Source organism: Centropristis striata, chromosome 24 (assembly GCF_030273125.1).
Source record: "Centropristis striata isolate RG_2023a ecotype Rhode Island chromosome 24, C.striata_1.0, whole genome shotgun sequence".
Lineage (NCBI taxonomy): Eukaryota > Metazoa > Chordata > Actinopteri > Perciformes > Serranidae > Centropristis > Centropristis striata.
The window spans coordinates 21,635,762-21,779,940 of record NC_081540.1 but is presented as its reverse complement, the minus strand read 5'-3'; the positions used below and the strand labels follow the sequence as shown (position 1 = coordinate 21,779,940).

Genomic DNA, 144,179 nt, shown 5'->3' with positions numbered 1-144,179 from the left:
GGTCTGGTAACATCAATGTATGAATTGAAAATTGAGGAAAATGATTCAATTCAATAAAGGTAAAGTCTGACAATGCAGTAAAAACATCCAAAAATCCAAAGAATCCGTACTGGTTTTTAAGAAAGCCATTGTGAAAAGAAAATTTAAGTTGCTTCCAAACTTTTGGCCTGTAGTGTACATGCCAGAAAAGTGTTTGTTTTTACTGATTTTCAGCTGAGCATGTATTTCACCTATGCAGGACTTCACTTGACACCTGAAGGAAAGAAGGGAAATAAGCACAGACAGTAGAGAAGGTCAAACCGTGGGCCAGTAAGTGGATAGTTTACCATTATGCAAGGGCCAAGCTGTAACGTGCAGACTCAAGGAAAGGCGTTTGTAGGACAGAGAATAAAAGCGAGTGTGTGCTACTGGTGGTGGTGGACTGGAGAGGCATTCTCTGCACTCTGCAAGAGGTAAATTTGACATCCGGTTGTAGAATATGATTACAAAAGGCCTAAGAGAGAACGGGAGAAAGGAAATTCCAAACGAAGCAATAACAAGGTGCTGGCGCCTTTTGCCATCAGATAGATCTGGTGTTGTTGGACTTCTGTTCCCCTTATGACGCTCCACCGTGCTCTCTCTGGCTTTTCTTTGAAGGCTGAGTTTCTTTCCAAAAAAGGGGCAAAAGTCAACTGAAATCAGGTGTGTTCTGCATGTGTGTGTGTACACAAGTGGTGCAGATAAACACACGACACACTCCATGAAGATATTGGCGGTTGGGGTGCCTGCTCCAAGGAACCATACACAAAGTCCTTCCTTCCTTCTGCAATAAGACTCTATAATTCATCTAGCTCTGCTAGAATCAACATTACAGAAATGCACTAAACCTACGCACGACACATTGTTATATTATTAATATTATTACTACTATTATTATTATTATATATACTGTTGCTGCCATTACTATTATTACTATATACTGTAATATACTACTATTATTATTATACTGGCCTTATTTATTATTATTATTATTACTATTATTTTATATTATATATTATATATTATTTTATTTTATTTATAATTATTTTATTTATTTTAATTTTATATTATTACTATTTATTATTAAATATTATATTATAATTAATATAATATGTACTGTACTATTATTATTATTATTATTATTATTATATATACTGTTGCTGCCATTACTATTATTACTATATACTGTAATATATTACTATTCAATTATTCTGGCCTTATTTATTATTTATTATTATTATTATTATATTATTATTATTATTACTATTATTATATATTATATATCATATTATTTTATTTATTTTTATTTTATATTGTTATTATTTATTATTAGATATTATATTTTATATTATATACTGTACTATTATTATTATTATTATTATTATTATTATATACCGTCTAGTCACTATAGCATTGTTACCATCATATCACCAGTATAATTACCATCATCTTGCCAATATCTATCCATCCATCTATCCATCCATCCATCTTTTCTTTTGCTGTCTTACATAATCCCCACAGTCTCCAAGTGCAATACCATCACTCCCCTCTCTTCTAAGGAAACCTGAGATGTTCACTCACAGTCTGGCGCACATAGACACACACATGAACGCACAATTTATAGGGAAAACAGCGATCTCCCTCTTGAATGTACACACACACACAAACACGGAGGGTCAGGACCCCACTTTCAGGGGGCGCTAGGCCTCTGCAGTCCAAGCCGTTCCACAGCGGTGGGCTTGGGATCAGCAGTATCAACAGAGCAGCAGGCCTACTGTCCAGTCTACTGCTTGAGTTAATCCTCACACAATGGGCCGAGAGGCTTTCTTTCTATATCTGATCCATGTCGAATTCCCAGATGGCACGTAGGAGAGAAGTGTCATGTCTGATTGTCCAGATTCTGGTCAACTGAGCAAATGGCAGACTTGGCCAGCGGCTGGTGGAGAATGGAAAGGTTGAAAAAGGAAAGATCCGAGCACATCACCGTTCCCGCTGGATTCTATTTCCATAGATACAAAATAGACCGTTGTTTTATTGTCAAACAAACTCCTGGATGTGATGTCTTTTTTATGTCTCGCCATGCAGTTTGGAGGGATGTTGACTGGTCGGCTTAGCTCAGCAAAGTTAGTGGTTGTCAATGGGATCATTGTCTCTCAGAAGTAGAACAATCTACTTCAACCCTGATCCTTCAATTCAATGGGTTGTGTTGTAACTAGGGCCGGGACTCAATTAAAAAAAATAATCTAATTAATTAGAGGCTTTGTAATAAATTAATTAATCGAAATTAATCGCATTTTAATCGCATATAAATATTTGACCTGAGAACAGTGAGAAGTAATTTTTCTCACATGGATTTTTAGTATACCATTGAATAATGACTGAATACATAAGCTGAAGCAACAAACATATTGTTTACTTTTGTTCAAGTCCAACAGACCAGTGCAATGTTTGCCATTAAGTGTAGCAATAGCATATTTATAAATATAGTACATTTCATAAATCCAGGTAGCCTATAGGTAGGTAGACCTTCTGTAAACTAGAATACTTTGGTTTTTGAAGTAAAACACAATCCACGCTAGCTAGCACACTAGCCGCTAGCTGCTATATGTTTAGCATTGAGGTGATACTTGAGGCTGGATGTGCTGCTATGGTGATATGTGAATTCCTTGTTGCCTAGCAACACAACCATGCTCTTATGGACGCTTCCATCCGTTGGTTTTTAGTAACTAAATGTCCCATCATCCACGGGGCCAACCAAAGGTCTCATCAGCTTCTTCCTTCATGTTCACTGTGGTTTGTTGTTGTCTCAACTCATCAACGCTAGTTGGTGCTCCAGTATAATCGCTCCTCCTGAAACTCATCCAGTGAGAAACGTTCCGCGGTGCAAAAATAAGTGCAATTAAAATGCGTCAATTTTTTTTTACGCGTTTCAGAAATGAATAACTGAATAGGAATACATTATAGGTGGTTCTGCTGGGTTGGGATTGATTTGTTGCCCCAATTGAAGGGGTTTAAGTATATTGAGATCTCGTTCACATGTGAAGCATCCATTCATCTACATCCTGACCCTCCGCTGTGGTCATGACCTTTTAGTAGTAGCTGAAAGAACGACACAGCAGATACAAGTGGTCAAATTAATTTCCTCTGTAGGGTGGCTGGGATCAGCCTCAGAGATCCGGTGAGAAGCCCAGACGTCCGGAGGGAGCTAAGACTAAAACCAATGCTCCTTTGCATCAAAAAAGGGCCAATTGTGGTGATTCAGACATCTGATCAGGGTGCCTCCTTGGCACCTACCATGATTTCAGGGCATGTCCAACTGGTAAGAAGCTTTGGGGAAAACCAAGAGATTTTATATATCGTCTGGCTGGAAAACCGTCCAAAATGTGTATGTATTTCCTTTACATCTTTTCTTTTCTTTTCTTTTCTTTCAAGAGCTTCTATCAGGGCTGTTACTGTTATGTTTGAACGTTGTTAATATTCAAACTACAATAACCTGTTCAAATTCAAAATTTAGGCTATGTTAAATGATGACGGTCTGAACAGAAGACGCAAAAGTGGCGTCGCGTCTTCACTTTTTATTCCTGGTTTAGACGAGCGTTTTCAGGAGGAAATCTGCTGATACGGTGACGCAAAAGTGTGTGAAATGTGATTGTATGCAGCCAGGCGGCATCACTTAAAGCCATAAGAGCATCTTTGGGCATGCAGAAGTTTTCACGCCACACATTTTTCATCAGCTACTCCTTCCACAAAGTTCTCCACCATCACTAGATCTCCCAGGTCTCGTTCACAGCCGTCTGGCTCCTCCCACCAATCGCTGCATCCAGAATGTGATGGAGGTAATTCCAGATCCTTCTCTGTTCACTAATACTATCTGTACATATCCTGGACATTTGGTGGAAAGACTCCTGTAAGTTTATTAGAGCTGCCAGAGCAGCTTGAAGGTCCCACCATGGAAATAAAGTTTTCCACTCTGGAGGGTGGTTTCAGATTTTTGCATTTTTAAGCCCCAAAAACGCCGTCACCATCTAAAGGAAAGGCACTTCCAATAAAAAATGTTGTCGTTTTTACCCGCAAGCATCCTCGTGTAAACAGGGCCTTACAATCTGAAAAGGAGAGCGAGCAAGAGGCTGCCAACAAGAGCAAATCTCGAGCTGTTTTTTTGAGAGTTTCACAATATGTAATATTAGCTGGCTTGCAATGTCTTGTAGCTGAGCCAGCAAAGCTGTCAACTAGTTTCTGATCATTAGTATTTAGATGTATTCATAACAAATGCACACGATCAGCTGTTGCAACAGCGGCATATAGATGAATTAGGTAGGGAAGAGATTTGAATGTATTTAAATGAGGCAATTCATTTGAAAATTGTTTGTATGCCTGTTTTAATTTTAGCTGCAACACTGCAAATTATTTGATTCTTGCCAAGATAAAATAACTTAGATTTAGAAGTGTTAGATAATTCATCTTGTTTTAAGAGTTGATTTCTTTCTTTAAGTGTTCAACATGCTTATTTCTAGATTTAACAATCTTAATTTAAGAAATCTTGTCAAGTGAAATTATCTGTCAATGCAGCAAGATCATTTCCCTCAGATTTAGTGTTTTTATCTTGTCTTTAGACTAAACACCTTTTTTCAGTGTACTTTTCCTATAGACATCTAGTAATCCAGTAAGAATCTTAGTGATTATTCCTGTGCACAAAGGTATTAAAAAGTGCACACAAACACATTAGGAATGCACCAATCTTTGGGTCAGGAATCTTACTCACTGAAACCTGAACTATCCATTAAGAAAGTGGCAATCCATAAAAGGTCTTCTTTCAGCACAGAGGTGTGAAATAAGTCATGTGCCACCTTAGAAGTTGTTGAAAGGCCCTGCGAAGAGGTAACTGCAGTCCATCATCCTTTGCAAGGTCTAGTGGGACTGTTTTCCTAGAAACACAAACTCAGCAAAGTGCAGATATGTTTACCTTCCAGGCTTTTTGGCCCGCAACAGTCATCTAAAAGCAGGCTTTGGACAAGCTCTGGCACGTCTGTACACACCACGGCATCCAAGGCCAGGCGTCTTGCTCTCTACCAGCACCCCTGGGTGAACTCTGGAGTGACTGTACGGGTCCTAAACTAGGATTTGAACTGAGGCAAGCTGGAACACAACAAAATTGTAGGGCATCACATGCAGCTACTACTGACAATCATTCTTGACCTCTGTGGGAGAGAAATGAGGGATGTGAGAAGTCAGAGAGGACAAAACCTCTTGGGGTCATCCAGTAGATGGCATCAGGGTATTGACGAATACATTTTTATTATAAAGCCTATTGATTTTTGAGTCAAAATAAACTCATAAATCCACTTTTTCTATGTGGATTGTGCACAGATTTTGCACAAATATGACAATGCAAGGTCACTCTGAGGGCTGCTTTATCAAATTGTCAACCAATTCTCAAAATGTAAACTGAGAAAATAAAGAATAAATAAATCCCACATTTCCTCTAGAACCACCAATGAACTATCTCAACAACTATGGAATGGGTTAGGGCTGGGCGATATAGACCAAAAGTCATATCCCGATATATTTAGGCTGAATATCGATATTTATCCTGATATTTTTATCACAAAGTGAGAGCAAATATTCAGTCAAAGTTAAAGCCAAATCTGACATGTCACAAGTTTAGTAGTAGTTTTATTGAAACCGTTTATTTAAGTGAACATAAATACTGTACAACAACATGAGTACCTTTTTTTTTTTTTTTTTAAATCAAAGCACCATAGAGTGCACATTTGAATAAAGAAATATCTTAAATAAAAATATGAAATGGCTGTGGCAGGTGGCAGGTATATGCCTATGAAATAAAATAGGCCAAACCTTTTCTAAAATAAATATATTTAAATAAGAAAAGAATAACAAAGATTACAAAATAACTAAATATGACAAACCCTAGCAAGGGCAGCATTTATATATAAAAAAGAAGAAAAAAAATTGAACTGTATCGATATATGTGATATGGTCTAATTCCATATCACATTTAGAAATATATCGATATATTTTTTATATCGATATATCGCCCAGCCGTAGAATGGGTTGCTGTGACATTTGGTAAAGCCATTTGTGTTCCCCAGTGGATAAATCCTAATAACTTCCCATTTTTTTTCCTGTAGAGCTGCCAATAAAATATCTCTTACTCTTGAATGGGTTGCTGTGATATTGGGTAAAGCCATTTGTGTTGCGAGTTCTCGTCTAGCTAGCGCCGCCATGCTAACAAAGGTGGAACTGAGAGCCAGAGGGGAGACACTAACCGCCATTGTTACCGGGAAGAATAACCTGATCTGCAAGCCACAACGACGTACCAACGAACAAAGTTGACAGTGTTTGTATTGTCTTAAATCACCCTTGACCAAAAAGGAGGGTGGGAAGTTATTCTGGATCTCAATAGGCACGAGGAGATTCTTGGCAAGGGTACACGTGAAGTTGACGCCTGGGGGGGAGATGGCACAAATGCCCCTGTTTTTGGAGAAGCCTAGGGTGGGGTGGGGTGGGGATTATCTCAGAGCTATTTCAGTCCTGCGGGCTCCGTCTGGATGCCCCCGCAGGTACACAGGAATGCCCCTTGTTAGCTAACAATGTGATTTCAGCGACCAGATGGCACAGGAGTTTTCCACTTCATTTTTCCTCTTCATAACAGCTTTTATAACAGTATTGTTACAAAAGATATCAAACTGTCAGCATGTAAAACTGTCGCTGGATAGGTTTGGGGCAAAATGAACACTAAAATAAAAGCTTATTTTGAGGCTTAATAACCAATTCATCATAAAAAGAATTGGCACCATTACATTTGTAGTACTTTTCCTATTCATGTGACATTCAAGGAACCAGCTATTACCTCTGCTCGTGTTTTGTTCTTCAACTTATTCCCTATCAAGGTCATATATGGTGTGATCCGAGTCAAAACAACGAAACGCCCATCCAGTCTGATTAAAAGAACCTTTATTTGGGTCCAGGTTTCTGTGGGAACAGACTATCAAGTGGTACTGTGCATAAACAGAGAGAGGAGTGGGAAAGTTGTGGGTGTTAGTTTGGAACAGGGAGACAGTTCAGCTCAAAATTAATGAAACATAGAGTCTTTTTTGTTATTAGGAAAAGTCTGGAATAAAAATGTACTTAGTTGTATTATAAAGATCTTAGAATAACCCATTTTAATCTTGGGTTCATGGGGGAATATTTGTTGAATCCTTCTATTTTTACAGTGATTTGAATCCATCCCAGGATACTCAACCAAACCATGGAAACTAAAAGGAGATCTTTTCAACCTGGAACATATTTCCCACGTTTTTGTGTCTAAAGGTATATTCATAAATGCAGTCTATGCCTTAAATATTCAAAAGCATTTCTTGCATGGTGGTAAATAGGAGCAGGGGTTATTATTCAGGGAAATCTGTACTGCCACTTTCCCACCTCAAGACCTTGTAACATTTCAGGGATGTTTTTTTGTTTTGATGTTTGTTTGTTTTTTGTACTTTGTGAATGAAAACATTAAAATGCGAGGACAAGCATGTAAAGGTACGGCTGGGCGATATGGACCAAAAGTCATATCCCAATATATTTAGGCGGAATATCGATATTTTTATCGCAAAGTGAGAGCAAATGTTCAGTCAAAGTCAAAACCAATTATGACATGTCACAAATAGTTTTAATGAAACCGTTTATTTAAGTAAACATAAATACTGTATAACAACAGGAAGACTTTAAAAAAAAAATCTAAGTTCCATAAAGTGCACATTTAAATATAAAAAAATCTTAAATAAAAATAGCCTTTGAAATAAAATAGGCCAATCTTTTTCTGAAATGAATATATTTATATTATTAAAGAATAAAGAACATTACAAAAGAACTAAATATGACAAACCCTAGTAAGGGAGCATGTATATACAAAGAAAGAAAAAAAATCGATATATGCGATATGGTCTTATTCCATATCACATTTAAAAATATATTGATCAATTCAATATTGATATATTGGTCAATTACTGTTTTTTTTAAAGAATATCAAATTTAAGAGTTAAAACCATTTCTAAATCACACCAAGCTACATTTTTTGCATTAAATATTGTGTAAAAAAAGTTTTCATAACGGCACATATATGACAGCATATACATGGATACCAATTAGCCTTTAATCGGCCAATACTGGCCAATAATATCTGTCAACTAATATATATGTCAGGCTCTAATATTTTTTTACCAAATAACTTAATACCCATATTGCAATTATATTGTACGGTAATTATTAGGGGTTTTATAAATACTTTCACAATAAGAGTTTTGGGTGTGAATGTGAATATAATGACCAAGTGGTTAAAGGCAAATAATAAAACAATCTGGTAAATTAAATCACTTGACTGTAATGCAGCCTTTAAAACCAAGAAAAGACAATTTATTACAACGTTAAAATATAGCAAATCTAAGAAAATATTTAGTATCATATCACAATATAAACAGAATACTGCTACACTACCAAGCCTCACTAATTCCCTTTAAGAATGTTTAAGAAATATTGGTCTATTATAAGATGCACATTATATAAGAACTTTCTGGAAGTTACAACGTTGCTTCAGATATATATTTTTTCCTGTTCCTATTAGGGCTGGGCGATATATATCGATATAAAAAACATATCGATATATTTTTAAATGTGGTATGGAATTAGACCATATCGCATATATCGATATAGTTCAACTGTGATCCTTGCTCCAGGCAAGCTGCGGCTTTTATTAAAGATATTTTTTTATTTTAATGTGCACTTTACGGAGCTTTGATTTAAAAAAATAGGTTTCTCCTGTTGTTTACAGTATGTATGTTCACTTAAATAAACGGTTTCAATAAAACTACTTAAAAATATCGGGAAATATATTAATAATAATTAATAATTAGACCAAATCACATATATCGATATAGCTAAAAAAATGTTTATTTTTTTCTTTATAAATGCTCCCTTGCTAGGGTTTGTCATATTAACTTATTTTGTAATCTTTGTTATTCTTTTCTCATTTAAATATATTTATTTTAGAAAAAGATTGGCCTATTTTATTTCATAGGCATATACCTGCCACCTGCCACAGCCATTTCATATTTTTATTAAGATATTTCTTTATTCAAATGTGCACTCTATGGTGCTTTGATTTAAAAAAAAAAAAAAAAAAGGTACTCACGTTGTTATACAGTATTTATGTTCACTTAAATAAACGGTTTCAATAAAACTACTTGTGACATGTCATATTTGGCTTTGACTTTGACTGAACATTTGCTCTCACTTTGCAATAAAAATATCAGGATAAATATCGATATTCAGCCTAAATATATCGGGATATGACTATTGGTCCATATCGCCCAGCCGTAGTTCCTATGAATGAAGCATTTGCATGTTCTGCTGCAGCGTACAGTAGTTGCCTGCAGTGTAACACATGCATGCAATCACTCATGCAGCACACACAAACACACAGATCAGAGGTTCTGAAGTGCCAAAGGGGGTTCAATCTGGGCACACAGGATTTGGTTTTAACCAAGTGCAATTTCATATTTTCATGTGTTTAATTCAGACGTCCACATGTCTGCATGGTCCAATTAAAGTCACAGGACCACAGAAACATCACAGGCTTTTTGCTGAATTAGGAGTGTTGCATCACCATGTGCATCTTGCAGCCCTACTTCTAATGCACTTAAACTTATAAAAGTCAATTTCCTATTTTTGCTCCAGCAATTTTGAATGTGAGTTTATCATAAGAGGGTTTTTAGTGTGACTGAAACCCAATAAACTTCCTGCTGCGCTGAACAAGACATTACCGCATTTTGAAATTGTTCTATGCACCCTGGGGTGTTTATTTCTCCAGGATTTATGAAGCAATATCTGTTTCTTACTGAATAACTAATATGCTGTAATCAGTTGCTTCGATAATTTAAAACAGGGAACAGAAAGGGCCTGTGGCTTAGACCGGAGAAGAAAATAAGCCTGCAGTGCAGTGCCAGTACATTTCGTGCAATCAGTTTCATTAAAAACAAACAAAAACTAAATTAGTTCATTGCTCCACTTTTTTTTAGCTCCACTGACAGTTTTTTTTATATATATGTGGTATTATGTTTTGTTTGTGAGTCAGTGTAAGTCAGAGAGCATATGTAATGTAAAGTCACCAGTATAATCAAATGTTCTGGGGTGAATACAAATAAAAAACTGAATATTTCCACACATTTATTATCTCCCATAATTTCCCTCCTCTGACTTGATTTCAACATCTCTTACTTTTCCCAAAGTATTTTCTCTTGCATGATCGTTTGAGGAGAAAGAATATTGGCTCTGACCTTTGACCTCTTTGGTTGTTTGTAATGCTGATCCAGGACTTTACAGGGATTGTACTGCTGCTTTAATTGCAAGTTGTGATGAATAAAACCAACAAATCAATTCTTAAAATGCATCAAGTGATCTATTCCTCGCTTTTCGACCAACGCGAACCTAGTTCTAGTGCTGGGTTGGTGCTGGTTCCCAGTTAGTTCAACTTGTGAACCTTCCCAGAACATGTTGGCTTTACCAATCGGCTCCAGAGCCACGTCACTACGTCACTGGATACGTCTTCGCTCTCTGACAATTGTCAATGGCAAACTACATTGCCTCTTTACATGTACAGCACATTTATGCTGCTTGTCTTGAATGCTCTGGACTAGAGGTCGACTGATACGTGGTTTTTATGGCTGATGCAGATTATTTTGACATCAGTCTTAACCGATCCCTGATATTTGCTGCCGATTTTTTTGGGCCGATTCTTGAAGCCGATACTGCCTTTTTTCCCTTCATTTACATGATAAAAATGAGACAATGATAACAAATGTTACACAAGTCTCAATTTAAACAAAAAAAGAAACATTTATTAACAAAACAAACAAAACATATTAACAGTTGGATAGCAAACAATGTAGAACATTTAAATATTAGCAATGCCACCAACCGTTGAAAACCAACATCAGAAACAACCATAGATGGTTGATTGTCTGTGGCAATCACCTCAGTTAGCATTACTGCTAGCATCAATCTTTTTTTACCTCAACGCATGGCTGCTCAATGCGCTAATTGATCGGCAAACGCACACACATACTGATGCCGATACAAGTAAAAGACGCAAACATCGGCCCGATATATCTGTGATGTTTTGGTCGACCTCTACTATGGACGGCCATTACTTTCTTTTTAACACTGAACGTAAGATGTTAATGTTAGCTTTTGTTTGTTTGCCCGCTAAGCTAGCCCAGTAACGCTAGCCTGTATCAATCACATTGCAGTTAAATAAATAAAACAAAATGAATGATACACGTTAAAATTGGTCCTGTTGGTTACGATACTCCGGCCTCCAGCCCTGACGTGAGCGGTTCGTGGTTGGAGACCAGTAAAGAGTTGGTGCCGCTCTAGAACCAGTTTTCTTGCCCGAATGCCAGTTCTTTGAGGAACTGGTTCAAAATTCAGCACCGCCTCTGAACCGGCCCTGGAACTGCCTTGGTGGAAAAGGGGTAAATGAAGGCCGCCTCTCAAAAGAAAAAACATGAACTCAAGTTTTTTTTTTTTTATTCTTCATGGAACTACTTAATTCTTTGGTTTCATGCCGGCAATTTCCCCACAGTGCCCCTGCGGAAACCCCCTACATAGACTGTCGCAATGAGGCTGTCAAAGGCTCTGTTTTAAAGTTACAGTGAATATTTTGGTGTCCTGTGAAACAAATGGACTCTATGGGTACCCACGAGTCCTTCTTTTACAGACATGCCCACTTTATGCAAATCCTATTGGGTCAGTAACAATGCAGGTTGGGTTTTTTAAGCTGTGCAAATTTTATTTTTCGTCTATTATATTTGAATATTTCTGCATACCGGGTTCCCTACACAGTCTTTGGATTGAATAAATCAGGTATGACTGGAAAGCGGAGACTTTTATGGATTTAATGCCCGATTTTATTCATATGTGATGATATCCGTGCTGAAAGTAGGGATGTAATTGTGACTCGGTGACATTTCATAACATTCTGAAGCAGAGGCAGCAATAATTTTGCAATTTTCAGCAAAATGTTTATAGCTGAAACACCATTATATTTAGTTTATTCAGACCAATATGTGTTTGTATGGATTATTATGGGCCTTTATGTCGGCCACCTGTTCTGTAAAATTGATTTATCATCTGTTTTTATTCATATTACATTCAGCGCCCCCCTTATCTCAACACACCCTTTTATGGTTATAATTTCACTTGACTGTTAAGTTTATTTTCCTCTCCGGTTATTAATAAAATTAGAAAACCCTTTTCATTTGCCAAGCATTTAATTATCGGCAAATGAGATTTTGGCCATAACGCCCAGCCGTAACTCAAACCAATTCCAATTGTAACATAATCCTATTAGAGTATCCAAAGTCAAAGTTTAGGATGTGTTATTTGTCTCCCTGCTGTTTTACTGGAATAAAATCAACAAGGAAAACAGGATGCCAGGATGTTGAGGCTTATAAACATCCAAATAAAGCAGCTGCAATATTTCATCCTTTGGTCCTTTGCCCAGGGTGTCGAATCCCCTGAAGAGTCCTCCTGCTCCACTAAATACAATCACTTAATCATTGAGTTATAATCGCCCTTTCCTTTGTTCTGCTTTCTACGGATTCACTTTAACTGGAACAGAGGAGGATGCAGTGGATTGTAGCCAGGATGTTTAAGTTTGCTCTCAGTCTCCCAACAGCCCCCGTGAGCCGAACTCTATTTCATTACTTCCTTTTTGCTGTGTATCTAAAAAGAAGAATTTATAACAGGAAATCAAGTCTGTGTCGTCTCAGTAAGCCCGAGACTGACAGTAAAGCATATGTAACACCAACAGTATTATGAAATAAAACAGCTAAAATATAGTAGAAGTATATACTTTGCTGGTATGGCTGCAATTTTGCTTGGAAATAAGAATTAAATGTTATTTTAATGCAAGAAAAAGAATATCGGGTGCTTCTTCTTGATAAAAAATATGTTTCTTTTTACCTTGATCAAGCTGTACACATCACTGCATCAAATATAGATTGTTTTATGCTGTACAAAAGGGTTATTTTCAAATATTTCTGCATACTTGTCCCCCTAAACAGTTTTTGAATTGCATAAATCGGGCATGACTAAAAAAGCTGCAATTTTTGTGGCTTCGCTGAGCCCCATTTTCTCATTTTCTCTTTGTCAGAAATGCATCTGCATCTGTGTTATTTTCAAATATTTCTGCATACTTGAGTCCCTAAACAGTCTTTGAATTGCATAAATCGGGCATGACTAAAAAGCTGCAATTTTTGTGGCTTCGCTGAGCCCCATTTTCTCATTTTCTCTTTGTCAGAAATGCATCTGCTGCAGGGCTTTTATCCACTCCACATTCAGCCTTGAGAGGCAATTTCTAAGCTTTTACTGATTTTTGGACACGTCTAACTAAATCTCAGACCTCTCGACCTGCGACGCAACCCGAACCTGAAGAAGAAAAACCAGTGACACCTAACAAATTGCCTCCTTTCCAGCAAGCCTTTACATGATGTGTCCTTGCCTTTTCTTCCCTTGTTTTGCACTTATGTAACTCTGCAACCTCTGCAGCTCTCTCCTGTCTGTTTTTTGCATAAAGAGGGGCTGCAGGAATAAACACTGCTGCGTCAGGTTATGGAGTTATGTCATTATGACGGCTGATTATTAAATCACACGTGTCAGGAAGCATTTTTGACCTTTTGTCAAGTGCTGACAGAGAACAGGGGTTACTACGAACGCCGTCTCCGCTAGTTTCTCTACGTTCCAGGAGTTCAGTGCCAAAACAAACACGTGTCAGTCTGGAGGTAAACTCTGACAAAGCACGGATTTGCAAACGAGGAGGAATCACGCTGTGGAAGCTCACTGACTGTTCAGAATCAGCCAATTAATGAGGCCGTCTTCCTTATTTACCATTGACTTCACTGTGATCCTCCTGCAACATACATTTCCAGGTCGAAAAACCCAGTTAATGTACTGTCAACAGCGGTTTATAGCTATTTCTGGTCAAAGCCTAAAGTCCACTTTTCCAATCAATGCTGCATTCCTCCTGCTGTCTCTCTGTTTCTTTCTCTCCACTCCCCTGTGGAAATGTCAACATCAATACTATGATGTTTTCGGCGTCCATCCCAGCCGAGTACAACTTCTGGGAATTTTAGCAGGACACTACCTTGATCTCTGTTCTACTGTAAAGGCGGATTTTTAAGAGGGATATTGGGAAAGAGTGAAAGGCCAGCTGTTTGGAGCATAGCAGTGACTGTTCTTATTGTTTCTCTCTTCCCTCATGCACACCAGGATGAATCACAACACCATAAACAGGTCTGTGCAACACAGACTTTAGCATGAGTTTCATTATATATCATGCAACAAGCATAAAATACTCCAATAGTGCAGCTGAAGTGAAGAAATAGCACATGATCGATAAATGAATGCAGCAAAATAGAGCCAATAAAGTGCAAGTAGTGCAAACTTTCACATTATTTCAAGTCAGTAAGTGCAGAAAAGCAAAACTATATGACATATTATATCAAAAATACAGTTGGGAATATCATCCACTTGTGCAAAATGGTCACACAGGTTTGCCTTCATGACTATGCAAAATTGATACACTATTCCTCAGACTTTATGAGTGTCAGAATATCTCATGCAACAAGCATAAAATACTCTATTAATGCAGCTGAAGTGAAGAAATAGCACATGATCGATAAATGAATGCAGCAAAATAGAGCCAATAAAGTGCAAGTAGTGCAAACTTCCACATTATTTCAAGTCTGTAGGTGCAGAAAAGCAAAACTATATGACATATTATATAAAAAATACAGTTGGGAATATCATCCACTCGTGCAAAATGGTCACACATGACTATGCAAAATGTAGACACTATTCCTCAGGCTGCAGTCTAGACAGTGTCATTAAAAATTGATAGAAGAAAAACCAGCTTTCCAGTAAAGTGAGTGACTGACTGACCGCTGGTTTGCTCCCGGTGCTCCTGGCTGTAAGTGGTCGTCTCGGTGTCCACTTTGCGCCGGCACTGGCCCTGGCCCTGCACCAGTTGCTCCAGAGGAAGCTCCGAGTCTGGCGTCGGGTAGCATCGCAGCCCGGTGGAGCACCTCGGGGTGTACACGCCGCACATCTCGCCCTCTTGCCGGGCGCACACGGGGCAGCACCCGCAGCCCGGCTCGCGCACAATCTCCGCGCAAGTCTCGGTGAGCCTCGGGCACAGTGCCTGGCGCTCCGCGGTGCAGCCCGGGCAGCGGAACACCATCTCGGCCAGGGAGGCACCGGCGAGGGACGCGGAGAGGATCAGCAGGCTGCAGCCCGCGTACGACAGCATTGTTAGAGGCATGAGGTTTTTGGTCATTATCATGGGGGCGATGCAAGGCAATCCCAAGTGGGAAAAAAAGGGGAAGAAATGTGCATGCGAACAGGTGAAGCCGGGGCTGGGAGGTCTGCTGGGTCCTACAAATTCCCAGGTTTGCTCTTGGGGCCACATGTGGGTGTTAATATGGGGAAATGGGAAGACAGGATTTAGTTCAAATGTCTTTTTTTTTTAGCTCTGCTGAAGCAAATTACACTACTGATCCAAATTTCCCTTCTTTTTTTTCTTCTTTTTTTTTTTTTACCCCCAAAACTGTCTGATATATGGAAGATGATTAGGGCCACACATGAAAAACATATTCAGACTTTATTCTCAGAATTCTGTTTTTATTTTACATACACTTGAACAAAAAATGCAACAATGCATGAAGAAGAAAATTTTTTTATGACATGCTATGTATTGGAGCATATCTTCTGAGAATAAACTCAGAATTCTGAGAATAAAGTCAGAACTCAATTTTTTTTTTCATTTGTGGCCCTAATCCTCTTCCGTACTGACATAACCCAGCATGAGAATAAAGATCCTGTAAGTGAAGTGAATGGTTAAATCAGGGATGGGCAACTTAAATGCTGCAGGGGGCCACAATATTTAATCTACACTACCACAGGGCCACATATAGGAGCATGCACTTAACCAGATATGATGAAACTGCAATTTTAAATGTTTACAGTGCAGTAACTTAACATATTTCATGCTCAAATGCATGTAGAACAGTATAAATAGGAATACAAAAGGTTTGAAGAAAATAAAAAGTAACCACTTACTGTGACTTTTTTTTTCAGTGCAAGAACAGCAGACCAACATTAATTGCAAAAAGTATTTTTGTGCATTTTTACACTGCACTTTTAAGATACGAAAAAAAAGATTCAAAATCACATTTTGTGTTGGACTAAAGGACCAAAAAAGACACAAAATTACCAAAAAAAGACACAAAATGACAAAAAAAGACACAAAATGACAAAAAAGACACAAAATGACCAAAAAAGACACAAAATGACAAAAAAGACACAAAATGACATAAAAAAGACACAAAAACATATTTCATGCTCAAATGCATGTTTAACAGTATAAATAGTAATACAAAAGGTATTTATTTATTATTTATTTATTTATTTGAAGCAAATAAAAAATAACCACTTACTGTGATTTGGGGTTTTTTTCAGTGCAAGAACAGCAGATCAATATTAATTGCAAGAAGTATTTTTGTGCATTTTTACACTGCACTTTTAAGATTTGACATGCTCAAATGCTTGTAGTTGTACTGAGGGCCACTTCAAGTGAGCGTGCGGGCCGTATGCGGCCCCCGGGCCTCCAGTTGCCCACCCCTGGGTTCAATTGAGTGTATTTGAAGTTCTGAGAATACAGCAGCCTGCTTGGATACATTAAAGGGCCAAAATATGTTTTTGGTAACACTTAAGATTAGGAAACACATATTCAACTTTAATTAGCTCCTTATTATCATGCAAATAAGTAACATATTGGCTCTTAATTAGTCATTATGAAGTGGTTATTAATGCCTTATTCTGCATGGCCTTATTATACAATCAGTAAAACATTAACTAAGAGTTTTCCCTCAATAATCTCAGAATTATTGCTTATTAGTAGTAAGTAAGGAAGTTGTTGTATATGAGTTATGATCTTAATAAGCTTTACTTTGTATGGAGTTTAAAAGTCTCTACATAGCGGTGAACGTAACCATGGAAACGGCAAATAGCCACCTTCTCCAGACCTTTGACGTGACTGACATGTTTTTTTTTTCATAATAAACTGATATTTATGACACTTAAAAGTCTTCCTTTAGAGCAGGGGTCTCAAACTCAAATTACCTGGGGGCCGCAAAGACACCAAATGACGAAAAAATACATAGAATTACCAAAAAAAGACACAAAATAATTTAAAAAAGACACAAAATGAGCGAAAAAAGACACTAAATGACCAAAAACCCCCACAAAATTAGAAAAAAAGACACAAAATGATTTAAAAAAGACACAAAATGACCCAAAAAAGACACAAAATGACCAAAAAACCCCACAAAATTAGAAAAAAAGACACAAAATGATTTAAAAAAGACAAAATGATTTAAAAAAGACACAAAATGACCAAAGAAAGACACAGAATTACCAAAAAAAAGACACAAAATTATTAAAAAAGACACAAATACCAAAAAAAAGAGACACAAAATTACCAAAATAAGTAATTAAAGGGACCTTCCACATTAAACTTTCATATCAAGGTGGGGGCCACAAAATATCGTCTTGAGGGCCGCAACTGGCCCGCGGGCCGCGAGTTTGAGACCCCTGCTTTAGAGCAATTAGCTAACATGAAGCAGATGTGGGTGTATATTGGCACGGTTCTGGGGATACGATACGTATCATGATGTCATGATTCAATACATCACGATACATTAAGCAAAGCTAGATATTGGGATTTATTTTTTGGAGAGAATGAGAATCACGTCTCAAGTTTTTCCTCAATAATCTGCTAGTTGCTGGTATTAATAGGAAGTTGTAGTATAATATTTAGGATCTTTGCTAAAATCTCCCCTATTAACACTGATTGTGGTCTATTCATACATTGTATTAAAAAAAGACTAAAAAAAAGACACAAATTTACCAATAAAGACACAAATTATAAAAAAAAAGAAACACAATGACCAAAAAAGTCACAAATTTATTTAGAAAAGACACAAAATTACCCAAAAAAAGACACAAAATGAAAAAAAAAAGACACAAAATTACTAAAAAAAGACTCAAATTTATTTTATAAACACACAAAATGAACAAAAAAGACAAAAAAAATCTTCTTTTTTTACAGAAATTAAATGTTTTATTATTATAAGTGAAAATACAATTTTTAAAAAAATAACAAAAAATGTAAAAAATAAAATAAAATACACATTATATAGCTGAATATAAAATTATGGCCACATTCTGTTTGCTAAACTTTAAGTTGAATGTAAAAAAAATGTTTTAATGAAATTGTAAAAAAAAAAAAATAAAAATTTAAAGTGTGCCAGCAAAAGTTGGCAAACAATAACCATCATAATAAAGTAAAAAAATAAAAATAAAACCTTGAGTTATTCAGATATATCTAGTTTAAAATACTATTATCTGTATTTTTAAAGAAATCTCTCAAATAACTTTATTTGACGGTAACTTTTTATACTTTTTTTTTCTTTTACAGTGTAAAAATCTTTACACAACACACAAACCTGACCAGTTGAGACTATATAACAAGTTTCAGGCAGTGCTTATCTAAAACCCTGTGAAGTTATAAAGGAGATAGTTCTCGTTGTGCATTCCAAATTGCATACTTTTTCTTTTTACGTTTATTACTGCTGCTGCTCTTACTGTTGCATGCAGTATGCATACAAATGGACATACGACCTCATATAACATGTCATGTTATGGCAAAAAAACAACATTGAACTTTGACCCTCTGGCTTTTACATAAACTTAGTTTTACATAACTTGTTTTTTTGACATACTATGTATTGGAGCACTTCAGTTTTTTGTTTGATGTTCCCAGGTCACATAAAACCAAAGATATGATCGTTTTAATTTGATAGTAGAAAAATATTTATTCAAGTGTAAAAGTAGGATGGGACGAGGCAGGCAAAAAGGGCTCTAATCATCTAACACTGTTCCTATAAATAAACATGTTTTTATGGGATTTTTTTGTGGATAGTTTTATTATATTTGAATTTTACCTTTTTTTGTTCATATTTGCAACCTATGTTTTACATTTCCAGGTATGAAACAGTTCATTGAGCATGTTTGTAGTTTTTATTGTCATAAATAGTATAATTTTATTTCAGATTTCCTGTTTTTTGTGTATTTTTGGGCTCAATATGTTAATAAAGTGGGTTTAAGTGAAAAAAAAATAATAGTCAGATCATGTTGAAATTATATAGGGCAAATAGGCTCAGACCCCAGAGGGTTGAAAAAAAAAATCACTAAGTAATAAAGAGAGATGAAACAAGATAAAAACAAGAAAAGAAGAAGAAGAAAATACCTTTACACTATATAAACACCTTTAACTTGACCCTGACCTCTGACCTCTTTATTGATTGATTGCGACAACAATAATATTTATATGTATGTATGTATAACAAAAAAGTATAAGTATGTATGTATAAAGTATGTATAAAGTCAAAATAACAAGAAAATAGTCAAAATAATGAGAACAAGTTGAAGTCACAAGAAAATGTCAAAATGACAAAAAAAAGTTGAAATCATGAAAAAAAGTCAAAATAACAAGAAAATACTCAAAATAATGAGAAAAAAAGTTTAAGTCACATGAAAAAAGTCATAAAAAAAAAAGTTGAAATCATGAAAAAAAGTCAAAATGACAAAAAAAAGTCAAAATCACGAAAAAAAGTCAAAATGAGAAAAAAAGTCAAAATCATTAAAAAAAAGGTCAAAATGAGAAAAAAAAGTCAAAATCACAAGAAAAAAAAGTCAAAATAACAAGAAAATAGTCAAAATAATGAGAACAAGTTGAAGTCACAAGAAAATGTCAAAATGAAAAGAAAAAAGTTGAAGTCATGATAAAAAGTCAAAATAATGGAGAAAAAAAAAGTCACTAAGTGATAAAGAGAAATGAAACGAGACAAAAATAGAAGAAAAAATACCTTTACACTATATAAACACCTTTAACTTGACCCTGACCTCTGACCTCTTTATGGCCTTAACAAGGAAAAATAACCTCCTTGAGACAATCATTAATAAACCTGCTCCAGTGAACAGAACTCCTCGGACTAGACATGAAACTTGAGCTTGTGCTCCAGTTTCTACAGTGAATCCAGCTCCGGGCCTGCAGCCTCTGCATCGCTACACATAACAACATGTACTGAGACATGTTTGTTTCAATCAGCACCCAGACTCCCAGAATGCATAAATAAATCAACTAAATAAAATGTGGAAGGTCCCTTTAATTACTTTTTTTGGTAATTTTGTGTCTCTTTCAAAATAATTTTGTGTCTTTTTTTAATAATTGTGCAGCCTGGGTATACCCAGACTGCCTTGCGCGCTCGAATTTAATTTCGAACCTCCATCCAGTCTGGAAACCAGGAAGCATTCTTAGCCCTGTTTTAGGATCCAATCACAGAGCGGGGAGGGACGGTGAGACGATGACGCGTACTACTCGACATTTGGAAGCTTGTAGTTTTACGGATCCAACATGGCTGCTGCAGACGCAAAACTCTCTTTAGCTGCAGATGGTGTTTTAAATAGTTTAGAGCCAAAGTTGAAAGGTGAAAGGTCTCTGGGGGCTCCGCTGAGATCACCGGCGTTATGGTAGCGGGGCTATTAACGTCGCTAGCGGCTATTAGCGCCGCTAGCGGCTAATAGCCCCGCTACCGCGGACAGCGGAGCCGGCGAGAGGCCCGCAGCAGCTTGATTATTGCCCATAAAATCAGTGGATGTGTGTGGCTGAATGACATAAGGGGGAATAAAGCGTGAAAATAAATAATCTTGCAGAAAGCGAGAACTGGAGAAGCAAAGCAGCAGCAACACTCTCTCACAGACACACACACAACAAACATCCATCTCTGTTGCTCTACTACGTCATCTGGTATAACTGATCTGATTGGCTAAGAGCTACCTACAGACGCTTTGATAGACATTCTAAGCGTCCAATAAACGGCTCCGGAGGATCGTAAACCACGCCTCCTCTACGGAGAAATACATTGCTGGTTGCCAGACTAGACCTCATTTGAGAATAGTCTGGTGTTAGCCAGGCTAATAATTGTGTATCTTTTTTAATACTTTTATGTCATTTTTAATAATTGTGTATCTTTTTAATAATTTTGTGTCTTTCTTGGTAATTCTGTGTCTTTTTTTTGGTAATTTTGTGTCTTCTTTTGGTAATTTGTGTTTTTTTTAAATAATTTTGAGTCTTTTTTTAGTAATTTTGTGTCTTTTTTTTAGGTCATTTGTGTCCTTTTTGAGTTATTTTGTGTCTTTTTTAATATTGTTTTGTCTTTTTTGCTAATCCTGTGTCTTTTTTGAGAAATTTAGTGTTTTTTCAGTAATTTTGTGTCGTTTTTTGAGTAATTTTGTGTCATTTTTTCAGTAATTTTTGTGTCGTTTTTCAGTAATTTTGTGTCTTTTTTTGGTCATTTTGTGTCATTTTGTGTCTTTTTTTAACAATTTGAGTCTTTTTTTGGTCATTTTGTTTCTTTTTTTGTGTTTTGGAAATCTGCTCCACTGAACAGAACTCCTACGACTAGACATGAAACTTGAGCTTGTGCTCCAGTTTCCAAAGTGAATCCAGCAGCCTCTGCATCGCTAGTACATACTGTACTGTGGCATGTTTGTTTCAATCAGCACCCAGACTCCCAGAATGCATAAATACATGAACTAAATAAAATGTGGGAAGTCCTTTAATTACTTTTTTTGGGTCATTTTGTGTCTCTTTCAAAATAATTTTGTGTCTTTTTTTAATAATTGTGTATCTTTTTTAATACTTGTATGTCCATTTTTAAAATTTTTGTGTCTTTCTTGGTAATTCTGTGTCTTTTTTTGGTAATTTGTGTCTTTTAAAAATAATTTTGAGTCTTTTTTTGGTAATTTGTGTCTTTTAAAAATAATTTTGAGTCTTTTTTCCAATTAATTTGTGTCGTTTTTTCAGTAATTTTGTGTCTTTTTTAGGTCATTTTGTGTCCTATTTGAGTTATTTTGTGTCTTTTTAAATATTTTTTTTGTCTTTTTTGGTAATCCTGTGTCTTTTTTGAGTAATTTAGTGTTTTTTTCAGTAATTTTGTGTCATTTTTTCAGTAATTTTGTGTCTTTTTTTGTCATTTTGTGTCCTTTTTAGGTATTTTGTGTCTTTTTAAAATATTTTTTTGTCTTTTTTGGTCATCCTGTGTCTTTTTTGAGTAATTTAGTGTTTTTTTCAGTAATTTTGTGTCTTTTTTTGTCATTTTGTGTCCTTTTTAGGTTATTTTGTGTCTTTTTTAAATATTTTTTTGTCTTTTTTGGTCATCCTGTGTCTTTTTTTTGTCATTTTGTGTCCTTTTTAGGTTATTTTGTGTCTTTTTAAATATTTTTTTGTCTTTTTTGGTCATCCTGTGTCTTTTTTGAGTAATTTAGTGTTTTTTCAGTAATTTTGTGTCATTTTTTCAGTAATTTTGTGTCTTTTTGTTTCTTTTTTTGTTTTTTTTGGAAACACTGCTCCACTGAACAGAACTCCTCGGACTAGACATGAAACTTGAGCTTGTGCTCCAGTTTCCAAAGTGAATCCAGCTCCGGGCCTGCAGCCTCTGCATCGCTATACATACTGTACTGTGGCATGTTTGTTTCAATCAGCACCCAGACTCCAGAATGCATAAATAAATAAACAAACAAACAAAAGGACTATGTGCGGAGCATTCCTAACATGGAAAGACCTCCCACTGTGGCAGACATGTCCATTGACACTCAATTAAAAGCTGCCAGCTGTACGCGGCGTACAGTAATGCTACTGTGCACGTATCCAGCAGTGTTTCCTATCGACTCGTGAGGCCAAGCCTTGAGGTGTCGCTGCTCGCCGCCCAACAGGCTCCTATTAACCCTGTCCCAGTGCGGTGGGCTAATCGCTGTTTATCCAAGCGCCCAGAAATAGGAAGTGGCGTGTGAGACCCCTTGATTTAACGCTATTTGGCCCCATTCACCATCACCTTGAGGGGCGTGAGGAGGAGGAAAGGGCACTTTAGAGCGGTCTAGTATCTCCGGCTGGAGTCAGGGAGGATGGCCAGAGGGCTGTTTGCACATACAACCTCATATGTCGTTTTATGGAAAAACCATGGTGGAAAAGCAGCAGGATGGCCACCAGCTAACAGGCCTCAACAGGCCGCAGTAATCCCCACCAAGGTCTCTTCCTTCAGGTCCTCCGTGGAGCTGCTGAGCAAACCAAAATCTGGAGAAACTCCACGCTGATAGAGGAATCCAATCTATGCAAATCAATCGATTTTTTGTGTTGTATTTTCTATCTATCAATCATGTACTTTTAATTCTAATTCATCTATTGTCTTTATATATGCTTATGTGTCATTTTGTGTATTTTTCGTGTCATTTTGTGTCTTTTTTTAAATAATTTTGTGTCTTTTTTTGTAATTCTGTGTATTTCTTGGTCATTTTTTTATGTCTTTTTTGTCATTTTGTTTCTTTTTAAAGTAATTTAGTGTCTTTTTGTGTTGTTTTTTAAAAATAATTTTGTGTCCTTTTTGGTAATTCTTTGTATTTCTTGGTCATTTTGTGTCTTCTTTTGTCATTTTGTGTCTTTTTAAAGTAATTTAGTACCCTTTTTTGTCAGTCATTTTGTGTCTTTTTTTTGTCATTTTGTGTCTTTTTTTGTCATTTTGTGTCTTTTTGGGTCATTTTGTGTCTTTTTAAAAATAATTTTGTGTCCTTTTTGGTAATCCTGCGTATTTCTTGGTCATTTTGTGTCTTTTTAAAGTAATTTAGTCATTTTTTTCAGTCATGTTGTGTCTTTTTTTGTCATTTTGTGTCTTTTTAACCCAACAGGCCGCAGTAATCCCCACCAAGGTCACTTCCTTCAGGTCCTCCGTGGAGCTGCTGAGCAAACAAACTCTGGAGAAACTCCACGCTGATACAGGAAGCTTTGGGATCAGTGATGGGCTGCAGAGATCCAGAGATCTGGATCCGATATGTGCAAATCGATCGATTTTTTGTGTTGTATTTTTCTTATTAAAATGTTTTTTGGGTGTTTTTTTTTCCATATAAGTCTTTACAGATTTTTCTGCACCCACATGTACTTTTATGTGCTATTATCAATGTGTTTTATATTGTTTATATGTGAAATAAAACTAAGCTAAAACTTAACTTTTGATCCTATATATCAGTCATGTACTTTTAATTCTAATCCATCTATTGTCTTTATATATGCTTATGTGTCTTTTTTGTCATTTTTTGTCTTTTTTTTAAATAATTTTGTGTCTTTTTTGGTAATTCTGTGTATTTCTTGGTCATTTTGTGTCTTTTTTGTCATTTTGTGGCTTTTTAAAGTAATTTAGTGTTTTTTTCAGTCTTTTTGTGTCTTCTGTGGAGTTTTTTTTTCTCATCATTTTGTCTTCTAATATATGTCTTTTTTGGGTAATTTTTGCGTCTTTTTTTAAATAATTTTGTGTCTTTTTTGGTAAAACCATGGGTGGAAAAGCAGCAGGATGGCCACCAGCTAATAGGCCCAACAGGCAGACAGTTCATATTCAAATAATATGGCAACTTTTTTATCTGTGGTCAAAGTTAACACCCCCAAAAATAAAAAATAAATATATTTTTAATATTATTTTAGAAAATTCAGATTATTATATTTGTACATCATATATCATATTTTATCCGAATACATTTTCAAAATTAAATTTAAAATATTTTTGAGAGATATGTAATATGTAATGCTTGATAGAGATGTGAAAGTGTTTTTTTTTTTCTTATAAAAGAAAATCAAATTTCACCAAGATTTGAATTTGTCTTTAAATTCTAAAATGATGTCATTTCCACTTTGTGATGTCACTTAAAGAAACAGTACGGTATTTTGGTGCAGAAATAGAGAAATACACTGGTGTGATGGGGTGGGACATGAAACTTATGGACTCACATAAATCATGCTTTTTTTAAAAACCAAATATTTTTAATTTGGTAAACATTTATGAATATATTTACAATGCAGATTAAACATTTCCCTCCTAAAACAAAAAAGGCTGAGACTGATGCAATATTCTTTGCATATAACCCATGAGAAAATGACTATAGTTTCACAGAAAACAGTTAAAAATATAAAACCCAATTTTATTATTTATTTTTAACCTAACAAGTACACTTATTAGTGTCTGGGACAACAAGACAGACTTTTCCTTTTAAATATTGGGAACCCAAACTCAACAGTTTTCATGGAATGACATGAAAACGTCTTTAAATCTATTTACAGCTGAAGTGGGTTATAAATAATTTATTAGTTGCACATATGCCGCTCATAAACACTAAATTAGGGTTTTTAAGACAAACTCTGAGCCACATACAGCATAAATGTGTTTATTTGTTAGTTAGTTGCATTCATTGTGTGCTTAAAAAGTAACAATTCTGATTTTGCAAGTGCAACAAGAGACTAGAGACAGATAGGCCTCTATAAAGATGAATATTAATTCATCAAATCACCATTTCTGGGGCAAAACCCAACTATCTAACTGGGAACATCAATAATTTTAATGCAACTTTTTGAAATTCTGCACCAGTCTACTATAACCTTGCAAGAAAAGACCAATAATTTGACCACTAACAAGAAAATTAATGTTTGTAATGTTCATCCAGCTTCATTTTGAGCTGCAGGCTTTCTGGAAAAAACCTGCAACGGCAGCAGCTTAAGTCAATCATTTCATAACTGTGTCCAAAAGTGTAATTTTAGCTGTTCTTATCAAAGGAAACAGGTCCCCGAAGACTAGAAAACAAAGCAGCGTGGAGCCCTACTGTACATTTACCTCTAAAGTTCTGGCTGTAAACTCCATGAGGCCAGTTTCAGTTTGATGATGATATACCAAGTAAAACTGGAGACAAGCTCAAATAGATTTAGTATCAAATGATAGAACTGGATGGAACCCTCTTATATGGTAGATTTGACACCTTTGGTCACATTTGAAACATTTCAAATTCTTTGTTGAGCATGATAGTGTTTTGAAAGTAAAAAAAAAAGATTCAAAATCACATTTTATGTTGGACTAAAAGACTAAAAAAGACACAAAATGACCAAAAAAAGACACAAAATGACCAAAAAAAGACACAAAATAACTAAAACAAGACACGAAATGACAAAAAAAGACACAAAATGAGAAGACAAAATGACCAAAAATAAAAAAGACAGAAGAAAATACACGAAATGACCAAAAAAAGACAAACCAAAAGACACAAAATGACCAAAAAAACAAACAAAATGACCAAAAAAAGACACTAAATGACGAAAAATAATAATTTTAATGCAACTTTTTGAAATTCTGCACCAGTCTACTATAACCTTGCAAGAAAAGACCAATAATTTGACCACTAACAAGAAAATTTATGTTTGTAATGTTCATCCAGCTTCATTTTGAGCTGCAGGCTTTCTGGAAAAAACCTGCAACGGCAGCAGCTTAAGTCAATCATTTCATAACTGTGTCCAAAAGTGTAATTTTAGCTGTTCTTATCAAAGGAAACAGGTCCCCGAAGACTAGAAAACAAAGCAGCGTGGAGCCCTACTGTACATTTACCTCTAAAGTTCTGGCTGTAAACTCCATGAGGCCAGTTTCAGTTTGATGATGATATACCAAGTAAAACTGGAGACAAGCTCAAATAGATTTAGTATCAAATGATAGAACTGGATGGAACCCTCTTATATGGTAGATTTGACAACCTTTGTTCACATTTGCAACATTTAAAATTCTTTGTTGAGCATGATAATGTTTTGAAAGTAAAAAAAAAGATTCAAAATCACATTTTATGTTGGACTAAAGGACTAAAAAAGACACAAAATGACCAAAAAAAGACACAAAATGACCAAAAAAAGAAACAAAATGACCAAAAAAAGACACAAAATAACTAAAACAAGACACGAAATGACAAAAAAAGACACAAAATGAGAAGACAAAATGACCAAAAATAAAAAAGACAGAAGAAAATACACGAAATGACCAAAAAAAGACAAACCAAAAGACACAAAATGACCAAAAAAACAAACAAAATGACCAAAAAAAGACACAAAATGACCAAAAAAACAAACAAAATGACCAAAAAAAGACACTAAATGACGAAAAATAATAATTTTAATGCAACTTTTTGAAATTCTGCACCAGTCTACTATAACCTTGCAAGAAAAGACCAATAATTTGACCACTAACAAGAAAATTTATGTTTGTAATGTTCATCCAGCTTCATTTTGAGCTGCAGGCTTTCTGGAAAAAACCTGCAACGGCAGCAGCTTAAGTCAATCATTTCATAACTGTATCCAAAAGTGTAATTTTAGCTGTTCTTATCAAAGGAAACAGGTCCCCGAAGACATCCTCGTGCTCATTTTTTGGCCTTTGATAATGACTGAGTGCACTGTTTAGGGTTTGGTTCTGATTATAGTTAATTAAGGCTCCCTTTGCTTGGACTACTGATTAGATAAGTGGAGGCAAAGAGTCGGGGGGTTGGAAAAGTAATACATCATCCGATTAGTGGCTCTGCATAAAATGATGTCAGCAACTAAACAGCTGCATTATGTGTTTATATCCCAAACTAAAATGTTCATATGGGTGAAAAAAACCTGTGAAAACTGATGCAACATCTCACTGAATGGAAATGTTTACCAAACAGGACATAAATCCTTACATGGAAATGTTGGAATCACAAGTCCCGAAAGGAAAAAATGCTTGTTTTTTTTCTTCTTGTATGCGACTTTGTGTTTGTTTGCTGCCTAGCAACAAGTGATGCATGTGCAAATTAGGAAAGTTTTCGCTTTATTTGCTCATGCAAATCTGTGTGAAGTGTGTATGTGTTCCGGAGCCACGGCGTTACGTATTCCCCAATGAAACAAAAATAAAGACTGGCTGAAAAGTGCTTTCCTAATGTGTGGAGTTAATGCGTGGGTTTACAGTCCACAAGCTCAAGCTCTCCGCCTGATTATATGCTGATGTCAGCGTTACACTATTCACTGACATTACAGTTTTTCCTGTGATACCTTCAGGTCACATAATTCTCTGTGAGCTTACATGAAACAAGATGTTTTACAGACTTGTTTTAACCTCCTGAGTCCCTGCGTCCCCATATGTGGACATTTCATTTTAGGTTTTCTGGACCTTATACTTCATTCTGCTTAACTAAAATTAAATAATTGTGTTGTTTTTGGTCATTTTTGGGTCTTTTTTGATCATTTTGTGTCTTTTTTTGGTCATTTTGGGTCTTTTTTTTGTCATTTTGTGTCTTTTTATGTTCATTTTGTGTTCATTTTGTGTCTTTTTTTGGTCATTTTGTGTCTTTTTATGTTCATTTTGTGTTCATTTTGTGTCTTTTTTTGGTCATTTTGTGTCTTTTAAAAAAATATAGTGTTGTTTTTGGTTCTTTTACAGACTTGTTTTAACCTCCTGAGTCCCTGCAGCGTCCTCATATGTGGACATTTCATTTTAGGTTTTCTGGACCTTATACTTCATTCTGCTTAACTATTTAGTCATTAGTTAGTCATTAACTATAAGTCATTTTGTGTCTTTTTTGGTAATTTTGTGTTTTTTTAAAGTAATTTAGTGTTTTTGTCAGTCATTTTGTGTCTTTTTTTGGTCATTTTGTGTTTTTTTTTTTAAATAATTGTCTTGTTTTTGGTCATTTTTGGGTCTTTTTGGGGCATTTTGGGTCTTTTTTTGGTCATTTTGTGTCTTTTTTTGTCATTTTGTGTCTTTTTATGTTCATTTTGTGTTCATTTTGTGTCTTTTTTGTCATTTTGTGTCTTTTTAAAGTAATTTAGTGTTTTTGTCAGTCATTTTGTGTCTTTTTTTGGTCATTTTGTGTTTTTTTTTTAAATAATTGTGTTGTTTTTGGTCATTTTTGGGTCTTTTTTGGTCATTTTGTGTCTTTTTTTTGTCATTTTGTGTCTTTTTATGTTCATTTTGTGTTCATTTTGTTTCTTTTTTTGTCATTTTGTGTCTTTTTAAAGTAATTTAGTGTTTTTGTCAGTCATTTTGTGTCTTTTTTTGGTCATTTTGTGTCTTTTTTGTCATTTTGTGTCTTTTTATGTTCATTTTGTGTTCATTTTGTTTCTTTTTTTGTCATTTTGTGTCTTTTTAAAGTAATTTAGTGTTTTTGTCAGTCATTTTGTGTCTTTTTTTGGTCATTTTGTGTCTTTTTTTTGTCATTTTGTGTCTTTTTATGTAAATTTTGTGTTCATTTTGTGTCTTTTTTGGTCATTTTGTGTCTTTTTAAAGTAATTTAGTGTTTTTGTCAGTCATTTTGTGTCTTTTTTTGGTCATTTTGTGTCTTTTTTTGTCATTTTGTGTCTTTTTATGTTCATTTTGTGTTCATTTTGTTTCTTTTTTTGTCATTTTGTGTCTTTTTAAAGTAATTTAGTGTTTTTGTCAGTCATTTTGTGTCTTTTTTTGGTCATTTTGTGTCTTTTTTTTGTCATTTTGTGTCTTTTTATGTAAATTTTGTGTTCATTTTGTGTCTTTTTTGGTCATTTTGTGTCTTTTTAAAGTAATTTAGTGTTTTTGTCAGTCATTTTGTGTCTTCTTTTGGTCATTTTGTGTCTTTTAAAAAAATATAGTGTTGTTTTTGGTTGTTTTACAGACTTGTTTTAACCTCCTGAGTCCCTGCGTCCTCATATGTGGACATTTCATTTTAGGTTTTCTGGACCTTATATTTCATTCTGCTTAACTATAACTATGCACTCTAGAATAATCTTATTTTGTTATCTTTTTTTTTATAATTTTGTGTCTTTTTTGGTAATTCTGTGTATTTCTTGGTAATTTTATGTCTTTTTTTTTGTCATTTTGTGTCTTTTTGTGGTCATTTTGTGTTTTTTTTTTTTAATAATTGTGTTGTTTTTGGTCATTTGTGGGTCTTTTTTGGTCATTTTGTGTCTTTTGAAAGTAATTTAGTGTTTTTGTCAGTCATTTTGTGTCTTTTTTTGGTCATTTTGTGTCTTTTTTTTTTGTCATTTTGTGTCTTTTTATGTTCATTTTGTGTCTTTTTTTGTCATTTTGTGTCTTTTTATGTTCATTTTGTGTCTTTTAAAAAAATGTTTTGTCTTTTTTGTCATTATGTGTCTTTTTAAAGTAATTTAGTGTTTTTGTCAGTCATTTTGTGTCTTTTTTTGGTCATTTTGTGTCTTTTTGTGGTCATTTTGTGGTAATTATGTGTCTTTTTAAAGTAGTTTAGTGTTTTTGTCAGTCATTTTGTGTCTTTTTTTGGTCATTTTGTGTTTTTTTTGTAAATAATTGTGTTGTTTTTGGTCATTTTTGGGTCTTTTTTGGTCATTTTGGGTCTGTTTTTGGTCATTTTGTGTCTTTTTTTTTGTCATTTTGTGTCTTTTTATGTTCATTTTGTGTCCTTTTTGTCATTTTGTGTCTTTTTAAAGTAATTTAGTGTTTTTGTCAGTCATTTTGTGTCTTTTTTGGTCATTTTGTGTCTTTTTTTGGTCATTTTGTGTCTTTTGGGGGGGTCATTTTGTGTCTTTTAAAAAAATGTTTTGTCTTTTTTGTCATTTTGTGTCTTTTTAAAGTAATTTAGTGTTGTTTTTGGTTGTTTTACAGACTTGTTTTAACCTCCTGAGTCCCTGCGTCCTCATATGTGGACATTTCATTTTAGGTTTTCTGGACCTTATACTTCATTCTGCTTAACTATTTAGTCATTAGTTAGTCATTAACTATAAGTCATTTTGTGTCTTTTTTTGGTAATTTGGTGTCTTTTTAAAGTAATTTAGTGTTTTTGTCAGTCATTTTGTGTCTTTTTTTGGTCATTTTGTGTCTTTTAAAAAAATATAGTGTTGTTTTTGGTTGTTTTACAGACTTGTTTTAACCTCCTGAGTCCCTGCGTCCTCATATGTGGACATTTCATTTTAGGTTTTCTGGACCTTATACTTCATTCTGCTTAACTATTTAGTCATTAGTTAGTCATTAACTATAAGTCATTTTGTGTCTTTTTTTGGTAATTTGGTGTCTTTTTAAAGTAATTTAGTGTTTTTGTCAGTCATTTTGTGTCTTTTTTTGGTCATTTTGTGTTTTTTTTAAAATAATTGTGTTGTTTTTCATCATTTTTGGGTCTTTTTTGGTCATTTTGTGTCTTTTTTTGTCATTTTGTGTCTTTTTATGTGCCTTTTTTGTCATTTTGTGTCTTTTTAAAGTAATTTAGTGTTTTTGTCAGTCATTTTGTGTGTTTTTTTGGTCATTTTGTGTGGTTTTTTTTTAAAATAATTGTGTTGTTTTTGGTCATTTTGGGGTCTTTTTTGGTCATTTTGGATCTTTTTTTGGTCATTTTGGGTCTTTTTTTTTTTGTCATTTTGTGTCTTTTTATGTTCATTTTGGGTCTTTTTTGGTCATTTTGTGTCTTTTTTTGGTCATTTTGTGTCTTTTGGGGGGGGTAATTTTGTGTCTTTTAAAAAAATGTTTTGTCTTTTTTGTCATTTTGTGTCTTTTAAAAAAATATAGTGTTGTTTTTGGTTGTTTTACAGACTTGTTTTAACCTCCTGAGACCCTGCGTCCTCATATGTGGACATTTCATTTTAGGTTTTCTGGACCTTATACTTCATTCTGCTTAACTCTAACTATGCACTCTAGAATAAGAACAATAAATCAATCAGTGTAAAAATCAGATGGCAGCATCTTGGTAAAGTCAATTAACAGCTTTTACTCAGACAAAAGTGGACCAGGTACCAAAGCTGATCAGATTTTATGGCTAAAACGTGTTTATTTGTGCTCAATAATGTTTGTAGTTTGATGTTCTGTGCAAGTTTGACTATTTTTAGCATTAGCAACAAGCTACGACTCTGCTAATCAGGAAGTATTAAAATGTTTTTTGGGTGTCTATTGTTTATATGTGAAATAAAACTAAACTAAAACTAAACTTTTGATCCAATCTATCAATCATGTACTTTTAATTCTAATCCATCTATTGTCTTTATATATGCTTATGTGTCTTTTTGTTGTCTTTTTTTTAATAATTTTGTGTCTTTTTTGGTAATTCTGTGTATTTCTTGGTAATTCTATGTCTTTTTTTGTCATTTTGTGTCTTTTTGTGGTCATTATGTGTCTTTTTGGTAATTTTGTGTCTTTTTAAAGTAATTTAGTGTTTTTGTCAGTCATTTTGTGTCTTTTTTTGGTCATTTTGTGTTTTTTTTTAAATAATTGTGTTGTTTTTGGTCATTTTTGGGTCTTTTTTGGTCATTTTGTGTCTTTTTTTGGTCATTTTGTGTCTTTTTGTGGTCATTTTGTGGTCATTTTGTGGTCATTATGTGTCTTTTTAAAGTAATTTAGTGTTTTTGTCAGTCATTTTGTGTCTGGTAAAGTCAATTAACAGCTTTTACCCAGACAAAAGTGGACCAGGTACCAAAGCTGATCAGATTTTATGGCTAAAACGTGTTTATTTGTGCTCAATAATGTTTGTAGTTTGATGTTCTGTGCAAGTTTGACTATTTTTAGCATTAGCAACAAGTTCCGACTCTGCTAATCAGGAAGTACTCATTTGAAAACGAATAGACTTTTACTATCATTCTTCAAATGAGAGGGCGTAAATGTAAGGAAATAAAAAGTTTTATTCACTGGTGAATTAATTGTGTTATACAGTAAAATGAACCCAAAAACTTTTCAAAAACTAATTCCTGTTCAAAGACAATGCTTAGTTTTTGTATTTATCAGGTCCTACAAATCAAAAATATCTAGGAGAAACTAACAAAACATACCAAACAAAAGCTTGGCTCTCAGGAGGTTAATCTGCTTTTTCAGATTTAGTCCACTTTCTGCAGCAAAGTAAGCATTAATAACTCTGTTTTTTATGGGAGCCATGACTCGGATATGGTTTGGCCATCAGCTGCCAGCAGGCAGATGTGGTATGAGACTCAGGTTGGTAAATTTGACAGCTGGCATTTATTAAAACCACAGCCACCACCACCACCACGAAGCCTGCAGAGCTTTACTGCACGGGTCTTAAAAGCCGGGAGGCACAGAAGATGCCTTTTAGGTTGAAACATGCTCTATATTTTCATCAAGATGCAAAAAAAGAATAAATACTGTTGTGTTAACTGTTCATGCAGCTGAGTGGTTGGATGGATTCGGTGGCGTTTCTGGTAGTGAAGATGCAATTTGATTTGCTCTCGTGTTGTCATGTCTCGATGAGCTGAGGAGTCTGGGCTCCTTGCTAGAGTGCTCCACCTAGTGGTGGCCTGCAGAATTAAGTCATAAGCAGCATCTATAATTAACCCCGTGGAGTCTCCAGAAGCTCCAAATCCAGACTTCTTCACCACATCCAGACTAGAAAACAAAGCAGCGAGGAGCCCTACTTGACTAAAAAAGACACAAAATGACCAAAAAGACACACAAAAAGACACAAAAGGACCTAAAAAGACACAAAATGACTTCAAAAATGACACAAAATGACCAAAAAGACACACAAAAAGACACAAAATCGCTAAAAAAAAGACACAAAATGACCAAAAAAAGACACATAATCACAAAAAAGAGACACAAAATGACTAAAAAAGACTTCGAAAAAGACACAAATTGACTAAAAAAGACACAAAATGAATTAAAAAAGACACAAAATGACCAAAAAATACACAAAATGACTAAAAAAAGACACAAAATGACAAAAAAGACACACAATGACTAAAAAAAAAAGACACAAAATGGCCAAAAAGGACACAAAATCACTCAAAAAAGACACAAAATGAGCAAAAATGACTTGAAATGACTCCGAGTGTCCAAAGACTCCAAATAATCCAGACTTGTTGCCTCCATCAGACTAGAAAACAAAGCAGCGTGGAGCCCTACTGTACATTTACCTCTAAAGTTCTGGCTGTAAACTCCATGAGGCCAGTTTCAGTTTGATGATGATATACCAAGTAAAACTGGAGACAAGCTCAAATAGATTTAGTATCAAATGATAGAACTGGATGGAACCCTCTTATATGGTAGATTTGACACCTTTGGGCACATTTGAAACATTTAAAATTCTATGTTGAGCATGATAGTGTTTTGAAAGTAAAAAAAAGATTCAAAATCACATTTTATGTTGGATTAAAGTACTAAAAAAGACACAAAATGACCAAAAAAAGACACAAAATGACAAAAAAAGACACAAAAAGACACAAAATAACTAAAACAAGACATGAAATGACAAAAAAAAGACACAAAATGAGAAGACAAAATGACCAAAAATAAAAAAGACAGAAGAAAATACACAAAATGACCAAAAAAGACAAACCAAAAGACACAAAATGACCAAAAAAAGAAACAAAATGACCAATAAAAGACACAAAATGACCAAAAAAGACAAACCAAAAGACACAAAATGACCAAAAAAAGAAACAAAATGACCAATAAAAGACACAAAATGACCAAAAAAAGACACAAAAAGACACAAAATAACTAAAACAAGACACGAAATGACAAGAAAAGACACAAAATGAGAAGACAAAATGACCAAAAGTAAAAAAGACAAAAGAAAATACACAAAATGACCAAAAAAGACAAACCAAAAGACACAAAATGACCAAAAAAGACACAAAATGACCAAAATTGTTACACTAAACACAGGAGACACTGATAAAATAGAGTTCCACTAGAATAAAAACCAGAGTTGGATGACATTCTTTTTAGTTCAAAATGTTGATCCAGTAAGTCAGAATAAAAAATGAATTATCAGATCATATAGGTGAGGTTCTGCAGAAAAAAATATACCAACATGGCATTTAAACATGTTTTAAGTGGTTTATACAGGCAGGATGAAAATTATTCAAAAATGGACAAAATAGGCCAAGACTCCATAGAGTTAAAAAAAAAAAAAAAAAGCATAATCTCTCTTAAACAGGAGCAAGAAACATATTTTGTAGTTGTTTTGCCTCTTTTTGTTGTTGTTTTGTGTCTCTTTGTAGTTGTTGTGCATCTCTTTGTTGCTTTGTGTGTCTTTGTGGTGATTATTTGTCTCTTCGAAGTTGTTTTTGTCTCCTTTTTGTATTTGTTTTGCACGTCTTTGTAGTTGTTTTCTTTCTTTATGGTCACTTCGTTTCATTTTTTGTTTTGTTTGCAGCTGTTTTGCATCTCTTTTTAGTTGTATCAACAGCATTCAAATATACTTCTTGTCAAATATATTGCTTGATTTCTTTGTAGAAAACATGAAAGTGGGGTTTTACTTTGGTAAATATACATTAATTGTAAAATAATGTCGAAAATATATTGAGATTATTAGAAAATGCTGAACCGAACCCTTGAAAACCATTAAATGCAATTTCCAGTAAAAGTTTCTGATTATATATATTTCCAGATAACTCTTCAAATCTTATTATTCAAGAAAAGTATGTGTGTTTTCGCGTTATTATGAATGAGTTTGCTTTTTGGCACACCGGGGCCACCGTAGCAGCTTTTGGCTAGTTATCACGTGACAAAAAGATGTCAACACCACTGTGCACAGCACTGTGAAACCAACAATTTCTCACTAAAACGTTGTTTTTCTCCACGTTTAAACATGAACACCTTGTAGTCTTGCCGTCTCGGAAGTAAAACTTTATGTTAGCTGTCCGTTTGTTCACTGTCACTGCACAGGTATGTTGTTTTTTTCTGAATAGCTACCAGGAAATTGCAGCTAGCTTGCTTTAGCTAAACAAGCTAACGTTAGCTTTCAATGCTAATATTAGCCAAGGCTGCTACTAATGCACTGCACGAATGACCCACTTAAAGTGCTATTTAACGGTTATATATCAGCAGGTTTAGAAGGAAAATTAACTTTATTAACCTGTAAAGCCTGAACCATGAAATAATTGCCAGAAAATTATATTTTTTAAAAACCTGAGTATTTATTGAACCTGCTGACAAAAAATAAAAAAATCAAATTTGCATATATGAATTCTAATTTGTATCATATTTGATACATCAGGTCTTTTTGTGCAATTTGTTGCTCACAGTTTGTTTTTCTTGAACTAACAAAAACACAAAACCGAACATTTTTATCCTATTAAGACTTTCCTTTTAACATTTAATTCAAATATGCAAGAAAAAAAATATTTATCAGCTGATATGAAGTTTTCACCCAGCAATGAACCTGTGTCATTTTTGCTACATCTGGTATTTTTGCGCAATTTGTTGCTCAGTTGTTTTTTTAATCTCCAACACATGTATACATCAGGTTTTTCAGGAAAAAAAATATATCAGACTGATGATGTAGAGGTCTCAACAACTTGTGTATCAAATATGACACACTTGGCTTTATAGGGTTAATATGTATTAATATATTGTGCTTGTTGTTGTCAGGATGGCTGTAGCTAACAGTGGCCAGTCCTCTCTGGTGCACAGTTTGGCTGCTCTGCTCCGAAATGATGGTATGTTACAGTTTCACACACACACACACACACACACACACACACACACACACACTCACACTCTATTCAGGAAGTGTAGCTATGTACCACATGCATCTGGGTGACAAATGAGTCGTGTCAGGTGTGTTTGGGCTGCCAATCAAATGGCATAATTCATCCAAAACAGCAGCAGGGAGCTCTGTGTGTGTGTGTGTGTGTTCACTCACACACACTCTTTTTTTTGTGATCAATTTTTTATTGGTTTTTCCATTTAGTTTAAAACAAACAAACAAGCAGGTGTGGCAAGCATCAATTGAACAATAATAGCAACAGCAACAAAGAAGATAAAGTGGTAGTGTAGCATAACAAACAAACAAACAATAAATAACAATGGCAATACTACCAACCAAGCATATCAACAATATTGAGTGTTGAAAAATAAGAAAAAGGATGATAATAACAATAATAATAATAATAATAATGAAGAAGACCCCAAATTTCAAGGGGTCCACAGGCTTTGTCTCCATGAAGTACAATGATGAACATACATGCATATGAACACACTATACACATAGCAGTTCAGAGCTTTTAAACAAGCTCACACACACACACACACACACACACACACACACACACACACACACACACTTATTAACACAGTGTGAGCTGCACATTATGCCAGATTTTCTTTGTGGGGAAGCCTGATATTGAATCTTTCTTTGTGTTTTCAAAGTCTCATGTTGCTGCTTGGATCTGGCTCAGTGATATCTCATCATATGATTATATGATATGTATAATCGCTAGGCAAATTACATTAATTCAGAGTGGGTTTGGTGTGAGCACACTTATTTGCCAACCTTGCAGTAGTGGATTCTAACTGTCAATAATAAAAAAAAAAATCAATTGGAGACTTGCTTATTTAGGGAGGCATTCAGCCAATGTAGTTTTTTTTTTTTTTTTATGCTTTTATTTTCTGTCGTTAAATTTGACTCTTACTTTTACTCTCCGTATAAATTAAACAAATAAAAACACAAGGAAAACAATATATATATATATATATATATATATATATATATATATATATATATATATGTATATGTATATATATTGATTTCCTTGTGTATTTATTTATTTGGTTATTTTATTTCTTTGTTTTTGTTTTTGATATTTTTTACACTTTTATTTCTCTGCCGTTCAATTTTTACTCTTACTTCTTTTACCCTGTATAAAGTAAACAAATAAAAACACAACGTAAACTATATATATATATATATATATATATATATATTGTTTTTCTTGTGTTTTTATTTCTCTGTTTTGTTTTGATATTTTTTGATATTTTTTATGCTTTTATTTTTCTGCCGTTCAATTTTACTCTTACTTTTACTCTGTATATATATTGTTTTCCTTGTGTTTTTTATTTCTTTGTTCATTTTATTTCTTTTTTAAAATGTTATTTTAAATTGTATTGTGTTTTGTTCTTAATGCCACACTCTGAAGCACTTTGTGTTGCATTTAATGAAGGAAAGGTTCCATACTAATAAAGTTGTAACAGTGACCTGTCTGTCCAACCCTCCAGGGGACCTGGTGCTGGACGGCAGCAGCACTCTGACCCTGCTGGCGTCCAGCCTGCAGCAGCTCATCAGGCTGTTTGAACAGTACCTGCTGTCCAGGAGCCAGCTGCACGGCTTCCTGGCGCTGCCCTCCCACCCTGCTGACACCGCCTCCCTGCTGCAGCTGCAGTTCCTGTTTGACGTCCTGCAGAAGACCATCTCCCTCAAGGTGAGCTGGGCCTCTCAAATTCTGTCTCCGTGTTCAGGGTGTACCATTGTTATTGTTATTATTGTTTATTGTTAAAAAGATCCCCATTAGCTGTCACCAAAAGTGGGAGGAGCTAGTCTTCCTGGGCTCCACAAGACAAAACAAAAATCACTTAACAATTAAACATTGTAGACATTATTATATACGTCATCAGAAATCATTCAGAATAAGTTATTACATTCATATCTATTACATTAATTCTCACTTTCATACAGTAAATATGTTAATTCACTACTCACAAATTTAAATAGTGCATTCTCAAGTAATAATTAAAAGATACTTTACTATTCAGTTCACGTATATTCAGTGGGCAATTATTCCAATAACTGATAGCACGATAAATAACTGTTCTCTTTAAGGCATTTGATTTTGGACATGGTAACATCATCTGACCACCATTAGCTGACCTTGTCTCATAAGAATGAACCTGATCACATCTGACAATTTGGTTATATAAGAAAACAGGTTGAAAAGAATAGACAGTGTTTCTAAAAAATGTTGTTGTATTGCACGCCAACCTGTACTCTACCATTAACCAGGAAAGTTGACATATTGTATCGTTCACGATAATATATCTTTTTTTTTTTCATGGTTAAAAAAAAATGCATATGATATTGGTAACGTTCCTGCTTCTTGATGTAGTGGTTAAAGTTGTTTTAATCACAAAAAGCTACTTACTCCCTGTCGCTAAACACATGCAGCTTTCAAAATAAGAGCACAGTGTGATAGATAGATAGATAGATAGATAGATAGATATACTTTATTTATCCCAAGCTGGGAAATTACAGTGTAGCAGCAGCATTACACACAGAGACAATAACAACACAATTAAATAAAAAGAACAACCTAGGCATACTTCAAGCAATAAAATATAAAAATACAATAAAATACAATAGAAATGTAATGTAAAAATAAAAATAAAGTGTCTAAAGAAGGAGTATGTATTAAGGAGTAAATTCCAGTGCAGAATAAATATGAATATGCAGTAGAAAAATAAAAATATTGGTGCCATTAAACAAATAAGGTGCAACTTAGGTTAAGAGAATCCACCACAGAGTTTACAAGAAGACTGTCAAAATAAAATGCCTTAAATAAAACATACAAGAACCTTTATTCTCCTTTACAAAATGTCATTAAAATATGCCCCCGGAACCCCTAAATGGTTATTTTTATTATTTGCTCATACTCAAGAGTCAAGAGTACATTTTTTCTATTTGGCAACTGTTGAGATTTGCACTTCACACTACATTTTAGATTTTTAATTATTTATACAGACTAAAAAAATCATATTTTCTATCTTTTTAAGTGTTTCCTAATATCGTCAAGAATATCGTTATCGCAAAAATAGCCTGCAATGTCGTTTTAGGGCCATATTGCCCAGCCCTACTCCATGTAACCTATTTTTTTAAATCAATGACAGAGTTGGTGCTTGTCTCTACTACTTTAGTCTGATCAAAATAAATCTTGAATTCACTGACATTTATGTAAAAATATGCTGATGGGTTCATGCTGTCTTTCCCCTGCTGTGTTTTAAAGATGTGTAAAAATTTCAAAATTCGCATGTGGGGGTATTTAAAATAAAATGTGAATATCTCTTCAGCTTGTGTTAACCACAGAACATTTTTTCAGGCATCTTACCACCAACCCATTCAAAATCCTTATTGAGTTTGAGAGGATGGACCCCAAGGCGCTAACATGCTAACTTGCTAACTGCCTGGTTTAAGAACTCATTCCTTTCCTTTCAAAATAAAATGACAAAAATCGCCCCAAAACAGCTTGGTCCGTGTTGGCTGGCTCTCTTTTATCATCAGGATGAAACTCAAACAGGGACAGAGTCATTTTAGATTCTGAAGTCCTGTAAGTCGCCAGGTTTCTCAGCTAATCTGCCTAGCGACTGACCCCTAGTGGTAGCTGCTGTGTATTACACATAAACATCATTGATGGTGTTTTGATTATGTATGTTTGTTTTCTGTTTTTAGCTGTTTTTTCTTTTTTTTTAATCCTTTTTATAATGACACTGTTATGCTTTTAACCTGTAGCACTTTGAGATGTAAAGTGCATTACAAATAAAATGTATTATTATTATTATTATTATTATTATTATTATTATTATTATCATGAGTTTACAGTCATGGAAAATGATACCTGGTACAACTAAAGATACATTTGTTTGGACAAATATAATGATAACAGCAAAAATAGCTCATAAGAGTTTAATTTAAGAGCTGATATCTAGACATTTTTCATGGTTTTATTGATAATGATTTTGGTTATTATCAAGAATGTTTGTAGACACAAATTGACGAAAAAAAGATGTAAAAATTACCGTTAAAAAAAGACACAAAATGACCAAAAATTGATGTACAAAAGACAAAAAATGACAAAAAATACAAAATGACCATTTTTCATGGTTTTATTGATAATGATTTTGGTTATTATCAATAAAAACATGGAAAATGTCTAGATATCAGTTCTTAAATTAAACTATTATGAGCTATTTTTTTGTTATCGTTATATTTGTCCAAATAAATATACCTTTAGTTGTACTGGGCATTAAAATGATAAAGAAACTGAAGAAAACAATTGTCTAATATTTTTTTCTGCAGCGTCTATTTTTGACTGATTGAAAATCATACTGTCAGGATTCTTAATACCTTGATATTACCGTCGTTTATGTTGTTTGTCTTGTTTTTTAAATGCAGCTCATCAACCCACAAGGGGTTAAACTTCAGTCTGTGGTGAAAATCTTCCCATTCAAGTCTTTAAAGTGTTTGGAGGTAAAGTATAAACCTGCGTTTGTTAATTCCTTCATTTTTTCCTCTTGTTTTTCCATCCATGCTTCTTTCACTGCAAAAACTGAAATCTAAGTAAGATGAAATATCTTAGATCTAGAGGATATCTGCTTATTTTTGTCTGATAAGAGAGTTCTTCTTAGTCAGCATCTTTTATGTTAGACTTTTTTGGTCCTTAATTATCTCAATAAGATATTACAGCCTGAGATTTTATCACCTATACTGAGTAAATACATGCTTGAAACTAGAATATCAAACGCTACAAAGCTGTTTCATCAACACTTACAAATACAAAGTCATTTTGTCTTTTTTTTAAAATAATTTTGTGTCTTTTTTAGTAATTTTGGTTTTTTTTTTGTCATTTTGTTTTTTTTTTAGTCATTTTGGGGTTTTTTTTTGTCATTTTGTGTCTTTTTTGTCATTTTGTGTCTTTTTTTGTAATTTTTTGTCTTTTTTTGTAATTTTTTGTCTTTTTTAGTCATTTTGTGTCTTTTTTTAGTCATTTTGTGTCTTTTTTAGTCATTTTGTGTCTTTTTTTTAGTCATTTTGTGTCTTTTTTAGTCATTTTGTGTCTTTTTTTAGTCATTTTGTGTCTTTTTTAGTCATTTTGTGTCTTTTTTAGGTCATTTTTTGTCTTTTTTAGTCATTTTGTGTCTTTTTTTTGTCATTTTGTGTCTTTTTTTTGTCATTTTGTGTCTTTTTTAGTCATTTTGTGTCTTGTTTTAGTCATTTTGTGTCTTTTTTAGGTCATTTTGTGTCTTTTTTTAGTCACTTTGTGTCTTTTTTGTCATTTTGTGTCTTTTTTATTCGTACATATAAAACTGCTATTTCAAAGCAATAATTAGTTATTTCAAGAAAGAAAGAAATCATAACTTTGACATAATTCTACCTCTTCACATACTCAAAACAAGCAGCCAGATGGAAATATTTGTAGCTGTATCAAGAAAAGTTCACTAGTTTTTAATATATATTAATATATTTGCTGGTTTCAAGAAATATAATGCCTAAATGCACTTGTTATTAGTTAGAATAAACTAATTCTAAGGTATTTGTGGGTTCATTGAGATTAGATATTATAACTTGTTTTGGAAAGTCTTGACAAGCCAAAATTTCTTGTTCCATTGGCAGATAATTTAGCTATTTTTAAGCAAAATACACCTGATTTTTGTACTTTTTTTCCTTCTTTTTGAGAGTTTTTTGCAGTGTTCTCACTTTCCATCACTCGACCTTTTTGTTTCTCTTCCTTCCCAGCTGAAGCGAATCCCTCCACACTGTCTGGAGGGCCTCCGAGGAGTTTACTCCCAGTTGGAGGTCTTCACGTGTTCAAAGAGCCTCAGCTCCCTGGAGGTATTCTCATTTTGCAACCAATCTGCCAGCAAGTGTCACTGACTATATTTACAGCGTGTCTGGCTATAAAAGAGTCAAAAAGCAAGTGATATATGTGTTTTTTCAGGAGCTGCTCTCCCTGTGTGGAGGCGACCTGAGCTCTGCGCTGCCTTGGCTGGAGCTGCACACGCTCAACTTCAGCTACAACTCCATCGTTTGCCTTGACCAGTCACTAGTGAGGAAAAAAAAACACTTTTTTAGTAATTCTGTGTCAAGTACAAAGTCATTTTGTGTTATTTTTAGTCATTTTGTGTCTTTCTGTGTCATTTTTTTAGTCATTTTGTATCTTTTTTTTTTTTTTTTGTCATTTTTGTCTTTTTTTTAGTCATGTTGTGTCATTTTGGGTTTTTTTTTAAGTCATTTTGTGTCCTTTTTTAGTCATTTTGTGTCTTTTTTTAGTCATTTTGTGTTTTCTTTAAGTCATTTTTTGTCTTTTTTAGTCATTTTGTGTCTTTTTTTTAGTCATTTTGGCGTTTTTTTTTGTCATTTGGGTTTTTTTTTAGTCATTTTGTGTCATTTTGGGTTTTTTTTTAGTCATTTTGTGTCTTTTTTGTCATTTTGTGTCTTTTTTTTGTATTTTTTTGTATTTTTTTTGTCATGTTGTGTCATTTTGGGTTTTTTTTAAGTCATTTTGTGTCCTTTTTTAGTCATTTTGTGTCTTTTTTTAGTCATTTTGTGTTTTCTTTAAGTCATTTTTTGTCTTTTTTAGTCATTTTGTGTCTTTTTTTTAGTCATTTTGGCGTTTCTTTTGTCATTTGGGTTTTTTTTAGTCATTTTGTGTCATTTTGGGGTTTTTTTTAGTCATTTTGTGTCTTTTTTGTCATTTTGTGTCTTTTTTTTGTATTTTTTTGTATTTTTTTTGTCATGTTGTGTCATTTTGGGTTTTTTAAGTCATTTTGTGTCATTTTGTGTCTTTTTTTGGTCATTTTGTTTCTTTTTTAAGTCATTTTGTGTCTTTTTTTCATCATTTTGTGTCTTTTTTTCGTCATTTTGTGTCTTTTTTTAGTCATAAATATATATATATATATATATATAAAACTGCTATTTCAAAGCAATAATTACTTATTTCAAGCATAACTAAGAAATAATAACTTTGACATAATTTTACCTCTTCACATACTTAAAACAAGCAGCCAGATGGAAATATTTGTAGCTGTATCAAGACAGATGCGTCATTATTTACTCATCACTTGATTTTATCTCCAATTTTGTTTTCTCTTTCTGCCCTAGAGTTTACTGAACGTCCTGAAGTCCTTAGATCTAAGCCATAACAAGATTCAGGAGTGTGCAGAGTTTTTAAAGGTTTGTGTCACTTTCATTTTACATTTCCCTGCTTGTGACGACACTTTGTTCTGTTTCAGAAAAAAGAAAAGCCAAGGATTCTTGCCTAGCTGGGACTAAACGGCAAGGAGAATAAATAGGTTTTTTTTTTTGTAGTTGGAAGAAGCTGGTTTTAACAGTGGAGCTTATCTGTTTGGTAAACTTGAAGTCAGAGTCCAGAATAACCCCAAGGTTCCTTGCAGAGGGTTGACACAGAGATTCAAGGCTACCAATGGCGCTGTCATAGCCATCTAAAATCTTGTGTCCTCGTTGTTTCTCCGCAGCCCCTGAGTGAGCTGGAACACTTGAACCTGGGCTACAACTGCCTGCAGAGGGCGCCAACGCTGGGCCAGAGAGCCAGGGCCAAGCTGCTCACGCTCGTCCTCAGGAACAACGAGCTGGAGACCATTAACGGTAAAACTTCCTCATCTTGCTCCAATAAAGTCACAGAAAGCACTCAGAAAGGAGCGAGCCAATGGAGCGTAAAAAAGCTGAAAAACAGGAAGCGGATCACTGTGCAGCGAGCCGCATCTCCAGCTGTTTTGGGAGCTCTCGTGTTTGTCTTGGATGTTGTTTCTCATCACAGAGTTGAAGCATGAGATAACCTTACACCTGCCGCTTTATCGTGTCTGTTTGGGGGGAAAAGCATGAGAATCAAATCAACAGGCTTCTGTTATTCCTGTATAAGATGTTTATACAGTTTGTTCTTTATTATGGGCTGGGTGAAAGTGGTGGAAAAAGTAAAAGTACTAATACCACACTGTAAAATACTCCACTACGTGTAAAAGTCCCGCATTCAAAACTTACTGTAGTAAAAGTACTTTTTATGCACAATGGTCCCACTCATATAGGAGCGTGCACTTAATCAGATATGATGAAACTGCAATTTTAAATATGTTTTCAGTGCAGTAACTTAACATATTTCATGCTCAAATGCATGTAGAACAGTATAAATAGGAATACAAAAGGTTTGAAGCAAATTAAAAAGAACCACTTACTGTTTTTTTTTCTCAGTGCAAGAACAGCAAACCAATATTAATTGCAAGAAGTAATTTTGTGCATTTTTACACTGCACTTTTAAGATAAGAAAAAAAAGATTCAAAATCACATTTTATGTTGGACTAAAGGACCAAAAAAAGACACGAAATGACTAAAAAAAGACACAAAATGACTAAAAAAAGACTCAAAATGACCCCAAAAAAGACACAAAATGACAAAAAAAGACACAAAATGACAAAAAAGACACAAAATGAACGAAAAAGACACAAAATAACTAAAAAAGACACAAAAAGACACAAAAACATGTTTCATGCTCAAATGCATGTATAACAGTATAAATAGGAATACAAAAGGTTTGAAGCAAATAAAAAATAACCACTTACTGTTTTTTTTTCTCAGTACAAGAACAGCAGACCAACATTAATTGCAAGAAGTAATTTTGTGTATTTTTATACTGCACTTTTAAGATAAGAAAAAAAGATTCAAAATCACATTTTATGTTGGACTAAAGGACCAAAAAAGACACAAAATGACAAAAAAAAGACACAAAATGACAAAAAAAAAGATACAAAATGACCCCAAAAAAGACACAAAATGACAAAAAAAGACACAAAATTAACGAAAAAGACACAAAATAACTAAAAAAGACACAAAAACATGTTTCATGCTCAAATGCATGTATAACGGTATAAATAGGAATACAAAAGGTTTGAAGCAAATTAAAAATAACCACTTACTGATTTTTTTTTCTCAGTGCAAGAACAGCAGACCAACATTAATTGCAAGAAGTAATTTTGTGCATTTTTACACTGCACTTTCAAGATAAGAAAAAAAAGATTCAAAATCACATTTTATGTTGGACTAAAGGACCAAAAAAGACACAAAATGACCAAAAAAAGACACAAAATGACAAAAAAAGACACAAAATGAACGACAAAGACACAAAATGACCCAAAAAAGACACAAAATAGCTAAAAAAAGACACAAAAAGACACAAAAACATGTTTCATGCTCAAATGCATGTATAACAGTATAAATAGGAATACAAAAGGTTTGAAGCAAATAAAAAATAACCACTTACTGTGATTTCTTTTTTTTCCAGTGCAAGAACAGCAGACCAACATTAATTGCAAGAAGTAATTTTGTGCAATTGTACACTTCACTTTTGAGATTTCATGCTGAAATGCATGTAGTTGTACTGAGGGCCACTTCAAGTGAGGGTGCGGGCCGTATGCGGCCCCCAGGCCTCCAGTTGCCCATCCCTGGTCTATATATTCTAATTAGATTATTTGTATTGATGCATTGATGTAAGATGCATTATTTTTGTAAAGATTGGGCTCATTTTAACTACTTAATATACTGTTATGAGGTTTAACTTAATAAAAATGTCAAATCATTTTAAATTGATCATGTTTTTCATGTGAGTAGTAAAAAGTACAATATTTGCCTCAGAATGAATGAGTGAAATAGAAGTATAATGTTCATAAAATGGACTTAGTTTAAGAGAAAATTTGCCACCATTTGTGGATGTTCAATCAGAGAAGGAGAAAGTCTGATATACTTAAGTGAACATCTTAAAGGGTTAGTTCCACATTTTGGACATTAAGTTGTATTAAATACTTGCCAGTAGTGCAGTGGATACAAAGCTATTAGCTTACTTGCCACGGTCGGAGTTCTGATGTAGTGAAGGTGGTTTCTAATATCAACTAGAGGTCAACCGATACAGGTTTTTTAAGGCCGATAACGATTATTTTGACATCAATCTTAACCGATCCCTGATATGTGCTGCCGATGTTTTTGGCCGATTCTTGAAGCCGATATTGCCGTTTCTCCCTCCATTTACATGATAAAAATGACACATTGATAACAAATGTTCCACAAGTCTCAATTTAAACAAAAAAAGAAACATTGATTAACAAATAAAACATATTAACAGTTGGATAGCAAATAATGTGTATGTTGTTCTGGGCCTGGAGGTGGTGGCGCCTCAGATGATCCACATATTTGATGTGTTTTTCTTTTTTCCAGTATCAGCAGCAGCTCACCAGAGAATGGCAGATGTTGCACCAAGCTTTGCCTGCTGTTGGCTCAGTGGAATGGGATCATTGATCGGCAAACACATGCACGTATCGGCCCGATATATGGTCGACCTCATTGGACTAATGGACCAAAAAAGACACAAAATGACCAAAAAAAGACACAAAATGACTAAAAAAGACACAAAATGACAAAAAAAGACACAAAATGAACGAAAAGGATACAAAATGACCCAAAAAAGACACAAAAACATGTTTCATGCTTTAATGCATGTATAACAGTATAAATAGGAATACAAAAGGTTTGAAGCAAATAAAAATAACCACTGTTTTTCTTTTTTGTGGTATCAGCAGCAGCTCACCAGAGAATGGAGATGTTGCACCGAGCCTTGCCTGCTGTTGGCTCAGTGAAATGGGATCATTGAACGGCGAAGACATGCACGTATCGGCCCGATATATGGTCGACCTCATTGGACTAAAGGACCAAAAAAGACAAAATGACCAAAAAAAGACACAAAATGACCAAAAAAAGACACAAAATGACAAAAAAAAGATACAAAATGACCAAAAAAAGACACAAAATTAACGAAAAAGATACAAAATGACCCAAAAACATGTTTCATGCTTTAATGCATGTATAACAGTATAAATAGGAATACAAAAGGTTTGAAGCAAATAAAAATAACCACTGTTTTTCCTTTTTTCTGGTATCAGCAGCAGCTCACCAGAGACTGGAGGTGTTGCACACAGCCTTGCCTGCTGTTGGCTCAGTGAAATGGGCTAATTGATCGGCGAACACACGCACGTATCGGCCCGATATATGGTCGACCTCATCTCTTCCTCTCTTTGTGTGATTAAACAGGTGTGGAGCAGTTGTCCTTGCTCCAGCACTTAGACCTGGCCTACAACCTCCTGCTGGAGCACTCTCAGCTGGCTCCTCTCTCAATGCTGCACTGCCTCAACACAGTAAGGAAACACATGCAGAAGCGTAGCATTCCTGGACACGTTCACTTCCCTCAACATATTTGACTTAACATACCATATGTGAGACGAATGCGCCGTAAAGTGTGACGTCTTCTTTTAGCTCAGCCTGCAGGGCAACCCGCTGTACTTCAAGAAGACCCACCGCACCTGCACCGTCCGACATCTCTCCCCAAAGGCTGCAAACCTCAGAGTGAGTAGCTGATCATTTCATTGCTCAAGCATTAAAAAAGAATCCAATCAATCCAGTCCAATCCACTTTATTAGCACATTTAAACAACAAAAACGCCTCCAAACTGCTGTACAAAAAATCATAAGAACAATAAAACAAACATTTCCATATAACAAAAAGCAATAAATAATCAAACAAGTGCATAAATCTAAAATGATGCTATAAATAAAACAATAAAATCAAACAGATAAGCATAGCAAGATAAATAAAAGACAGAGGACACAGTTGACTTGAAAAAAAAGCGTGCACGATCTGTTCAAAGAGGGTAAAAGATAAAAACGGTTTCACTTTTGATAAAAGACAAAGATGATAAAAACACAATTTTAAAACGCTGTTAATCTGTTTATCAAATTTAAAATTGCTGTCTATGGTGATGCCAAGGCTGGTGACTTTAGGACGCTCATACTCTGTGAGGGGTCCCAGGTCGATGAGGGCACAGCCAAACAACATAACCTCTGTTTTTTTCCCAGTTGAGTTTAAAAGAATTCTGGGCTAGCCAAGCCTTGACATCACATAGACAGTCAAATAGAGATTGGCATGTAAATCTGGCAGTCGTCAGAGATGATAGGACATGCCATGCCTTTGAAAAATCTCTCCATGTGGGAGGAGATACATTGCAAAAAGGATAGGTCCCAGGATAGATCCCTGGGGGACCCCACAATGAAGTGGGGTAGAGGATGAAGTGGAGTCCAGAGAAAGACCTGTCTGACCGGTAGGTATAAAAGAGTCCTACATTGACATTTGTCTTGTGAAAGCTGACAGTAAGTAGTAGGAAACAGCAGCCGAAGACAAAGGGAGTTTACATAATGTCCTCGTCTTTAAAACACAAGTTCGTTGGAAGCTGTTCAGTTTCTAAAATAAGCTTAAAACACACTGCCAAAACAACATAACCTCCGTTTTTTCCCAGTTGAGTTTTAAAAAACTCTGGGCTAACCAAGCCTTGACATCACAGTCAAATAGGGGGGCAGTGGCTGTTCTTAGAGATTGGCATGTAAATCTGGCAGTCGTCGGCGTAAAGATGATAGGACATGCCATGTCTCTGAAAAATCTCTCTAATTAGGAGGAGATACATTGCAAAAAGGAGAGGTCCCAGGATAGATCCCTGGGGGACCCCACAATGAAGTGGGGTAGAGGATGAAGTGGAGTGCCCCAGGGATCTATCCTGGGACCTCTCCTTTTTGCAATGTATCTCCTCCCACTTGGAGAGACCTGTCTGACCGGTAGGTATAAAAGAGTCCTACATTGACATTTGTCTTGTGAAAGCTTACAGTAAGTAGTAGGAAACAGCAGCCGAAGACAAAGGGAGTTTACATAATGTCCTCGTCTTTAAAACACAAGTTTGTTGGAAGCTGTTCAGTTTCTAAAATAAGCTTAAAACATACTGCCAAAACAACATAACCTCCGTTTTTTCCCAGTTGAGTTTTTTTTTTTGAGTTTCTGGGCTAACCAAGCCTTGACATCACATAGACAGTCAAATAGGGGGGCAGTGGCTGTTCTTAGAGATTGGCATGTAAATCTGGCAGTCGTCGGCGTAAAGATGATAGGACATGCCATGTCTCTGAAAAATCTCTCCAAGTGGGAGGAGATACATTGCAAAAAGGATAGGTCCCAGGATAGATCCCTGGGGGACCCCACAATGAAGTGGGGTAGAGGATGAAGTGGAGTCCCCCAGGGATCTATCCTGGGACCTCTCCTTTTTGCAATGTATCTACTCCCACTTGGAGAGACCTGTCTGACCGGTGGGTATAAAAGAGTCCTACATTGACATTTGTCTTGTGAAAGCTTACAGTAAGTAGTAGGAAACAGCAGCCCAAGACAAAGGGAGTTTATATAATGTCCTCGTCTTTAAAACACAAGTTCGTTGGAAGCTGTTCAGTTTCTAAAATAAGCTTAAAACATACTGTTCCATTTATAGCAGCTGTTGGCTCATCTTTGTATCAACAAAGGCATTATACTGTATGTGTTGATTTATCTGAGAGCACAGCCTCTCTAAACACAATCATTCCCAAACAGCTTCCTCTCTACCTCTGGGAACTCACATTGTTTCTACATGCCACACTCTCACTGCTTAGTGCTCTCCTGTCATACTGGGTTGAAAATATGGCTGCAGAAGTGATTGAGAAATTTATTTTAAGACATAACCACTTTTTTTTCCAGCTTAAACTTGATGGAACCCCGCTGTCTTCGTCTGAGTTATCAGTAAGTTCCTCTTTTTTTTGTTTTATAGGTACATCACAGTTCCTATTTTTTAACAGATACTCATACAGATGAACAACCGAGGAAAGAAATAACATAATGTTAAGATGGAAATCAGACTTCCAAATAAATCCCCTCACCCTCCAGTTGGTTCATTTTTACAGAACAAAGTGTTTAGTAGAATATAGTGTACACCAAAAAAATATGTTATGCTTTAATTCACCAATATGATGCTACAGAAGTACAGTTGGATACAAAATGATGAACATTCAATTCAATAGAACAGCATTTGAATGCTTGGTTCGGGCTCAAAGCCTGATTTTCGGGACTCGTGACATGACTCGCACTCTGGTGACTCAAAGTCAGACTTGTGCATTCTGGCGCACAATGACTCGGACTTGCATTTAGATGGCTTGGACTTGTGACTCGGACATCAGGTAATGATGACTCAACTCAGACTGTTCTTGGTGACTTGAATTTGAACACTGGGGACTTGGGACTTTGTTTCAGACTCAAACTCAGGTAGTGATGACTCGACTTAGACTCTGCTTGGTGACTCAAATTTGGACTCAGACTTGAACACTGGGGACTAGGGACTCGGACTCAAACTCAGCTAATGGTGACTCTTCTTGGTGACTTAGACTTGGACTAAGACTTGAACAGTGGAGACTTGGGACTCGGACTCAATCTCTGGTAGTGATGACTCGACTTAGACTCTGCTTGGTGACTCAGATTTGGACTCGGACTTGAACACTGGAGACTTGGGATTTGGACTGAAACTCAGGTAATGATGACTCGATTTGCACTCAAACTCAGGTAATGATGACTGGACTCGGACTCTGCTTGGTAACATGGACTCAGACTTGAACACTGGGGACTTGGGACTCGGACTCAAAGTCAAGTAATGGTGACTCTTCTTGGTGACTTAGACTTGGACTAAGACTTGAACACTAGAGACTTGGGACTCAGACTCAAACTCTGGTAATGATGACTCGACTCGGACTCTGCTTGATGACTCGGACTTGGACTCGGACTTGAACAATGGAGACTTGGGATTTGGACTCAAACTCAGGTAATGATGACTCGACTCAGACTCTGCTTGGTGACATGGACTCGGACTTGAACAATGGAGACTTAGGACTTGGACTCAAAGTCAAGTAATGGTGACTCTTCTTGGTGACTTAGACTTGGACTAAGACTTGAACAGTGGAGACTTGGGACTCGGACTCAAACTCAGGTAATGATGACTCGACTCGGATTGTTCTTGGTGACTCAGATTTGGACTCGGACTTGAACACTGGAGACTTGGGATTTGGACAGAAACTCAGGTAATGATGACTGGACTCGGACTCTGCTTGGTTACATGGACTCAGACTTGAACACTGGGGACTTAGGACTTGGACTCAAACTCAAGTAATGGTGACTCTTCTTGGTGACTTAGACTTGGACTAAGACTTGAACAGTGGAGACTTGGGACTCGGACTCAAACTTCGGGTAATGATGACTCGACTTGGATTGTTCTTGGTGACTCAGGTTTGGACTCGGACTTGAACACAGGGGACTTGGGACTCGGACTCAAAGTCAAGTAATGGTGACTCTTCTTGGTGACTTAGACTTGGACTCTGACTTGAACACTGGGGACTTGGGACTCGGACTCAAAGTCAAGTAATGGTGACTCTTCTTGGTGACTTAGACTTGGACTAAGACTTGAACACTGGGGACTTGGGACTCGGACTCAAACTTAGGTAATGATGACTTAACTCAGACTCTGCTTAATGACTTAGACTTGGACTCGGACTTGAACAATGGAGACTTAGGACTCGGACTCAAACTCAAGTAATGGTGACTCTGCTTGATGACTCAGACTTGGACTCGGACTTGAACAATGGAGACTTAGGACTCGGACTCAAACTCAAGTAATGGTGACTCTGCTTGATGACTCGGACTTGGACTCGGACTTGAACACTGGGGACTTGGGAATCAAACTCAGCTATTGGTGACTCTACTCAGCTTCTTCTTTAGCGACTCGGAGTTTGACTCTGACACTTTTTTTACTGCCTTTGATGATAATGTTCTGTTGCATTTCAGTAATCTATAATATCCAATGAGTCATATTTTTAGTTTTCTTCTGAGTCAATAATCGTCTAATATTGGAGCACTCTGTTCTGCAGGTTCTGCCAAGACCAGGCCAGCTGAGGGTCCCGGTCCAGTCCGCCCCTCCAGCTGCTGTGTCAGCAGAACGCAGTCAGCAGGACGTGTCGAGTGGCGCCGGCGAGCTGAGCGACAGCATGTCGGTCGGAGACGTGGCAGTCTCACACATCCGGAGGAAGAAATCCAAAGTAAGAGAGCTGCTGCTAACAGTTTAAGTGTTTAAAATGGAACAGAAGTTAATCTTCATTTTTGATTCCAAAGATGATGAAAACAAGATAACTGAGATGACCGTTATTGGTAATGATGTTACTGTCGGAAATATGTTGATTATAGTTTATCAAAATTATGAATATATTCAGTATTTTTCACTATTGTGGCAGTGCACTACAACATATTTTATCTAATTTATTTTGGTCTAATTTATTTTATATATTGAATATATGTCTAGTATCTTTCACAAGGCTGTAACAGTGCACTACGGCATAATTTATCTAATTTATTTTATTTATTAAATGTATGTTTAGTATTTTTTACTATTGTGGCAGTGCACTACAACATATTTTATCTAATTTATTTTTATTAATTAAATTTATGTTTAGTATTTTTTGCTATTGTGGCAGTGCACTACAACATATTTTATGTAATTTATTTTGGTCTAATTTATTTTTATTTATTGAATATATGTCTAGTATCTTTCACAAGGTTGAAGCTGTGCACTACAGCATAATTTATCTAATTTATTTTTATTTATTAAATATAAGTTTAGTATTTTTTACTATTGTGGCAGTGCACTACAGCATATTTTATCCAATTTATTTTTATTTATTAAATATAAGTTTATTATTGTTTACTATTGTGGCAGTGCACTACAGCATAATTTATCTAATTTATTTTTATTTATTAAATATAAGTTTAGTATTGTTTAATATTGTGGCAGTGCACTACAGCATATTTTGTCTAATTTATTTTTATTTATTAAATATATGTTTAGTATTTTTTGCTATTGTGGCAGTGCACTACAGCATATTTTATCCAATTTATTTTTATTTATTAAATTTATGTTTAGTATTTTTTGCTATTATGGCAGTGCACTACAGCATATTTTATCCAATTTATTTTTATTTATTAAATATATGTTTAGTATTTTTTGCTATTATGGCAGTGCACTACAGCATATTTTGTCTAATTTATTTTTATTTATTAAATATATGTTTAGTGTTTTTACTATTGTGGCAGTGCACTACAGCATATTTTATCCAATTTATTTTTATTTATTAAATTTATGTTTAGTATTTTTTACTATTGTGGCAGTGCTCTCCAGCATATTTTGTCTAATTTATTTGTATTTATTAAATATATGTTTAGTATTTTTTGCTATTATGGCAGTGCACTACAGCATATTTTGTCTAATTTATTTTTATTTATTAAATATGTTTAGTGTTTTTACTATTGTGGCAGTGCACTACAGCATATTTTATCCAATTTATTTTTATTTATTAAATATAAGTTTAGTATTGTTTACTATTGTGGCAGTGCACTACAGCATATTTTATCCAATTTATTTTTATTTATTAAATATATGTTTAGTGTTTTTACTATTGTGGCAGTGCACTACAGCATATTTTATCTAATTTATTTTTATTTATTAAATATAAGTTTAGTATTGTTTACTATTGTGGCAGTGCACTACAGCATATTTTATCCAATTTATTTTTATTTATTAAATATATGTTTAGTGTTTTTTACTATTGTGGCAGTGCACTACAGCATATTTTGTCTCATTTATTTTTATTTATTAAATATATGTTTAGTGTTTTTACTATTGTGGCAGTGCACTACAGCATATTTTATCCAATTTATTTTTATTTATTAAATATAAGTTTAGTATTGTTTACTATTGTGGCAGTGCACTACAGCATATTTTATCCAATTTATTTTTATTTATTAAATATAAGTTTAGTATTGTTTACTATTGTGGCAGTGCTCTACAACATAATTTATCTAATTTATTTTAATTTATTAAATATAATTTTAGTATTTTTTGCTTGTGTGGCAGTGCACTACAGCATATTTTGTCTAATTTATTTTTATTTATTAAATTTATGCTGCTTTTTTCGTGCTCTCGCATAACTGATCTGATTTATTTGCTCTTATTAATTTTTATTTATTATTTTATATGTATTACTTAAATGTGTGTGTATAAATATATATATTTTTTAATTCAATTTTATTTTATTTTTTATTTAGTTCATCTATTTTTTTTTTCCACCATTATTTTTGTTTATTTTTAATAGGTGAAAAAATGAATGAATGAATGTTTTTTTTCCAAAGTCAATGAGTAATAACATGAAATTATCATCTCAATATTGACTTAAATATTTAATTTAATTTAATTTATTTTTATTTATTTTAATATTTGTCTTGTGGTGTTCCAGGGTAAGGTGAAAGTGAGAAGGGCCAGCATATCAGAGCCCACTGCCAGTGATACAGACTACGACCCCAGACCACTTTCCTCCTCACAGAGTAAGTTATAAAACCGTCCATCCAATGCCATTACATATTTGTGTAATATCATATCAAATATCATCACCCTGTTAAAATAATCGCCTAACTCATTGTTTCAAATTTTGCAGGAAACACAAAAAACTTCACCAAAAGTGTAAAATATGACATTTATTGATCATTTCACTCAAAAAGGATGTAACAAAGGATGGCTATTGGCATAGTAATAACACTGTGTAAATTATGTAACTTAAGATAAATCATTTTTTGTCAGAATAGTTTTTTTTGCCTAAATCATCTCCTCATTGCCACCTATGGTAAAATCTCCTCCATCCTCAGTTGATCAGATCATGTGATTTTACCCCTTTAAGATAATGGCCTATGTCAAGTGTGTGACTTAAGCAGATTTATTATGCCTAAGTCAAAATAAAATGTGACTTAGGCAATTTTTTGAACATGCCTTTGTGACTTAAGCAAGATATGGTAACACTTTATTTTGAAGGTGTCTACATAAGAGTGACACAAGCCTGTCAGAAACATGACATGACAAGTATCATGAGCATTAATGTTACTTCAAAGTGTCATTAATGTTCATGACACATCCCATGTCATGTTTATAACACGCTCATGGCACTCTTATGTAGACACCTTCAAAATAAAGTGTTACCATATCTTGCTTAAGTCACAAAGGCATGTTCAAAAAATTGCCTAAGTCACATTTTATTTTGACTTAGGCATAATAAATCCACATAAGTCACACACTTGACATAGGCCATTATCTTAAAGGGGTAAAATCACATGATCTGATCAACTGAGGATGTAGGTGATTTTACCATAGGTGGCAATGAGGAGATGATTTAGGCAAAAAAACAATTTTGACAAAAAATTATTTAGGCGATTATTTTAACTAGGGGTGGGCGATATGGCCCTAAAAGAATATCACGATATTGAAGGTTAATTTTGCGATAACGATATTGTTGACGATATTCGGAAATACTTAAAAAGATATAGAAAATATGTTGTTTTTTTAGTCTGTATAAATATTTAAAAATCTAAAATGTAGTGTGAAGTGCAAATCTCAACTTTTGCCAAATACAAAAAAATTTACTCTTGACTCTTGAGTATGAGAAAATAATAAAAATAACCATTTAGGAGTTCTGGGGGCATATTTTAATGACATTTTGTAAAGGAGAATAAAGGTTCTTGTATGTTTTATTTAAGGCATCTTATTTTGACAGTATTCTTGTAAACTCTGTGGTGGATTCTGTTAACACACTGTGCTCTTATTTTGAAAGCCGCATGTATTTAGCAAAAGGGATTAAGTAGCTTTTTGTGATTAAAACAACTTTAACCACTACATCAAGAAGTAAGAACGTTGCCAATATCATGATATGCATTTTTTTTAACCATAAAAAAATAAACAAACTGAGCAACAAATTGCACAAAAATACCAGATGTAGCAAAAATGATATGCAGGTTCCACGAGTGGATCAGTCATTGCTGCATTAAAAAACTTCATATCTGCAGATGTATGATGTTGTGTTATATGGAAAAAATATGTATTTTGCATGGTTGAGGAAAAAGGAAAAGTCAAAGTCTTAAAAGGTTAAAAATGTTAGGGTTTATATGTTTTTGTTAGTTCGAGAAAAACAAACTTTGTGAGCAACAAAATGCACAAAAAGACCTGATGTATCAAATATGATACAAATTAGAATTCATATATGCAATTTATTTATTTCTTAAAATTCGTCAGCAGGTTAATAAGCACTCGGTTTTTACAAAAATTGAATTTTCTGGCAATTATTTCATGGTTCAGGCTTTATAGGGTTAAATTCACCCCCTTCTCTTCTTCACTGTTATGATATTATCCTAATTGAGTTTTAACATAAATGTGTGTTTTCCTCCACTAGACATCGTCCTCCCCCACAAGCAGGAGATAGAGCGCATGTCCAGCTTCAGGGACCAGCTGGGGGAGGACTGGCTGAGGTACCAGCACCACCTGGATGGATCTCCTCCCTCCACCAACACCAACCAGCCTCCTGAACCTCCTCCGCCTCTAACCAACGGCCTCAACGCCGCCACGCGGCCCTCCTCCAGCCCCGGACTCCAGCCGTCCCCGTTGGATCCAGGAGTCCCGGAGGTCCCGGAGGTCCTCCCCCCGCCGCTGCTCTCCTCCGAGCCCAGGTTGGAGGCGTCGGTGGAGGCGGAGCAGGAGACGGAGTCCACCCTGCAGTGGCCCGGCCACAGCTCCCTGTCCACCCTGGAGGACAGCGTGGTGGACGGGCTGGTGGCGAGCCAGGACGGGGCCGAGTCCCCGGAGCCCAGTCCGGAGTCCCAGAGGTCGGCCCGGAGGGGGAGCGGAGACACCAAAGAAGAAGAAGAGGAGGAGGAGGAGCTGGGAGGTAAGGTGGAAAAATCAATACAGCAGAGTAGGGCTGGGCGATATGGACCACAAGTCATGTCCCGAAAAGGATGTGAACCCTTTGACATTACCTATAGTCCGGCGGTTTAGGACCAGATTTAAGAATAAAGGGGACACGTCGGACAAAAGCACCACATTTTTTCCACATGCTCTCTATCACCATAGGTTTCCATTTTTGGTAGGAGCCAATTCATCAAGATTGCAGATCGGAGATGGCAGCCATATAAAATCTATGAGAACCAGTACATCTTCTAAGCCACTTAGAAGATCAATCTTAGTGTCAAAATATACATTTTCTGGGTCAAAGAATAATTTAAAGCTACTGAGAATATCACTAGATGATCAAATAGATATGTTCATTTTGGCCATGTATTTACATAATTATTAGATTCCAAAAATTTTCAGCTCAGGATTCTCTGCTGCAGCACTTGAAGCGAGTTGCCTACCAGTCTGGGTGAAAATGAACATTTCTATTTGATCAAATAATCATCTGGTGATATTCTCAACAGCTTTAAATGATTCTTTGACCCAGAAAATGTAGATTTTGACACCAAGATTGACCTTCTGAGTGGCTTGGAAGATGTATTGGTTCTCATAGACTTTATATGGGTGCCATCTCGGATCGGCCATCTTGATGAAGTGGCTCCTACCAAAAATTGAAACCTCACCTTGATATGAAAGTTTAATGTGAGTTTTATATGAATGGCACTTTACCGTGTTGTGTGTGGAAGGTCCCTTTAATTACTTTTTTTGGTAATTTTGTGTCTTTTTAAAATATTTTTCTGTCTTTTTTAAAATAATTTTGTGTCTTTTTTGGTAATTCTGTGTCCTTTCTTGGTAATTTTGTGTCTTTTTAGTCATTTTGTGTCTTTTTAAAATAATTGTGTGTCTTTTTTAAAATAATTTTGTGGTTTTTCTCTGTCATTTTGTGTCTTTTTTAAGTAATTTAGTTTTTTTCTGTCATTTTGTGTCTTTTTTTTGTAATTTTGTGTCTTTTTTGGTCATTTTGATACTGCCTCCAGCAGCCCCGAGGTAATCCACCATGCAAAATGCTTAAAATCACAATAATATTGTATTGTGACTCAAGTATCGGGGTTGTAAAAACCGTATCTCTGCTGATTCCCACCTCTAATAATTCTCCTGTCTTCTCTCCTGTTATTTCCTCCCTAGTGGACCTGTGTCACCCTCTCCTCGTGGGAGTCTTATCTGAGGAGGAAGACAGCGAGGGCGGGGAGAGGAGGAGCAGGAGGAGGGAGGTGTTCCTGCGGATCAAACCGGGCCTGGTGCTGGAGGTGGACGTGCACCGCGGCCGGGAGAGATGCCGCCTGGAGCTGGGCAGCCTGGCCCGGGTGGAGAGCACCGAGGCCTCCTGGAGCCGAGGGGTGAGGGCCGGAGAGGGAGGTGGAGGGAGAGAGAGATTAGCTGGGAGGGTCTGGGATTTAAAGGGATAGTTCTAGTTTTTTTTTTTTTTTTTGGGGGGGGGGGTGAGGTATTTATCCATAGTTGGGCAGCGTTCAGACTGCAGGAAAATCTGATTCAAATCAGATTCCTACTCAAATCCGAATTTTAGGGCTGACTGTCCACACTGTTTTTAGCAAGTGTCCAAATCAGATATGGCTCTGTTCAGACTGGGCCACATTATTGACTGATCTGACAGGTTGCCATAGTAACGGCGTCACATCGTCTGACGTTGTTACGGTGGCAATTTTGTGTCTTTTTTTGGTGATTCTCTGTCCTTTCTTGGTAATTTTGTGTCTTTTTTTTCTGTTATTTTGTGTCTTTTTTAAAAATAATTTTGTGTCTTTTTTTTGGTTATTCTGTGTCTGTCCTTTCTTGGTAATTTTGTGTCTTTTTTTTTTACATAATTTTGTGTCTTTTTTTAAATCATTTTGTGTCTTTTTTTAAATAATTTTGTGTGCGTTTTTTAAATTATATTTATTGGGTTTTTAGAATTAACATGACACATACATTAAAAAATAAAAATAAAAAAATATTTTATTTTTATTTTTTAAATAAAATAAATATAAAAAATTAAAATAGCCTAATAAATAAAATATCTTTTTCCGAAAAAATATTTTTATCTTAGAAAAGAATAATGAACATTACAAAAGAACTCACTATGACAAACCCTAGTAAGGGCAGCATTTATATATAAAGAAAGGAAAAAAATTGAGCTTTATCGATTTACTTTTTTCTTGTAAATCTGCAACTTTTTCCGTGCAGATTTGCCGCTTTAAATCTCATAAATCTGTGACTTTTTTTCTTGTAGATTTGCCACTTTAATCTAGTAAATTTGCAACTTTTTTCTCAAAATATTGATGATATCCACTGAAGTTACCAAATATACACTACTGGTCAAAAGTTTTAGAACACCCATATTTTTCCAGTTTTTTATTGAAATTCAAGCAGTTCAAGTCAAATGAACAGCTTGAAAGGGTCCAAAGGTAAGTGGTGAACTGCCAGACGTAAATAAAAAAAGGTAAGCTTAACCAAAACTGAAAAATAATGTACATTTCAGAATTATACAAGTAGGCCTTTTTCAGGGAACAAGAAATGGGTTAACAACTTAACTCTATGGAGTCTTGGGCTATTTTGTCCATTTTTGAAGTCTTTTCATGTCTTTGTAAGTCATTTTGTGTCTTTTTTTGGTCATTTTGTGTCTTTTTTTAGTCATTTTGTGTCTTTTTTGGTCATTTTGTGTCTTTTTTTAGTCCTTTAGTCCAACATAAAATGTGATTTTGAATCTTTTTTTTACTTTCATAACACTATCATGCTCAATAAAGAATTTTAAATGTTGCAAATGTGCATTAATTTCAGAGTACACTGAGACATTAAACTGCATAATTTTCAATTAAATTCTAGAAAAGTTGGTGTGTTCTAAAACTTTTGACCAGTAGTGTGTGTGATATGGTCTAATTCCATATCACATTTAAAAATATATCAATATATCGCCCAGCCCTACAGCATAGTATCGCGATATTTTGTGTGGCGATGTTATATCGATTCATGGCCACAGAGTATCAATATTTAGTGTTCCGCATGTATGGACAATGGAGTCTGGGAGCTTTGAAGAAAAATTCAAACTATCCCTTTAAGAGAAACATCTGATGCCTTTTTTAATCCATCAGTTTCCTGAACGTACAAGTTTAAAGAAAAATATTTTCAATAAGTTGTGTATTTCTTCCTTTTCCTCAGGAGACGGAGGAGAAGCTCCCAGCTGTGGAGCTCCTGTTCGACTACATCAACAGGGAGAAAAGGAGGAGGTGCTACGTCCTGCTGGACGACCACCCACAGGAGGCCCTGCAGGTCAGCAACACACACACACACACACACACACACACACTGGAGGCCTTTTATTAGAACATCAATCAATCAATCAGACTTTATTCCTATAGCACTTTTCATACAAGAGAGATGCTACACAGAGCGCTTTACATCAAAAAGGAGGAGGCAGGTTAGAAATAAATTAGATAAAAAATAAAGTAAGATGAGGTAAAATTAAATAAGATAAAAAGATATATATAATAATAATAAAAAATAATTAAAAAAAGTCAATAATAACAATGGAAAGAAAAAAATAAATTAAGTAAATTAAATAAATTAAAAAGCTAGATAAAAAAGATAAAACAATAAAAAAAATAAAGAAATCGAGCATTATAATATATATATATATATATATATATATATATAAAATGTATTTTATCATGCTCTAATAATAGTGGAAAGTAAAAAAAAATATATATATATAATAAAATGCTAGATAAAAAACATAAAACAATGAATAATTACTTAATTAAGAAATAGAGCATGATAAAATGTAAATAATATATATAATAGATTTTATCATGCTCTAATAATAACAATGGAAAGTAAAAAAAAAAATTATATATATACCGTATATAAAATAAAATGCTAGATAAAAGAGATAAAACAAATAAATAATTAAGAAATAGAGCATGATAAAATATAAATAAAGATGTATTTTATCATGCTCAAATAATAACAATGGAAAGTAAAAAAAAAAAAAAAAAAAAAAAATATATATATATATATATATATTTATATAAAATAAAATGCTAGATAAAAAAGATAAAACAATAAATAAATAATTAAGAAATAGAGCATGATAATATAGAAATAGACTAATAAATAGTAGCAAAAAATAAATAAATAAAAGAGAAGATGCATGAGCAGAAAAATCTCTAAAAATGGTTCAGGTAAAAGCCAAATTAAACAGACAAGCCTTCAGTTTGCTCTTAAAAATATGATAACATGAGACAACTTGTGTCTTGTAACATGACGCACAACATCACAATCCTGCAAAAAAAGAGTCAGAAACAGAGATTATCATCTGCAGAAGGACAGATAGTGAAGCTCGTGCAACAACCTCCACGCACGACTTCCTAAACGTCCTGCACGAGTCGGATCACGCTCTCAGAGCTGCTCCCTGTGTTTTTATATGTGACGCCTCCATGCAGCAGCACACTCTGTACCATGTTTACTACCTTGTTTATCACTTTTGTCCGCGTACATTGTGCAACGTCAGATCCGTGCCACGGTGTAATTTTAACTCAGGAAGCTGACACCGATTCCAGTATTTCCCTTCAGATTTGCGGTTAGGAGTCAGGGACTTGTGAATTATGTCATATAAACAAACACAGAGCTAAAGTGAAGAGAATCAAACCATAATAAACACATTCAGCTTCACCACGGCTGCTTTAAAAAACACCATGTGGGTGATTCTCATCAACATGCTGCAGCTCATAGCAAAAATTCAACAGCATTGAATACATATTTTCTTTTTCACCATGTAAACCAGGGGTGTCAAACTCAAATACACAATGGGCCAAAATGTAAAACTTGAATAAAATGGCGGGCCAACATTGAACAAATAAACCTTTTAATATATACCAAACATGTTTTGCTTTAACATTAAATATGGAACCAGCAACACTTATAAACATACAATATATAACTAAATAGTGCAGACATGCAAAATCTAATTTCAAATAAAAAACACATCAATGTCATTAATTTATTAAATAAAGATTAAATAAAAAATCGCACTATTAAAGTCACTGTTTAATATGAATGTATAATCTATTTACATTTTTTAGGTATTATTATTATTATTATTATTATTATTATTATTATTATTTTTATATTAGGTATTATTATTATAGTATATTATAGTATTTTTAGGTATTTTCTGACATTTTTAGAGACACTGTGAGCAAAATTTATTACTGTAACAACGAAAGGTTTTTTTTGTTTTTTTTCCCTTGGCAAGCACTTTTTTGTAAAACAAAATGTGTTTTTTGTATTTTTTGTGTTTTCTTTGTGCATGTTTTTGTGTTTTTTTGTGGGGGTTTTATGTGGGATTTTTGTAAAAAAAACAACTGTATTTTGTGTGTTTTTGGTTGAAAAAATAGTTTTTTGTGTTTTTTTTAATGTGTTTTTTTGTGTGTTTTTTGTGTTCAATGGTAGCTGCTAATCCCAAAATGTATTTTATTAAAATAAACTCATATTTTAATTCAAACAATTCTATCATTACCGTAACATTTAACCATTTTTTCTCATCAATTTTCATTCAAATTTTGTTCTCAATACATTGTTAAAAACCATTATATTTGATTATATTAAATATATATTCAATTATACATTTTTACACAAATGTGTATTTATTTTTTATAAAGTTTATTAAATATTTATTGTATATTATATATATTATATATTTTTTTCTCATCAATTTTCATTTAAATTTTGTTCTTTATACATTGTTAAAAGCCATTATATTTGATTATATTCTGTTAAATTACACATTTTTACACAAATGTGTATTTATTTTTTATAAAGTTTATTAAATATTTATGGTATATTATAAATATTATATATTTTTTCTCATAAATTTTCATTCAAATTTTATTCTTTATACATTGTTAAAAACCATTATATTTGATTATAATCTGTTAAATTATGCATTTTTAAACAAATTTTTATAAAGCTTATTAAATATTTATTGTATATAAGTGTGGGGAAACCGTGACATTTTTATCTGGACACATTTCAGTAATGAAATTGTGAATCAAAAACATGTTAAAAAATATAGAAAATATTATTTTAACACAAAACAATGAATTGTGCCCCATTATGGCTATATTGTTCATTCATATAAAAGAGAAATATATTTAGTTTAATAAAGTATGTCCTTATAATCTTCACAGACAGAACTTAGACTGGCTTCATGACAATCACATGTAGCTTCTACCAGTTTTACACTGAAGAAAATATTGTTTTCTGCACACAAAATGCTGCTTTTGTTGATAATTTACCGACTCTTTTTGTGTCTTTTTTTTAGTCATGTTGTGTCTTTTTGTGTCTTTTTTTAGTCATTTTGTGTCTTTTGGTGTCTTTTTTTGTCATTTTGTGTCTTTATGTGTCTTTTTTTAGTCATTTTGTGTCTTTAGGTGTCTTTTTTTGTCATTTTGTGTCTTTTTTTGGTCATTTTGTGTCTTTAGGTGTTTTTTTAGTCATTTTGTGTCTTTTTTTTGGTCATTTTGTGTCTTTAGGTGTCTTTTTTTAGTCATTTTGTGTCTTTAGGTGTCTTTTTTTGTCATTTTGTGTCTTTTTTTGGTCATTTTGTGTCTTTAGGTGTTTTTTTAGTCATTTTGTGTCTTTAGGTGTCTTTTTTTGTCATTTTGTGTCTTTTTTTAGTCATTTTGTGTCTTTTTTTAGTCATTTTGTGTCTTTAGGTGTCTTTTTTTGTAATTTTGTGTCTTTTTTTTGGCCATTTTGTGTCTTTTTTTAGTCCTTTAGTCCAACATAAAATGTGATTTTGAATCTTTTTTTTTACTTTCAAAACACTATCATGCTCAATAACGAATTTTAAATGTCGCAAATGTGCATTAATTTCAGAGTACACTGAGACATTAAACTGCATCATTTTCAATTAAATTCTACACTGAAGAAAAGCTTGTTTTCTGCACACAAAATGCTGCTTTTGTTGATAATTTATTTTACTCTTTTTGCTGACTAGGCTCTAACCGACGTGCTGAGTCGCGTGGCGGAGGAAAACCAGCAGCGCGACTCGGAGCTCCGCCCCAGCTGCGTCCGCCTGCAGTGCCTCCGCTGCAGGTCAGAGTTCACCAGGAAGGGGGGGAGCGGGGAGGAGGAGGAGGAGGAGGAGGAGGAGGCGGGGGGGGAGGAGGAAGAGGAGGAGAGGGGCGGCCATGCTGCCAGAAGGTGAGGAAGAACAGGAAGAGGAGGAGCTCACGGAGGAGGACAGCAAAGGTGAGTGATGGAAGAATCTTTGGGGTTTTTTTGGTGCCTATTTATGAGAAAACTGTCCATTTTCCACTAATCAAGTCAACAAAGAGACAAAGTTTATTTATAGAGCACATTTAAAAACAACCTCAGTTAGAGCTGGGCGATATGGACCAAAAGTCATATATATCTACACTACTGGTCAAAAGTTTTAGAACACACCAACTTTTCCAGAATTTAATTGAAAATGATGCAGTTTATTGTCTCAGTGTACTCTGAAATTAATGCACATTTGCAACATTTAAAATTCTTTATTGAGCATGATAGTGTTTTGAAAGTAAAAAAAAGATTCAAAATCATATTTTATGTTGAACTAAAGGACTAAAAAAAGACACAAAATGACTAAAAAAAGAAACAAAATGACCAAAAAAAGACACAAAATGACCAAAAAAAGAAACAAAATGACCAAAAAAAGACACAAAATGACCAAAAAAAGAAACAAAATGACCAAAAAAAGACACAAAATGACCAAAAAAAGACACAAAATGACCAAAAAAAGACACCAAAAGACACAAAATGACTAAAAAAAGACACAAAATGACCAAAAAAAAGACACAAAATGACCAAAAAAAGACACAAAATGACTAAAAAAAGACACAAAATGACTAAAAAAAGACACAAAATGACCAAAAAAAGACACAAAATTACCAAAAAAAGACACAAAATGACTAAAAAAAGACACAAAATGACCAAAAAAAAGACACAAAATGACTTACAAAGACATGAAAAGAATTGAAAAATGGACAAAATAGCCCAAGACTCCATAGAGTTAAGTTGTTAACCCATTTCTTGTTCCCTGAAAAAGGCCTACTTGTATAATTCTGAAATGTACATTATTTTCCAGTTTTGGTTAAGCTTACCTTTTTTTATTTACCTCTGGCAGTTCACCACTTACCTTTGGACCCTTTCAAGCTGTTCATTTGACTTGAACTGCTTGAATTTCAATAAAAAACTGGAAAAATTGGGCTGTTCTAAAACTTTTGACCTGTAGTGTGTATAACAATAATACTAAAAATTAGGAGGAGAAAAATAAGACAAAAAAAAAACAAACAACAACAACATGAAAACGCGAACATCTCTGAAGCTAAAGACCTTATTTCAGGCATCTAACCACCAACCCATTCAAAATCCTCATTGAGTTTGGTAGGAGAGACCTCAGGGTGCTAACATGCTAACATGCTAGCTCACTCCCTGTTTGAACAGCTCATTCCTGTGGCGTCCTGCAGCATTTGACAGTAAAAACAAGCCCTTTAAGCTCACAGCTCATAGGTGAAAAATTTAGCCCAAGCAATGTGATGTTTGTTTGGCTTAAGTTTATACCCTTCAAAGAGTCCCACGCACACACCACAGCCTTGAATCTGAAGCCTTTTTTCCTGATTCATCCCTCATACCGAGTCACGCACAGTCTCCCATGAGTCATGTTCAGCCTCACGTATCCTCCACCGTCCAAAAAAAACTGAAAAAATTTAATTCTACTAATAAAATCAAGAGTTTCGCACTTTTTTTTCCTTTTTTTTATTGTGCAATAATACAATTCAGTGATGGACAGACAGGGAGTGAATATTAAACAAAGACAGTAATGGTACGTGTGTGTGTGTGTGTGTGTGTGTGTGTGTGTGTGTTCTTGTTCTTCCTACAACGTGAGGACCAGAACACGTTTTTAACCAACAGAGTGAGGACATTTTTGCAAAGTGAGGACATTTCGGCCGGTCCTCACTTTTTTAAAGGCTTTTTTTTTTAGATTTCAGACTTTGTTTTAAGGGTTAAAGGTTACATGATAATGATAATTAACTGAAACTGTATTGTGTGGCTACAAAACTAACTAAAATTATAGTGAAAATGTCCTTCGTTTTCCTCTTTGTCAACTTTTTTCATACATAATGAAGATGGATCAGACAAAGGAAATAAAGGCAAAAATTTACTGTGACCTCTTTTAATCTCCCACCCAACAAATACCCCATTACAAAAAACTAAAACTAAAAAAAAATTAAACTAAAACTAGCAAACTCACTCTAAAAACTCATTAAAACTAACTCAATTTGAAAACAAAAATTCACAACAAAATTAAAACTAAAACTGATGAAAAATCCAAAACTATTATAACCTTGGTAGGGAATTCACTGTTCCAATCAGGGTCCTCACAAAGATAGTAGTACAAGAATGTGTGTGTGTGTGTGTGTGTGTGTGTGTGTGTGTGTGTGTGTGTGTGTGTTTCATTTATAGATCGAGTAGTTAAGTATTAATATATGATAATAAATATTATGTATCATTATTAGGCAGAGAAAGTGGTACTACTAAAATGTAAATAGAATTTAAAAATAATAATAATAACTAGGACTGCGCGCAGTACTGAACGGGCCCTCGCAGTACACGCGTGTCGGGGCATGCTGCCGTCAGGGTTTGTGCATTACAGGGGCCAGTCTATACCACCCCTATGAATTTTATTGCCTTAAGTCTTATGGTCTGGGCACAGTGGCATTTATTAAATTAAACTGCCGCCAGAGCGCCACCTAGGGGCCGATCAATAAAACCTTCAAGGGTTATCCTCAGGAGGGCATTGACAATAAGTATACCAAGTTTGGTGTTAATCCGACCAACTGACTTGGAGATATAAAATACTTGAATTTAAAGAGCGCCACCTAGTGGTCATCGCCCAAAATTTTGCAGCGAGCCTCAGGGGCTCATGGGGAAGTAGTAACCTGAGTTTCATGTCATTCAGACACACCAATGTGGAGATATGCAACACTTCCTGTTTTGAACGAAATCTGCAGGAAGTTGTTATTTAATAACTTGAGTATTCTTAGGGTAATCAAAATTCTTTTAATAACTTTTTGTCATGAGGGTCCATAGATGCTGTGTGCAAAGTTTGGTGCAAAACGATGAAATTGCCTAGGAGGAGTTCGAAAAAGTAGGTTTATGACATTTCGTGAATTTGCGAAAAAAAACGGTAGGCGAAAATGGGCGTGGCTTATATCACGAGATTCAGCACAACTCAGTGAACGCGTGGATATAAGTTTTTTGAATGTGCGATAAAGTATGTGGGAGTTATTAGCCCAAACGCACTTTCCTCTATTATAGCGCCACCTAGTGGTGGAAATTCAGGATGACAATAGATTATAAAATTTTTCGCCATATATGACTTATATTTAAAGTTTCGTGAGTTTTGGGGTATGTTCAGGCAGTGAAAAATGCAATCATTTCGTCACGAGAATAAAAATAAATAATCATTCGAAATACAATAGGGACCTCGCAGGTCGTTGCCTGCTCGGGCCCTAATAATAATAATAATTAAAAAAAAAAAAATATATATATATATATATAAATATACATACATACATACATACAATGGGCAAGGCAAGTTTATTTGTATAGCACAATTTAACACAAGGTAATTCAAAGTGCTTCACATAAACATGTCAAATTATAAAAATAAAATAATAAAAAGCAATACAATAAACAACAACATGATGATGTGCTTTCATTGCGAGGATAATAATGAGAAGAATGATAGCAGCAAAGACAATAACAATAATTACAATAATAATAATAATGCTAGTATCAATATTAGAAACAACAAAAACCCATTACTATTTCAATAACCTATTATAATTCTTGTTTTATTTTTATGTTATATTAGGGAATCCCACTTTTCAAGCCCCATGAGGGTTTTTTGGGTTTTCCTGGCATGTTTTTATTTGATTTCAATACATATATGGAATATATAAATTGTATTATTATTGTTGTTGTTATTATGTTATTTTCTTTCTTTGAAAACTGTGCCAAATAAATCAAATCAAAAAAAAAAAAAAAAAAAGAGGGAAAAGAATAACGAACATTACAAAAGAACTAAATATGACAAACCCTAGTAAGAGCAGCATTTATATATAAAGAAAGAAAAAAATTGAACTATCTTGAAATATGCGATATGGTCTAAATCCATTTAAAAATATGCTATACAGTCATGGAAAATATTATTAGACCACTTTCTTTTAATCAATTTCTTATTCATTTTAATACCTGGTGCAACTAAAGGAGAATTTATAACGATAACAACAAAAATAGCTCATCAAAGTTTAATTTAAGAGCTGATATCTAGACATTTTCCATGGTTTTCTTGATGATGATTTTGGTTATTATCAATAAAACAATGGAAAATGTCTAGATATCAGCTCTTAAATGAAACTCTTATGGGCTATTTTTGTTGTTATCATTATATTTGTCCAAATAAATACACCTTTAGTTGTACCAGGCATTAAAATGAAGAAGAAATTGAAGAAAAAAGTGGTCTAATAATATTTTCCACTTTCCACTTTTTTTCATCAATTTCTTGTTCATTTTAATACCTGGTGCAACTAAAGGAGAATTTATAACGATAACAACAAAAATAGCTCATCAAAGTTTAATTTAAGAGCTGATATAAATAAAAATAAAAATAATCAAATACATTTTTTTTTTTTTAATGAGTAGCAATATGGAATTATATATTCCATACGTATATGGAATATATAAATTGTATTATTATTGTTGTTGTTATTATGTTATTTTCTTTCTTTGAAAACTATGCCAAATAAATCAAATAAAAAAAAATAAAAAAAAAGAGAAAAGAATAACCAAAAGAACTAAATATGACAAACCCTAGTAAGAGCAGCATTTATATATCAAGAAAGAAAAAAATTGAGCTATATTGAAATATGCGATATGGTCGAAATCCATTTAAAAATGTGCTATACAGTCATGGAAAATATTATTAGACCACTTTTTTTCATCAATTTCTTGTTCATTTTAATACCTGGTTCAACTAAAGGAGAATTTATAACGATAACAACAAAAATAGCTCATCAAAGTTTAATTTAAAAGCTGATATAAATAAAAATCTAAATAATCAAATTTTTTTTTTTTTAAATGAGTAGCAATATGGAATTATATATTCCATACATATATGGAATATATAAATTGTATTATTATTGTTGTTGTTATTATGTTATTTTCTTTCTTTGAAAACTGTGCCAAATAAATCAAATAAAAAATTAAAAAAAAGAGAGAAAAGAATAACGAACATTACAAAAGAACTAAATATGACAAACCCTAGTAAGAGCAGCATTTATATATCAAGAAAGAAAAAAATTTAACTATATCGAAATATGCGATATGGTCGAAATCCAAATCACGTTTAAAAATATGTCAATATATCTTTTATATCAATATATCGCCCAGCCCTAACCTCAGTTGACCAAAGTGCTGTTCAGTCATGGAAAATATTATTAGATCACTTTTTTTTCATCAATTTCTTGTTCATTTTAATGCCTGGTGCAACTAAAGGTACATTTGTTTGGACAAATATAAAGATAACAACAAAAATAGCTGATAAGAGTTTAATTTAAGAGCTGATATCTAGACATTTAACATGGTTTTATTGATAATAACCAAAATCATCATCAAGAATGGAAATGGAAAATGTCTAGATATCAGCTCTTAAATTAAACTCTTATGAGCTATTTTTGTTGTTATCATTATAAATTCTCCTTCAGTTGCACCAGGTATTAAAATTAACAAAAAAGAAAAGAAAAAAAGTGGTCTAATATTTTTTTCCAGCCCTTACTAGGGTTTGTCTTATTTAGCTCTATGTTCGTTATTCTTTTCTCATATACATATAACACATGGTAAATATTATTAGACCACTTTTTTTTCATCAATTTCTTGTTCATTTTAATACCTGGTGCAACTAAAGGAGAATTTATAACGATAACAACAAAAATAGCTCATCAAAGTTTAATTTAAGAGCTGATATAAATAAAAATAAAAATAATCAAATAAAAAAAGTAGCAATATGGAGGAGGGAGTTTCACACTTGTAAAAAGGAGATAAGACCCAGAAGAAGGTCACAGATGACACCTGGTTCCTTGTCACAGTCACAACTCAGGCTCCCATTGGTCGACGCTCAGGGCTGCATATTTTCCCAAAACAAACTTTTTTTCTGGAGCGAAGCGTCCAGGAGTTATCTGTGCTCTGGGCTGAGTTCCCAGCTCAGAGATAACAGCTTCTCTGTGCACCGAGCCTAGCATTAAGACCTGCTGCAGCACGCCCAGCCTTTATTTAACACATGTTCCTGGGCTCTCCTGGATCCTGCTCCTTTTGTTAGTCTCCGTGTCAGCAATAAATACCCCATTCACTTGCGCGTGTCTGAACGGAGGCATTTGTTTGCCGATGGGTAACAGAAACACGCCCTGCAGATACAGAAGAATCATGTGAAAGTTATTATGAGTGAAGGCAGCCATGTTTTCTGTCCGTTTAGTGTCAGAATCATTATCCTGGAGACTCCAAGATGTTTCAGGGCGTCTCGTTCTATTCTATTCTCACTGTGGCCTTGTTTTTTACTGCAAAACATGTGAGTCCTACGCCTCTATGCACACTGCAACAAAGGTGTGTCTCAAAAAAACAAGATAAAAACACTAAATCTGAGGGAAATGAGGGAAATGCATGGACAGATCATTTCAGTTGACAAGATTTCTTCAATTAAGATTGTTAAATCTAGAAATAAATCATTTAAAAGAAGATAAATTAAAGCTGCAAGCAGCGATGAACTGGCCCGAGCAGAGTGACCTGAAAAAAACTTTTTGTCTTTTTTTTGGTGGGTTTTTTTATCGTCTTTTTGTGTCTTTTTTGGTCATTTTACGTCTTTTGTTTCCTTTTTTGTGTCTTTTTTTGGTCTTTTTGTGTCTTTTTTTGGCCATTTTCTTTTTACATCTTTTATGGTCACTAAATGACCAAAAATGACAAAAAATGTACAAAAGAGATAAATTAAAGCTGCCAGCAGTGATGAACTGACCCAAGCAGAGTGACCTGCAAATTATTTGTTTCTTACCAAGATAAAAAAAACTTTTTGTCTTTTTTTGGTGGATTTTTATCGTCTTTTTGTGTCTTTTTTTATTTTTTATTTTTGTGTCTTTTTTGGTCATTTTATATGTCTTTTGTTTCCTTTGTTGTGTCTTTTTTTGGTCTTTTTGTGTCTTTTTTTGGCCATTTTGTGTCTTTTTACATCTTTTATAGTCACTAAATGACCAAAAATGACAAAAAATGTACAAAAGAGATAAATTAAAGCTGCAAACAGTGATGAACTGGCCCAAGCAGAGTGACCTGCAAATTATTTGTTTCTTACCAGGATAAAAAAAACTTTTTGTCTTTTTTTGGTGGGTTTTTTATCATCTTGTTTCTTTTTTGGTCATTTTACGTCTTTTGTTTCCTTTTTTGTGTCTTTTTTTGGTCTTTTCGTGTCTTTTTTTGGTCATTTTACATCTTTTGTTTCTTTTTTGGTCATTTTACGTCTTTTGTTTCCTTTTTTGTGTCTTTTTTTGGTCTTTTTGTGTCTTTTTTTGGCCATTTTGTGTCTTTTTACATCTTTTATGGTCACTAAATGACCAAAAATGACAAAAAATGTACAAAAGAGATAAATTAAAGCTGCTAGCAGTGATGAACTGGCCCGAGCAGAGTGACCTGCAAATTATTTGTTTCTTACCAAGATAAAAAAATTTTGGTGGGTTTTTTATCGTCTTTTTGTGTCTTTTTTGGGTGATTTTACGTCTTTTGTGCCTTTTTTGGGGGGGGATTTTTTTTCTTTTTGTGATTTTACGTCTTGTTTCTTTCATTTTACATCTTTTGTGTCCTTTTTTGTGTCTTTTTTTTGGTCTTTTCGTGTGTTTTTTGGTCATTTTACATCTTTTGTTTCTTTTTTGGTCATTTTATGTCTTTTTTGGTCTTTTTGTGTCTTTTTTGTGTCTTTTTTTGGCCATTTTGTGTCTTTTTACATCATTTATGGTCACTAAATGACCAAAAATGACAAAAAATGTACAAAAGAGATAAATTAAAGCTGCAAGCAGCGATGAACTGGCCCGAGCAGAGTGACCTGCAAATTATTTGTTTCTTACCAGGATAAAAAACACTTTTTGTCTTTTTTTGGTGGGTTTTTTATCGTCTTTTTGTGTCTTTTTTGGGTGATTTTACGTCTTTTGTGCCTTTTTTGGGGGGGGGGATTTTTTTTCTTTTTGTGATTTTACGTCTTGTTTCTTTTTTGGTCATTTTACGTCTTTTGTGTCCTTTTTTGTGTCTTTTTGTGTCTTTTTTTGGCCATTTTGTGTCTTTTTACATCTTTTATGGTCACTAAATGACCAAAAATGACCAAAAATGTACAAAAGAGATAAATTAAAGCTGCAAGCAGCGATGAACTGGCCCAAGCAGAGTGCACTGCAGATTATTTGTTTCTTACCAGGATAAAAAAAACTTTTTGTCTTTTTTTGGTGTTTTTTTTTGTTGTCTTTTTTGTCTTTTTTAATTTTGTCTTTCTGTGTCTTTTTTGGGTGATTTTATGTCTTTTGTGTCTTTTTTTGTGTCTTTTTTTGGTCTTTTTGTGTCTGTGTTTTTAGTTTCGTGCAAAAACTTAATTTTTGGCAAATTCTTAAATGACGCATATCAAAAAATATTATTTTGATGATTTTTTAAAAGCTTGATTTGATTATGTTTTGAAAAAAATGTTGGAAAAAAGAGGCGATACACATGCTGTGACTATTAACATATTTGCAACCTTCCCTTCCACTCCTCTTCTCTGTGTAAACAGGCTGCTGAGTTTTACTTTTTTTTAAAAGATCTGGTTAGTATAAACAAATTTTTAAATGTTGAAAAAATTGATGAAATGTCACTTTTTTATGCTTAGATTTGGTTATTTTTCCTCCTGAAAGTGTTCGTCACACGCGATCCAACAAAGACTGAAAATGTGAAAGCTCCGCCAAATGTGAAAAATTGGCAATAATTTCTGTTTATACAGCTTCTAGCTATAATCATTTTTATTTCTATAATTATTGCAAAAGAAAAGGAAAAATGCCTTTCAAACCCTTGGCCGGTTTGAAGAGTTTAGAAGTTCAACTGTCCTTGTGTTCTCCAGTAAATATAGACACAAATCATATCATTTAAAATAAAAAAACACCCATTTTAATAATAGGATAACGTGTTTAAATAAAAAAAGAAGAGGCTGTTTTTAACCTTAAACTGGGAGTTGAACAGTCATTATCATACCAGGCTGTTTCTGGTTTGGTAGTCAGTTTTTGTTTTTGTTGTTTTTCCAGCAAACAGTAATGTTTGTCCAGAATGTGGCAGCGATCATGTGGTCCAGCTGGCCGGCCAATCAACTCCGTACAGCAGCACGCCCGTCCAGCGCTCGCCGAGGCCGGAGAGCGAGGACGACCGCCTCCATGGCAACCAGAGCGCCATCAAGGTCACTTTCCCCTTCTCCTGTCATTTACCGTACTTTCCGCACTATAAGGCGCACCGGAGTATAAGCCGCAGCAGCTAAATTGAACGATGTGTACATATATAAGCCGCAGTTTTGATGATTCTAGCTTGGAGATAATGAAATCACAAACCTCAGTGTGTCAGAAAATTAGAATATTGTGGAAAAAGTTCCCAACCAAGTACTGAGTGTATAGAAATGGATATACTTTTCAGAAACATGACATTTGTGTTTAAAATATCCTTTTTTTATTGAAACTCGTTCTGTCTCGTTCTGTCTCTCGTTCTGTCTCTCGTTCTGTCTCTCGTTCTGTCTCGTTCTGTCTCTCGTTCTGTCTCTCGTTCTGTCTCGTTCTGTCCCTCGTTCTGTCTCTCGTTCTGTCTCGTTCTGTCTCTCGTTCTGTCTCTCGTTCTGTCCCTCGTTCTGTCTCGTTCTGTCTCTTTCTGTCTCGTTCTGTCTCTCGTTCTGTCTGGTTCTGTCTCTCGTTCTGTCTCTCGTTCTGTCTCTCGTTCTGTCTCGTTCTGTCTCTCGTTCTGTCTCTCGTTCTGTCTCGTTCTGTCTCTCGTTCTGTCTCATTCTGTCTCTCGTTCTGTCTCTCGTTCTGTCTCATTCTGTCTCTCGTTCTGTCTCTCGTTCTGTCTCTCGTTCTGTCTCATTCTGTCTCTCGTTCTGTGTCTCGTTCTGTCTCTCGTTCTGTCTCATTCTGTCTCTCGTTCTGTGTCTCGTTCTGTCTCTCGTTCTGTCTCATTCTGTCTCTCGTTCTGTCTCATTCTGTCGCTCGTTCTGTCTCGTTCTGTCTCTCGTTCTGTCTCATTCTGTCGCTCGTTCTGTCTCTCGTTCTGTCTCGTTCTGTCTCTCGTTCTGTTTCTCGTTCTGTCTCGTTCTGTCTCTCGTTCTGTCTCTCGTTCTGTCTCGTTCTGTCTCTCGTTCTGTCTCGTTCTGTCTCGTTCTGTCTCTCGTTCTGTCTCGTTCTGTCTCGTTCTGTCTCTCGTTCTGTCTCGTTCTGTCTCTCGTTCTGTCTCGTTCTGTCTCGTTCTGTCTCTCGTTCTGTCTCTCGTTCTGTCTCGTTCTGTCTCTCGTTCTGTCTCGTTCTGTCTCTCGTTCTGTCTCTCATTCTGTCTCTCGTTCTGTCTCGTTCTGCCTCTCGTTCTGTCTCGTTCTGTCTCGTTCTGTCTCGTTCTGTCTCGTTCTGTCTCTCGTTCTGTCTCTCGTTCTGTCTCGTTCTGTCTCTCGTTCTGTCTCTCGTTCTGTCTCGTTCTGTCTCTCGTTCTGTCTCTCGTTCTGTCTCGTTCTGTCTCTCGTTCTGTCTCTCGTTCTGTCTCTCGTTCTGTCTCATTCTGTCTCTCGTTCTGTCTCTCGTTCTGTCTCTCGTTCTGTCTCGTTCTGTCTCGTTCTGTCTCTCGTTCTGTCTCTCGTTCTGTCTCTTGTTCTGTCTCGTTCTGTCTCTCGTTCTGTCTCTCGTTCTGTCTCGTTCTGTCTCTCGTTCTGTCTCGTTCTGTCTCTCGTTCTGTCTCTCGTTCTGTCTTTCGTTCTGTCTCTCGTTCTGTCTCGTTCTGTCTCTCGTTCTGTCTCTCGTTCTGTCTTTCGTTCTGTCTCGTTCTGTCTCTCGTTCTGTCTCTCGTTCTGTCTCGTTCTGTCTCGTTCTGTCTCTCGTTCTGTCCTTGTTCTGTCTCTCGTTCTGTCTCGTTCTGTCTCTCGTTCTGTCTCGTTCTGTCTCTCGTTCTGTCTCGTTCTGTCTCTCGTTCTGTCTCTCATTCTGTCTCTCGTTCTGTCTCTCGTTCTGTCTCTCGTTCTGTCTCTCGTTTTGTCTCGTTCTGTCTCTCGTTCTGTCTCTCATTCTGTCTTGTTCTGTCTCGTTCTGTCTCTCGTTCTGTCTCGTTCTGTCTCTCGTTCTGTCTCGTTCTGTCTCTCGTTCTGTCTCTCGTTCTGTCTCTCGTTCTGTCTCGTTCTGTCTCGTTCTGTCTCTCGTTCTGTCTCTCGTTCTGTCTCTCGTTCTGTCTCGTTCTCTCTCGTTCTGTCTCTCGTTCTGTCTCGTTCTGTCTCTCGTTCTGTCTCTCGTTCTGTCTCGTTCTGTCTCTCGTACCACTCTCGGTTTCACTTTTACTTTTGCGCGCTACCTGTTTCACTCTTTTCCGGCGCCCTGCCAGATTGGCTCGGGGTCCTTCGTCTGCCGCTGATTACGGCACGGCGACTCCGACAAACTAAGTAGCTTTCGACACAAATACACACAGACAAGTGAAAAATAGTTTAAAAGTATCTGAAGGACCCCGAGCCGATCTGGTAGTCCACCTGCCTCCAGCTTCTCCTGCTGGAGCCCGCCGCTCCTGGCGGACCGGTCATAGAGCCCATAGAGTTAAAGTTGGTGGACTGTAACCTGTAACATCCATAGATTTAGGAGGTAACCTAGTGGCCGTTAGCTGTAAAAATCCATAGATTAGCCGCACCGTTATATAAGCCGCAGAATCGAAAAATGGGGAAAAAGGCGCCGCTTATAGTCCGAAAATTACGGTATTTCCAAATGTGTCCAACCAGAAGCTCATCGTCCCCGTGTTTCATGTCATCCCAACAGGACGATTACACAGACGCCAGTATCAGCAGCAGTCCCATCCTGGAGGCCGCCACCGCCACCACCGCTACAGAAGAAGACCCGTCCTTCTTCACCGCCCAGGGAAGCTCCTTCTTCATCGGGGACGGGCCGACCGACACCTCCAGCCTCTCCTACAACACAGAGTGCCAAAGCAAAGAGGATCTGGCGGGGAGCTACCGCTACACCGCTGCTAGTGCTACACCACCTGAAGTCCAGGCCCCACCTGCACGGAGCTCCACCCCCAATGGTGGGTTTTTACCCCTTTTTTTCAGGTGCTGTGTTCCAATACCCATACTTCCATGAGTACTAGTGGTGTCAACAATTATCGATTCGACGATGCATCGAAATGCGGGGCATGCACGATTCAGCTAATTAGAATATTCTAATGAGCCATGTGTTGATGCAGCACAGGTAAGCTAGCGGGACAAGCTGTTTTGATATGTTGTGACTGAAGTATGTGGTAGTATTTGACAGAACTTAACATTTAAGTTTTTATAGAAAGTACTATTGATAGGTAATTACCATTGTATTACCGTGTTTAAAGTCGACTCGTTAACGTTACATTTTTGCGTCATGAAAACTAGCGATAGCTAGCTAGTTGGGATAGCGCTAACGTCTTCCCTAGCTCAGGAACAAGGGCTCGACATTTAGCTGATGTAGATTTCACCTCAGCAGGTTCCTTTTTATGGCAGGAGGAGGCATTTCTCTTTCCTTACTCTTAGATGAACTCAGGCAGGAGATTCATTTTGCCATCTTTTCAAAATATAGCCAGTAAAATCTATTGTTATTAGGCCTATCTGACTGCTTGTATTGCCTCATGACTGACGAAAAATGTCCCTTGTTGTGTGCAGTATAATTGTGATGCATCGTAGAATCGAATTGAATCGAATCGTTACCTAGTGAATCGTAATCGAATCGAATTGTGAGGGCAGTGCCAATGCACACCCCTAGTTACTGAGTACGCAGATTTCAGCAGGTGAGTGTTGTTCCAAATCTAATACTCCGTGGTTCACTTACCAGAAATGACGCTCGCGACAGCCGCCGCGGCTCGTCACCTGCAAAAAAACTTCCGGCTTTGAACGGTGAAAAAATTGCCCTTTGTGTTGTTTAATCTTTACTTCTACAATCCGTCAATATGGCTCCATTAACGCAGCAAATGTGGAGAATGCGCCGGCGTCGTCAGCTACGTTACCTACCGCTCCGCTGTTGTTTCGGCCGCCATTACAAACATTTTTTTCGAGCTGAGCGGCTCTGCCTGGCTCCGCCTCTTCCGCTACGTAGACAAGATGGCGTCCGTTGAGTGCGTATAGTGTACATCGTTCCACACTCAGCATTTTGACCGTTATGAGGGCAACATCCGGGGTCAATCAGGGGTCTCAAACTCAAATTACCTGGGGGCCACTGGAGGCAGTATCAAAATGACCAAAAAATGACACAAAATAAGAAAAAAAAAGACACCAAATGACCAAAAAAGACACATAATTTGAAAAGAAAGACACAAAATGACTGAAAACACACTAAAATACTTTAAAAAGACACTAAATGACCAAAAAATATACAGAATTACCAAAAAAGACACAAAATGACCAAAAAAGACACAAAATGACCAAAAAAGACAAAATTATTTTAAAAAAGACACAAAATGACCAAAAAAAGTCACAAAATGACTGAAAAAACACTAAACCACTTTAAAAAAAGCTACAAAATTATTTAAAAAAAGACACAAAATGACAAAAAAAGACACAAAATGACAAAAAAAGACACAGAATTACGGGTCCTTTAGGTTCACTTCTTTTCACCGCGATCGGAATCGGAACACCCTGCGTACTCAAACTAAGTATAGTAAGTTCAGGAAGTATGGGGATTGGAACACAGCAAGTGTCTTGAAAAGTCTTAAAAAGCACTTAATTCAGTTTCCTTAAAAAGAGGCAGTATTTAAAACTCAAAAGCCGTGTTTCCACGAGGGGGAAAAGTGGCCACCGGGAAAGTCTCAGGCCACGCCCTCTCAAAAGTCCGCTCACTTTGCGTGTCTCCTTACAAGTTAGCCCCCAGAGGGATTTAGAGACTCTGGAGGTGACGTATGGTTTTCAAAAATACATGGTGATCACATACACGACGGATTAGCCACGGGAGACGCAACTGTGACCTTGGGGCCGCTGGAGGCAGTATCAAAATGACCAAAAAAAGACACAAAATAAGAAAAAAAAGACACTAAATGACCAAAAAATATACAGAATTACCAAAAAAGACACAAAATGACCAAAAAAGACAAAATAATTTTAAAAAAGACACAAAATGACCAAAAAAGGTCACAAAATGACTGAAAAAACACTAAGTCGCTTAAAAAAAGACACAAAATTATTTTAAAAAAGACACAAAATGACCAAAAAAGACAAAATTATTAAAGAAAGACACAAAATGACCAAAAAAGGTCACAAAATGACTGAAAAAACACTAAATCACTTAAAAAAAGACACAAAATTATTTAAAAAAAGACACAAAATTACCAAAAAAGACACAAAATGACAAAAAATGACACAAAATTACCAAAAAAGACACAAAATTATTTAAAAAAAGACACAAAATGACCAAAAAAGGTCACAAAATGACTGAAAAAACACTAAATCACTTAAAAAAAGACACAAAATTATTTAAAAAAAGACACAAAATTACCAAAAAAGACACTAAATCACAAAAAATGACACAAAATTACCAAAAAAGACACAAAAGTATTTAAAAAAAGACAAAATTACCAACAAAAAAAAAATCACATACACGACGGATTAGCCACGGGAGACGCAACTGTGGTCGCCATCGCTAACTGTGCACAACGTCAGCAGCTGATCATAAACAAAGCAGCATGGCTAATTATGCACAGCGTCTCCGCTGATCATAAACACAGTGATCGTTAATTAACCGGCATCGCTAACTGTGCAGAGTGTCCGGTGCTTGTTGTAAACAAAGAGAGATTTCTAAGTGAACACCTCCTGCAGCAGCAGCAATTTGCAGACTGGACGCTAAGGGGTTAACATCCCCTCCGGCTCTGCAGCTGGGAGAGACTGCTGCAGGAGGACTGTGCCGATTCGACTCCTTCTTACTCTTCTTAACGAGCCGCCGGCCCCCGCAGCTCGTTAAGAAGAGTAAGAAGGAGTCTCCATCTTGAAAAATAGTCCCGATAAAAGTCCGCTCCGGAAGGCTCGTATTCAAATTAGGGGCGTTTCGGCGAGTGAGACCCGCCTCATTCTTGGTATTGGGCGGTTGTGGAAACAGCCCTAAATGCAGTTCGGGAAAAAAAAAATCACTTTTTACTAATGCAAGGCCATATCGACCCTACTGTGAATACTTTTACAAGTAAAATTATGAATTAGGTCTAAAATTGTATATCTATGTGGTCATAAAAAGTCTCGGAAATTCTGTTTTTAAATATGTAATTAATTAAGATTAAGATTTCCTTTATTAGTCCCTCAGCTGAGAAATTTCAAGAGTTACAGCAGCAAAAAAACTGGATAGAAAAAAAAATAGTAAACAGCAGTATTAACTAGAAATTTAAGAGAGGTATTAGCAAAGTAAATGTTTCTTCATATATATATATATATATATATATTAAAAAGAATTAACAAGTAAAACATATAACAAAGTATTAACAATTTACAATATAAACAAGTAGAAATAGAAAAAGTATTAACAATTAAAAAAACAAAAAAACCTTGAGGAACACACACACACACACACACACACACACACATACATATATATATATATATATATATATATATATGATGTTTACACAATCGTATGTTCTGTAAATTGCTTCATTTATTTTGTTTGATGGAACAAGTTTGTATCATAACTCACCAAGAAGCTCTGTGGATGAAATTCGACATGGAATAAAACATCAAAAACATTCAAAACTTTCCATAAAATGTGAGGCCAGTTAAACTATTTTTAACATTTAAAGAGGCCTGATTGAAATAGAGTAATACTTGTGCAAAACAGCTGCGGTGCTGAAAATGATGTTTCACTTGGAAAAAAAACTTCAAAATAAAGGCAGTTCTCTGGAAATTTGCTGCATTTCCAAGTAAAGTTTAATGAAGCTGACCCAGCTGAGACCCACTTAGAATTAAGCTGTGGTCCCATTGTTTAACTGGAAACCTCTGTTTTAATGTAAAAAAAATAGTGCAAAAAACAAAACAGTGCCTCAAAGGCTAGAGTGACATCTTCAACATGAATGAAAAAAGTTGTTTGTCTCTGTGATAAAAAAAAAAACTGAGAAAAGCAGCAATTCCTCACATTTGATGGATTCTTTTAAATCAGGGGTCTCAAACTCAAATTACCTGGGGGCCGCTGGAGGCAGTATCAAAATAACCAAAAAAAGACACAAAATAAGAAAAAAAAAGACACCAAATGACTGAAAACACACTAAAATGCTTTAAAAAGACACTAAATGACCAAAAAATATACAGAATTACCAAAAAAGACACAAAATTATTTTAAAAAAGACACAAAATGACCAGAAAAAGTCACAAAATGACTGAAAAAACACTAAATCACTTTAAAAAAAGACACAAAAAGACACAAAATTACCAAAAAAGACACAATTATTTTTAAAAAGACCCAAAATTACAAAAAAAGTCACAAAATGACTGAAAAAACACAAAATCACTTTAAAAAAGACACAAAATGCTTTGAAAAAAGACACAAATTGACCAAAAAAAACACAAAATTATTTAAAAAAAGACACAAAATGCTTTAAAGAAAGACACAAATTGACCAAAAAATACACAAAATTATTTAAAAGAAGACACAAAATGACCAAAAACAAGACACAAAATGACAAAAAAAGACACAGAATTACCAAAAAAGACACAAAATTACCAAAAAAGACACAAAATTATTAAAAAAAAAAGACACAGAATTACCAAAAAAGACAAAATTATTTTAAAAAAACACAATATGACCAAAAAAAGACACAAAATGACCCCAAAAAGACACAAAATTACCAAAAAAAAGTAGTTAAAGGGACCTTCCACACACAACACGGTCAAGTGCCATTCATATAAAACTCACATTAAACTTTCATATCAAGTTGAGGGCCACAAAATATCGTCAGGAGGGCCTCAAATGGCCCGCGGGCCGCGAGTTTGACACCCATGTTCTAAATGGACAAACCGTGTCAGCCATCAGATTTTTAACATCCAGAATAGCAGCGTGAAGCTGGCAGGCCTGCTCCCTGGAGACGAGCCCAAACAGCAGTAAAACATAACTGATATTTTACGACTTATTTGAATCCTGCCGTTCACATGCTCGTTGTAAAACACATCAACTGTGGCGTGCGGTATAAACTGTTTACGTCAGCTTCGTTGCATTTCCTAAAGATATATTTAAGTCTTAATTGAAAGCGAGTGGGGATGGGAAGTATTTGGGATCTGGCGAATATTGTGTGCGGCCGGCGCAGAAAATCCTCGGAGGCGCTCTGTATCTCTGCGACAGCATCCGATTTCCCCGCACATCTGTCTGCCATTTTTAGATGAACCACATCTGTGCAGCGAGACAGATTGGAATCATTACTGGAAGTGATGGGAGAGGAATGAAGCCGAAGAGAGGGAGGCGTAATAATAGCTTTCTCTATCGTTTCTCTTTTTTTTTTTATAATAATAATAATGTAGCTGCAGTGCCATGTCATGTATCCTTCTGGAACCATGCTAACACTGAATATAGTGTCTTCTGGTGACAGTGCAGCCATTGTTTCAGAGCTCATTTTCTTCTTTCTGAAGAAGAGCTTTGTCTCTCCAAAGATGAATCAGTGTGTGTGTGTTCACCTTGCTGCTTCAAGGTTCAAAGGCCTTTTTAATCTGATCGCTGTTTGCACTCCTCAAATGAAAAGACGCCGGGTTTGTTTTTGGCCCCCGGCGGGTCGCAATCTGTCGTTTTTGATTAGCCGCAACCATTCGTCAACGTTCAAATCGCCCTCCATTGTTGCGCCTCGGTGGATTTATTGCTCTTAAATGCCTTTCTGTTGGCTAACGCTGCAGTTAAAGTTTCATAAAAGCCAAGAAATATGTAACTCTTCACACCGGTGCCAGGAAACTACGGCTTAACTGTTAAGGCAAGATATTATTTGAGGGAATAAATAAAGTAGACAAGAGCAGATTTATTCATTTTCAGTGTTTATTTTTTTATAAGCTGTATTTCAAACCCTGGTTTGTTTTGTTCTGGGCCGAAATGCAAGAATTAAGCTTTTAAACCATATTTAATGTGTGCTAGATGTTTTGGATCTGCTGTCTGAGGACTACGAGGCGGTGGACCATCGGCTGCAGCTGTTCCTGGATGTGGAGGTCTTCGAGGAGGAAGAGGAGCTGCACTCCTTCCTCAAGGTGTGTAAGAGTGAGGAGAACACATATTAAAACCCCAGAACAACTCTACATAGGGCTGGGCAATATGGACCAAAAGTCTTTAGATTTAGCCGCCACAGAGTGCACTCACAAGTTAGAAAAAAAAAGTTTTTCAATTCATTTTTTGCCCTCATCAGTCTGCACTCAATACACCAATATGACAAACGCAAGTATAGAAATGTTTGCCATTATATTAAAAAGGAAAAAGTCAAATATCACATTGACACATTGAGTATTTAGACCCTTTCATAATGAACTGTCTATTCTCTGATCAAACTTCTGGCAAGAAACCGATTGCTAATGAACCAAATCAGCCGACACCAAGTGTTCTTTATGGTTTTGTGGGAGCAGCTGGTTTATCTGTATTAGAAGGTTGATTTGGCTGCCATTTCATGTTTTAGATCAGGGGTCTCGCACTCAAATTACCTGGGGGCTGCTGGAGGCAGTATCAAAATGACCCAAAAAAGACACAAAATTACAAAAAAAAGACACAAAATGACTGAAAAAACACTAAATTACTTTAAAAAGATACAAAATGACCAAAAGAAGACACAAAATGGCCCAAAAAAGACACAAAATTACAAAAAAAGACACAAAATTACCACAAAAAAAGACACAAAATTAAACTGGTTAAGAAACAATTTTTCCGGCTACGATTTCGCATGACATTAGCTTTTTACTTCTGTTGGCTGCATTCAAACATCATAAAAGTGTTTTTTCATTTGTGACGATTATCCTGCTGAACAAAACACGAAAGCATCAGAAACGTGTGTTTGCCACACGTTTTTTCTGCAATGATCCAAAATCCAATGCAAAAATCCCATAGAGGAATTCTCAATAGACCCCATGGAGATGCTAACTTCTAAAAAAATACTCACTTTCATTTTTTTCAGATTTTGTTATGTTGAAGCCTTATGCTAAAATTGTTTAAATGTACACTGTAAAAAATTATCTGTTTAATTTACAGTAAAATACCAGCAGCTTTGGTTGCCAGAACGTCACCGTAAAAAATACACTTAGTGGGTTTTCTACACTAAATTTAAATGTAAATATCAGCAAAAAACTGTAATTTTGACTGAATATTCAAATTACTAAATAATAAATAACTCAAAATTACTAAAAAAAGACACAAAATTACCAAAAAAAGACACAGAATTACCAAAAAAGACACATAATTATTAAAAAAAGACACAAAATTATTAAAAAAGACACAAAATTATTTAAAAAAGACACAAAATTATTTAAAAAAGACACAGAATTACCAAAAAAGACACATCATTATTAAAAAAAGACACAAAATTATTAAAAAAGACACAAAATTATTTAAAAAAGACACAAAATTATTTAAAAAAAGACACATAATTACCAAAAAAGACACATAATTATTAAAAAAAGACACAAAATTATTAAAAAAGACACAAAATTATTTAAAAAAGACACAAAATTATTTAAAAAAACACAGAATTACCAAAAAAACCCCATAATTATTAAAAAAAGACACAAAATTATTAAAAAAGACACAAAATTATTTAAAAAAGACACAGAATTACCAAAAAAGACACATTATTATTAAAAAAAGACACAAAATTATTTAAAAAAGACACATAATTATTAAAAAAAGACACAAAATTATTAAAAAAGACACAAAATTATTTAAAAAAGACACAAAATTATTAAAAAAAGACACAGAATTACCAAAAACAGTAATAAAAGGGACCTTCCACACACAACACGGTAAAGTGCCATTCATATAAAACTCACATTAAACTTTCATATCAAGGTGGGGGCCACAAAATGTCATCACGAGGGCCACAATTGGCCCGCGGGCCGCGAGTTTGAGACCCATAATTTACGGTAATTAAAAGTGTCTACTACGGTGATATACAATTTTTAATTTCGCGCCCTATTTCTGATGTATTTTGACAGAGTTTTACTGTAATTTCGACAAACATTTTTTACAGTGTTCTCTCTTCTTTTCCTCATCCATCTGCATCAATACACCAAAATGACAAAGTGGAAACAGAAGTTTAGAAATGTTTGCTAATATATTAAAAAGGCTGGAATGCCCTGCTTAGCCTGCTGCCCCCGCGACCCGGCCCCGGATAAAACGGACGAGAATGGATGGATTCTTTCGTAATGCACCGTATATTCTCTTATCAAACTTCTGGCAAGAAAGGGATTGTTAATGAGCCGTATCAGCCGATACCAAGTGATCTTTTATTGTTTTGTGAGAGCAGCTGGTATCATGTCATTTTTGGGATCGAGATAAAACACGTTCTGTATCTGTGAGGATCTCCTCCTACTGAAACGCCTAGGAACCGGACCAAACAAACCACATATTTAAAAAAGAATCAAAATAATAATAATTTAATCGGTTTAACACCAAAAACTCCTGTCTTTGCGGGTGTGTCCTGTCATCACAGTCCCTTTGAAACTCTGATTGTTGCGCGAAAATATGTGAAATCACCCTTTTGTCCAAGTGAGCCCTGCCCTGTTACACAACAAACAGAAACGTCTAAAACTCTCATGCGAAATAACCGAAAGTCTTCTAACTCCTGGCAGGAAAGAAAGTGTTCATGTCGGACTTTCATGACTCACAATAAGAAGCAGATTGAGAATCTTTCAGGCCCTTGAAATCTTTGATAATATAAAGTATTGTTGCCAGACTCTGGAAAGATGGCGGCCTGTGACTGATAGCTCGAATTTAGCAGCGTAATGTTTTTATGTCGCTGTTATTGTTTCTCTTGCGGTCGCGGTTTTCAAAAGTCCTCTATCATCCGTCCCCGATGGCCAGAGAGATTCAGGCTTAATGGGTGGTGACAGCTTTAAGACCTGCAACACTTGGGCTGTGGTTTCATCCCAGTCAGCCAACATAAAGGCAGTCAGTAAATCTCCCGGGAGCCCATTCAGCCCTCCATCTTCTTCTTCTGCTGCTTCTTTGATGAGTTTTCATGCCCCCCCCACCCTCCCCCACTGCTAACTCGGCGATCCTGGGGACTTCTTTTTTTCTTCTTCATATATATCTTTATTGGGTTGTCAGGACATAATACATATTCAATCAGAAAAGGTACAATTCACCCATTTTCCCCCCTTTTAGAACAACCCCCCGCCCCCCGAACCAGAGAGTTACATTCACATAAAATAAGCAAAAAACAATAAATAGTAATGATAATGAGAAAATACAACTCTCTCCCCCTCAAAGAAAAACAGGAGGGGTGAACAGTAGCCAAATAAACAATAATAAAAAACAAAAAATAAAAGTAAAAATATACATATATACTTACATACATGCATACACATAAAACCAAACAAATAATAATAATAATAATAATAAATAAATAAATGAAATAAAAAGGGACATTTAGAGGAGATAGATAGATAGATAGATAGATAGATAGATAGATAGATAGATAGATAGATAGATAGATAGATACACAGATACACAGATACACAGATACACAGATACACAGACTTAATTCATCCCAAGCTGGGAAATGACAGTGTAGATGTACAGAATGCTTGGAAAAAACTAACAAAAAATAGCTATAACAATTTGTATATGTCGTGCCTAGAGTTTGACCACCAAATCAGTAGACTAAAAACTATTACTGGCCATTTAAAAGTTATATCAATTTATCTTAATTAGAACCATATATGTTAATCATCTCTGGAGACTTCTTTTAATATGCATCTCATCCTGGGAGCTCTTCAAATCAGCAGGCCGGCGCTTTTTTCTCCGTCAGACACCTGGACGAGAAGCAAAGAGCGGAACAGGACCAAGCAAACCACAGCTGGAAACAGGAGGTCCCGCTCCATTCATCTTGGTTCTGTTTATTTATCCGGTGACAGGGCCGCTCGCTGTTTCACTGCCCTTTTACTTCTCGTGTTGTTTTAGAGGACATTAAGCAAGACTGCGGTCTAGAGGTTTGATTTTAAAGCCCTACGGAGCTTATGAAAAACTGGTGTCAGCCACGGATAACTTCTTATAGATCATTATGTAATATATAGCTGTAAAAGACAGATATCACTGGTGAGAAGAGCATTTTTTTCAAACCAGATAATAAGATTTCTCCTGCTTTAACCCTTAATAGGACACTCATTGAAATACTTGCAAATTCCAAATTTCAACCCGAGAGAATATTGGAGGATATTACATACAGCCAGAATGTGTAAAAAAACATACAAAAATAATATTTTGAGAAAAAAGTTTACGAGATTTAAAGTGGCAAATCTACCAGAAAAAAATGCGCAGATTAATGAGATTTAAAGTGGTGAATCTGGGAGAAAAAAGTAGTTTTTTCCCCACTTTTTTCTCGTAAATCTGCGACTTTTTTGTTGTTGTAGATTTGCCACTTTAATCTAGTAAATTTGCAACTTTTTTCTCGACATATAGTCAAGTTCTCCTGGTACAAGTCATTGAAGAATAACTCTGTTTGTACGACTGTTTCTTGCAGATTTTTTTTTTTTAGAGGACATTAAGCAAGACTGCGGTCTAGAGGTTTGATTTTAAAGCCCTACGGAGCTTATGAGAAACTGGTGTCAGCCACGGATAACTTCTTATAAATCATTATGTAATATTTAGCTGTAAAAGACAGATATCACTGGCAATCAGACCCACATACTATGGCTATGCCCAAAACTGAAAGCATTCTGGAAGGAAGTGTTTGAAACAGTTAATAAAATATTTGGTGGAAATATAACTATGGATCCAATGGTGGCCCTACTAGGTCTATTACCAAAAGGCATTGAAGGAAGAGCCAAAAAATATCTTTTACAGATTTTACTAGCAACAGCAATTAAATGCATTACAGTAAGGTGGTTGAAGGCCCAACATATAGTATGTGGTCTGAAAAAATAAAGGAAATATATCAAATGGAACAAATAACATACTCCTTAAGACTTCAAAAACATATATTCACTAAAAAGGTGGTGCCCCGCTATGGGTATACTGATATAATTTTATTTCTTTTATTCCATTTTAATTTATATTTTTCGTTGTCATTATAGTCTCAGTATTTTTTTTTATGTACCTTAAGTGTTACCATGTGTATGAAACAGTAGATATGTTGAATATGATTCTGTACACGAGTGTGAATGAAACTTAAATAAAAACTAAGTTAAAAAAAAAAATAAGAAAGACAGATATCACAGGTGAGAAGAGCCATTTTTTCAAACCAGATAATAAGATTTCTCCTGCTTTAACCCTTAATAGGGCACTCATTGAAATACTTGCAAATTCAAAATTCAACCCGAGAGAATATTTGAGGATATTACATACTGCCAGAATGTGTAAAAAAAAACATAAAGTTTTAAATACTGCCTCTTTTTAACCCGTTTAGGCCTAAAACACCTGGAAAAATGCCTGACCAAAAAAGACACAAAATGACCCAAAAAAGACACAAAATGACCCCAAAAAGACACAAAATGACCCCAAAAAGACACAAAATGACCCAAAAAAGACACAAAATGACTGGAAAAAAATGTAATTACTTAAAAAAGAAAATGACCAAAAAAAGACTCAGAATTACCAAAAAAGAAACAAAATTATTTAAAAAAAGACACACAATTATTTAAAAAAGACACAAAATTATTTAAAAAAAGGACACAAAATTATTGTAAAAAGACACAAAATTACCAAAAAAAAGACATAAAATTACCCAAAAAAGTAATTAAAGGGACCTTCCACACAACAAGTGCCATTCATATAAAACTCACATTAAACTTTCATATCAATAGTTTAAGACCCCTGCCCTAAAACCTGAAGTTTTTCTGTAAATTCAACAGAAGTGTCAACTCTTCCTACTAAATAATGGATTTTTCAGCCTCTGTAGCAGATAGAAATTAAATTCAAAAAGTATTTGAGAGCTTATAGCTGTTATATCTGAGCTCCCTCCGCTATAGTCGTCTTCACCATGATTTCATTTTTGGAAAAGAGACCAAAAATAGGTGGAAAAAACTACAAATACTACAAAACGACGTAGCCGCTTTCCCGGCCTTAACCCTTAATAGGGGAATTGAAATACTTGCAAATTCCAAATTTCAACCCTAGAGAATATTGGAGGATATGACATACTGCCAGAATGTGTAAAAAAAACATAAGGACCCGGGGAGGGGGGTAATCTTTTGAGAAAAAAGTTTACGAGGTTAAAGTGGCAAATCTACGAGAAAAAAATGTGCAGATTTATGAGATTTAAAGTGGTGAATCTGCGAGAAAAAAAGTAGCTTTTTCCCCATTTTTCTCGTAAATCTACAACTTTTTTTGCCCAGATTTGCCACTTTAAATCTCTTAAATCTGCGGGAATTTTTTGAGAAAAAAATGTACGAGATTAAAGTGGCAAATCTACGAGATTTTGTTGTTGTAAATTTGCAACTTTTTTCTCAAAATAAAGTCAAGTTCTCATCGTACAAGTCATTGAAGAATAACTCTGTTTGTACGACTGTTTCTTGCAGATTTTTTTTTTAACATTTTTCACTTTTACCTTGGAGGTCAAGGTCAAAAAAGTTAATATTATATTATTATCATACTGATTGGTCAGATGTCATGGTGTCACCGTCTGTGACATTAGCAAATATAGTTCTTCGCCCGATAAAGAGTTTAGTCATGTATTGTTTCTGTCTGCCTTTTTAGATGTCAGCTGTCAAATTTGGCGAGCCAGGGGAGGTCCCCTCTCTGCTGGTGGTGTCAAATCAGCGGATCTATTTCCTGGAAATGACATCAGAACCACAGTGAGTACACCAACTTAACTGAATGATGAATTGTATGCAGTTATGTTAAGTGCACAAACAAATTTCAGGCATAATTCGTGCTATATTGTATATTATATGCACTATATTATTGCAAGTCAGGAAGGCGGCAAAATAAAACAGTTTTCTGAAAGAAAAACTAGAATGTCTGTTTTCAAAGGGGCCCCTTGACCTTTGACCTCAAGATATCTGAATGAAAAGTGGTTCTCTGGGTAGCCACAAGCCTCCTTTTTACAGACATGCCCACTTTATATTATTCCAATGGGGCGAAAACAATGTTTTTTCTACAAATGTGTCATTTTCGCCCATTGTATTCACCCAAAACAGACTTGAAATTGCATAAATCGGGTACAACTGGAAAGTTGAGACTCTTGTGGATTAAACTAGCCCAATTGTATTCATGTTTGATGATATTAGTCCCTAATGGAGCATTTTCAGTAGTATAGTACAATCCTGTGTTCACAAAAGTTGGGACACTGTAAAACGATAATAAAATCAGTATGCATCCAATTCAGAAGAGTGTACACTACCGGTCAAAAGTTTAAGAACACCCCAATTTTTCCAGTTTTTTATTGAAATTCAAGCAGTTCAAGTCAAATGAACAGCTTGAAAGGGTCCAAAGGTAAGTGGTGAACTGCCAGAGGTAAATAAAAAAAGGTAAGCTTAACCAAAACTGGAAAATAATGTACATTTCAGAATTATACAAGTAGGCCTTTTTCAGGGAACAAGAAATGGGTTAACAACTTAACTCTATGGAGTCTTGGGCTATTTTGTCCATTTTTGAATTATTTTCATGTCTTTGTAAGTCATTTTGTGTCTTTTTTTGGTCATTTTGTGTCTTTTTTTAGTCATTTTGTGTCTTTTTTTGGTCATTTTGTGTCTTTTTTTTGTCATTTTGGGTCTTTTTTTAGTCATTTTGGGTCTTTTTTTGGTCATTTTGTGTTTTTTTTAATTCATTTTGTGTCTTTAGGTGTCTTTTTTTTGTCATTTTGTGTCTTTAGGTGTCTTTTTTTGTCATTTTGTGTCTTTTTTTGGTCATTTTGTGTCTTTTTTTAGTCATTTTGTGTCTTTTTTTAGTCATTTTGTGTCTTTTTTTGGTCATTTTGTGTTTTTTTTTATTCATTTTGTGTCTTTTTTTGTCATGTTTGTCTTTTTTTTTGTCATTTTGTGTCTTTTTTTAGTCCTTTAGTCCAACATAAAATGTGATTTTGAATCTTTTTTTTACTTTCAAAACACTATCATGCTCAATAAAGAATTTTAAATGTTGCAAATGTGCATTAATTTCAGAGTACACTGAGACATTAAACTGCATCATTTTCAATTAAATTCTGGAAAAGTTGGTGTGTTCTAAAACTTTTTACCAGTAGTGTATATTTATAAACCAGAAGTTCAGTTTGCACATACATTTATATTGTCCCATTCTGTGTTATTTACACATTGTCCCAATGTCCCAACTTTCTTGGAATCTGGTTTATATAAAAATGACCTCTTGTGACCTCTCAGATAATCGTTGCCTCATTAAACTTCCCAACTAAAAACTGCATTCAGAGATTGCATGGTTTTAGGTTTTGGAAGTTATGCATGCATGAATGAATGCATAAAGATAGCTCTGTAGTCTAAAGACGCTAAATCAGTGAGATATTGACGCACCACATTCCACTTTATCAAAAGAGTAATCAAATCCTGCTGGAGTGGACAGCGATTCAAAAGAGGGCGCCACTCTCCAGTTAACAATTATGACTTTTAATACTGGCGTGTAGTTCCACACCCTTCCCATTTAGGATGTGGATTTTATTGCATAACCTGTGCAGGTTTCTGGGTCACATCTTGAGAACACATTGACCTCGCAGTGTCTGCAGACCGTAGACTCTTTTCTCCTTTGGCGAGTTTAAGCCCCTTTGTTATTTTTCCCTCTCCTCTGTCACACAAATGAAAGGCTTTTTCTTCTCTCATCAAAACAAGATCCCTGTCCCTCGGCCATGTGCCCACGCTGTGATGGCTGCGGCAGAATGGCTGCAAAGTTGCTGAGATTTTTTTTTTTTAACCATAGGAATTACAACCCTGATTCCAAAAAAGGGGACTCAGTGTGGTCATTTTCTAATCCTTTTTGACGTATATTCAATTGAAAACTGTACAAAGACGATATAGTTGACGTCCAAACCGATCAACTGTGTTGTTTGATGTAAATATTAACCCTATAAAGCCTGAACCATGAAATAATTGCCAGGAAATTCTATTTTTTTTTAACTTGAGTATTTATTGAACCTGCTGACAAAAAAAATAAATACATTTGCATATATGAATTCTAATTTGTATCATATTTGATACATCAGGTCTTTTTGTACAATTTGTTGCTCACAGTTTGTTTTTCTTGAACTAACAAAAACATAAAACCTAACATTTTATCCTATTAAGACTTTCCTTTTAACATTTAATTCAAATATGCAAGAAAAAAATTATTTATCTGCTGATATGAAGTTTTCACCCAGCAATGAACCTGTATCATTTTTGCTACATCTGGTATTTTTGTGCAATTTGTTGCTCAGTTTGTTTGTTTTTAATCTCCAACACATGTATACATCAGGTTTTTCAGGAAAAAAATATATCACTCTAATGATGTAGAGGTCTCAACAACATGTGTATCAAATATGATACACTTGGCTTTATAGGGTTAACTTATTCGACCTGTAACGTGTTTGACAATGTGGGTGACGAATCACGCCCAAAAACGAGGATCTTGAAGTAAAATTTTCTCTTTATTGACAGTGCACAAAATCTCACACAGCCCAAGAGTTATGGGAGCTCCCCGAACAGAAAAATACTTGAGTTTTTAAGCACAATAAAGGTTACACCCAGTTATAAATCAACTGAACTTAGCAACAGATAAGTTATCTCCTGTTATTTCTACAGCATGTGTGAGATTTCACTGGTGTGCAGGCTACAATTATACCTCAAGTATAATGTATCATATTTGATACACAAGTTGTTGAGACCTCTACATCATCAGTCTGATATATTTTTTTCCTGAAAAACCTGATGTATACATTAGGGGTGTGCCATATCGTATCGTTTACAATAATATCGGTATATATTTTTTTATGGTTAAAAAAAATGCATATCATGATATTGGCAACATTCCTACTTCTTGATGTAGTGGTTAAAGTTGTTTTAATCACAAAAAGCTCCTTACTCCCTGTAGCTAAACGCATGCAGCTTTCAAAATAAGAGCACAGTGTGTTGACAGAATCCACCACAGAATTTACAAGAAGACTGTCAAAATAAGATGCCTTAAATAAAACATACAAGAACCTTTATTCTCCTTTACAAAATGTCATTAAAATATGCCCCCGGAACCCCTAAATGGTTATTTTTATTATTTGCTCATACTCAAGAGTCAAGAGTAAAATTTTTTTTATTTGGCAACTGTTGAGATTTGCACTTCACACTACATTTTAGATTTTTAATTATTCATACAGACTAAAAAAAAATCATATTTTCGATATCTTTTTAAGTATTTGGTAATATCGTCAAGAATATCGTTATCGCAAAAATAGCCTGAAATATCGTGATATTCTTTTAGGGCCATATCGCCCAGCCCTAGTATGCATGTGTTGGAGATTAAAAAAAACAACTGAGCAGCAAATTGCACAAAAATACCAGATGTAGCAAAATTGATACAGGTTCATATCAGCTGATACATTTTTTTTTTCTTGCATATTTGAATTAAATGTTAAAAGGAAAGTCTTAATAGGATAAAAATGTTCGGTTTTATGTTTTTGTTAGTTCAAGAAAAACAAACTGTGAGCAACAAATTGCACAAAAAGACGTGATGTATCAAATATGATACAAATTAGAATTCATATATGCAAATTGATTTATTTATTTTTGTCAGCAGGTTCAATAAATACTCAAGTTTTTAAAAAATATAATTTTCTGGCAATTATTTCATGGTTCAGGCTTTATAGGGTTAACTCTTTTGCCCAACAAAAGAACAGAATCATCAGATTCACAGTGAAGTCAGTGTTTTTCCACCAGGAATAAGTTGGGACAGGGGCATGTTTACCACTGTGTTGCATCACATTTTCTTTTAACGACTCACTGAGGACAGTAATTGTTGAAGTAAAAGCAAAATTCTTTCCCTTTATATACAACTGTCGTTGCAAAAATGTGTGGCTTGGCATTGTCCTGCTGAAATAAACAGGGACGTCCCTGGAAAAGACTGTTGCTCCAAAACCTGTATGTACCGGAAGACACAAAGTCCATGACTTCATGATCAATTTAAAATGTGGGCTCATCTGGCCACAACGAACTTCTCCACTATGCTTCAGTACCTCTAAGACAGGGTTGGGCAATTAATTTTCCCAAGGGGCCACATGACCAACACCACGAAGGTTGCAGGGGCCGGACCAAAACTCGGAACTAAGTTATGCTCAATATTAAAGGAACACTCCACCGTTTTTTCATATTAAAACATGTTATTCGGTCAAGTAAGACGAGTTGATACAGACCTCTTGCGTCTCAATGCGTGCACTCAATCGCCCTGGCGCGCGGCGCCACTTGGCTAGCACTTAGCTTAGCCCAGTTCATTCATTAGGATCCAAACAGATGGACAGTTAGAAGCGACCAAACTCCTCCACGTTTTCCCTATTTAAATACAGCTACACGAGTAGTTAAACGACCAAGTATGGCGACACAAAATAAAACGTGGCGCTTTTCAAAGCGGATAAAAAGGAGAACTATAATGTATGGCGAAATAGCACTTGGGAGCACTTCGACTCGGCGCAGTAATATCATCACTCCTGACGGAAGTGAGAGGGAGCGGAAGTGATGATATTACTGCGCCGAGTCGAAGTCTAACTGTCCATCTGTTTGGATCCTAATGAATGAACTGGGCTAAGCTAAGTGCTAGCCAAGTGGCGCCGCGCGCCAGGGCGATTGAGTGCACGCATTGAGACGCAAGAGGTCTGTATCAACTCGTCTTACTTACCCGAATAACATGTTTTAATATGAAAAAACGGTGGAGTGTTCCTTTAATGTAATCGCTTTATAAAATATAGTAAATTATCTGGTTTGGAGTAAATCAAGTATACCAGTAAAAAGTAGTAAATACTCCAATCACTATATCACTATTCCATTTATTTTAAACACAACTGTAAATGTCCTTTAATAAGCTTCCTATTTGTGTTTTTGTATTATATAGCTTGTTTTTCATGTTTGTACATTTTCAAGGTGTTTAACAATGTTGAGGTGCTTTTATTTTGAAAAAGTGCCGTCCAGTGTGAAATGGGTGCTTTAATTTTGAAAGGTAGTGACAGGAAATAACCGGTAGAACGGTTAAATGAAAAAACGAACGGTAAATAATAACGAGTGCGTAGTAATTCATATAAAGTTGATATAAAGTATCTAAAGGCTTCTATAGTGGCTGACTGACAGGACACAAGGTTTGTTAGAGTTTATTTTATTCTGTCATATATATTACTGGCTATATTTGTTATCTTAACTATAGTAAAAGTGTTGTTAGCTCTAGTGCTAATGTTTGCTATTTTTTTCAAAATACAAGCACTGCGGTTATATTGATTTCTAGTAAAACCAAAGATATGATAAAAATATAAGATAAGATAATAATGATAAGATGTAATGTTGCACATAGTTTGTTTTTGAAGAGTTGCAGCTAACAAGGGAAAAAAGCCTATAAATATACATGTTTTTATGGGACTTTTTTGTATATAGTTTTATTATATTTAAATTTTACCTTTTTATATGTTCATATTTGTATCATATGTTTACATTTTCGAGTTCCAAAACAGTTCATTGAGCATATTTGTGGTTTTTATTCTAGTAAATAGTATAATTTTTCATCTCGGATTTCATGATTTTTGTGTATTTTTGGGCTCAATATGTTGATCAAGTAGGTTAAAGTGGGAAAATAATTGTCAGATCATGTAGGTGAAGAAAAAATGGATACCAAATATGGGTATTGTAAACATTTTTTATGTGCTACATGAAGGCAAAATCAAAAGTATTCAAAAACGGCCAAAATAGGCTCAGAACAGACAAACAAATTGAAGTGTTCCTGAGCCCAATGATGTCTTTTATCATTTATCATATCATCACCTGAAGCTCACAGGCATCCAGTGTTGATTTACTGCCTTGCCCCCCACATGCAAATTTTTCTGGATTCTCTGAGTCTTATTATTATGTAATTATTGCATGTATTATTATGTAATTATTGCAATTGCACGTTGAGAAACATTCTCAAACTGTTTGAGGACTTGCCCACGCAGTTCCCCTCAAAGTGGTGAACCACGCCCAACCGTTCGTCACCCATCATATCAGCTGTTATTATCAACCTGTTTACCTGTGGAATCTTCCAAACTGGTGTTTTTTTGAGCATTTGTCGCCCCTGTCCCAACTTTTTGGAAATGTGTTGCTGGCGTCAAATTCAGAATAATCAAATATTTACATAGTGTCCCACCTTCTGGATCTGGACTACAATCTTGGCACCGTGCAAGAAGTCGAACTATTAAACAGACCCAATATCTTAGCCTTGAAAAATGAGGTATTACATAGTGAATTACCATGATGTTGCTGTGTAAACTTTATCTTAACAAACTCATTTTAAAGTGTTGTTCTGGCAGTCACACCTCCAAGCGCCAGAGATCAAGTAAACTATTGAATCCATCTCACTGTGACAGTATTTGCTGCACTTTTCTGATTCCCAACGTTGTTTCCTCCCAGCGGAGGCCAGCTCTCTGATTGGCTGCAGAAGAGGGACAGCCACCCAATCCTGGAGCTCAGCTACCTGGAGGTGGGACTGGGCTCTCAGACCATCCACATGGAGTTCGGGGGCGTGGCCTACACCCTCCTCGTGAGGGACAGTTTACGCTGCAAACGCTTCTTTGGCCTCCTGACAGGTAAGAGGAAACACTGCCAAATGGGGCAAAGTGGAAAATGCTTTCAGCCTAATGTATGGAAAAAACATATAAAAGGAAGTTTTATTTTGGGGGATATAGTCAGAGAGAGAGAAACTCAGTGACCCTGCTGTTTCTCTACTTACTGGTTGCACTGGTTTCAGCACCCTCCTCAAGGCTCTCTGAGGGAAGATGCCGCAAAATAAACCACAGAGTCATTTTTTTTAAAAAGTTGCGGAGTGCTTTTAAATCCCTGAGGCAGGTACTGGAACAGCATGTTCCTCTCACAGGCACCGTGCCACAGAAACCCAACCTACTCCCCTCACAAGCTAATACTATACCATATGTGCTACGTGACGCAAATCTCTGCCCCCCTCAGTATTGGGTTCACTCAGACTGAGCACATCCTGCCCAGACCAGCGTGTCTGAGGGAGGACCAGCGGCTGAGAGGAAAACCTTTTATTAGACAGGGGCTCCTGCTCGGGCCTGGAATGTCTGGAAAAATATGGAAAATGAATTTGACAATCCGCAGCCCCTAAACGTGAGCAGAAAACAGGAAAAACATCTTGGCACTTAAAGGAAAAACCGTTGTTGCTCAGTCTTGGGACATTTGTAACAGACATTGTGACCTATGAAAGTTTTTTCCCCTAATTACTGTTTCATATTCCCAATTTCAGGGTAAAGGGTAGTGAACACACGCAAAAAAAAGCTTCAAATTCAGCAAACAGACATGCTGATTAGAAGAGCAGTCCCACTTTTTCCACAACTCTCTGCCTCCAGCTGCTGTCTGATGCTGTTTCCGTCCAGCTTTCACTCAAACACAATCAAGCACGAATATTTCTTGGAAGTACATGAAAAGTGTTATTTCATACATAATCTTCAACTTTTTTTTAAGTTTCATTACATTTTCCTGATTCAACTAAGTAAAAACAAGAGCCCCGGCCAGGCCAGGAAGGAAGGCAGCATAATTATAACGGCAATAAATACAAACAACAGACTACCATCATGGCACACAACACTTTAAAAAAGAAATATCCTCCCTCTTTCTTTACAAGAAGAAGAAATGGATGTATCTTTGGGGGCTGAAAAGAAAAGGCAATGGGGAAGTTCTTCAAACCTGCATTCTTTATAATGTCCAGCAGGGGGAGACTCTACTGGTTGCAAAAAGAAAAGTAAAAAAAAAAAGACAAAAAAAGTCCAATGAAAGAAATCTACATAGCTTCCCAATTTTGGGGGGAAATCTCGGTTATACTTAAATTTAATTGTAGTACTTTTACCCTTTCATGGAGTGTTTTTTGGAGCATTTTAGTTGACTAAAAATGTCTTGTTCAATGGTCAGTAGCACTAACAGACACTTCATAAAGTCAACTGTACATTTTTGTCCAATAAGTAAATTTGTTTTGTTTTTTGGTAGCCAGAATTAGCATTCTAATTAATAACAGTTTATGTGAATTACTGATGCACCTTGTTGAAAATCTCATAAAATGTCTTAAATACGACTTTGAAAGGTCTTATAAATGTATTAATGTTACTTTTGTTGAAAACAAATGCATAAACTTCAGTCTCACTTTTAAAAGTTTCGATTTTTGAAGACGCAATAATGGAACTAAGTAACTGTGCAGCCCGGTCAGAATTTATCGAGCACAATTTCACCAATTTGAAAGAGCTGTGAATAAATTATTATACTTTGCAAGTAATTCCGGGGCTTCGATTTTCCTTCATGGCTTTTGTACTTTTTTACTTATCTTGGCACTCTCCTGGTACCCTTTTTCTTTTGCCAGCATGGATGTGAAGTGGGTCTTAAATTGTATTCATCATGGTCTTAAAAAGTCTTAATAATTCTTAAATTTTACTTTTTGAAACCTGCAGGGACCCTGTTTATCTGGTAACTTTGCTCCACCCTCTTATTGAAATAGATTAACTCAAACAACAAGATGGAGACGGTGAAAATACCAAACTTGAGGCTTTGAAACAGTAGCCAACTAACCAATTGGTCACGTCACATTGGCTACTTCCACTTCTTCTGCACAATATATATTTCCTGCACATATTTTCCTTTTTCTTCTTCTCTCTCACTCTTCCTCCTGCTTCTTCTCCGTCTTTTCAGAGTTTTCTCGTTCAAGTCTAAATTCATAAACAGCTCATTTAGTGCTTTGTACTCTTTGTGGCTGAAAATGATTCCAGATTGCTTTCGGCAAGACCACAGAGATGGTCCAAGACGGAGAAGACAAGTGAAAAAAACATGAACAATGGTTCCAGGTGCATCCTAAAAAAAGACATTTTAAGTCCTGAACACCTACATGCAAAGTACATGATGTTTATATTTCCTTTGATCCGTGAAGACAAAGATTACTAAGTTGTTATTATGGAAAACTTTTTTTTTCCAACTGCCAAATTAACCCCCAAAACAGCTGTACGGGAAAGCTTCACCATAACAAATCCTCTCTATCATCCAAGCTGGCTTCCATCATGTGGACAAAGATGAAAACCACAAGTGGAATGACGGAGGACTCGCTGGCGAGAAGAGAGAAAGAGAGGATGTGGTTTTTACTGGAGCTCAGAAACTAACTGAGTCTGACACAACTTCATTGAAACAGGAGAGATAACACGAGACCCCCGGAATCTGCAGCCAAAAGAGACAAGAACGAGTCAGGGATTTGTGTTGCTGATCTCCTGTTTTTCTTGGCCAGTCGTTTTCTCTCACTTTGAGGAATTTGTCAGTTTTTATTGTTGTACTCAAACTGTGTTATAGGATATTTGGTCAGAGCGATGGATCCATTACCCCGACGGGTTTATGGTTTTCAGTAGTAGTGAGAGAAAACATGGTTTAGCTGTCGTTTTGGAACTGGAAATTGAAAAATCTAATCTTCATACCGTTCTATCTCAGCTGTCCGACATATCAAACAATGCTTTGGTATTTGATTTCATGTGAAAATCATCAGGGGCATTGTTGTTGGCAGCCAAGGAGTCTGGGAGTGAAACAAGAGGAAGCAGGAGTACCTGACATAGTCCAGAGCACCAACCAGAGTCCATCTGCTGCAAACTGGGTTCTTGACACGCTCGGCCCGTCACCTTTGCTTACTTGTGATTGGGATTTTGGATGGCATCTCTCTAAAACTGTCCACGTTATTTAACTTTTTGGTTCGTCTGTTTCCCCTTAACACGTGAAAGTGGTCTGCCAGTAATGTGGGAGATTTTGACTTGAGTCCAATGCAAATTATAAATGTGAAAGTCATTGAGCCATCTGTCATGTTTGTCCAGTTTTTTTCGAACATTTGACTTTCAAAAATGAAATCATTACAAGGTGGCTTATTACAGAAATTAATCTCATTCAAACTGACAGATTTATGTTTAAAAGCATCCAAGACGTGCCGCAGAACAGGGCAAGAATGTTGCTTTTCATCCAACAGAAACACTGTTTGATGAACTTCACAATCCAACACATTCTAACTAATCAACAGTTAAAGCAATGTGAAGCATGTATTAATGGCTTTTCATAGCCAATGTGTGAACGGATTGTAACGTACACTACCGGTCAAAAGTTTTAGAACACCCCAATTTTTCCAGTTTTTTATTGAAATTCAAGCAGTTCAAGTCAAATGAACAGCTTGAAAGGGTCCAAAGGTAAGTGGTGAACTGCCAGAGGTAAATAAAAAAAGGTAAGCTTAACCAAAACTGGAAAATAATGTACATTTCAGAATTATACAAGTAGGCCTTTTTCAGGGAACAAGAAATGGGTTAACAACTTAACTCTATGGAGTCTTGGGCTATTTTGTCCATTTTTTAATTCTTTTCATGTCTTTGTAAGTCATGTTGTGTCTTTTTTTGGTCATTTTGTGTCTTTTTTTAGTCATTTTGTGTCTTTTTTTTGGTCATTTTGTGTCTTTTTTTAGTCATTTTGTGTCTTTTTTTAGTCATTTTGTGTCTTTTTTAAATCATTTTGTGTCTTTTTTTTGGTAATTTTGTGTCTTTTTTTAGTCATTTTGTGTCTTTTTTAAATCATTTTGTGTCTTTTTTTGGTCATTTTGTGTCTTTTTTTTGTCATTTTGTGTCTTTTTTTAGTCCTTTAGTCCAACATAAAATGTGATTTTGAATCTTTTTTTTACTTTCAAAACACTATCATGCTCAATCAAGAATTTTAAATGTTGCAAATGTGCATTCATTTCAGAGTACACTGAGACATTAAACTGCATCATTTTCAATTAAATTCTGGAAAAGTTGGTGTGTTCTAAAACTTTTGACCAGTAGTGTAACTTCAAAACTGAAGAACCCTCCCTGACTTTGGCTGCAACAGCCTGTAGACTGATCTATGTAAAGGACTCAAGACGGCTGGTTGGGAAAATCCAATGGTTATGTAGCCCGCCAACAGTGTGTAACGCAAGTTAACTTTAGTTTAGAAATTAAGTCTGCCAATGTCATCAAATGTCCGATGAACGGGGCCTGGCTCTGCCACTTGTTCGCCCAAAGCAATCCAAACTCTTTGAATTTCATGTTCCCCATTGGTGGAACCACTACCAGTTCCTACCAGAGCAGGGTTAGGGTCCCTCTCTACCTTTAAAAACCTCCTGAAGACCTTCAGCTCTTCAGAGATTGGGACCCCAATTGGGGTCTCGAGATGATTTCTGGGGGTCGCCAAATCATTTTGGAAGTCAGCTCTGTCTCCACTGTGTTAAAGTGTTCATGTGTTATTGTGTTTTAGTCTTTTTGGTCACCTAATGTCTTTTTTTTTGGGGTCATTTTGTGTTTTTTTTTTGTCATTTTGTGTATTTTTTGGTAATTTTGGGTCTTTTGTTGATCATTTTCTAGTTAATTTGTGTCTTTTTTGGTCATTTTGTTTCCTTTTTGGGGCATTTTGTGTCTTTTTTTAGTCATTTTGTGTCTTTTTTGGTCATTTTGGGGTCATTTTGAGTCTTTTTTGGTCACTTTGTTTCCTTTTTTTGGTCACTTTGTTTCCTTTTTTTGGGTGATCTGAACTGTGCGTGTGAGACTGTGTTCAGTGAGCGGGGGTCGCGGACAACATGCATGTTAAATTGGGGGTCGCGACTCAAAAAGGTTGAGAACTACTATGCTAACTAAATGTAGATATAAAATGTAAATGTCCGGTACCCAACACAACTCTTGACCCTTTTCGGCCATAGTTCTTTTGCTGGGCTGGTGCTGGTTCACACTTGGTTCAACTTGCAGACCTTCTGAGAACCTGTTTGCTTTTCGGCAGCCACGTCATTACGTCACTGTATACGTCTCCGATTTCCCAAAAACAGTAGCACCAGCTTCAAACATAATAACAACAATGGCGGACTACGTCGTCTCTCTACAAATGTTGCTTCTTGCCAGCCTACATTGGCATCCAAACACCATTACTTTGATGTTTGCGTCCATGGTGGAGCTCTGTGTTTTAAAAAATTGCTGTCATAATGTTTTCGTTGGTCTTGTTGGTCACGATTATTACGCCCCCAGCTTCTTATGTAAGCCGTTCCTGCTTCGTGACCAGGAGTTAGTACCACTGGAACCAGTTTTCCTGGCCGGGAGTGGGTTCTTTGGCTGTCGAAACACACGGACTGGTTCAAACCAGCCCTCGAACTATATTGGTCGGAAAGAGTCCAACACAAAGTCTTTGGTCCATCTGGCCAAAGAGGATTGTGACCAATGTTCTAAAAAACTACTGTCAACATCAGCCGGGCATCCAACTTATGGCGAAACCTTTGTTTGGTTTGGTGGAATAAATATGGCTCAAAATAGAATAACACTTACCTCATCTATTAACATAATAACGGTCAATCATATTCAGTCATGTGTATGTCACGTCATTGTTTCCATTGATGCTGGTGCAAGCTAATGGACAACGAGGAACAGGATGCAGTTCATTTAACAGCCAACGTAGTCATTCATAACAGGCAATTTCTGAAAATTTAAAAAAAGGGTTCAGGTGCAAAAGTATTCACAATTGAAAATATTGTTTTTGGTTAATGACAGGTGTTTAATTCCTACTCTGGATACTGTATTTGATGTGTGGATCAACTCTTCTTGAAATTAACACAATTATTACAACAAAATATACAAATTATGGTAATCCAGTTATTATCAGTGAACTCTTAATAAGAAGCAATGTTTGCTTGCAACCTACGGAAACTGCCAAAATTAAAAAATAAATAAATAAATAAATAACCCTATAAAAAAGAATACAGAAATAATTACCTTCGGGGAAATAATAAGGGAGAAATAACACGAAAAATATGTATTTTTTAAATGTATTTATAATAAAAAAATATGCATTCAAAAGAAAATGAATAAAATGCATTTCGAAAATTATCAAAAATAAGTAATTAAAAGGAGAAATTAAATAGAAAGTAATTACGAAGGGAAATTACTCCAAATGTAAATATAAACATGAATCTATGTGTCATTATATCAATTGATTAATGCCTACAATTATTTTTAACAGTTTATTTAGTACTTTCCATGGCATGTAAATCTATTTATTAAGCCATTTATTTATTCTTTGTTTTGGCAGGTTTGGTCCTCCATAGATTCTACAGAACTGATGAGTTAAACTGATTAGTCATGTTCTCATCTGTTACCTCCAGAAGAAGGCCACCAATTTATGATTCAGTCAGCCATATCTGCTGTTATTTCATGTCTGACTGGAAAAACTTAAATGGAAATAATCCAATCCAATCCCTTTTATCTATATAGCACAATTTTAGCAAACACAAGGTTTCCAAAGTGCTGCACAAACAATAAATACATAACACAATACAAAGAGATGTAGTAAACAATAGATCAGTAAGATGCAATAAGATAAAATAAATAAAAAATGGGATAAAAATAAATAAAATAAAATGTAAAATGTACTGCCCGCACAAAATAAAATATGCATGAATACAATAAAAACAAAAAATCATCAATCTAAATACTTAGATTAAAGGGAGCCATGGCAAGGTTATAATAGTTTTGGATTTTTGATTAGTTTGTTTTAATTTCGTTGTGAATTTTTGTCTTCAAATTCAGTTAGTTTTAGTTGGTTTTTAGAGTGAGTTTTCTAGTTTTAGTTTAGTTTTTATTTTTTGAAAATGCTTAGTTTTAGTTTAGTTTTTATTAGTTTTAGTGTTAGTTTTCGTTTTTTTGTAATGAGCTATGTGTTGGGTGCCAGATTCAAAGAGGCCATAATAAATTTTGCCTTTATTTCCTTTGGTTTATCATCTCAGCCCCAATAAGGTTATTAACTCTTACAGTTCAGGGTGTTTTGAATTTTGGTTCTAGTGTAAACATCCCAGTCTCAGTAAACATATTCACCATGTGTTGCATGTTCAAATAGAAACACTGAATTATGAATAAAAAAAGTTGACAAAAACGAAAACTAAGGACATTTTCACTATAATTTTAGTTAGTTTTAGTTAGTTTTGTAACCACACAATACAGTTTCAGTTAGTTATCATTTTTTTTTAAAACTCTAGTTTTTATTTTTATTTCAGTTAACGAAAATGTTTTTTCAATTCTAGTTTTCGTCATTTCGTTAGTTTTCGTTAACTATAATAACCTTGAGCCATGGTAGTTATTCAAACTTGCCCCTTCACACACCAACAGACACACTTCTGGGTGTAAAGAAGTGTAATTTTATAAGACCTGACCCATTTTGGAAGATGATATTCATGAGACTGTCTCTTCTGTCCCTTGCACCTTCTTCATAAGAAGGATATTGATAAGTTTGTTTTGTCATAATCCTATTTCACTCCACTGTTAACCTCTGTCTTCTCCGCTCCTCCTCAGTGTCCCTTTAAACCCTTTTGAAGTCCGTCTATTGAAACTCGACTGAAGCCACACTACAGATATCCTCTCTGCCCTGTATTGTTGTCACGCTCAATGACACGCTACAATTCGTGACTGCGAGCGTGACCCGGCGCTTTGTGTTCCCAGCATTTTCTCACCCACCGATTCTATAGAGCTGAAATCTTACACCTGCAACCAGAGACCTTTTGGCTTTTCTTACCACGGCTACAATAGCTAGAAGAAGAAGTCTCAGATTGGCTTTTGTGTCTTTTCCGTGAATATTTCGGTGTGACATTTTCAGGCTACTGTAGCTTTTCTCTGTGTCCTTACAAGGTCGGAGAAGGCTGTTGTTCCTGCAGTTTGCTAAAACTATTATGAAAAGAATCAAATCCAAGAAGGATTTTCATTGTTTCCTCCAAAATGTCACATGAAAGTGAGCACAAAGATGCTTTCATTTAGTCTGAGACGTGTTTGACATGAACAGTTACACATCGCCTCCCCAGCTGTTTCAACAAGCTCAGAGATGCATTTTTGGTTGGTTTTCACAGTCTAAATCCAGCTTTTCTTCCTTCCTCTTCTGTTTTCTCTCTTTTTTTTTCTTGTAATCTTTGGCAGTTAGATGCAGTTATTGAGTATGATCATTATGGCTAAATCCAATGATTATTTTTAGGGTTAATAGGAGTAATAAGGCTCTTCAAATTGCTAATTTTGTTCAACAATAAGACCAAAACCCAAGGGTCCACAGTAAGATATTTATAGCGTTGAAAACCAACCAGTTCATTCATTTCAGGAACCGTAAGTAACAAAATAAGCAAGAAAGCAATTAAAATGAAATATCAAAACTGATTGTGATTAATTACCTAGATATTCAACTTATTGTCACTGGCCACTGGATTTGTTTTAGTTTCTTAAAGGCAAATCATTACTTAAGGGTATAATATGCAATTTTTTCGCTTAAAAATGTCGAAAAGCGACAAGATCTCTTTTTTCTCATGGAAAAAATGATTAGACCCATTGTTTTCTTCAATTTCTTGTTCATTTTAATGCCTGGTACAACTAAAGGTATTTGTTTGGACAAATATAATGATAACAACAAAAATAGCTCATAAGAGTTTAATTTAAGAGCTGATGTCTAGCCATTTTCCATGGTTTTATTGATAATGATTTTGGTTATTATCAAGAAAACCATGGAAAATGGAAAAGCTTGAAAATGGACCTTGAAAGTCCTTGAAAAGTGCTTGAATTTGACCACTGAAAAAGTGTACAAACCTTGTGTATTAAATATCTACTCCTCATTTTGTAATAATTTCCACATATTAGTCCGTTCATTTGCTTTTGTAATACATTTTTTTAAGTTGTAAAGATTAATTATTTATGGACACCCTGTATATTTGAGCCCTTATAGCATGAAAGGAATATCTAGGGTTTTTTTTCTCCTGTTAACTGAAAAAGAATGACTTCAAAGAAATTAACCCTTTATCGGGCAAAGAACTATATTTGGTAACTTCAGGTAATATTTTGAGAAAAAAGTTGCAAATTTACTAGATTGAAGTGGCAAATCTACAAGAAAAAAAAGTCGCAAATTTAAGAGATTTAAAGTGGCAAATCCGCCCGAAAAAAGTCACAGATTTACGAGAAAAAAGTGGGAAAAAAGCAACTTTTTTATCCCAGATTCACCACTTTAACCCTTAATAGGACACTCATTGAAATACTTGCAAATTCCATATTTTAACCCAAGAGAATATTGGAGACAAAAGTTGCTTTTTCCCCACTTTTTTCTCGTAAATCTGTGACTTTTTTTCACGCAGATTTGCCATTTTAAATCCCTTAAATCTGCGAGTTTTTTTCTTGTAGATTTGCCACTTTAATCTAGTAAATTTGCAACTTTTATTTAGATTTTTTAGATTTACGAAAAAAAACTTTTTTCTCCCAGATTCACCACTTTAAATCTCATAAATCTGCAACTTTTTTTCTCGTAGATTTGCCACTTTAATCTCGTAAACTTTTTTTCTCAAAATATTATTTTCGTATGTTTTTTTTACACATTCTGGCAGTATGTAATATCCTCCAATATTCTCTAGGGTTGAAATTTGGAATTTGCAAGTATTTCAATGAGTGCCCTACTAAGGGTTAAAGTGGTGAATCTGGGAGAAAAAAGTCACAGATTTACGAGAAAAAAGTGGGAAAAAAGCAACTTTTTTCTCCCAGATTCACCACTTTAAATCTCTTAAATCTGCAACTTTTTTTCTCGTAGATTTGCCACTTTAATCTCGTAAACTTTTTTTCTCAAAATATTATTTTCGTATGTTTATTTTACACATTCTGGCTGTATGTAATTTCCTCCAATATTCTCTAGGGTTGAAATTTGGAATTTGCAAGCATTTCAATGAGTGTCCTATTAAGGGTTAAGTAACATTTCTAAATCCATCTTCTGTTGCTGTTTCCTCAGGAATCGTCCGTGAGATGGCTCACAAGTCAGACAGCAAGCTGGAGTCCATCTCCACCAGCAGACTCACCCCTCAGCACCACCTCTGGTACGCTCCGCTCGCTGACATTTAAAGCGTAATGCTTCAGAGAGACTCTAGAACAGCTAAAGGGCATGATTGGGAGCAAAGCTGCCAGCTTGTGAGAACTCCTTCTGACCATTCTTGTCAGTCCTGGCGAGCTAATTGGCGCAACAAGCTAAAAACTGCAATGCGGTCACAGCTGTGTGTTTATAGAGTATTTTACAATAGCTTTGAATGCGGCTCAGCCAATCGAAACCCTTCGCTACTATTGATTTTATTGTCTCTGTGCTGACAGATGTGGTGGAGATAGTGTTGTGTACATTTGTGTGCGGTTGGGAGGTGTAACGCTGCATATTTACGACACATCTTTAGTTGATTACAATCTCTTTTTTTTTTTTTTCTTAGACTTCATTTTGTGAAAGTGCACCGCTAAATTAGCTGGAAACCACATCATAATTGGTTACATGTGTGGCGCTACAAATCCTGCATCGTCCATGTTAGTTTGTTTTTCACGTTTTTCTACACCTTTTTTTGTCCGTTTTAGGAGGAAAGTGGGTTTATTTTGGCTCTCACTGAAAAGGAATGCAGTTAAATAAATAGTAGTATTCCTCTTGGTTTTATTGGGAGTGATTTAGCATTTTCTGTGTCACATAGCATGACTATCCTTTATCATGAGTGTCTCAGATCTCTGCATTTGTCTGACTGCACAGCTCAATAATCAAAAAATAGAGACAAATCACAGCAGCGAGCAGCGAACCACAGTCTCTGAACACTCTGTCAGCTGCTATTATCTCAATTATCCCCTTTGCTTCACAGTTACTGTGAAATTCACCCTGTGAGTGAAGTGCTTCCATCCACTCTTTATAAAAACGCTGCTTCTAGATACACAGCAGCCGCTTTCTGTGTGACAGGGGGTTTTAATGCTAATATACACTACTGGTCAAAAGTTTTAGAACACACCAACTTGATGGTGAAAATGAAAATGATGCAGTTTAATGTCTCAGTGTACTCTGAAATTAATGCACATTTGCAACATTTAAAATTCTTTATTGAGCATGATAGTGTTTTGAAAGTAAAAAAAAAGATTCAAAATCACATTTTATGTTGGACTAAATGACTAAAAAAAGACACCAAAAGACACAAAATTACTAAAAAAAAGACACAAAATGACATAAAAAGACACAAAATGCCCCAAAAAAAGACACAAAATGACAAAAAGACACCAAAAGACACAAAATGACTAAAAAAAGACACAAAATGACCAAAAAAAGACACCAAAAGACACAAAAAGACACAAAGTGACTAAAAAAAGACACAAAATGACAGAAAAAGACACAAAATGACTAAAAAAGACACCAAAAGACACAAAATGACTAAAAAAGACACAAAATGACCCAAAAAAGACACAAAATGACTAGAAAAAGACACAAAATGACCAAAAAAAGACACAAAATGACTAAAAAAGACACCAAAAGACACAAAATGACTAAAAAAGACAGAAAATGACCAAAACAGACACAAAATGACTTACAAAGATTGATAAATATTCAAAAAAATTCAAAAATGGGCAAAATAGCCCAAGACTCCATAGAGTTAAGTTGTTAACCCATTTCTTGTTCCCTGAAAAAGGCCTACTTGTATAATTCTGAAATGTACATTATTTTCCAGTTTTGGTTAAGCTTACCTTTTTTTATTTACCTCTGGCAGTTCACCACTTACCTTTGGACCCTTTCAAGCTGTTCATTTGACTTGAACTGCTTGAATTTCAATAAAAAACTGGAAAAATTGGGCTGTTCTAAAACTTTTGACCAGTAGTGTATGTGCATGTAATCAAATGGCTGCAGGACCGGATGTGAAGTGTATTTTGCTTATATTGAGGTTTTTTTCATTGTTTTTTTCCTCCTTTCCTCTCCTCACGTTGTGCTGTATTTCTTTCTCTTCATCTCTTTAGTCTTCCTGTCCTGTTCACTTCTGTCGTATTGTTTGTGTGTTTTTTATACGTTTTGGACAGGTTGATGGCAAATTTAGTTGTTTATATTGTTTAATATTCTTTATTTCTTTTCATTTGTTAGGCCTCTGGTGTGTGAAGACATCCAGGCAGATGTGGAGGACGGACAGCTGCAGTTTTTCTACATTATGGCTTTTGTGCTGCAAGGTAATATATATATCCGTTAATTTTACTGTAACCTAGGGCTGGGCGATATGGACCAAAAGTCATATCCTAATATATTTAGGCATATATTTATATATATCTCGACATTTTTAGTGCAAAGTGAGAGCAAATGTTCAGTCAAAGTCAAATATGACATGTCACAAATAGTTTTATTAAATTTGTTTATTTAAGTGAACATAAATACTGTATAACAACAGGAGTACCTTTTTTAATCAAAGCTCTATAAAGTGCACATTTAAATAAAAAAATATCTTAAATAAAAATAGCCTATGAAATAAAATAGGCCGATCTTTTTCCGAAATAAATATATTTATATGAGAAAAGAATAACAAACATAACAAAAGAACTAAATATGTCAAACCCTAGTAAGAGCAACATTTATATATAAAGAAAGAAAACATTTTTAAAACTATTTCGATATACGCGATATGGTCTAATTCTATATCACATTTAGAAATATATCGATATATCTTTTATATCGATATATCGCCCAGCCCTACTGTAATCTATGTTATGCATCACAGTTTGTTTTTGTTTTTTCGGATAAATTGCTTGACAAATATCTCTGATGTTAGTAGTAGAGGTGCAACTAATGATCATTTTCATTACAGATTAGTCTGCAAATGTTTTCTTGATTAGTTGATTAATCGTTTGGTCTATAAAATGTCAGAAAAAAGTGAAGTTTTTAGATTGTTCAGGGGGTTTTAATGTGAAAAAATAGTTGCTCTATGCGTACAAGAATGACAGGGACAGCTTAAAAAAATAAAAAAGGGGAAAAAAAGACAAATAATATGTAATGATATATATTTTAACAATATAACAATTACAATAGTACCGAAAAAACAAAAACGATAAATATAAATGTTTTAATGTGCAGAACATTATTTTAATATTTAAACAAACAAGCTAAAAATGAAATAAAAAACAACAACTATATATAAATAACAATAATAACAACATCTTGCAGTTACTGTGAGGTAAACAAGTATAGTTAAATACCTAATATATATTATAATAATATTTTAAAGGATGATATGTGTGGATTTGTGTCTTCAAAGAGTACAAAATAAATACATTAGATGATAATATTAATAAATAAGTAAAATGTATTTTGTGTCTTTGGGGAGAAAGAGATAAGAGAGAAAAAAGTTTTTTCCTAGACAAGTAAGCAAGTGTTATTGAAATTGATAGATAGGGCCCAACATCTATGAAGTTAATCTATTTGGTTGTTTTTTATTGCAATTTGTTTTTCTGAAATGTGTTCAGATAATGGGTGCTTCCATTGGGATATTTAGGGGTCTTTTCAACTAAGTAGGATTGTTTATTAGCAGGAAAAATATTTGAGAGGCAGAAAACTGTATTTACTGCCATTTTTGCATGAAAAAAATGCATTTTTCTGACTTAAAAATCAACTAAATGATGAACCAACTAAGTGTTGCTGCTCAGTCGAGGATTTTGCTGACATCTGCATTCTGATCCCTCCACACGTGACTTCAAGACTCAACATGTCACGTATAATGTTTTCTGGAGGCGTAAATACTAGTTCTGTTAATTCTGATTAATGTCATATTTTCTGCATCTATACTGGTGCTCAGTATTTGCATTTTAAATGAATCTAAAGATATCTCTTATATGGTTATATAAGTCTGGGGGTAAGATATCAACCAGCTGGAAGAAAGCCAAAAGCAAATTCCACAATAAAAGCCCTGACAACATTCCCGCAACAAGAGAAATATAAGGGGGAAAAAAAGTGCCAGGAAAATACGCTAAATGGGAGAAATAATAGAATAAAAATATCAGACACTCTGCTTGATGACATCACCACTCTAGACTCTCCATAGGGTTACATTGGGGGGATTTTTTGACATGTTTTTGCCCAATAATTTGAAAACCGTTTGTCGGAACCCTTATAAAAGTCACAGCACACTTGTCATGGCCGAGCCGGTCGATTTGATACCTTTTTTGTGTATGTGCGACCAAAACTCTGGGAGGAGTAGTCGACTGAAAAATGACACGGAAGAAACGGAAGATTAAAAATAGAAATAGTCCCGGTGAATAGTAGTTAGTGTGCTTTTGCAAGCAAGCACACAAAATAATAAAAATAGTCCCGGTGAATAGTAGTTAGTGTGCTTTTGCAAGCAAGCACACAAAAAAAGAAAAAGAAATAGTCCCGGTGAATAGTAGTTAGTGTGCTTTTGCAAGCAAGCACACAAAATAATAAAAATAGTCTCGGTGAATAGTAGTTAGTGTGCTTTTGCAAGCAAGCACACAAAATAATAAAAATAGTCCCGGTGAATAGTAGTTAGTGTGCTTTTGCAAGCAAGCACACAAAATAATAAAAATAGTCCCGGTGAATAGTAGTTAGTGTGCTTTTGCAAGCAAGCACACAAACTAATAAAAATAGTCCCGGTGAATAGCAGTTAGTGTGCTTTTGCAAGCAAGCACACAAAATAATAAAAATAGTCCCGGTGAATAGTAGTTAGTGTGCTTTTGCAAGCAAGCACACAAAATAATAAAAATAGTCCCGGTGAATAGTAGTTAGTGTGCTTTTGCAAGCAAGCACACAAAATAACAAAATGGGCACGGGATTTTATTTTCCTCAAAATAAAACCAAACTGTTGCAAGAAGAGGAACAAATCTGTAAGAGAGGATGTGATTTGTGGGCAGCATGAGCCTGTTAAAGGTCTGTGTTAACAGCCTTTGTTGTTTTGACTGCAGTGAGTGACAGGCGACTGTATCGGTATGCATGTGGTGTCTGTGTGTTCGACTGTTCGCGTCAAGCCAAGCTAGCTGCAGGCTACACAGCTGTGAACTCCTGTGGAATTCCAAGTGCTATAATTTTAGCGTGCCTAGATCTGCCCTTCCTCTCTGCTGGCTCTGCTCGAGACGTGACACATCAGACTGAAAATCATCTTCGGAGCACAAAGGTGCTTTGTGAAGTCAGTGATTCGTGACTTTTACCGATAGTACTCAGTCACAGGCTTGAATCAACACTTTAAACCTGCTTTATTTTCTATCAAAACTGTAACAAGCAAGAGGGCAAAGGCCATTCATTCGGTATTAAATACTTTTATTGTTATTGTTTGCTATTTTTATAAGCAAATATAAGCAATGTAAGTGAAACAAGTGTACCTGCTGGCATCGGCAGGATTTAAAAAATATACACTACCGGTCAAAAGTTTTAGAACACCCCAATTTTTCCAGTTTTTTATTGAAATTCAAGCAGTTCAAGTCAAATGAACAGCTTGAAAGGGTCCAAAGGTAAGTGGTGAACTGCCAGAGGTAAATAAAAAAAGGTAAGCTTAACCAAAACTGAAAAATAATGTACATTTCAGAATTATACAAGTAGGCCTTTTTCAGGGAACAAGAAATGGGTTAACAACTTAACTCTATGGAGTCTTGGGCTATTTTGTCCATTTTTGAATTCTTTTCATGTCTTTGTAAGTCATTTTGTGTCTTTTTGTGTCTTTTTTTGTCATTTTGTGTCTTTTTTTGGTCATTTTGTGTCTTTTTTTAGTCCTTTAATTCAACATAAAATGTGATTTTGAATATTTTTTTTTACTTTCAAAACACTATCATGCTCAATAAAGAATTTTAAATGTTGCAAATGTGCATTAATTTCAGAGTACACTGAGACATTAAACTGCATCATTTTCAATTCAATTCTGGAAAAGTTGGTGTGTTCTAAAACTTTTGACCAGTAGTGTATATATATTATTTTTGTTTTTATTGCAAGACAGAAACAACGACTATAATAACAGCAGCAAAAATAATAATGATTATAAAAAATAATAAAGGATTAATGATAAATAAAGCCTAGGAGTGATAATAATAATTATTATAGTGTAGTAATAATAATAATAATAATAATAATAATAATAATAAGTAGAAGAGTATAAGTAGAAAATAAAGAGTAAAAGAAAAAATAAATGAATAATTATTTAGAAATAAAATAACTATACAATAACTATAATAATAATAATAATAATAATAATAATAATACAGTTAATTTAAGTAGAATAACAGAGTGAGAGAAAAAATAAATTAATAATTAATTAGATATAAAATAAATATACAATAATAATAATAATACAGTTATTTTAAGTAAAATAACAGAGTGAGAGAAAAAATAAATTAATAATTCATTAGAAATAAAAGACATATACAATAACTATAATAATAATAATAATAATAATAGTTATTTTAAGTAGAATAACAGAGTGAGAGAGAAAATAAATTAATAATTAATTAGAAATAAAATAGATGTACAATAACTATAAGAAGAAGAAGAAGAATACAGTTATTTTAAGTAGAATAACAGAGTGAGAGAAAAAATAAATTATTCATTAATTTGAAATAAAATAAAAATACAATGACAATAATAATAATAATATTAATAATAATACAGTTATTTTAAGTAGAACAATAGAGTGAGAGGAAAAATAAATAAATAAATTAGAAATAAAATAAATGTGAGAGTGAGATACAAATAAAGATACAAAAAAGGGAGTATTACTACTGATAACAATAATTATAATAATAATAATAATAATAGTCCAGGGAGGTGCTGCCCCATCCACTGGCAGCAAGGCACAACTGGGTCACTAATAAATACTTAGTAAAGGTAATAAATACTTTAATAGATAACACTCACTAGTGAAAATAAACTGATTCAAATGTTCTCTGTGACAGTTTAAACATGTGTAACAGCTGATATTTAGATGTTTTCCTCTCAGAGGATGTCTGGACTCCGTTGACGGTCCTGGCGACGCGGGAAACCCTGTACCTGCTCCGAGAGGACCACCAGTGGAGGAAGAGCTGCAGCAGCCTGACAGAGAATGAGAACCAAGAACCCACCAGCGGGACTTTCAGCGTTCTAGAGACGCTGCCGATCAGCTGCGTGAGCTCCGTCCTCCTGTTTCCTGCAGAGCAGAACAGGATCGACATCAAGCTGTTCGATGAGGTTCGTATGTTCCGCTGCTTTGCAAGGTTCTAATAGTTTTGGATTTTTCATTAGTTTTAGTTTTAATTTCGTTGTGAATTTTTGTTTTCAAATTCAGTTAGTTTTAGTTAGTTTTTAGAGTGAGTTTTCTAGTTTTAGTTTAGTTTTTAGTTTTTGAAAATGCTTAGTTTTAGTTTAGTTTTTATTAGTTTTAGTGTTAGTTTTAGTTTTTTTGTAATGGGCTATGTGTTGGTGCCAGATTCAAAGAGGTCATAATAAATGTTTCCTTTATTTCCTTTGGTTTATCATCTCAGCCCCAATAAGGTTATTAACTGTTTTGTATTTTGGTTCTAGTGTAAACATCCCAGTCTCAGTAAACATATTCACCATGTGTTGCATGTTCAAATAGAAACACTGAATTATGAATGAAAAAAGTTGACAAAAACGAAAACTAAGGACATTTTCACTATAATTTTAGTTAGTTTTAGTTCGTTTTGTAACCACACAATACAGTTTCAGTTAGTTATCGTTTTTTAAAAAACTCTAGTTTTTGTTTTTATTTCAGTTGACGAAAATGTTTTTTCAATTCTAGTTTTCATTATTTCGTTAGTTTTCGTTAACTATAATAACCTTGCTGGTTTGGTGATTTTTATTTTTTTTTCGGGATCAGGAGAACAGTTTTATTTCCTCCTTTGCACTTTCAATTTGCACCTAACTAGACTGGAAATACCAAACAATATCAGAGCTTCTGATGCTCTGTTAAGTATGCAAACACACAACAAATAGTGTATATTTTTTTGGAAAAGGCAAAAAAAAGAAACATCTTATATGCAAATCAGCTATCATATTTACATTTTTTTAGATTTTTTAAAGAAAAAAATAGAAGCTCAGTTTGGTCACTGCAGATAAATGTATTAAAAAAGATTATTTGCAACATGTAAAATTAATAAAACATTTTTTTAAAGTAGTCTAGTACAGTTTTTCATCAAATTTGTATTCAAGGAATTTTTTTTAAGCCCATTTCCACCAATGTGATGGTAAATATAATGAGGAACTTTCCTTTGTTTTTCTTAATTACTGATTAAGTATAGCAAAATAATAATTAGAATGTTTTTCTTATTAAAATAATAACTTGCTTATCTCAAATTATGACTTATTATAAAATTAATTCAAATTTTTCTTAAAATCATCACTTTCAAAATAAAAATAATTCAGAAAAATAAACGCTTTTAACTCAAAATAATAAAAATAAAGTCAAAATAATCACTATTTCAAAATAAAATAACATTCTGAAACATAATGCGCATTTATTTTTCAAAATAAGGACTTATATCTAATCTCAAAATAATGACTTGCTTATCCTGAACTCAAAATAATGCATAGTATCGAAAAAATAATGGCTTATTAAATCAAAATAATAAACTCAAAATAAAAAAGTATCTTTTGATACAAGAAAGTTTTACATTATTTGTTTGTTTTTTTAATGACTGACTTAGTATAGCAAAATAATAATTAGAATGTTAATATATTAGCTTGCTTATCTCACATTATGACTTATTATAAAAATAATTCAATTTTTTTCTTAAAGTAATCACTTTCAAAATAAAAATAATTCTGAAAAATAAACACTTATAACTCAAAATAATAAAAATAAAGTCAAAATAATCAGTACTTCAAAATAAAATAACATTCATCAAAAACAATGAGCATTTATTTTTCAAAATAAATGTCCAAAATAAGGACTTATATCTAATAATAATACACTATCTCAAAATAATGACTTGCTTATCCTGAACTCAAAATAATACATAGAATCGAAAAAATAATGGCTTATTATATCCAATCCAATCCACTTTATTTGTATCGCACATTTAAACAACAAAAATGTCTCCAAAGTGCTGTACATAGAATCAACAATAAAACAAACATTTCCATATAACAATCAGCAATAAATAATAAGTGTATAAATCTAAAATGATGCTATAAATAAAGCAATACAATCAAACAGATAAACATAGTAAAATAAATAAAAGACGTAGTTAAAAGTAGTAAAAATAAATAAAAGAAAATAAAAGACACAGAGTGTTATATCAAAATAATAAACTCAAAATTATGAGTATCTTTTGAGACAAGAAAGTTTAACATTATTTTGATAAAGGTTCTCATTATCGTGACTTATCTGAGCTTCATGTTTTAATATCTTTTTCTTCTTCTCTTCTGTTTCTGAATTTCTGAGACTAAATAAGGAACATTTTCCCCAAAATGCTCCTTAAAACCGTCTCGTTGCAGACCGCCTGTCGCAGTTTGAATGTGGTCGTTGAGCAGAACTTCCTTCTGATGAACTGCTTTAATTTCCGCACTCAATTCAAATTTTTCTTAAAATCATCACTTTTTAAATAAAAATAATTCAGAAAAATAAATGCTTTTAACTCAAAATAATAAAAATAAAGTCAAAGTAATCACTATTTCAAAATAAAATAACATTCTGAAAAATAATGCGCATTTATTTTTCAAAATAAATGTCCAAAATAAGGACTTATATCTATATAAAATAAAAAATAAAATAAAAATAAAAATAAAATAATATATAAATAAAAATAAAATAATATATAAAAAAAAAAAAATTAATATATAAAATAAAAAATAAAAATAAAGTCAAAATAATCACTATTTCAAAATAAAATAACATTCTGAAAAATAATGCGCATTTATTTTTCAAAATAAATGTCCAAAATAAGGACTTATATCTATATAAAATAAAAAATAAAATAAAAATAAAAATAAAATAATATATAAAAAAAAATTAAAATAATATATAAAATAAAAAATAAAAATAAAGTCAAAATAATCACTATTTCAAAATAAAATAACATTCTGAAAAATAATGCGCATTTATTTTTCAAAATAAATGTCCAAAATAAGGACTTATATCTATATAAAATAAAAAATAAAATAAAAATAAAAATAAAATAATATATAAATAAAAATAAAATAATATATATATAAAAAAAAAATATATATATAAAATAAAAAATAAAAATAAAGTCAAAATAATCACTATTTCAAAATAAAATAGCTTTGGATAAAAGCGTCTGCTAAATGACTAAATGTAAATCTCGCCGTGTTTTTTTTCTGGCAGACGGAGAAACAGGAGAAGACGTGGTGTGTGCGCTCGGAGTGTGGCGAGCTGCTCCAGGGTCTGCTGGCCTGGGTCAGAGCTCAGTGGGAGGCCATGTTCGGAGTAAAACTGCACACAAGCCTTCAAGACAAAGCAGCATAATGGGGGGGGGGACATTCCAGACTGTGTGTGTGTGTGCTTCTGAATCTAGGAAATGTTTCGTGAGCGAGTTTGTCTTTATTTTCCCTCCACACGGTCTGGTCCCATTACGCTCGCTTGCTTTTCATCGTCTTTTTTCGAGCCAAGAACTTGGAAATGATTGCACTCATTCATGTGGCACACAAGCCTCTAAAAGCACCGGTTGCATAATTCTCTATCCTCCAGACAGCACACGGCTCAAACGGACTGTGCCTTGTTTCTTTCACAGCTGCCATGTTTTGTTGAAATGCACCTTAACCCATTTAGGCCTAATACTCCTGGAGAAAATGCCTGGAAAAACCTCTAAAACAACCCTCTAAAACCTGAAGTTTTTCTGGAAATTCAACAGAAGTGTCAACTCTTCCTACTAAATAATAGATTTTTCAGCCTCTGTAGCAGATAGAAATGAAATTCAAAAAGTATTTGAGAGCTTATAGCTGTTATATCTGAGCTCCCTAATAGTCGTCTTCACCATGATTTCAGTTCTGGAAAAGTCCCATGATGCATTGCGACACTCCCACATGTATCCTCCTTTTGTGTCTTTTTTTTGTCATTTTGTGTCTTTTTTGGTCATTTTGTGGTCATTTTGTGTCTTTTTTTGGTCATTTTTTGTCTTTTTTTTAGTCACTTTGTGTCTTTTTTTGTCATTTTGTGTCTTTTTTTTGTCACTTTGTGTCTTTCTTTGTCATTTTTTGTCTTTTTTAGTCATTTTGTGGCTTCTTTTAGTCATTTTGTGGCTTCTTTTAGTCACTTTGTCTTTTTTGTCATTTTGTGTCTTTTTTTTGTCATTTTGTGTCTTTTTTTAGTCATTTTGTGTCTTTTTTTTGTCATTTTTTGTCTTTTTTTTAGTAATTTTGTGTCTTTCTGTGTCTTTTTTTGGTGATGATTTCAAAGTTCTGGAAAAGTCCCATGTTGCATTGCGACACTAAAATAGGAAAATAGGTGGAAAAAAACCGACAAATACTACAAAACGACGTATCCGCTTTCCAGGCTTTAATGGGTTAATGCATCGTGTGGCGCTCTTCTATCAGCGTAGCATCAAGTGGAGAGGGAGCAGATTTGGGTTTTGGGAACTAAGAGGGCATTAAGTTTGGATTTTTAGAGAACAAAAATATGTGCACCCCCCTCCTCCTCATTAAGCTGTCCTTCCTCGCCGTCTTAGGGTGCAGCGTGTTGTGACATCATGCGCTCAACACGAGGCTGAAAGGCCAAAGCTTAAGACGATGTCATCAGGGGTCACCTCACACCCCAATTAGGGTCTTATGATGCGTCTGCACTGTTATGGGAGGGGAAACAAAGAATACCAGAGTGAAGATGTGAACAAATTCTTTACTTGGGAACAGATGTTTTTTTAATTTGTAACCTGGGTGTATTTTCTGTTTTATTCTGTTTGGGGAAACGTCTGATAAGCTCTGTCATCTTCGGATCAGTGCAGTGGGTTTACATCTACACTAAATGCTTCTAAAGAGTTAAATGTAAACATTTACATCATGCACAAGTTAACTCTGTTAGCATTTGTTGATTTGGGTTAACCGTTATAACTTTGTCAGCATTTTTTTCATTATGAGTTGCAGAAAAAGTCTTTTATTTTTATATAAAATACCCCAAAAAACATGTATGATGTGTATACTTGTGGATATAAAAGGCATGTGTTTGTTTGTGGGGCTTTTGAGTGGTTTCTTTTTTTAGGAATTTGAAGTTCTAATATTGAACATTGTCATTTAAATAGTGGTGGAACAGTTGGTGACAGTTTTCAATACAGTAAATGTTCTTTTTTACATTTCACTAACTGGAAATTACTGACAAAAAAAATCTACGTTTTCATTCTGTTGCAGATTTACTGCATTCTACTTTATTAGCTTAATCGCTACATTATTTCTGGCTGTAGTTAAAAGCAGTGCCAGTGAAGGAATGCTAAAAAGCTGCAGAAGAAGTCAAAGATGTTTGATTATTGGTTTAAATTAATGGTAACACAGTATTCTTAACACCAAACATCCCCCATAAACAAAGCTCAGTCTAGTCCAGGCTCAGCTGTGTAAAGGTATGTTAACCAATTTCACAGTGTAAATATTTCTTTAGCCACTGGTGCTGTACATATGCTGAGCACATGCTTTCTTTCTGGAGATCACCTTCAATTGCACCCACATGGTTGACAAATGGCCGATCCCCAAACCAGTGAGCAGGAGCAGGTTAACACACGACTCACTGCTCACCACTGGTTTTAATGTTCTTCACATACATTTGATTTAGACGGTAAACAACTAAACATTTTGTGGGTTTTTCACTTTCCATTTCTTCTCCCAGTAAATGGAGGTCAAAGGTCAGGTCACCAGGTTTTTATCCGGGACAGCATAGCATTTCTGTCCCTTACCCCACAACCCACATACTGGGAGGATGTGTCACATTTTGAAGCTATGGTTTTTTTTCCAGTTTTGTGCTAAGCTAAATTAATTAAGCTAAGCTACCAGTTTCCCCCTGCTCCCTGTCATTGTGCTTAGCCATGTCAACAGTTCTCCCTACTTCCAATCATTGTGCTAAGCTACGCTAAAGTTCTCCCCACTTCCAGTCTTTGTGCTAAGCTATGCTAACAGTTCCCCCTACTTCCAGTCTTTTCGATAAGCTATGCTAACAGTTCTCCCTACTTCCAGTCTTTTTGCTAAGCTATGCTAACAGTTCTCCCTACATCCAGTCTTTTTGTTAAGCTATGCTAACAGTTCTCCCTGCTTCCAGTTATTGTGCTAAGCTGTGCTAACAGTTCCCCCTACTTCCAGTCTTTTTGCTAAGCTAAGCTAATGGTTCTCCCTACTTCCAATCATTTTGCTAAGCTATGCTAACATTTCCCTCAACTTCTAGTCTTTTTGCTAAGCTATGCTAACAGTTCTCCTTACTTCCAGTCGTTTTGCTTAGCTATGCTAACAGTTCTCCCTACTTCCAGTCTTTTTGCTAAGCTAAGCTAATGGTTCTCCCAACTTCCAGTCTTTTTGCTAAGCTATGCTAACAGTTCTCCTTACTTCCAGTCGTTTTGCTTAGCTATGCTAACAGTTCCCCCTACTTCCAGTCGTTTTGCTAAACTATGCTAACAGTTCTCCCTCCTTCCAGTCTTTTCGATAAGCTATGCTAACAGTTCCCCCCTCTTCCAGACTTTTTGCTAAGCTATGCTAACAGTTCTCCCTACTTCAAGTCTTTTTGCTAAACTATGCTAAGAGTTCCCCTTACTTCCAGTCTTTTTGTTAAGCTATGCTAATGTTTCCTCCAACTTCCAGTCTTTTTGCTAAGCTACGCTAACAGTTCCCCCTCCTCCCAGTCTTTTTGCTAAGCTATGCTAACAGTTCCCCCTGCTTCCAATCTTTGTGCTAAGCTACGTGAACACTTTGTGCCTCAAAGGTTAAACCCCTAAAATCTCCAGAAAAATAGCAAAAAAGTAAGAGTTTCTGTTGATATATTGCAGCTCTTTCACAGCAAACAAATCCAAAACAACCAAAGGAGTTACAGGATATGTGCGTAAAAAATCGACAAAGCTTTTATATTAAGAAATCATGTGTAACAGCTGCAGCTCCTCTTGTTGAGATTTTAGGATTTCATTGAGCACAAAAGTCAACAATGCACATTTGGAGTCAACATGCACTCAAAATCGTGCACAGTAGGTACTTTTATGGAAAAGGTTTGATTTGTTTGGTTGGATACTGTAATATTTGATCATTATGAAACAAATATGTGCATTTTACATACAGTAATGACTTCTCAATGATATCTAAGTTTATTTTTATGTCTACAGGGGAAGCTGGGATTAAAGAAGTTCCCCTAAAAGTGCTATTTTCCCCCCTAAAGAAGTAGTTTACATGAAAGAAAAGCATAAAACTGAGTTAATAGTGGACCATTAATTCTATTTTATGGATTTGATATAGCATCTGGGACCATTTTCCTCACTCTAACATGCCCATTATTACGCCATGCATTTCAATTTTTTATTGTCCTTCTCCATGTGTTAATTGTTCATTTTCTGTAAGTGTTTCAGAGCCCCGTCCATCCTGCCAGCACACGTTTGTTCTTGGCCTAAAATATGGTAAAATTAATGAGCCCAGAAACTCAGCCTTAAAAAATCCATGAGTCATAACGATTGCACGCCATGAATTTATATCACGGAATTTAATGTTCGAGGAGGAAATAAGCAATCGGGCCTGATACTAAAACATAACCACAACATTTGTACATTCAGAATGAAAAGGCTGTTGGCTGTGCAGGTGGGTCAAAATCAAATTCATACCAGTGCACCCATTCAAGGAGTTAATATGTTCACTGCAGGGGTGGAGGAAGGAATTTTAAATCCCAATAGGGACTCGTCCCCCACGTATTTCCATTTTGGCCTAAATTCCATTTTTTCAGCATAGAGTCCTAATTGTCACAGCTCCTCAGCCTCTCTAATTCACTGGTATTTAATATGGCTGCCAGGCATCGATATGAAAAAATGTTAATTCTCACAAGAATCCATGAGTGTAAATGAAGATTGAGACTCCCGCAAGGTGCTTACACTGCGGATTATCATGAGAGAATGAGCCCCCGGGGTACCACTAGGTAGAAAAACAACACACACAAGTTGTTTAGCTTCTTTTTCTTGTTGTTTTGTGTCTGAAAGTCATGCTATACTTTTCCATCTGTGGTTATGTGCCTCTATATGGTTGTTTTGTGTCGCATTGTAATAATTTTGGTCTATTTGTAGAATGTTTTTGTATGTGGTTGTTTTGTTCCTTTTGTTGTTTTGCATCTTTGTTTTGTTTTTTTTGTCTTTTTGTAGTCATCCTGTGTCTCTTTGTGGTTGATTAGTGTCTCTTTGTAGTCATCTTGTGTCTCTTTGTGGTTGGTTTGTGTCTCTTGTAGTCATTATTTGTCTCTTTTTGTCCGATTTGTGTCTCTTTGTAGTCATTCTTTGTCTCTTTGTGGTTGGTTTATGTCTCCTTGTAGTCATTCTTTGTCTCTTTGTGGTTGGTTTGTGTCTCTTTGTAGTCATTCTTTGTCTCTTTGTGGTTGGTTTGTGTCTCTTTGTAGTCATTGTTTGTCTCTTTGTGGTTGGTTTGTGTCTCTTTGTAGTCATTCTTTGTCTCTTTGTGGTATGTTTGTGTCTCATTGTAGCATTCTTTGTCTTTTGTATTTGTTTTGTGTCTCTTTGTGTTTGTTTTGTGTCTCTTTGTCGTCATTTTTGTCTCTTTGTGGTTGGTTTTGTTCCTTTTGTTGTTTTGCATCTTTGTTTTGTTTTTTTTGTCTTTTTGTAGTCATCCTGTGCCTCTTTATGGTCATCTTGTGTCTCTTTGTAGTCATTCTTTGTCTCTTTGTGGTTGGTTTGTGTCTCTTTGTAGTCATTCTTCATCTCTTTGTGGTTGGTTTGTGTCTCTTTGTAGTCATTCTTTGTCTATTTGTGGTTGTTTTGTGTCTCTTTGTAGTTGTTTTGTGTCTTGTTGTAATCATTGTGCGTCTCTTTGTGGTATGTTTGTGTCTCATTGTAGTGATTTGTATATGCTCTTATGTGCTTTGTGTTTCTCTGCAGTTGTTTTGTGTCACTGTGGTTGTTGTTTTTTAGACTTTGTGGTTGCTTTATGTTTCTTTGCAGTTGCTTTGTGTTTTTTTGTAGCTGTTTTGCATCTCATTGTAGTCATTTTGTGTGCTTCTGTGTGCTCTTGTGTTTCTCTGTAGCTGCTGTGTGTCTCTTTATAGTTTATACTTTTTGTCTCTTTGTAGTCATTTGTGTGTCATTGAGGTTGTTTTGCCCCTATTCATAGTTCTCATGAGTCTCTTGGTATCTTGTTTCAGCTATTTTGCATGTTTTTGTAATAGTTTCGTTTTTTTTTTTTTCTCTTTGTATTCATTTTAAGTTTCTATGTGCTCATTTTAAATCCCTTCCTTATTGTGTTGTGTCTCTTTAAGTGACATTTTGTAGGTGCAGCCTCGGAGGGGACCCTGACACTTTGGGCCCATTAGGCCTATTCAGTAATCCATCAACGGATGCATGGATTAATTATTTATGTCTGTAAGTAAATGAGGATGAAAGGGTGCAGGTGAGTGAGTTCATGCCTCACTTGGATCAGATCTAAGGAGCAGAGGAAAGCAGGGAGGATAGCTAGTATGAGACAGAGCTGCTGGGACTCAGCCATGGCGATTTGGCTGGGTGCAGACATCTGGCCTGACTCGGCTTCCCACAGCCTCCTCCAAACATTTTGGGTCCTCTGGTAAATCAGGAGCACTACATCTGCACTGTGCATGACAGCAAGAAATCTGTTGTTTTGCTGAACGCTCGAGTCAACTAAATTCTTGGATGGTGGGCCTCCTCTCTAAAAGCTGCAGTCACGCAGTGCTCTGTCAGGCCGGTGGGCTGCCAAACTGTGGTCCAGGGATTACACGGGGTCCTCGGCAGAAAGGGGAATGATTCGATTATGGTGTTGTTGCACTCAGTGTACTTTTTAGCATTAAAAAAAACAAGAATGTAAACAGATAAACAATTTTTAACAACATAAAGGTGAAGTTTCTTTTGGACATGGGAACTTTAAATCTGCAGCCCTCTGACTTTAGATGTAACGATCAGATCGTTTTTGGAAATTTAATTAGAAAAATCTGTCAATTTCACAAAACTCGAAATGCAGACACTCTTTTTATCAATAGTTTTAAACCCATAGATGTTTTATGTTTTCTCAAGCCAAGAAAAGCTTTTTAGAAATCTGTGTCACCACAATGTAAACTTTATGGGAAAAACACAACTGCAATTCTACTTGGTCTTTGGGTCCAGTATCCAGTCCTTATAATATCTCTGAGTCATCTATGAGTCATTCCCCGGCTGCAATGATGGTGCACAGATGCCAAGACTGCAGAAACATGAGGCTGCAGTCTTACATGCACAAATTGAACATGGGGGATATTTACCTCCCATTAACTTCCATTCTATGCTAGCAAAGGGGGCAAATAAAACATTTGCTTCCAGTTGCGAAACAAATTTGCATCGCATGGAGTTCAACCCTGGTGGACTTTAAGCACAGATTTTGCAGCCTCAACCAATAACAAAACCATGTTTGTTTGACCCCACAAAACAGAAGCTGGTATCCCTTTATGTCAAGACCTAAAAACAGTGACCAATCAGAGAAGACTGAGCTTTTTCTTAAAGATGCAGACCCTTAAATAGAGCGTTTCAGCCAGAGGATGAATACTGATATATTCAGACAGACAGTTTGAAGAAAAATAATGTGTTTCTTCGAACTTTAAAGCATGCAAACAAGTTCTGGTTGAAACCTAAAGTACAGTATGAACATGAAAATGAGCACAATATGTCCCCTTTAAACCTCTGAAGTCCAGTAGATTTCGGTTCAAATTTGTCAACTTCCTATGCATTCGTTCCTGTCTCTGTTCAGCATCTTCCAGTCTGTCCTTACATCACATGCATGGCTCCTTTTTCTCCACACAAACTTGGCTATCAGTCAGATTTTTCATTTTATTTTAATTAACTAATTAAGTATAAAGCTGCCAGGAACCCAAAATACAAGCAAAAGACACAGGTGCATGGAAAAGTACCATTTAATTTATTTATTTTTACCATTTATACACATAAAAACAGCAGGAAAATAATAAATAAAACTACAAAACAGTCTATTTGCATGTCAATTAAAAATACTAATAGTTTTCATTGTAGAAAGAAATTTCACAATTTAAAAATAGCCTAGAAACGTACATGTCACACTGTAAAATCTCCTATGATTGAACTTTCAACTGGCATTCTCAGCTTGTCTACATTTCATATATAAACTCAGGAAAAATCAGGAAACAAAGTTCTATAGAATTTGGCAACCATTGATTATTTGGCAACCATTGATTATTTTAACCAGAACACATAGTCGGAGGGCAAGTTATAGAAGTGCTCTTAATAGAAGGAAAGAACTTTTATTTTTTATTTTATTCATTTATTTTTATTCCTGTCTCTGTTTTTATTTTATTTAATTTTTTACTTTTGAAGTATGTATACATGTCTGGGTACATACAGTATATAGGTATAATCTTTTTTTTTTTTATTTACAACAACTTATATGACCTTTTTTAGACGTGTACTTGTAAATGTGTATGGTGTCTGATATGATTTATGTTCAAAATGAGGAAAATCAATAAATAGAGTTGAAAAAAAAGGAAATGCACAATTGTTCCGTTTAGCAGGAGAATTTAAGCACTTCTTAAAGGAACACCACCGTTTTTTCATATTAAAACATGTTATTCGGGTAAGTAAGACGAGTTGATACAGACCTCTTGCGTCTCAATGCGTGCACTCAATCGCCCTGGCGCGCGGCGCCACTTGGCTAGCACTTAGCTTAGCCCAGTTCATTCATTAGGATCCAAACAGATGGACAGTTAGAAGCCACCAAACTCCTCCACGTTTTCCCTATTTAAATACAGCTACACGAGTAGTTAAACGACCAAGTATGGCGACACAAAATAAAACGTGACGCTTTTCTAAGCGGATAAAAAGGAGAACTATAATGTATGGCGGAATAGCACTTGGGAGCACTTCGACTCGGCGCAGTAATATCATCACTCCTGAGGGGAGAAGATTTTTCAGGAGTGATGATATTACTGCTAGGGATGATATGATGATGATATTTAAATAGGGAAAACGTGGAGGAGTTTGGTCACTTCTAACTGTCCATCTGTTTGGGTCCTAATGAATGAACTGGGCTAAGCTAAGTGCTAGCCAAGTGGCGCCGCGCGCCAGGGCGATTGAGTGCACGCATTGAGACGCAAGAGGTCTGTATCAACTCGTCTTACTTGACCCAATAACATGTTTTAATATGAAAAAACGGTGGAGTGTTCCTTTAATTCTCCTATTTCATTCATCATTATCCCTCACTTCCACCTTCATCTCAGGTTGGTGAGTGTCTGACATGGTCGCCATGATGGTGACTCCTTTGTCACTGTGTTTGATCCCGTGGCCTGCTTTACTTCTGACAAACGTGCTGTCATTATTGTAGTACATCTGATAATAAAGATCATAGTTGCACTCTTTCCACATACCAAAGATTCCCACTGCGTACCAGTTTGAGTGGAGGTTGAAATCATAGGGCACAGAAAACATGACAGCTATTTTCCCAGTGGACTCATCTGTAGATTTGTTGATGAGATCGTAAGTGAAGACGCCGACGGCTCCGCGAGCAGCGTTGGGCGTCTTGATGAAGAGTCCACTGCCTGATGAAGACGAGTCGATGCGATAAGGCAAAGGTTCGGCGCAGCTACCACTCTCAGTGAAGTAACTAGAAACAGGATAAAAGTATGAATAAATTGTATTATTATTTCTATTAAAGACCAAAAAATAAGTGCAGTTAGTTACCTTGGGTTACAGAGTGTGTATTGAGAGCATTTATTCATTCTTTTAATAACTTTTTGTCATGAGGGTCCATAGATGCTGTGTGCAAAGTTTGGTTCAAAACGATGAAATTGCCTAGGAGGAGTTCGAAAAAGTAGGTTTGCGACATTTCGGGAATTTGCGATAAAAAACTCCAGGCGAAAATGGGCGTGGCTTATATCACAAGATTCAGCACAACTCAGTGAACACGTGGATATAAAAATTTTTTTGAATGTGTGATAAAGTATGTGGGAGTTATTAACCAAAACGCACTTTCCTTTATTATAGCGGAATTTCAGAATTCAGGATGACAATAGATTATAAAATTTTTCGCCATGTGTGACTTATATTTAAAGTTTCACGAGTTTTGGGGTATGTTCAGGCAGTGAAAAATGTGATCATTTGGGGAGAAGAATAATAAGAATAATAATTTCTATGAAAGACCAAAAAAGAAGTGCAGTTCGTTACCTTGGGTTACAGAGTGTGTATTGAGAGCATTTATTTGTAATCTCAATTGAACACTGACGGTGTGTTAGGCTGTTTTCTTCTAGATCTAAAGCAGGCGATGCTCTTTCCATATTGGATGCAAACTTTTTGGATTCAGGCAAAGAAGCTGTGCAACAGGACCACCTGTTCAGACAGACAACAAATAAAACATAAAACAAAGCCTTCATTTACAGTACAGGCCAAAAGTTTGGACACACACCTTCTCATTCAATGCGTTTTTCTTTATTTTCATGACTATTTACATTGTAGATTCTCACTGAAGGCATCAAAACTATGAATGAACACATATGGAATTATGTACTTAACAAAAAAGTGTGAAATAACTGAAAACATGTCTTGTATTTTAGATTCCTCAAAGTAACCACCCTTTGCTTACTAGAATATAAGACATGTTTTCAGTTATTTCACACTTTTTTGTTAAGTACATAATTCCACGTGTTCATTAATAGTTTTGATGAATTTACAATGTAAATAGTCATGAAAATAAAGGAAACACATTGAATGAGAAGGTGTGTCCAAACTTTTGGCCTGTACTGTATGTTCAGAAAGAAAAGTTATCTGGGTTTGAAAACAGTTTAAATATGTCCAAAATGTTTCATTTTGCAGAGTCATAAGTTGTCATCTCAATATTTCTACTTACAGGTATGCTTACTTGAAGTGAATGCTTCTAAAGAACGGCTGCAAGTGTGACCTCTCTTACTCATTTCACTCTCAGCAGGTGGATGATTGGAAAACTCAGGTTCATCCTGCAGTGAAAAAAAAACAAGTCAGGTGGTTGGTCTGATGCTATAAAACTGTCCATTTGGTGATCATAAAGTGGCAAGTTTTATTTAAAAAAAGATTCTGTGTAAACAAAAAAAATAAAAAAAATAATTATAAATATAAAAAATCTCCAGTACTGCAATAGTCTCGTTTAACAACAAATACAATTGTTTACAGTGACGATATCAAATAAATCACCATAACCTCATAGGTTTAGCTTAACTTCTAGTTTTTAATTTATTTCAAAGAAAGCACAATACTTCACTACAACACTAATGAAACTCAACCAAATGTGCCACAAATTCTTACTGACCTGTTGCTTTCATCTAACGTCAATATCGGAGCTCGTTCTGCTGATCATGTAGTTTGATCTGTTATAAGCTTTTGGTAGAAACCCGCCCATTTGCTTTGACAACAAGGCAGCCAATAGGAAGAGCCCACGACCGATTGTCACTGAAACTGGCAAGTATTCAATCGAAACTCAAACAAAAGTGCCACAAATTGTTATTGACCTGTTGCTGTAATCGAACTAAAATCAGCAGCCATATTAAAAAGTAATGCAAAGTTTTGCTGCTTTGTTTGTGCCACAGGTTGAACTGAATATTGGACCTGATGAGGAAGCAAGAATGAGTTCATCTTCAACTCATTGGATAACAATGGACCACTTTCCCTTCTGATAACTTTAATCTCTTGAATTCCAAGATATGACCACACAGATCTATGAGAGTTAAATCTATGGAAAACAAGTAATAAATTGTTATGTTTTATATAGAGGTGGGAAGAAGTGTTAAGCTTGAACTGTCCACCATTAAATACCTTGTCGTTGCCTGCTCGGGCCCTAATAAAGTTATTACTGTAGATAAAACGTATATTTTCAATAAATAGATGGACTCAAGAGTCTTAAGGTCAAGACTTAGAAACTGACAATCAGAAAAGACTGGGCTTTTTCTTAAAGATGCAGACCCTTAAATAGAGCGTTTCAAGCAGAGGATGAATACATATATATATATATATATATATATATATATATATATATATATATATATATTTAGACAGACAGTTTGAGAAAAATAATGTGTTTTTTCGAACTTTAAAGCATGCAAACATGCTCTTTTTTTTTTTTTTTAGCTCTCGAAACCTAAAGTACAAGTATGAACCTAAAAATGAGCACAATATGTCCCCTTTAATTCCTATAGACTCAAAGGTTAAGGTCAAGACTTATATTAGAAACAGTGACCAATCAGAGAAGACTGGTCTTTTTCTTAAAGATGCAGACCCTTAAATAGAGCGTTTCAAGCTGCGTATGAATACATATATATATTTAGACAGACAGTTTGAGAAAAATAATGTGTTTTCTCAAACTTTAAAGCATGCAAACAAGTTCTGGTTGAAACCTAAAGTGCAAGCATGAACCTGAAAATGAGCACAATATGTCCCCTTTAATCCTATAAACTCCCTATGGAAGCCTGAGGTTTAGCCTCACTATGACATATGCATCAAAATATTACTGCATAAATGGTATAATATATTCCTATAGTGCTTTGTAGTGAGGGCAGAACGGTAGTCTCGGGTCTCAGGTTTCAGACTAGGGGCCTCCTCTTCTTGAATGGGGCCGTGTTACGTGGAGGTGGTGCGGGAGGAAGAGGAGGAGGAGAGCAGGAGCCTGCAGGAATCACAGATCTTTCTTTTGTCCTCTTGTTCGGGACCCCGACACATGGGGTCAACACGGCCTGGATGGGATCCTACTAAAAGACTGGCTCGGACGCGGACGCACGCAGATGAGAGCGCGCGTTAATTAGGAAAACCTGGTCGAGCAATTAAGCGCAAGGAGAGAAGCCGCGCGGATTGGAGGCGCAGAAGGTGAGTGTTTGGCAGCGAGGCAACTTTGTTAAGACTCTTTAGTTTCTTTTTACTACTGAACTAAACTTCTGGGAGCTTATTTAGTCACTCGGCTGCTGTTTTTACGAGCAAAATTAGCCAAGTGGGCTCCGCGTAACGAGTTTTGGATTGTGCCAGAGCGCGGTGAGTCGCTACGAAGAATCATTTTCAGTCAGTTTGGAGCTTTAAAAAAAAGAAAATGTAACCGGTAACTTTGTAAAAGTACCAGTTAGTTCGACTTGAAGTGTTTTTAAGGGCATGTAGTTGGATAAAACTGTCAAAAAAAAGTTATTTTTAACACCACATGTGCCACATCAGTATGGCTGACACCACTCCAGCTCTTCCCCTGTGTGTTTAGTGAGTAATTCTCTTGCAAATAGTGGTTTTAACCTCCCAAGCAAACCGTGTCTGTGATGGCTTCATCATCTAATTCACCAGATTTTTGTTTCCCCGCTGAAGCTTGGCGGCTCTGTGTTTTCCTGCAGGAATGCCACAATTTCCAAAACAATTCAGTCTGACTCAGCAAAGCGTGTTCCTAGCCTTCAAGAGGGTCTTTTAAAAAAAAAAAAAAAACTCCTTTTTACTTGAACCAGGATAGGAAACCAGTGGCTGGACCTGCATTTGTTCCACAGTGACACCACAGAAGAGCTCTGATTGACATGTGTAGGTGCTGAGTTCTGACTGCATGGGGATTCATGTGCCCTCTGTCTGCTCCCTGAACCCTAAAATCCAGCTCTCTGCTTTTGGTTAGGCAGGAATGTTCTCTCTCTCTCTCTCTCTCTCCCTCTCTCTGTCTCTCTCTCTCTCGCCTTCGCTTTGTCCAGATCCCTTTTTCCCCAAAAACCTCTCCAACCCCCCCTTCATCTCCTCCTGGAGCCGAGTGACTCCTGAAGCAGAAAAGCCATTAAATCAGTTGAGCTGGGTTTAGCCCACATGAGCAAATAAGCTACTGTTTAAAAGCTGTCTCTGGTTAGCTGTTGGGAGGGTGGCACTGCAAAAATGTTTGCGTCCACTTGAGCTGGGAAACCAAGTCAAACAGATTGTTTGGTGACTTTTTGAGTCTTTATTTAGAGAGGAGGACTGAGGGCATTTAACAGTGTGTTAACAAGGAGGGCTGTAAAGTTTCATCTGAGTACATTTGGTCTGTCTGCTGTGGGAGGAGAGGCGGACTCTTTAACCTTTTCCCTTCTCGCTTCTGGAAACCGTTCATGGGCCCTTAGCTGGAACTTTACTCATCCTCTGAGCAGTAACACCTGCTGTACACAGTTTATATCACACTGGACAGCTCAGAATCAGAAGAACATAGGGACCAAGTGGTGCCACAGACAGAAAGTACACTCACTTTCTGGCTCTCCTGCCAAAAATCACTAGACCGAAAATCATTTTCGATCATAGTTGGCTTCATTTCAAGGTAATCTTTTATGCTTTTTTCATGCAGTGTGACTTGTAAGCACATGTCAGATAAATGCAGTATTTAAAATGGCTTTTGCATATTTTTTTTGTGGAGAAACTCAGTTAAACAGACCTATTATGTATATATATTTCAAGTGCAATATGCAATTGCAATGGTAAGGTCATTTAAAAGTCTGCATTAAATTATTTGCAGAAACGATTAGTCGCCAAAATCATAAAATGTGTCTGTTGTAAACATTTTTCCATGTTGTTTTATGTTGTAATTTCAAAAACAAGCAGCTTGGTCTGCACAATTTGCAAAAATATATATATAGTTGATATAAAATTGTGATATTTCAAGTGCAATATGCAATTGCACTGGTCTTTTAAAAGTCTGCACTAAATTATTTGCAGAAACTCAGCTAAACAGACCTTTTTATTAAATCAGCTAATCGATTTAATCGCCAAAATCAAGCAAGTGTGTCTGTTGTAAACATTTTTCCATGTTGTTTCTGTTGTAATTTCAAAAACAAGCAGCTTGGTCTGCACAATTTGCAAAAACTATATATATATATATATATATATAATTGTGATATTTGCAGTGCACTATGCAATGGCATGGTCATTTTAAAAGATCTTTTTAAAAGTCTGCATTAAATGATTTGTAGGCTTGCAGCAAAATAATGCTTAATTTAGAAGGTAATTTGATGCATTTTGCCTTTAACAAATACACCTTCCTGCAGTTTGGACATTGCTCTAGTTCATATTGTGATTTGGTTAATTATGCAGCCCTAATTACAGCAATATTTGGGATATGAATTGAGTTGAAGCAGTCAGTCATCAGTGTGTTACATTAACAGGCTGCATGTCTCACCTCTGTGCTGGTTAGAACCAATCACATCCAGTATGTGTAGATTTTCCAGGTGACTGAAGTGGTGATAAGTTTGTTTAAAGGTTGATAAAATGGCGATTAAACCCGATTCAGAGGTCACATGCAAATGTCGTTCATCCTTCAGCTTCTTGTTTTGGCTCCTCAGCATGTTCCTTGATATTAGACGTCCATTAGTGGTTGGACTTTCTGTGGATTCGTGACAGTGGTTCATGCTTTTCATTTCTCCAAAGATGCTTTTGGTCAGCAGCGCTCAGCGTTTTGCATAACGGGTCGTGTCCTCAAGGCACAGTTTGAACCGGAGATGGCTGAATATTGCATCAAAGAGAGGGAAAGAAACCAAACTAGCTGGGACAGATGCTGTTTAAAGGGACCGTCTGCCTCTTTTACATTTGAACACTGACTTCTGATGTGTTGTATACCTGCTGAGACATTTAACCCTTTGATGCTCAACATATTGACCCCCTTCTAATGCACAACATGGGTCAAAAATGACCCACATTGTTTCTTTTGATATCAACTTATGTTATGATTGAATATGCCAAGTATTCTTTAAATATCTTGTTTTTGATAACAACAGATCATTATTTCCATTTTGCCTCTCATACTTTATGAAGAAAAACGTTTTTGTATTCTTACATAGCTAACTACTTGGCTAAGTAGCTTGCTAAGCTAACTACTTAGCCAAGAAGTTAGCTAAGTAGTTAGCTTAGCAAGTTACTTAGCCAAGAAGTTAGCAAATTAGTTAGCTTAGATAGGTACTTAGCTAACTACTTAGCCAAGAAGTTAGCTAAGTAGTTAGCTTAGCAAGCTACTTAGCTTAAAAAATGGATATGGGTAATTTTTGACCCATGTTGTGCATTAGAAGTGACACAAAAAGGGATTTTATTTAAACATTAATAAAGGAAAACATAAAATTAGGATGTATGATGATCAAAAACAAACTATTTGAGGAAAACCTGGAATACTGAATGATGAAAATAATTTATTGCAAAGATATAGAACATAAAAACATATCGGGTCACTTAAGATCATGGGTCTCAAACTTGCGGCCCTTGTGACAATATTTTGTGGCCCCCACCTTGATATGAAAGTTTAATGTGAGTTTTATATGAATGGCACTTTACTGTTTTCTGTGTGGAAGGTCCCTTTAATTACTTTTTAAATTAATTTTGCCTTTTTTAAGTAATTTTGTCTTTTTTTTTTTGGTAATTCTGTTTATTTTTTTAGTAATTCTGTGTATTTTTTGGGGTCATTTTGATGCTGCCTCCAGTGGCCCCCAGGTAATTTGAGTTTTAGACCCCTGCTTTAGACCCATGTTGTGCATCAAAGGGTTAAGTGGGGTTTGTAATTGTATGGTGGGCTAAAACAGACGTCACCTTGCAGCTGGACTTGTTCCCATGTCTGACTTTCTTTCAGGGTCACCAAAGTTTCTCAAACACTTCCCCATTCCCACCACCGAGAACCAACCGTAGGGGATGGCTTTTTGAGATAACAATTTAAAGTCCCTGTAATGGGTGAATCTCGCCTTTAAACTTTTATTTTGGAGTGTGATTTTAGTTCTCTATGAACTTTTCTAACTTACTTTTAGATCCGAAGTGTTTCAAGGCCTATAATTTTCACTGTCTGGATCGAGCCAAGACAGGCAAACATGTTTTTATAGCTCTGGTGTTTCTTTGACATAAATGTTCTGTTTTTTGGTAAGAAAACATTTCTGGTCAGGCTCAGGCAAGTTGGCCACACCATTTTTCTTAGCCTACAGGTGCCAATTTGGGAAAGGGATTTCGCAAAGGAATAGATGAGTAACCTGTGGAGGGAGGGCCTGAGCATGGTGCACTAATCTGAGGAGACATGCCTACAGATGCTTGTAATGGTGAAAGTCTTGTCCTGTTCCAATGACTCATGAAATGCTTATTTTCTTTGCTACACCCTGTTTTTTGGAAGTAGATGTAGAGAAGGTAGATTGTTGAAGTTTTAGCTTTATTTGTGTTGGTGGTTTCTAAAGGCAGTTGACATTAATATCAGTTAAAGTGAATTATTGTGACCTGTTTTGTTAAATATTTGAATGGACGTGTTCCTCAATCAAACTGATATTGGATGCTTTTTTATCTGACATTGTCTAAAGTCAGATTTTTTTCATTTGCTTCCTTTTTATAAATGCTCAGTCACCCCCCCTTAACCCATTTAGGCTTAAAACGCCTGGAAAAAATGCCTGCAAAACCTTTGGGCGATTTTAAAATAAGCCCCTAAAACCTGACGTTTTTTTTAGTAATTGTATGTCTTTTTTAGGTAATTTTGTGTCTTTTTTTGGGGTAATTCTCTGGTTTTTTTTTTGGTAATTTTGTGTCTTTTTGGTAATTTTGTCTTTTTTGGGGTAATTCTGTGTTGTTTTTTTGGTAATTTTGTGTCTTTTTGGTAATTTTGTGTCTTTTTTAAAATAATTTTGTGTCTTTTTTGAGTAATTCTGTGTCTTTTTTAAATACTTTGTCTTTTTTGGGTAATTTTGTGTCTTTTTTTGGGTAATTCTGTGTCTTTTTTGGGTAATTTTGTGTCTTTTTTTGGGTAATTTTGTGTCTTTTTTTGGGTAATTCTGTGTCTTTTTTTGGTAATTTTGTGTCTTTGTTTGGTAATTTTGTGTCTTTTTTTGAGTAATTCTGTGTCTTTTTTTGGTAATTTTGTGTCCTTTTTTGGTAATTTTGTCTTTTTTTGGTGATGATTCCAAAGTTCTGGAAAAGTCCCATGTTGCATTGCAACAATCCCACATGTATTCTGATGCATTTCATTGGCCAAGAGACTGAAAATAGGTGGAAAAAAACTACAAATACTCCAAAACGACGTATCTGCTTTCCAGGCTTTAATGGGTTAATAAAAAGAAGAAAAAAGAATCAATCATTTTGTAATGGTCACTGTACTGAAAAACGACCAGCTCTGTTCTTTTCTTTTGTCTCGCCTGTGTTAAAGTATCACACTGAGTTTTTTAAAGAGTTTAAAGGGATAACTTGTGGCACTGTGGCAGGAAATAAATTCCAAACCCCATGCACTGCTTTAGTATCATAATTCCTGCAGGCCAAAGCCGCAGCAGGTCTCCTCACGGCTAGCTGCAACTTGCCAGCCGACACTTTGATGTGTGATAAAGCAGCTGAAGCTGAAGCTTAGCATACCAGGGAGCTGTAAGAATGCAGCTTTACCAAACCGTACCAAGACTGGTGCAAGCTGACCAGCAGGACTGACGAGTCCCACTTTAAGTTTACACATTTATACCTGCAGCTGCACGCTTTGTTGTAATCAGACTGTTTGTTTCTTCTCCCTGTGGTTGATGAAATACTTCCAATCTTTAATCATCTGTGGATGTGTAAACTTTGTGTCCAGTGAGTAGAGCTGGCCTGGAGGCCTTTAAAATGTGTTAACTAAAAAGGAATTTTTTTGTTGTCTGTTAATAATTTGGGCATACAAAGGTTAAAAAGGGCCTTCACAATTTTCCATAGCCCCAGGTGATGTTTTCAAATGTCTTGTTTGTCCAACCAACAGTCCAAAAGCCAAATATATTCAGTTTAACATTGCAGCAAACCAAGGTTATTATAGTTAACGAAAACTAACAAAATAACGAAAACTAGAATTGAAAAAACATTTTTGTTAACTGAAATAAAAATAAAAAGTTTTTTTTTTTTTTTTTAAAAACCAATAGCTAACTGAAACTGTATTTTGTGGTTACAAAACTAACTAACATTATGGTGAAAATGTCCTTCGTTTTCGTCTTTGTCAACTTTTTTCATACGTAAACCTTTTTAGTTGATATGAAATCTATTTTATCTATCTGGTTTTATGACTTATTAACCTTTTTTGGGGCTGAGATGGATCAGACAAAGGAAATAAAGGCAATATTTATTGTGACTTTTTTGAATCTGGCACCCAACAAATACCCCATTACAAAAAAACTAAAACTAATAAAAACTAAAAACTAAGCATTTTCCAAAAAATAAAAAATAATTAAAACTAGCAAACTCACTGTAAAAACTAATTAAAACTAACTGAATTTGAACACACAAAAAAATTAAAACTAATGAAAAATCCCAAACTATTATAACCTTGCAGCAAACTAAGAAACTGAGCAAAAACCAACACTTGCTGAAAGTTATTTTGGACTTTTTATTTAAAAAAAAAATGACTGAAACGATTGATCAAAAATGTATCAAACTCAAAATATTTGCCTATAATTTTCTGTTGACCAGCTAACTGAGGAATCTGGTGAAAAATAGAGCTGCAACAATTAGTCGAACGACAGAAAAATAACTGGTGATAAAACCAGACATTTGAAGCTTAGTAATATGACACTTATTTCTACATGTATTGATGCTGTAATTTTTATTTTCAAAAATCATGATGATTTATTTGACCTTTGACCCCAAAAACGTAGTTACTGTAAAAGGTTCTAATAGTAGTAAAAACAGAGTGGAGTAACAACAACGTTGTCGTCTTCTTTCAGCTTTTATATTTAGTTTTCAGTGAATAAACATTTTAAATTTGATTTTGTTAGAAGTGTATTTAAAAGTGTTTAACAACTCTATTCAAAGATTTGTGTATTTTAGACTTAAAATTATAAAGAAATGTTATATTTTAGTCTTAATATAATTTTAACTCACATTTTATCTAAATAATAATTTCCCTTTCAAATAAGCTTATAATTTCTATTATTTTTTATGTTTAAATTAGTATATATATATCCAAAGCAGATATAATGCAATTTATTTATTATTTATCTTTATTCCAATTCCTGCTTGGTTTTGAGTTGGGTTTTGTGGTTTTTATATAATTATTTCCGTGAAATAAAGCAAAATTGAAATCTAAAACTTTGTCACAAGATAAAACAGACATCAAGGGTTCATTTTTAGTTATAACTCAATTTTGACCAAAAATGTAGTTACTGCAGTTAGACTTTGTAGGGCAGTATAGTCTGTCTGGTTTAAAGCTTATTCTAGTTTTCACAGTGTAAGTAAAAGAGAGAGTGAAAATAAAACTAAAAAGGATTTAAATGGTCGTTTCATGAGCTGTTCTGTTTTTTTTTTTCCCTCCCAGAGCTCATTTAGCTCCCCGGTCAGCTTGGCACCATGAGTTGGAGCTTCCTAACACGTCTGCTGGATGAGATCTCCAACCACTCCACCTTCGTCGGGAAGGTCTGGCTGACGGTGCTCATCATCTTCCGCATCGTGCTGACGGCCGTCGGTGGCGAAACCATCTACTACGATGAACAGAGTAAATTTGTGTGCAACACGCAGCAGCCCGGGTGTGAGAACGTGTGCTACGACGCCTTCGCTCCGCTCTCACACGTCCGATTCTGGATCTTTCAGGTGAGTCGAACATCTGGTGCTCAATGTTAAATCCTCATTTAACCCATTTAGGCCTAAAACGCCTGGAAAAAGTGCCTGTAAAACCTCTGGCCGATTTTAAAATAACCCCCTAAACCAGGGGTCTCAAACTCAAATTACCTGTCAAAATCTACATTTTCTGGGTCAAAGAATCATTGAAAGCATTGAGAATATCACTAGATTATTATTATTATTATTATAATAATAGGTAATAAACGCTGCATGTATTCTGAAAAATTGATAACATGCACTAAAGGTGCAAGTGTATGTGGTGCTCATGCATGAAGGCACACTGGCATTGCAAAGATATGTGTGGTTGTAAATGTAATAAAAGTGAAGCTAATAAAGTTTAATTAAATGTGTTCATGTTATTCAATTTTTCAGAATACAGGCACTGTATATGACCTATATTAACATTTTATTTATTTATTTATTACTATATTTCTATAGCACCTTTCAAAACCAGGGTTATAAGGTGCTTTACAAAGTACATTATCATGGAGGCAATACAACAGTTAAAACAAAAATAACAGAACATCATCAAAAACAGTGAAATATTTGTCAGACCGCTTAGGAACCGAGTTGGAAATTAAGTTAATACATGGCCAAAATGAACATATTTATTTGATCAAATGATCATCTAGTGATATTCTCAATAACTTTAAATGATTCCTTGACCCAGAAAATTATATTTTGACACTAAAATTGACCTCCGAAGTGGTTTGGAAGATATAATCATTCTCATAGATTTCATATGGCTGCCATCTCCGATCCACAATCTTGATGAAGTGGCTCCTACCAAAAATTGAAACCTATGGTGATAGAGAGCATGTGGGAAAAATGTGATGCTTTTGTCCGGCGTGTCCCCTTTCTTCTCAAATCTGGTCCTGAGCCACCAGACTCTTAATATAATAATATAAAAAATGAAGGGTTTTTAACTCTTGTCAATCCACCAGAGTGCCTGCATTCTCTTCTTCTGAGCAACATGTGCATGTGTTTGGTGCAGGTGATCCTGATCACCACGCCCACCATCATGTACCTGGGCTTCGCCATGCACAAGATCGCCCGCATGGAGGACGGCGAGTACCGGCCCGTGCGGGCCCAGAAGAAGAGGATGCCCATCGTGAGCCGCGGGGCCGTTCGAGACTACGAGGAGGCGGAGGACAACGGAGAGGAGGACCCCATGATCGCTGAGGAGATCGAACAAGACAAACCGGAGCAGAAAGCAGAAAAAGGTAACGTGGACACTTGAGCAGCAACGAAGTCACCAGACTGATTTCACTATTCAGTCAGGTTCTAACAACCTGGTCTCACAGAAATCCGTGAAATAGCCACGGATTCGCTCAAATTTCTGTGAAACTGACACGGATTTGGCTACAATACAAGTTAATGCCAGTCATATCCCGTGGCTATTCCAACATACAAAGTGATTATGTACATTCACTGAGTGAATATTTAGAAAATAAAACATATATTTCTCGCTAGAAATGTGATCAAAATCCATTTTTATGCAGAAACTAAGTCAAAATATTGATTTTTTTTTTCACTAAAAATGAGAGAACTGTCCGCCATGTTTTTTGTTCTGACCGCCGGGACCTTGAAAGTCACGTGACTTGGAACAAACCAATAGGAACAAATATCCATGGAATAGCCACGCTGGAGGCAGTATCAAAATGACCAAAAAAAGACACAAAATTACTCAAAAAAAGACACAATATGACAAAAAAAGACACAAAATGACAAAAAAAAGACACAAAATGACAAAAAAGACACAAAATGACCAAAAAATACACAGAATTATTAAAAAAAGACACAAAATTATTTTTAAAAAGGCACAAAATGACCAAAAAAATACACAAAATGACAAAAAAAGACACAAAATTGACAGAATTGTTAAAAAGACACAAAATTATTAAAAAAGACACAAAATGACAGAAAAAAAAATTACTGAAAGAAGAAACAAAATGTGATCAAAATCCATTTTTGACTACATTTCAAGTCAAAATATTGATTTTTTTTCACTAAAAATGAGAGAACTGTCCGCCATGTTTTTTGTTCTGACCGCCGGGACCTTGAAAGTCACGTGACTTGGAACAAACCAGTAGGAACAAATATCCATGGAATAGCCACGGGATATGACTGGCATTAACTTGCATTGTAGCCAAATCCGTGTCAGTTTCACGGAAATTTGAGCGATTCCGTGGCTATTCCACGGATTTTGAGTTAAGCGAAATCCGTGGCTATTCCACGGATTCCTGTGAGACCAGGTTGGTTCTGTCAGGTTCTAACCAGAGTTTGTTTTCAGGCTCGGAGAAGAAGCATGACGGGCGGAGGCGGATCCTGCGAGACGGCCTGATGAAGGTCTACGTCTGCCAGCTGCTGTGGCGCTCCTCCTTTGAAATCGCCTTCCTCTTCGGCCAGTACATCCTGTACGGCTTCGAGGTCATCCCCTCCTACGTCTGCACGCGCTCGCCGTGCCCGCACACCGTGGACTGCTTCGTGTCGCGGCCCACGGAGAAGACCATCTTCCTGCTGGTGATGTACGTGGTGTCCTTCCTCTGCCTGCTCCTCACCATCTTCGAGATCCTCCACTTGGGAATCGGAGGCATCCGCGACACGTTCCGCCGGCGCGCCGCGCTCGGCTCCCGCGCGCCCGCTCCGTTGGCGTCGTCGTCGTCGACCGCCGCGCGCTCCATGCCCACGGCCCCACCCGGGTACCACGCCACCATGAAGAAGGAGAAACTGAAAGGACAGCTGAGGGACTCGCCGATGGGCGACTCCGGGCGGGAGAGCTTCGGGGACGAGGGGCCGTCGTCCCGGGAGCTGGAGCGGCTGAGGAGGCACCTGAAGCTGGCCCAGCAGCACCTGGACCTGGCCTACCAGGCCGACGAGGGGAGTCCTTCACGGAGCAGCAGCCCCGAGGTCAACACCTCCGCACAGACGGCCGCCGAGCAGAACCGCCTCAACTTTGCCCAGGAGAAGCAGGGGGAGGCGAGCGAGAAAGGTAATAAAAACACCACGAACTGCTGACTTACACTGATTATAGTGATTTAACCCTATAAAGCCAAGTGTATCATATTTGATACACAAGTTTTTGAGACCTATACATCATCAGTGTGATATTTTTTTCCTGAAAAACCTGATGTATACATGTGTTGAAGAAAAAAAAACTGAGCAACAAATTGCACAAAAATACAAGATATAGCAAAATTTATATGCAGATTCCACTTGTGGATCAGTCATTGCTGCGTGAAAACTTCATATCAGCAGATGTATGATGTTGTGTTATATGGAAAAAAATATTTTGCATGTTTGAGGAAAATGTTAAAAGAAAGTAAAGCCTTAAAAGGTTAAAAATGTTGGGTTTTATATGTTTTTGTTAGTTCAAGAAAAACAAACTGTGAGCAACAAATTGCACAAAAAGAACTGATGTATCAAATATGATACAAATTAGAATCATATATCCCTATTGTTTTTGGATTTTTTTTTAAATTCTCTGTCAGCAGGTTCAATAAACACTCCAGTTTAAAAAAAAGAAGAATTTTCTGGCAATTATTTAATGGTTCAGGCTTTATAGGGTTAAAAAAAACATTTTTTTACAGCCAGTTTTATATCGTACCATCTCCGTTTGGAACATTGCAACACGACTTGACTTGTTGACTCGTTTTCTATTTTGGAAAAAAGGATAAGCGAGAAACATTTTATAATTACTATAACATATTTTCAGGGACTTTTCTTTAGTATCAGATAGTTTAAAATCTCAATCTCATAACCAGAAATGTCTGCTTGGCTTGATTTGTGATCAGTAAACAAGTCATTTCTTGTTTATCGTTATCTGGGGGAACTGGCCCTTTAAACCTTGTGCCTCCCAAAAAATTAAAAAAATAAGCCATAAAAATATATATATATTCCACGCAAGAAATTATTATAATTATTATAACATATTTTATCCATTTATTTCATTATATATATTTCATATATTCCAAATTTTATTTTACTTTTTTAATATTGTATATGATTATTTTGTTCTCATTTTTTTGATAGAAATTATTTTATATTTTTAATATTTACATTTAAATGTATTATGTAATTTATTCACGTGTGTATATATGTAAATATTACATATTTTCTAATTTTAAAATGTATTCTTTTAGCTGTTTTTCTGGTGGAATTGTATTTAAAGTTTGAGAATCGCCAGTGTGTTATTAACATATTTTCAGGGACTTTTCTTTAGTATCAGATAGTTTCAGTCGGAGGCAGAAATCTCAATCTCATAACCAGAAATGTCTGTATTTAAAGTTTGAGAATAACCAGTTTTATTTAATTTAATTTTTAACTGAACAGCCTTAGCTGCAGATGTTTTTCTGTCAGCTGATTCACAGTCTCACCTCTGAGATCAGTTCCCAGCTCCTTCTTCTTAATTTGTTTTGCTGACTTACTTCTGTCACATCATCGCTGACCTCAGATGAGCAGAACTGGATGTCGCCGCAGGGAAGAAGCATTTAAAACTGCAGCTGTTTGAGTGAACATCAATGGTGACTGTTGCTCTGCTTGTGTCTCCTTCTCCTGCTAGGAATACATGCCTGAACGTGCTTCCTGCCTCAAACGTCTGCTCTGCCATTCCTACTGGCCTTAAACACATGGGGAAGCACATATGGGAGTGCAGTCAGACCACTGAGGGAGACCAAAGCGTGTGTGTGTGTGTGTGTGTGTGTGCGCGCCTGTGTGTGTGGATGAGAGAGTTATGCCTTTCAGTATTAGTGGTCAGTCAGAAAGAAATAAACGCTGACCGAGCTGCGTTGCGTCAATGGTTCATCTCCACGACTCTAAACTTGAAAGCCCGCCACATCTCCACTTCCTGCTCGCCCAAACCCCGACCCAACCGCGTCTACCAAGGTTATTATAGTTAACGAAAACTGACGAAATAACGGAAACTACAATTGAAAAAACATTTCCGTAAAAACTAGAGTTTTTAAAAAACGATGACTAACTGAAACTGTGTTTTGTGGTTACAAAACTAACTAAAATTATAGTGAAAATGTCCCTTGTTTTCGTCTTTATCAACTTTTTTTCAATCATAATCCAGTCTTTTTTATTTCTCCACCACTGAGTGTGTGTATTCCTGCTTTGTGCGAGTGAAATTACCGTAACGACACCATGTCGGCTGTGAAGAGCAACTTCTCAGCTTTCAGAAAACATTGGAGATTTTCCGATAGCGTAATCCGTTCAGTTATTATGGTAATCCGAAGTCAACACTCGGTAAACTTTGGATGTTGGATAAACCGAAAAAAAAAAGGAAAAATGTATTACGACCTCTTTGAATCTCAAAGCCCATTCCAAACAAACTAAAACTAAACTAAAACTAAGCATTTTCAAAAACTAAATTAAAACTAGCAAACTCACTCTAAAAACGAATTAAAACAAACTGAATTTGAACACAAAAAATCACAACAAAATTCAAACTAAAACTAATGAAAAATCCCAAAACTATTATAACCTTGCAGCAAACTAATAAACTGAGCAAAAATCAACACTTGCTGAAAGTTATTTTGGACTTTTTATTTTTAAAAAAAGACTGAAATGATTGATCAAAAATGTATCAAACTCAAAATATTTGCCTATAATTTTCTGTAAAAACGAATTAAAACTAACGGAGATAAACCATAAAATAACGAAATTCACAATGAAATTAAAACTAAAACTAATGAAAAATCACAAAACTATTATAACCTTGCAGCAAACTAATAAACTGAGCAAAAATCAACACTTGCTGAAAGTTATTTTGGACTTTTTATTTTTAAAAAAAGACTGAAATGATTGATCAAAAATGTATCAAACTCAAAATATTTGCCTATAATTTTCTGTAAAAACTCATTCAAACTAAAAAAGAACGAAAAAAAATGAAAAATTCCCAACGAAATTCAAACTAAAACTAATGAAAAATCCCAAAACTATTATAACCTTGCAGCAAACTAATAAACTGAGCAAAAACCAACACTTGCTGAAAGTTATTTTGGACTTTTTATTTTAAAAAAAAAAGACTGAAATGATTGATCAAAAATGTATCAAACTCAAAATATTTGCCTATAATTTTCTGTAAAAACTCATTAAAACTAACAAATAAATCATAAAATAACGAAATTCACAATGAAATTACAACTAAAACTAATGAAAAATCCCAAAACTATTATAACCTTGCACCAAACTAATAAACTCAGCAAAAAACGACACTTGCTGAAAGTTATTTGACTTTTTATTTAAAAAAAAAAAATAAAAAAAAAAGACTGAAATGATTGATCAAAAATGTATCAAACTCAAAATATTTGCCTATAATTTGGATATATATAATGTTGGATAAACCGAAGGGAAAAAAAAGGAAAAATGTATTATGACCTCTTTGAATCTCGCACCACAAAGCCCATTCCAAATAAACTAAAAACTAAACTAAAACTAGCAAACTCACTCTAAAAACAAATTAAAACAAACTGAATTTGAAAACAAAACGAATTTCAAACTAAAACTAAAGAAAAATCCCAAACTATCATAACCTTGGTGTCCACACCCCATTCTCTCGCCCACTCTGTTTCCGTGGCAACAATAATCAACATTTAACATTTCAGCCCTTGTGAGGCTCTCCGGAGGCTCTAATCTCCGTCACAAAAAGAGCCTCCGTTTCTGAAATATCTCACTGTGTCGAGGCTTGTCGGCCTCCAACAACACAGCCTTTGGTTATGTCATTCCTGGAGCGCGTGCAGCAGCAACGAGGGCGGCTTTAAAAAAAAAAAAACCTGCGATCGATGAATCACGTTTAATTTAA

At 35.1% G+C, this 144,179-nt stretch overlaps 4 protein-coding genes across 7 annotated transcripts in view; 2 read left to right on the top strand and 2 right to left on the bottom strand.

The window, feature by feature from the left end:
* igfbp2a (insulin-like growth factor binding protein 2a) overlaps positions 1-15,565 on the bottom strand; it is a 31,779-nt gene extending 16,214 nt beyond the window's left edge. Inside the window, exon 1 of the mRNA XM_059327629.1 lies at positions 15,025-15,565. Within this exon, the coding sequence (XP_059183612.1) occupies positions 15,025-15,550 (526 nt within the window). The 5' untranslated portion in view covers positions 15,551-15,565. The remainder of the gene's footprint in view (positions 1-15,024) is intronic.
* Positions 15,566-35,506: 19,941 nt separating this feature from the next.
* On the top strand, positions 35,507-117,809 carry stk11ip (serine/threonine kinase 11 interacting protein). The gene is given in 27 exon segments (XM_059327641.1): positions 35,507-35,681; positions 36,387-36,454; positions 38,013-38,215; positions 40,957-41,031; positions 42,298-42,393; positions 42,500-42,607; positions 43,663-43,734; positions 44,037-44,166; positions 47,650-47,753; positions 47,872-47,961; positions 50,158-50,199; positions 52,368-52,535; positions 54,783-54,870; positions 56,760-57,251; positions 58,442-58,653; positions 60,467-60,577; positions 64,308-64,475; positions 64,477-64,561; positions 73,708-73,856; positions 76,441-76,705; positions 82,723-82,832; positions 89,479-89,576; positions 96,333-96,508; positions 106,722-106,806; positions 108,852-108,934; positions 113,689-113,915; positions 117,034-117,809. Coding segments are annotated over 26 exon segments (3,645 nt in total). The 5' UTR covers positions 35,507-35,681; position 36,387; the 3' UTR covers positions 117,175-117,809.
* An 8,230-nt stretch (positions 117,810-126,039) lies between these two features.
* On the bottom strand, positions 126,040-127,830 carry LOC131962657 (DELTA-sagatoxin-Srs1a-like). 3 transcript variants are annotated; one of them, XM_059327637.1, is made up of 3 exons: positions 127,731-127,830; positions 127,040-127,201; positions 126,040-126,479 (listed from the first exon to the last, which is right to left on the bottom strand). In XM_059327637.1, exons 2-3 carry the CDS (start codon positions 127,147-127,149, stop codon positions 126,059-126,061), a joined length of 531 nt encoding a protein of 176 aa, XP_059183620.1. In that variant the 5' UTR covers positions 127,150-127,201; positions 127,731-127,830; the 3' UTR covers positions 126,040-126,058. The 3 variants fall into 3 exon arrangements, with proteins under 3 accessions (XP_059183620.1, XP_059183621.1, XP_059183619.1); XM_059327638.1 differs by having other exon boundaries at positions 127,719-127,768; XM_059327636.1 differs by lacking the exon at positions 127,731-127,830 and having other exon boundaries at positions 127,040-127,251.
* A 1,663-nt stretch (positions 127,831-129,493) lies between these two features.
* On the top strand, positions 129,494-142,386 carry LOC131962650 (gap junction gamma-1 protein-like). Of its 2 annotated transcripts, none has more exons than XM_059327627.1 (5): positions 129,494-129,700; positions 137,073-137,344; positions 138,369-138,597; positions 139,668-140,366; positions 141,936-142,386. In XM_059327627.1, exons 2-5 carry the CDS (start codon positions 137,105-137,107, stop codon positions 141,947-141,949), a joined length of 1,182 nt encoding a protein of 393 aa, XP_059183610.1. In that variant the 5' UTR covers positions 129,494-129,700; positions 137,073-137,104; the 3' UTR covers positions 141,950-142,386. The 2 variants fall into 2 exon arrangements, with proteins under 2 accessions (XP_059183610.1, XP_059183609.1); XM_059327626.1 differs by lacking the exon at positions 129,494-129,700 and adding an exon at positions 129,708-129,862.
* The last annotated feature ends 1,793 nt before the right edge of the window (positions 142,387-144,179 follow it).

What these genes read in the sequence shown, in the direction of transcription:
- LOC131962657 (XM_059327636.1), bottom strand. Translation starts at nt 127,245, where the DNA reads ATGAAGGCTTTGTTTTATGTTTTATTTGTTGTCTGTCTGAACAGGTGG. An exon ending in TACACACTCTGTAACCCAAG is followed by an intron (nt 126,480 to 127,039) that starts GTAACGAACTGC and finishes TCCTGTTTCTAG; the next exon opens with TTACTTCACTGAGAGTGGTA.
- LOC131962650 (XM_059327627.1), top strand. Translation starts at nt 137,105, where the DNA reads ATGAGTTGGAGCTTCCTAACACGTCTGCTGGATGAGATCTCCAACCAC. An exon ending in TCCGATTCTGGATCTTTCAG is followed by an intron (nt 137,345 to 138,368) that starts GTGAGTCGAACA and finishes TGTTTGGTGCAG; the next exon opens with GTGATCCTGATCACCACGCC. An exon ending in GGAGCAGAAAGCAGAAAAAG is followed by an intron (nt 138,598 to 139,667) that starts GTAACGTGGACA and finishes GTTTGTTTTCAG; the next exon opens with GCTCGGAGAAGAAGCATGAC.